At 50.9% G+C, this 138,562-nt stretch overlaps 7 protein-coding genes, 2 long non-coding RNA genes and 1 pseudogene across 106 annotated transcripts in view; 6 read left to right on the top strand and 4 right to left on the bottom strand.

The window, feature by feature from the left end:
- Ptges2 (prostaglandin E synthase 2) overlaps positions 1–4,004 on the bottom strand; it is a 7,242-nt gene extending 3,238 nt beyond the window's left edge. The window contains 2 exon segments of the mRNA NM_001107832.1: positions 1,996–2,193; positions 3,218–4,004. Coding sequence (NP_001101302.1) covers positions 1,996–2,193; positions 3,218–3,493 — 474 coding nt within the window. The 5' untranslated portion in view covers positions 3,494–4,004.
- A 6,460-nt stretch (positions 4,005–10,464) lies between these two features.
- Positions 10,465–13,822, top strand: Lcn2 (lipocalin 2). The gene is made up of 6 exons (NM_130741.2): positions 10,465–10,655; positions 11,175–11,311; positions 12,327–12,406; positions 12,546–12,665; positions 12,862–12,963; positions 13,568–13,822. Exons 1-6 carry the CDS (start codon positions 10,518–10,520, stop codon positions 13,585–13,587), a joined length of 597 nt encoding a protein of 198 aa, NP_570097.2. The 5' UTR covers positions 10,465–10,517; the 3' UTR covers positions 13,588–13,822.
- A 3,367-nt stretch (positions 13,823–17,189) lies between these two features.
- Bbln (bublin coiled coil protein) lies at positions 17,190–19,935 on the top strand. The gene is made up of 2 exons (NM_001399481.1): positions 17,190–17,360; positions 19,494–19,935. Exons 1-2 carry the CDS (start codon positions 17,282–17,284, stop codon positions 19,664–19,666), a joined length of 252 nt encoding a protein of 83 aa, NP_001386410.1. The 5' UTR covers positions 17,190–17,281; the 3' UTR covers positions 19,667–19,935.
- An 818-nt stretch (positions 19,936–20,753) lies between these two features.
- Ciz1 (CDKN1A interacting zinc finger protein 1) lies at positions 20,754–36,205 on the bottom strand. Of its 42 annotated transcripts, none has more exons than XR_015682812.1 (18): positions 35,973–36,205; positions 35,308–35,458; positions 34,997–35,112; positions 33,514–33,585; positions 31,850–32,079; positions 28,549–28,627; positions 28,331–28,433; positions 27,537–27,786; positions 27,236–27,395; positions 26,635–27,014; positions 25,796–26,234; positions 24,318–24,442; positions 23,350–23,437; positions 22,818–22,931; positions 22,519–22,674; positions 21,689–21,758; positions 21,447–21,568; positions 20,754–21,102 (listed from the first exon to the last, which is right to left on the bottom strand). XR_015682812.1 is itself a non-coding variant. In XM_087651350.1 (18 exons), exons 2-18 carry the CDS (start codon positions 35,451–35,453, stop codon positions 20,887–20,889), a joined length of 2,367 nt encoding a protein of 788 aa, XP_087507476.1. In that variant the 5' UTR covers positions 35,454–35,458; positions 35,973–36,205; the 3' UTR covers positions 20,754–20,886.
- Positions 36,206–36,303: 98 nt separating this feature from the next.
- LOC147995421 (uncharacterized) lies at positions 36,304–38,123 on the top strand. Its single transcript, XR_015684248.1, has 2 exons — positions 36,304–36,375; positions 37,009–38,123. It is a non-coding gene; the product is annotated as an uncharacterized LOC147995421 (long non-coding RNA).
- Positions 38,124–46,211: 8,088 nt separating this feature from the next.
- On the top strand, positions 46,212–89,841 carry Dnm1 (dynamin 1). Of its 23 annotated transcripts, none has more exons than XR_015680700.1 (23): positions 46,212–46,493; positions 57,726–57,799; positions 58,072–58,221; positions 58,474–58,677; positions 60,086–60,184; positions 60,289–60,449; positions 61,862–62,004; positions 62,119–62,254; positions 62,382–62,449; positions 65,067–65,205; positions 70,412–70,498; positions 75,012–75,082; positions 75,269–75,320; positions 75,547–75,558; positions 77,648–77,761; positions 81,197–81,306; positions 82,366–82,477; positions 82,859–82,870; positions 83,173–83,343; positions 85,325–85,540; positions 85,913–86,128; positions 87,794–87,830; positions 89,242–89,841. XR_015680700.1 is itself a non-coding variant. In XM_087647230.1 (23 exons), exons 1-22 carry the CDS (start codon positions 46,333–46,335, stop codon positions 87,813–87,815), a joined length of 2,556 nt encoding a protein of 851 aa, XP_087503356.1. In that variant the 5' UTR covers positions 46,212–46,332; the 3' UTR covers positions 87,816–87,830; positions 88,669–89,841.
- A 502-nt stretch (positions 89,842–90,343) lies between these two features.
- On the bottom strand, positions 90,344–110,575 carry Golga2 (golgin A2). 33 transcript variants are annotated; one of them, XM_087654290.1, is made up of 27 exons: positions 110,335–110,499; positions 106,622–106,744; positions 105,551–105,631; positions 101,868–101,963; positions 101,578–101,621; positions 101,415–101,478; positions 101,012–101,068; positions 100,757–100,837; positions 100,002–100,040; positions 99,690–99,752; positions 99,513–99,606; positions 99,314–99,420; positions 96,625–96,683; positions 96,213–96,354; positions 95,605–95,694; positions 95,389–95,496; positions 95,157–95,244; positions 94,484–94,821; positions 94,127–94,240; positions 93,432–93,677; positions 93,277–93,352; positions 92,993–93,111; positions 92,579–92,797; positions 92,393–92,495; positions 92,189–92,295; positions 91,954–92,110; positions 90,344–91,867 (listed from the first exon to the last, which is right to left on the bottom strand). In XM_087654290.1, the coding sequence occupies exons 4-27, from the start codon at positions 101,910–101,912 to the stop codon at positions 91,653–91,655; spliced, it is 2,775 nt and encodes a 924-aa protein (XP_087510416.1). In that variant the 5' UTR covers positions 101,913–101,963; positions 105,551–105,631; positions 106,622–106,744; positions 110,335–110,499; the 3' UTR covers positions 90,344–91,652.
- Positions 110,576–110,790: 215 nt separating this feature from the next.
- On the top strand, positions 110,791–119,762 carry Swi5 (SWI5 homologous recombination repair protein). The gene is given in 5 exon segments (NM_001246661.2): positions 110,791–110,941; positions 111,213–111,261; positions 116,677–116,801; positions 118,024–118,118; positions 119,450–119,762. Coding segments are annotated over 5 exon segments (396 nt in total). The 5' UTR covers positions 110,791–110,879; the 3' UTR covers positions 119,515–119,762.
- Positions 119,763–122,417: 2,655 nt separating this feature from the next.
- Positions 122,418–138,324, bottom strand: LOC134486071 (uncharacterized). Of its 3 annotated transcripts, XR_015684247.1 has the most exons (8): positions 137,938–138,324; positions 134,351–134,630; positions 133,398–133,580; positions 132,664–132,745; positions 131,998–132,123; positions 131,144–131,279; positions 130,933–131,062; positions 122,418–122,917 (listed from the first exon to the last, which is right to left on the bottom strand). It is a non-coding gene; the product is annotated as an uncharacterized LOC134486071 (long non-coding RNA). The 3 variants fall into 3 exon arrangements; XR_015684245.1 differs by lacking the exons at positions 134,351–134,630; positions 137,938–138,324 and having other exon boundaries at positions 133,398–133,721; XR_015684246.1 differs by lacking the exons at positions 122,418–122,917; positions 132,664–132,745 and having other exon boundaries at positions 130,988–131,062.
- On the top strand, positions 128,270–129,232 carry LOC147995420 (large ribosomal subunit protein eL8 pseudogene; annotated as a pseudogene).
- Positions 138,325–138,562: the final 238 nt, after the last annotated feature.

Below are 138,562 nucleotides of genomic sequence, written 5' to 3'. Positions count from 1 at the left end.
AGTAGTAAGTAGACAAAAATGTAGTTAAAAATCTTTTTGTTTGTAGTTAAAAATCTTTTTCTGTACACAGGGTTTTACTGTGTAGTCCAGGCTCGCCTGAACACGCGGAGACTTGCCTGTTTCTGCCTCAAAGAAGCAGGAAGCCATGTACATCATACCTAATGAGGCATTTTTTGCTTTTCAGCTTACACTTTATTTTCTTTGTGAATGACAGAGAGGGTGGTCAGAAGACAGCTCGTATAGTTGGTCTCCTTCTACCAGAGTCCTGGGACTTAAACTCAGGACGTCAGGTTTAGCAGCAAGCGCCTTTACCCAAAGTCATGTCAGCGGCCCTTAATTAAAACTGTAATCTGGGCATAGTGACACATGCTTCTTTTTAAGTTTTTTTTAAAGGTTTATTTATTTATTATATATAAGTACACTGTAGCTGTCTTCAGACACACCAGAAGCGGGCATCAGATCCCATTACAGATGGTTGTGAGCCACCATGTGGTTGCTGGGATTTGAACTCAGGACCTCTGGAAGAGCAGTCAGTGCTCTAAACCACTGAGCTATCTCTCCAGCCTGACTTTTGATACACTTTTGATCCCAGCACTAAGGAGGCAGAGACAGGTGGATCTCTGTGATTTCAAGACTACTCTGATCAACATAGCTGGTTCCAGAACAGCTAGGGCTGTATTATACAGAGAGACCCTGTCTCAAAAAACACATCAAGTTTCAGAACAAGGGGAACACAATGAGCCTCTGTCTCAAAAAATACAAAACAAAAAACCACAACAGGATGGTACATGCCCATAACCCTAGCACACAAGACACAAGGATACTGAGTTCTAGGCCAACACAACAGGCAAGACTCTATACAAAACAAAGCACCAGTCCAGAGAGGTGAAAACCGGCACCCAGGACTAGTGGGCTGCCTAGCCTAAGGTTAATTTGACACGAGCTACAGTGAACTGAAAGGAGGGAGCTTCAGTTAAGAAAATGCCTCCATGGGGCTGGGGATTTAGCTCAGTGGTAGAGCGCTTACCTAGGAAGCGCAAGGCCCTGGGTTCGGTCCCCAGCTCCGAAAAAAAGAACCAAAAAAAAAAAAAAAAAAAAAGAAAATGCCTCCATAAGATCGGGCTGTAGACATTTTCTTAATTAGAGATTGATGGGGAGGGCCCAGCCCATTGTGGGCGAGGCCATCCCTGGGCTGGGGTCCTGGGTTCTATAAGAAGGCAGGCTGAGCAAACCACAGAGAGCAAGCCAGTAAGCAGCACCCCTCCATGGTCTCTGCAGCAGCTCCTACCTCCAGGTTCCTGCCCTGCATAAATTTCTGTCCTCAATGCTTTTGAACTGGAAATATAAGCCAAACAAACCCTTTCCTCTCCAACTTGCTTTTGGTCATGGTGTTTCAACACAGCAATAAAAACTCTAATTAGGGGGTTGGGGATTTAGCTCAGTGGTAGAGCGCAAGGCCCTGGGTTTGGTCCCGAGCTCCGAAAAAAAAGAAACAAAACAAAACAAAACAAAAAAACCTCTAATTAGGACAGCCAGTGAGCGGCCGACCCAGGTCACCCCAACTACAAACACAGTTTGTCCTTCTTCTTCTTTTTTTTTTTTTTTTTCTTTTTTTTCGGAGCTGGGGACCAAACCAAGGGCCTTGCGCTTGCTAGGCAAGTGCTCTACCACTGAGCTAAATCCCCAACCCCACAGTTTGTCCTTCTTAAGTGCATCCCGAGGCTATCCCCAAGACTCAGCTAATAGGGAAGGAAAAGGTCCTAAGTTTATTTTAGGGTGGTTGCTGTGACTGTATCCTGCCATGCTGCCCAGACTAGCATGAAAACTCCAGGGTTTACCAGAACAACCTGGACCTGCACTGCCCACCCCACACTTAAGGACCACAGTGGAGATTCAGGAATCACAAGTTCTGTTAGAGTATAAAGCAGGACCAGATTTAGGAAGACTCCTAGATAGCTGGGGACAGAAAGGAGGCATGAGATCCCCAAGGCTCACCAAGCTGTCTCCTTCCTGGGCCACCAGGATGGGTACCTTCCTGTAGGAGGAGAATTTAATCTCGGTCCTTCTCACGGGATTCACCTCTACCACCTGATAGGGCAGGGAGTGGAAGTCGAGGAAGGCACGGACTTTGCTGCAGAAGGGACATGTCTTGTACTGGTACAGGGTCAGCTGCAGGCGGTTGGACAGGGACAGCTAGGGGAGAGAAAAAATGGGGCTTGTAACACCTGGAGTCCCAGAGCTCTTGCTCCACCCTCTACCCCACAGCAAACCTTTCTTCAGGGAGTCTTCTAAGGTGACCAGGAAAATAGAATGAGGAAAGGTGGAGAGAATAGAGGGTGGGCAAGGGAGTGACAGACAGCCTAGCCTAGCTCCAAGTGCCCAGCAGATATACCACAGGGCCAGGAGGATCAGCCACCACCAGCGTGCGAGAGTGTGTGTGTGTGTGTGTGTGTGAGTGTGTGAGTGTGTGTGTGTGTGTGTGTGTGTGTGTGTGTGTGTGTGGGAGTGTTAGTTCATCTTCTTCCGGTCCCAAAAGGGACACAAGACAGTCCCAGGATGTGTCCTCCAGCTTCAATAGTCCTTAAGGTCTCCTCCACTCCCATCTCCCAACCCCGCCCCTGACTTCTCTGGGTAACCCGCAGGGCCCACCAACTAGCCAGGCAGCATTGGCCACAAGTGAGATCTACCTCAGATCTCCAAACGTGGAGGAGGCTGCCCCTAGTTTCTCGGCAGGGAAGCCTTCAGGTGAGTTTGCTACAGTCGCAGCCCCCTCCCCTCAGTCTTCAAATGGAAATAGGATGGGCAGGGAAGAGAGCAGGGAACCACAGGGACCCCCTCTCCAGTTCCAGTTCCTGAGCATGGGAGGCAGGGTGGAGAGGGGCTTAGACTCTGCAACTCATGAAATGTCTACAGGGCTGCAAAGCCACGGTAGGCTGGAGCACGCCTCCAGTTGAGTCTGAAGTCAGGTTCACTCTTTCCATAAAGATTACTCCCGGTGCCACACACACACACCCCTAAATCACAACAGAGACCGTGGCATACAATATATACAGCTCTAGGTCATGGGCAACAGCACCACCCTCCTCGTACTCCTTGGCCAAGACACTCGCCCAAGGTCACAAGCCCGCGAAAGAGGCCGCTCCTGACCCTGCGGCTTCTCAGGAGTTCAGGGCTAATCCCGGCTCCCCATCAGCAGTCCGATCCAGCTAAGTCTTACCTGCACAGCCGAGCGCTCGGCGTGGAGGTCCTGGGAGCGCAGGTGCCACCGCACAGTGTGGTACAGCCCCAGAGCGCCGCCCAGGGCCAGCGCCGCCACCCCCAGCAACCGCGGGCTCCCCTTGCGGATCGAGGCGCCCCGGTTTCCCGCTGCCGCCCTGGTGAAGCCCGCCCGGCTCTGTGCCGAGAGTTGTGTCCAGGGTCGTGTGAGCAGCCCCTCTGACAGGGCGCACCGGCTAGAGCCAAGCACCCACGCAACGCGCGCTGCCTGGGCCATGTTCGCTTTGCCGGTGCTGCGGGCGGGCGCGCAAAACTAAAATGGCCAAGGTGCTAGGATTCCTTAAAGGGACAGCACTCTGTGTCTGTGTGTTGCCTAGGGTAACGATGACGCCAAGTAGGACTAGAGGCCGTGAAGGGAACGGGAGCGCTTGTCTGCCTGAGAGGCAGAACTACACCCCAGGGGCTTTGGAAGTGGCTTGATGTCGCTGCCTTCTAGGGGTGCAACGGTAACCTGTGACTCGTGGTCGGGCGTTTCCACATCGTGAATCTACGATGTCAGGGAAAACGCCAGTCTTCCGACCCATGCACTACCCAGAAAAAGTCCAACGCTGTCTCCAATAGGCGGCCGCAGCGTCTTAGACGCCTTCTGCCCTCCCGCAATGCTGTACGCTGCTGTTGTGACGCGAACCATAAACTTTTCTCAAACCCAGCGGGGGCCTTGAAAACCACGTGCTTCGGAAATGGTTCAAGCTAAGGGGGCCGGATCGCCAACCCAAAGGCCTCAAAGGCGGGAATGGGAATGAGCGAAGCTACCAGGACACCCCAGGCCTTTGCGAGGCGAGCTCACTGGTCTTTTTTTTTTTTTTTTTTTTTTTTTTTTGGTTCTTTTTTTCGGAGCTGGGGACCGAACCCACGGCCTTGCGCTTCTTAGGCAAGCGCTCTACCACTGAGCTAAATCCCCAACCTCGAGCTCACTGGTCTTTAAACGAGCGCCCGACCTCCACCGCCTAGGCTTCTTCGTGGACAGCCCTGGCATGACCCCGCCCCCAATCGGAAAGAGGGCGGGACTTTAGGGTGGGCGTGGAATCGAGAGGGAGAGAGGTGGGGTTTGTTGGTGAGCCGGTATAGAGATGTGGGAGACTAGCTGTGGAGGTTCTGGGATCCGATCTGGGTACGATCTACAGCCTTCACCTTCTCCTGGGCCTGGCAGCGCCATATCCCACACTATCCAGCCGCAACTGGAACCTGCGCATGCAGCCTAGACGAGGGAAAAAGGCGAGGCGGTCCCAACATGCTTTTCTGTGAAAACCCAGCTGGGAAGAGAATCATGGGCTTAAAAGTCACGGAGGATTCCGGCTCAAACACCGCCTCTAAGTGAGGGAGGCAGGAGTTGTTCCGGAACAGTCCGGCAACTAGCCAGGACGGTGTCCTGGAACAAATGCCTGGAACCTGCACTAGAGAACTGTACCTACCAATCTTGTTCTACTAGTGGGGAAAATGAGACCGTAGAAGCCCCAAACTGACCACAATTTCAGAAAGGTGGCGCTGCAGCCTGGGCTGAGAGGCCCACTGCCTGTTCACTTCTCAGGCAGATCAGATCAGTAACTGATTTTCCAGTCCTCTCCTCACCTACCCTCTCTCTCTGTCCATTGTCTGGTCTCTCCCAGACTTCTGGTCCTAGTGTGCTTCATCCAAGGACTCGGCAACTAAGGACAGCCTCTTCCCTCGTGGCCAGATAAAACCCATCCCCAGTGTGGTTGGGATGTCTGTGATCCTTCAAAATCTATAAACTGGAACTTAAGAGCTGAGTGGTCAGAATAATTGAGTCGTTTAGGGGGTAATTAGATCAGCTTGTAAGAATGGAATTAGCTGGAGAGAAGGCTCAGAGGTTAAGAGCACGGTCTGCTCTTCCAGAGGTCCTGAGTTTAATTCCTAGCAACCAGAGGTTGGCTCATAATTATCTATAATGAGATCTGATTACCTCTTCTGACCTGCAGGCATACATAATAAATACATCATTTAAAAAAAAAAAAGACTGGGATTAGCGCTTTTGCCAAAGGCCCCCCAGGTTACAAACCAGACTGTCTGCCCCTGTCTGTCTTCTGAAATGCCCGCATCCTGGAAGGTGCCAACTGTGAGGAACTGGCCATTGTGTCTCCATTTGTGCACCCTCTAGAGCTGTAAGGACAGTGAGCACCTTGCCCCGCCCCCATCTCTAAAGATAAGGCCTCACTGTAATAGAACTTGCTACAGAGCCCAGGCTGGCCTCCATCTCATGACACTTCTTCCCTCACCCTCCCAAACGCTGGGATCACACATGTGAACCCCTGTGCTTGGGGGCAGACCTGATTATTTATTTTATTTTTGCTTGTGTACAAATGTGTCCATTTGAGGCGGTGCCATGGAGGTGGTTATATATGAGGACTTCAGGATTTGCACACTTGTGGAGGTCAGGGGAGACCTGGGAGTCAGTCCTCACCACCCACCCTGTTTGAGAAGGTCTGCTCTTTGTGTCCCATGGCAGGCTGGCATGCCCAGGAGTTTCTGAGGTTTTTCCTCTTTTCACCTCCCATCTTACCACAGGACACTGGCACCACAGGCACGTGACACCACACCTGGCTTTTCTGTGGTTTCAAGGGATTCGAACCGGGATCCTTATAATCACGAAGCCAGTACTTTACACACTGAGCCTTCTCCTGAGCCCCTGTACACTGGGTTTCTGACTTCCGACTTCTGGGGTTTGGAAGATGTGATTCTAAGCCAACAGATGTGGCAATCTGTTGTAATACGGTCATTTGGGAAACCCTCGGAAACCCTCAGCCTTTCCCAGTTGCAGAAGCCATTGGCAGGAAACATTGTTAGAAAAGTTTGCTCTTGAGAGAAGGCTGAGTGTGGCTAGCACCAGACCTACAGATAGGGGAAGGAGTGGGGAGGAAGTGGACTCAATCTGCGGAACCCAGAAGTGTGGGGGAGGTAGCATGAAACAGGGGGACCCCATGGTGTCTGAAGGGGACCCAGGTTGCTGCCTCTGGCTGACTAAGGCTGAGGGTCTCAGGAGAGGTACTCCCCATCCACAAGACCTGAGGAACTCTGAGTCCAGAATGAAGTCCCCAGTCCAATGCTCTCTGCTCATCACACCCATATAGAAGGTTCCACCCTGAGAGGTGTTCTGAGAGCCATACAGGATGGTCGTTACTCTGGCCTAAGCCCTGTCCCCAGGAACCCACTCTTCACACCTGATATGGTTTCTTGAGAAGGACTCCAAGAAGCACAGCAGCCAGTCCAAGGCTAAGATCTGGGGGGGGGGGGGAGATTATCAACATGGCTCTACCATGTTCCTTAGACGCCTTCCCTGCCCATCCTATCTCTACTGGCTTGGGTCAGCCCTGTGTAAAGACACACTGACCTCATGGAGCCTGCCCCAGCTTCACTGCCTGTTAGATTCATCCATGCCACCTCTCCCAAGTGGCTCAGTCACTGAAACCTCGGGGATGAATGGGGAGGGTAGAATGGGCTCCCAGGGGTCCCCCCCACAGTAGCATGGGTGTCATGGTTCTGGAATTAGAGACATGTTCTCAGACACCTAGTCTTTAACCATTCCAGCAGCCACTCTCCTGCCTCCTGGGCTACACATTTTCCTGATCTGTCCTGGGCTTGCAAGGCACAAGAGAGAAGCAATCTTTTAGGGAAAGTATGTCTGTCCTCTCAGAAAAGCCACCTCTGATGGTGTCCCTCAGAGGCCCAGTCCAGCTAGGGTCAGAGAAGCAAGGAACTGGGAAATGGTGCCAAGGAATGGCTGCCCTAGACGTGCCCCTTCCTTGTGCAACCAGGCAGTCACCCTGCCCAGTTGTACTAAGCAGTCGCCCACTGCCTCCTGGATACTTGGTGCCTGCTGCAGACCTGCCCAGGGCTGTGGCCTCCAGGGCCCTGTGCGTGTGGTCATGTTGGCCCTGTCTCGGGCCTATACCTGCATGCATCCATGCTCTGGAATGAAAGACAGGCACAGGGGGACAGGTCCATAAGGCCTCACCCCTCCCTAGGGATCCATGTGCAGCCGATGGTTGCTGAGGGAGGAGATATATTTATTTCCTGGGCCATGGGGAAAAACATATTTATTTGTTTATTGTTTATTTTTTATTAGCAGAGCTGAGAATGGAGTACAGGGCCCTGGGCACACTAGACACTGCTCTACCACTGAGCTGTACTCCTAAGTCTTCTCCAGGCTCTGTTGCCTCAGGTCTCTACCCAGGCAACCCAGGCCCTGAAAAGCCTGTTTAGTAGTCCTGAATTCCGCAAGCAGACCTGAGGGCCAGGCTGGAGAGTGGAGCTGCATTCGCTCCAGCCCCTCAAGGCCAGGCTCACCAGTTTCTGCAGTGAGTTTCTGGATCAGAATGTCAGACTGGATTCTTGAAATGCAGTAACCTCGGAGCCTCTCATGTGGAATGGACCTAGGTCGGGTTGTGTAGCAGTTAGAGTTCTTGGGCTTTATGACCACAGAAAACTCAAGTGTGACCTAGATGTGTTACTACTAAGTTCAGGGTCAGCACAGATTACACAATGAGACCTGATATCAAAATAAATAATAAATAATAAAAAGAAGTAGCGGGGGCTGGGGATTTAGCTCAGTGGTAGAGCGCTTACCTAGGAAGCGCAAGGCCCTGGGTTCGGTCCCCAGCTCCGAAAAAAAAAGAAAAAAAAAAAAAAAAAGAAGTGGCTGGCTTGGTTGGCGATGTGTGCCAACACTCAGAGGTAGAATCAAGAGAACAAGGGAAGGAAGGAAGAGGGAGGAAGGAAGGGAAGGAGGGAGGAAGGAAGAAGAAGGGAGGGAGGGAAGAAGGAGGTGGGAGGAAGGAAGGAAGGAAAGAAGGAAAGAGACCGACTGGACGAGAGGTGGAGGCAGGGGGATGAGAAGTTCAAAGTCATCTTTGGTGACATAGGGAGTTTGAGGCTACCTGGCCTTTAGGGATTCAGTTTCAGAGAGAGAGGGTTCATGGGAGAGCTGGCAGGATCCTGGGGGAAGAATCAGCAGGCTGAAGGTGGCTGTGTGCCTTGTACCTGGAACAGCCAGGGTCCTGAGCTAGGCCATCTCCCCTCCCACCCTTAATTCTGACCTTTTAGTTTTTCCAGACCCAGCTCTCTGCCCCAGTTCATACTGGCTCGGTTCCACTGGTCACTCTGCCCCCTGGTTTTCAGAGTCTAGAATATCCTGCCTGTCCAGCTCCTCTGAGATTCTGGTCTCTGTTTTTCCTGACTAAAAATTCTTGGGGGCTCTGTCTACACCCAATAATCACCAGAGACTCAAGGGTGCCTTTGATTTATACATGAGTTTGTTTGTTTTAAGTCAAAGGCCTTGAGTGTATCCTTTGGCTTGCTTGCCTCAAACTCCCAATGCAGACCAGGCTCATCTGGCCTTGAAGTCACAGAGATCCTTTGCCTCTGCACAGAGTGTTGGGCTTAAAGGTGGGAGCCACCACATACAGCTTTCAAGGAGACCTTTCAAGCTAACGTGTTTAGTTGGAAGGTTGGTTCTTTGTACTGTTGGAAATAGAATTTGGGGCCTCCCACGTGCTAGACAAACCCTCCACCATGGAGCTCTATTCCTCAGTTCTTGGATACCTTTTAAGGTCACAGAGGGTAGAAGGGGTGGATCCCCTAGGTCTGAGCTACAAGGGGCTGGAAGGGTGGGGAGGTCCCTGGTACCTCAAGAGTGACAGGCTCTGGTGGCCACATTGTCCCCACAGCTTGGCTCAGCTTCACTTCCTGTTCTTTCATCATCCAGGGACCTGAGGGGACAGATTGTAGCGCTGTAGTCTTTCTGACATGGGAGAGGGGGAAGGCTGCATCCTAGGTGTGGGGGGATGTGAGGCTATAACCTACTTATCAGGTTAAAATCCCCCTCTAAGCTTTCCCTCCTGGCTAACCACCCTAGAGCTAAGCAGCAGTGGAAGGGGGAGGTCAGGAGCAGCAAACAGATCAATAAGCCTTTTTAGTCCTGTGCAGGGCCAGAGGACTTCAGTCCAGCCTTAGGTCAGATGTTCAGATGCGGATTCTGAGGAAGCCACCTGGCGGGGAGGGAAGCACAATATAGCATCTGGGATCCATCCATCGCAACCTTTCAATGAATGTTAGCCAGGCCCCAGAGAGGAAAGGGCTTTTTCTTCAGCCCTAGGCTGGAATCAGCTGGGGAGAGAAAGTCCTAAGGCTGGGGCACTAGGTTCTCCTGCTCAAGGCTATGGCCAGAGACAGGGGGATGCCTTTTCTTTTTTCTTTTCTTTTTTTTTTTTTTTTTTTTTGGTTCTTTTTTTCGGAGCTGGGGACCAAACCCAGGGGATGCCTTTTCAAGGGAGGATAACTTAAGGAGAAGGTGGAACCTTGCTTCTGTCCAAAGTAACTGGAGTACACTGGGCAGTATGGACACACACACACACACACACACACACACACACACACACACCCCTACTTTTCCCAAGGGGCTGGTGCTCCCCCTTATCCTACGATGACAACAAGGTTGCAAGTCCTTGCCTTTGAAAGTGGCTGTATTCTAAGGACCGTGTGGCACAGGAGAGGGGTTGTCCCTGAGAGTTCAACTGCTGCCCTGTCTGCTCCTGTAAATGTCAGCATGGTCATGGGAAAGCAAAGGGGCTCAAGGGATTGGGCACCTCCAGGCTAATCTTCTGGCTGCCTCACCCTGTGCCAGGACCAAGTCCAAGCTTGGCAGGCTTGGAACAGGGTGTCCCATTCTTTCCTGTCTAAAACATTCACTCTCCCCCGTCCTCACCTCTCCAGACAAGGAAGCTACACAGGGTCTGGTACAGTGAGACAGTTCTGGTTTTCAGCAGGTGTAGGTGTGGGGCGGGGGAGGGGGGCCTTCACCACACTCGATGTCTTGTTTCTCATTCACTAGGACTCCTAGAGGGTTGTGGGGGCGGGGTGGGGGTGGGAGGAAGACTGTCCAGATCTGAGCTGCTGACCCCACAGGCAGTGCCCTTGTGCCTGCCAGAATCCAGGGCTCTGGGAATGTCCCTTCAGCTCCCCCGTTCCCCCACCCCCCTGCAGCCCTTCCTTTTGCTCAACCTTGCACAGTTCCTGGGGGAGAGAGGGACAGAAATCTTGCCAAGTATTTCAACAGGATGTGCTGGCAATTACCTCATGGCTTCCTGGACTTGGTAAAGGATGGACTACCCCACCCTACAAGGGGGGTTGGCAGCCAGGTAGGCCCATAAAGAGGCCCCCTGAGGAGTCCTCCTCATTCTCTGCTCTTCCTCCTCCGGCACACATCGGACCTAGTAGCTGCTGAAACCATGGGCCTGGGTGTCCTGTGTCTGGCCCTTGTCCTGCTTGGGGTCCTGCAGAGCCAGGCCCAGGACTCAACTCAGAACTTGATCCCTGCCCCACCTCTGATCAGTGTGCCCCTGCAGCCAGGCTTCTGGACCGAACGGGTAGGACTCTGAAGGGCGACTGCAGGAGGGGCCAGGGGAAACAGGGAGCGGATGGGAGGAGAAACCAAAGGTTTGGAGGGCAGCGCTGGGTAGGATGGCTAGGATTCTGGGACACCAGGGTCCGGGCTTCCGCTCACCATCACTCTGTGTCCGAGGGGATGCCACTGCGTCTCGTTCTGCTCAGACAGTCACTCTGACAGGGCCTCACAGGTCTATACCTCCTCTCCCTTAGTCTCCATTGTTCCTGTCAGGTAGGAATCTTTTCAGTCACTCCACACTGAGGAGGAAATGACAGTTCAGCAACCCCTCACCCAAGACCACCCCTTCCTGACAACTCGGGGCTAACTCGGCCTAGGATCCTGTCTAGCCTTGGAAGAGGCTAACACCTGCCAGTATCTCCAGACAGACTGAGCCTGGGGCCCTCCTGCCCTCCAGCTGGGGTGCCTGAAGGTGCCAAGAGGAACAGCAGGAGGATCGGCCTGTGAGGCCACCCCTGGCTCCATCTCTCCTTTCTTGCAGTTCCAGGGCAGGTGGTTCGTTGTCGGCCTGGCAGGCAATGCGGTCCAGAAAGAAAGACAAAGCCGCTTTACCATGTACAGCACCATCTATGAGCTACAGGAAGACAATAGCTACAACGTCACTTCCATCCTCGTCAGGTGAAACCCTGTTACAGCCCAGAACCGGGTCATTTCTTGCACTTTCCTTCTCCCATTCCTGTCTTCTGTCAAAGGGGGGGATGGACACACCATCCACAGAAAACAAGAGGGAGACACTAGGAAGATGGCTCAGTCCACCGAGCGTGTGTCACGTAAGCAGGAGACTCTGAGTTCGACCTCCCTGTGTAAGCATAGAGAAACCGGGTTTGGCATCCTAGCCCTGGGGAGGAGGGGTCAGGAGCCCTAGGACTCGATGGGCAGTTAATCTAACCCAATCATTGAGCTCACCTTGTCTCAAAAACAAGGAAGGGCTGGGGAGATTGCTCAAGTGGTTAAGAGCTACTCATGTCCACCTGAGTTAGGGTTGACAGGCAGTGAGCAGAATAGCCTCTGGGCATCTCGCGCTGTGCCAAGGTGGCTCCGTTAGAGCAAGGGAGAGCAGAAAGATTAGTGAAGAGGAGGGCAGGCAGGGGTGTGGGGGGGGCACGCCTGCCTTCGAGATGATACTGCCTCAGGCAGCTGGGTGGGCTGGATTTGGAGCAGACTATCTGTAGAGCAAAGGGCAGATGAACCCCAAGTTTGAGGAGCTCAGCTATGCGGGGCGGGGGATTGAATGGACAGGACTCGGGGAAACTTCACATTTGGTCAAAGGGTTAAGGGCATAGTGCTTAGCTTGAAGCAGGCTGGCGGCTCAGGATTAGCTGCCAAGAGAGAAGCAGAGAAAAAGAGTAGGATGTCTGGGGCCTGGATTATTGTATATGGGAAGAGAAGCACCAGGAGGATGGTCAGGGGTTGCTGGGAGAAGGGTGTCAGCAGGATCAGGCGGGGCTGACTCAGAGGGGGAAGGCCTAGGTGCATCTAAGATGGGCGGGGCCTCCTGCCAGGGTTGGTGGCTGGCTTTTATGGGTTAGAGGAATAGGGGTGGGCAACATCGGAACACTAGCCCCATCTGCTCAAGTTTAAAGGACATTCCAGCCTATGTCATATCCCTACTCACTCTGGTCAAATCCCACAGGGGCCAGGGCTGTCGCTACTGGATCAGAACATTCGTTCCAAGCTCCAGGCCTGGCCAGTTCACCCTGGGGAATATTCACAGTGAGTCCTGAGTCTGGTGGGGTCCTTGTCCCTCCACCCATATTTTATTATTGGGAAAGTCACTCTGAAAGCTGGGGAGAACTTCTCATCCTCTTAGCTTGGGCAGACAAAACCCATCCTTTGCTCTTCGTGCCTTCAGGCTACCCTCAGATACAGAGCTACGATGTGCAAGTGGCCGACACTGACTACGACCAGTTTGCCATGGTATTTTTCCAGAAGACCTCTGAAAACAAACAGTACTTCAAAGTCACCCTGTACGGTGAGTTCTTGCCTGACCCTTCGGGACTCAACTTCAGGTCATACCCAGGGTTGGGAATCCCAAGTCTCAGTTTCGGCCCCTTCAAGGAGTGGCCTCTCTGCAGACCTCCACAGATAACAAGTCTGAGGGTTCGTTTGTTAGTTCAGTCATACTTATGGAGTGTCCTGCGGCTGCTCTCTGGCAATCTTGGTTGCAGGAAGAACCAAGGGGCTGTCCGATGAACTGAAGGAGCGATTCGTCAGCTTTGCCAAGTCTCTGGGCCTCAAGGATAACAACATCGTTTTCTCTGTTCCCACCGGTAATGGCCAGTTGGGGAGACAGGGAAGGGACACAGGGACTGTCTTGTATTGACCTACCAGGGGAAGGGAAGACTTAATCCCCTGCTCTAACCATTGGGATCCATTTTGAGGTCTGGGAGACTCGGTGACACCTCAGGGTCTATCAAGTCCTCAGGGGTCTCAGCCCTGAGTTTTCCTTCTGGCAACTGACCCAGGATTTGCCCAGATGAAGATCGCATGTTCAAGTCCAAGCTTCCCCTGACTTGCTGCCCCAAGCCATCTACCTCTTCCTATAGCTAAAGGCTATTTCCTTTCCAAACCCTGAACCTTGCTGTCCCGGGCCCCTCTCCATCCCATAACTTGAGGGACATCTTGCTTTCAAGTAGCCTGGGTAGAAGACTCCAGGCTACACAGAGCCACCATCTGAGAGGCTAACCAAGACTCAGAGGGGAAACCTGGTAGAGAGTCTGGTATACTTGCTCTGTATAGCCGCCCCTCCCCCACAGCAGCCCTTCCTGCCTCTCTGTCACACTGTCTGCTGCCCCAATCATGAAAGAAGGTCCAGGCAGCCAGAGATCACCCACATGTTCTCTGCTCTGTTCTGATGAATTTCCTCTTCTACAGACCAATGCATTGACAACTGAACAGACGGTGAGCGTGGCTGACTGGGATGTGCAGTGGCCTGATGGTTCAGGTCCCACCTGTCTGTCTGCCGCTCCATCTTTCCTGTTGCCAGAGAATCACCTGGCTGCCCCACCAGCCATGATTCCACCAAGCATCTGATCCCTCTTATTTGATCAGCTCTCCCCATCCACCTGTGTTAACGCTGCCCCACCAACGGGCTCCCCCTTTCTGCTGAATAAACACATGTCCCCAGTTCTCTGAGTCTGTACTGCTTAACCCCATAACAATCCCCATAACAAAAGGGCATAGGGTGGGCTCACACCAATAGCATTCCAGCTCAGTGGTAGGGCCACAGAGAGAAGGCTCAGGGAAGAGAAGGCCCCAGAACTCCAGCCTGCCATATGCTCTCTCATATGGCCATCAACTTCCCCAAGTCCCTTCCATATAGAACTGACTTGGTGCCTCTAGTCAAGCCCTGAGCTCACCCTCCAGGGCTATACAAGCTTCTCCATGCCCTTGCTTCCAAGGGCTACCTTGCACTTGACCACTTGCCACAGGTCCCAAAGCTGTAGCCCCTCTAGGACTGGGAAGTTGGAAGAACCTGGAGGGGATATAAGGTACAGCCATTCCAACTGGTCTGGATCCGTGGTTGCTGGGAGCCTTCGGCCAGGGCAGGAGGGTGCACAGATGTGGATAGAGGTTAGGCCTGTGTCATACTTGACAAGGCGCCATCCCCCACTGGTGACAGCTGTGGCCCCACCACATTAACCACAGGAAAAGTAACCACAGGAAAACCCTCCCATTTCTATCCCCTACCCCAGTAATTGTCACCAGGACCCCTGGGGTTCCAAAGGAGCCTGACTTTCTCACCTTGCACACAAATGCTGCCCCCTTCACCTTGCCTTGGTGGTGAGCAATCCCATCTTCTGTCCTGCAGAGGGCAGGACAGACCTGAGACCCAGATTGCCAGAATGTTGAAATCTGTGATGGACTTCAAGAAGAGATCGATCGGGTTGACTCAGGCTGAGCTGTCAGTGGGGGTGGAGGCTATGTCTAGGGCCAGGAAGGTCCCGGGCTGAGAGTTAGATCTAAGGCTTAGGTTAAAGGCTAGCCAGGAAAGGAAGCAACACACCACATGCTTCACTCCTGGGCTCCAATCTGAGCAGTCGATTTCTTTCGAGTCAGAGTCCTACTGTGTGTCCCTGACTGGTCTGAAACTCTGAATGTAGAGCAGACTGGCCTCGAACTCATAGAGATTTCCCTGACTCTGTTTCCCAAGTGCTGTGTGCCATAACCCTCAGATTTCTATTTATTTAATTTTATACAGATGTCTTGCCTTCCTTCGTATGTATGCAAACCACATATACGCAGTTCTTATAGAGGCCAGGAAAAGGAGTCAGGTCGCCTGGAGCTGAAGTTACAGATAGTTGTGAGCCACTATATGGGTGCTGGGAATTCAAACCAGATCTTTTTTTTTTATTAATTTATTTATTAAATATAAGTACACTGTCGATGTCTTCAGACACACCAGAAGAGGGCATCCAATTTCATTACAGTTGGTTGTGAGCCACCATGTGGTTGCTGGGATTTGAACTCAGGACCTCTGGAAGTCAGTCAGTGTTCTTTTTTTTTTTTTTTTTTTGGTTCTTTTTTTTCGGAGCTGGGGACCGAACCCAGGGCCTTGCGCTTCCTAGGTAAGCGCTCTACCACTGAGCTAAATCCCCAGCCCCGTCAGTCAGTGTTCTTAACCACTGAGCCACCTGTCCAGCCCTGAACCCAGATCCTTTAGAACAATGCTCTTAACTGCGGAACCAACTCTCCAGCTTTATTTATTTGTTTGTTTGTTTTTCCTGTCTGCATAAAAGTATGTGCACAAATGTTAAGAGTCTGAGAAGAGCAGAGACAATGGGTTTCCCCAGCTATAGGTGGGCGTGAACTGCCCGATGTGGGTGGGGTTTGAATTGGGGTTCAGCAAAAGGGGTGTGTGCTCTTAATGGCTGCGCTATCTCTCTAGCCTCGGTCCAGTTTTTTCACTGGACCAGGGAAGTCAGCTTCCCATAGCCTCTTGCGGCTGTTGAGCTCTTCAAATCAAACTCTGCTGGCACACACGGGGCTTTCTTCCCTCTTGGCTAATGCAGATATGAGCTTCCCAGCCGCATTGTAGCAACACATTGCTACAATTAGCATGCACTCTCTTCTAGCTCCTAAGCCCACCCTTGCATTAATTTCCTGGTGTCCACGGGGTTGTGCTTCCTCTGGGGTTTGAGGAAGAATCCACTTCCCTTCCTCTCCCAGCTTTACTGAAGCCTCTGTGCTGAGAACAGCCTGCACTCTGGAATAGCCACCGTGACATGATGCCACGGGGGGGGGGGGGGGGGGTGTCACCTGGCCATTACAGCTCTAGGAGTCCTGGTAAGTGAGTGTTCCTGAGACACTACCCTGACCCTGAGCTGGATCCCGATTACTCTTCTGGGTCCCATCCACAAGTGGTTCTGGATGTTGACTTTGTGTAGGTCTCTCTCTCTCTCTCTCTTTTTTTTTTTTTTTTTGGTTCTTTTTTTTTTTCGGAGCTGGGGACCGAACCCAAGGCCTTGCGCTTCCTAGGTAAGCGCTCTACCACTGAGCTAAATCCCCAGCCCCCTCTCTCTTTTTTAAAAATATTTATTTATTTATTTATTATGTATAGGTCATACAGCTTTCTGCCTGCATGTACGCCTGCATGCCAGAAGAGAACCAGATCTCATTACAGATGGTTGTGAGCCACAATGGGTTGCTGGGAATTGAACTCAGGGCCTCTGGAAGAGCAGACAGTGCTCTTAACCTCTGAGCCATCTCTCCAGCCCCGTGTAGGTCTCTTTTCCCTTCCCAGTGTGCATGGCATGGGGGAACGTGAATGCTGGAGGTCTTTATCATGAAGTCTTCCGTGATGGACTGCCACAAGCAAGGATACTTAGCACACAGACCTTCCACAGACCCCAGGCGCACCTACAGAGCACACCAAGTCTTTTCTGTACTGGGAACCAGACACACAACCCTTCACGCTCCTTCCCAACCCATGTCATATTTATTGGCGTGAATCAAACAGATTGGCTTTATTTACGTCTACTGTCCTGGTATGGAATCTGATCTCACCCGAAAGTGTAGCCTTTGAGAACCCTAAGAGAAGAGATGAGGCCAAGATTGGCCAAGATAGGACAGGGGTTGTGGGTCATCTCGGCAGCACCAGGGGGAGGTGGGAAGATGGCAGATTCCTGGTGACTGGGGAGGAGAAGTTCTGATTCCGACCATGCAGAGAGAAGGAAGCAGCAGGATGGAGTCTCGTACATATCCCAAGCTCTAGGGGGCTAAGGTCTCTACTGCCTGACCTTCTGTACGTCCTCGGGCTCCGCTGACCGCGGGTCACTGCGGCCTGGAGAGGGGCGGGGCTCAGAAGCCAGAGAAGGAGGAGCCTGAGAGCGGACGGGGCGGAGCCATGTTTGTGGGCGTGATAGAGCGCCGAAGCAGGGAGGGGGCGGAGCTCAAAGGGCGTGGTAGCGCGGAGGCCTAGGGGCTGGGCTTTGGGCGGGGCTCAGGGCGGCCTGAGTGCGCTGCTGCGTTCCACTCTTCCGGCCCGGTGTTCCATCAGCTGCTTGCACCTTCCGCCCAGCGCCGGCTTTCCGCGCGACGATCGCCGAGTTCCATCTTCGCGTGGCCTCTGCGGCGCCCGAGCCCGCAATGTCGGGCCCCAACGGGGACCTAGGCATGCCGGTGGATGCGGGCACGGAAGGCGAGAATGACAGCTTCGGGGAAGCAGGTGACCTGGGAGGAGAGGGGTTGTTGCTAAGGCGACCTTTACTCTGCGGGGAGTACTGGCCTTAAGATCTGGAATCGGGCGGGGACGGGGGGCGTGGGAGGGCCTGAGGAGTTGGGCTCTGGAGTTGTCCCCACAGCCACCTCGGAGGCGATGGCGAGCAATAGCAAACAGATCCCTGAGCGCTGCAGTACTGGAGAACTGTCGCTAACCAACCCTGGTGTCTGAAACTGAGGCAGCTTCAGAGCACCTTGTCAGTTTGGGATTTGCTTCAGCCACTTTCCTCGCTAAGAGGGGGCGGTCATGCATGGCTCTGCAGGTGTTGGCCGGGTGGGCTCCCCACTATGCTGAGTCAGCACCCCAGCCATCCGGCTTTGCTGGTGACCTCCTTACTGAGTACTGTGCTTGGGTGCACAACACTGCCCAAGGACCTCAGGGGACGCATCGGCCCACAGACAGCTTTTGCACGTTTGGGAACCTCAGTTTTCCCATCTGCAATATTGGGCACATTGGTGTCTTCTGTATTGAAGTGTGTCAGAATTTAAGGGAAAATGGGATAGAAATGGTTAGCTTCTAAGATTCCAGAGTACAAGTTCCTTCTGAAAGCCGGTTCTTGTTTGTTTGTTTTGAGTGTTGTCAAGTCTGGTGCCTTACCTAGAGGGCAGGACTTGATTACTGTGCAATAAGGATGGGGTATGCTTTTGTTTTCTTATAAAAACTTTATTAAGCTGTAGGTAACACACTAGATTGTACCATTTAAACTGTACAGTTCTGCAGTTTCATATATTCACAGCATAGTCCTTGTCACAACAGGTTCAGAATATTTTTGTCACCTGGGTTCTGCCCTTAATAGAGGTTGTCGTCCATTTGGAGGCATAGTGGGCACTGTTGGACAATAGTGACTGCTGGCAGCCACAGTGAGCATCATGAGGGGACTAGGTGAGGTGGTGGCATAATTGAATGACATTGGGGTGGGGAAGAGGCTGTCCCAGGACTGGAGCAAGGGCTAGGAAGTACCCAGGACGTAGGTGGAGCCTGCAGACATCACCTCTCCTAGCCCTTCTGCTGGCCTGCCAGGATGGATGGGAACAGCTAGCTACCCATTAAGTGCTTGGTGTGGCCTGACCCCGACTGAGCTCTCAGTGTACTGCAATTGCAGAGTCCCCTACCCCACTCTAATAAGGAGTGCTGGGCTAGAGCAGACCTGGGACTCATGTAAGGGTCTCTGACCCTAGGTCTGAGTTTTGACCCTGTCACCAGATGGAATGAAGATGGACTAGCAGCTTGAGAGGCTCTAGGCTGTGTGAAGGATGCCCTCTGTGGGTCATGGGAACTGTCCCTGAGAGGCAGCACATACACACTCATGCTCCAGTCGCCCTCCCTGGCCTCTTCCTTAAAACCACCAGCTCCTTCCCTTTGTTCCCAAGTTGGCAGCTGGGTGTTTCTGAGTCATGGGCTGGCTCGGAAGTGGGTCCCGCAGTGGGCACGGACCCAGACCTTGGATCCTAAGGAGACACAACATTGCTAAGAGGCAGGTCAAAGAAGCTGTAGAGGACGGAGACAGGAAGACTTCTCAGAGGAGGGAAGACATGGAGGAGGAGGTATTTTGAGTAGGTCCTTGAAGGATTGTTGTGGCTGATGAAGTAGATGGTAGACAGTTAAGCAAAAGCAGGGACTGGAAAGCCAGAGCTTCATTCATTCATGCATTCACTCATTCATTCATTCAGTGCTTATTTGTGTCATCGAGGGCACTGGGGAGATAGAGAACACAAGACCCGTCACCTCCCCTAGAGCTTGATAGTTGAGTGTGAGCAGAGGGTGAGCTCAGACCAGCACACTACAGCAGTCATTTCTGAAGGGTTGCTGTGGAGAGGGGGAGGCTGGAGAACCAGGACAGAGTCTGATGTAGTACCGGACCCAGGGAGCCTCCCCTTGGTGACAGCTAAATTGAAATAAGCGGTGGTCATCCCAGAGGGAATGACAAGGGTGCCACCCAGTGCCTTCTAGGCAGGTCACCGGTCTATTCAAAGGGCCTGAATCGGACAAGGCAGGTGAGAGGAGCAGAAGGCTTTGAGCTGTATCTGTCAGCTCTAAGGAGACACAAGACCTTCTCTCTATCTTTTCCCTTCCTCCCAGAGTATGCTGCCATCAACTCCATGTTGGATCAGATCAACTCTTGTCTGGACCACCTGGAGGAGAAGAACGACCACCTCCATGCCCGCCTCCAGGAGCTGCTGGAGTCCAATCGGCAGACACGCCTGGAATTCCAGCAACAGCTTGGGGAGGCCCCTGGTGATGCCAGCCCCTAGGTGCCGGGAGCCCCCAACCAGGCCCCACCCTTACCTCTCTAGGCCATGTTCTGGCCTGGCTAGATACTACTTGGCTTAGACACCATCTCAGGTACTGGCCTCCAGATCCCCTGGTGGGTCTACCAGCCTGGACCAGTCCCCACTCACTGCCCATCACTCTTCCTGGAGTCAGGTGCAGTCCTACAGTTCACCCACTTGTCTGCCTTCCCAGCTCCTGGTCTCTCTCCCCTCCACCCAGATTGAGTGTCATATTAAAGAGGTCTCCCACACCACTGCCCCCTTCTTCTCTTTGTGCCCGGACAAGGACCCCAGTTGCCACTGGAGGCAGATGAGCAGAGACTGTGATCCATGGACCATATGATGGACCTGAGCCTTTCATTTCTGATCCCCAGGGTGTGGGTGAGGTCAGGGCTTCCTCCCTACCTGGTGTGCTGCCCTCCAGCAGCTGCTTCCGGTTGATGCGGGCATGCTGTATGACTGTGAGATACAGACAGGCCCCCTGGGCATTAGGGCCTTCCACCATGGTAACCACCCCTAGGATGTGAAGGTGAACCTTCCTGGCTGGCACTGACAAAGCCAGGCTGTCTGTCTCCAGTGGAGAGCTAAGGATGGACCCATTCACTGCTGATCTGTCTCTGGGTTTGGAGGGCTTTGCCCTCTTGGTGAACCCAGAGCTGATCCTCAGCGGCAATGACGCCCCTAATACAAATTCCATGCTGGACTCTGGTTTCTATACCGTGCAGCTAAGGTTAGAGGCTGGCTGTTTGCCAGTCTGTGAGTTTTGGCAAGTCACGTGACCCTGCTAAGGCCTCTCTGTTCATCTGTAACCCGGGAGTCGGAGCAAGACTAGTCTTAAGGAGCTAGGGTCACCAGTCTTAAGGATTTTCTCCCAAGCTGCCTTCCCAACTCTGACAGACTAGGAGGGAAACTGAGGCTCGGAGAGGGGACATGCCTGGTAGTCCTATCCCAGAGTCCCTGCATCTCACTCAGGGAGCTGATTTTGGCTTCGCTGGTCCTCCACCACTGTGTCCAGAGAGACTGGGGCCCCTCCCCCACCCACCCTGACACAGTGCTGGTGGGGAGGGACTGCATAGCCAAACTTCTGACTCTTTATTGGATTTTGAGTAAAAACACCAACCATGTGAACATTCCCACACGGATACCTAGAAAGCATCAGCAGATTGGGCCCTAGTTAGGCTGAGTGGCCAGAGCTCCCTCTATCAGGTTTTGAGGCGTGATGAGCGCCGAAGGGGAGGAGGGAGTCCGGGGGATCCAGGCTTCACCTTGCTGGGTATCTTCACAGTGTCCTGGGGGCTGGGCTGGCGGCTGCTACCACTGCTAGAGGTGAACAGTGCAGTCAGGGCGTTGCGGGCGTTGATCGCACACTTGCGGCTCACAGGCCGGGTAGGAGGGCTGGGGTTCTTGGCTTTGTATTTCTGGATACAAAAGTTTTCAAAGTTAGGCCTAGCCTAGTGCACTCCTAGCCATCAGCTGCTTCCCACCTTGGGCCAAAACAGTATGAACAGTATGGATCTGCTGTGTGACCCTGTGTGAAGCTCTCTAGGCTCCAGAGTACCCCCAACACCAGCCTCCAATGCACGCACGCGCACACACACACACACACACACACACACACACACACACACACACCATGAAGAGCCAAGCCCGAGTCCTTCCTTCTGTGGGAGTGTGCTTAGGAACTGGTTTTGACAGCAAACAGCTGGTGGCTTGGATAGAGGTGGTAGCCCTGGGCGGGCAGGGCAGGCAGACGACCACTCACCTGCAGGTTCTCAAAGTGGGCCAGAGACTTGCAGTGAGAGAGCCGCAATTCTGAGTTACTGTCGTAGAACTTGTGACAGATTCGGCAGACATAGCCCATCACTGGTACCAGGAAGTCCACACCTGGGGACAGACAGCAGGGTCTGCATACTAAATCCCTGTCACCAGCTGGGCATCACACCTCTTCTGAGTGCCTGACTGCAGTGCTGTGGCTGAGACTGGCGGCTTAGCCTGGGGTCTTACCATAGGCCGTGTTGGGGCTGTAAGTCTCAGAGTCCTTCCATTGCTCTGAAGATGTTTCTCTTGACTGCAGCTAGAGAGGGAGTAAGAACTCAGATGTGGTGCCTCGGGTCCCACCTGGATACAGGTCAGGGGCCTGCAGCCCACCTGCAGTCTCTAGAGCACAACCATTCCTTCAGCTTGCAGGTGGCTGAGGGTGGCTGCCTAAGCCTTGGCACACGCTGAGCCTGCCTCCCATGTGTCCTTCCGATGTATGCTTGTGGGTTCCCATTTGTTCCTTCCCCCAAGCCAAAATAAACCCTTCTTTTCTTAGGCTGCTTCTTCAATATGTTTGAGTGTGTGGGGGCATGGGTACCTGAGGTGTCCAATTTCCAGAAACGGAAGGTACAGGTAGTTATGAGTAACCTGACATGGGTGTGAGGAGTTGAACCCAGGTGCCCTGGAAGAGTACCATGTGCTTTTCACCACCCAGCCATCTCTCCATCCTTTTTCCCCTCAGATAGGGTCTTGACAGCACATGGTTGGAGCTCTCAGTCCTGCTTCCTGCTGGGCCCTCCATGACCCCACCTCCCGAGGTGCATCTAGGGCTTTGCACATGCATAGGCAGGCACTGGACTATAATTCCCAGCCCTCTGCCCTCCCTCCCCACCCTCAGTCTACCCACATTTCTTTTACTTTGTCCAGAGAGGACGAAACTCTTAGACAAAGCCTCACAGGGCTGTGAACAGTCTGATGTGCATGCCTCGTGAGCCTGGCTCAATGTGTCACGTTAGCGCCTACAAATGCCAGCATGACGTCTGGGCTCCAGGAGCCACCAACAGCCTGCCCCATACCTGCTTGCAGAATTCCTCCTCCGCCTCAATCTCTTCTTCCTCTTCTTCATCATCATCCTCGTCCTCTTCTTGACCACTCTCAAAGCAACCAACGGCGTCCACGGTGATGAAGTGGTCCTCATCTGGGCTGCCTGTCTCTTTTTCAAGTGTCTTCAGCTGCCCGAGGAATGCATGAGGGACTTAGGCCAGCTGTGGGCAGTTAGCATACACCCCTGAGGGTTCTAGCTGCTCCCTCTCCCCCCACCTGCTCTATGATCTTGGGGGAAGGCTTCATGCTGTATTGGGGTAGCTAGGGTTACCTCCTGGGCCTTGTCCTTGTGTCCCTGGGACTTCACATGCTCCACAAACTTTCGAGGGGTCTTGAAATAACGGTTGCATATGGTGCAGAAGGGCCTCAGGGACTGCTTGGCAACCTGGGGAGGGGCAGGTGGGCCATGTGCTGCATTGGAGCACACCCCAGGTACAAGCTGCTCTATCAGTGGCCCAATGAGAGCTCACCTCTTAAACCCACAAGCCCAGGTCGGCTCCGCCCCTTGCATGAGACATGCAAAACCACTTCACCATGTGAGATGGTGGGTGGCAACAGAGACAGAATAGGAGGAGGACCGCCTCCAAAGACACCCCAGGAAGCTAAGGGCTGATCAGCACGGTGAGCAGGTGCCTACACTGAACAGATGGGCACAGGAAAGCCCAAAGAGGAACATGATTAACTTACCAGAAGCCACATGAGTGGAAGTCGCATGGTGACAAAAATAGACCCCACCCCCACTCCCAACCTGGGCTTGGAGGTATCCCACACAGGGACCCGTCTAGCATGAGTGGCTCTTGTACCTTGTGCTCCTGTGTCCTGCGGTGCTGGATCAGGTCTCCCATGTAGTACACCTGGCAGGTGTTGCACCAGCGTTTGGGTGGAGGATCTCTGCCGGCAAGAGCAAGCAGTGCATGATGCTATATCCCCTAGAGCGCTCCAGAAGGGAAGGGTGCTGCACTTCAACTAGGGCATATGAGGGGCCAGGGTCCTAGTCATCAAAAGGACAAAGGACTCCTGACTCTTCTAGAAGTGAGAGCTAATGGACCGGAGCTCCCTGTCAGCCAGGCAAACAAAGAGCAGCCAAGACAGAGTCCCTGTCCTCGTCCTCAGTGGAATTGCCCATCACTGACTCAGACAACCATGCTGCCTGAGAAAGGGTTTCATGTCCTCAGCTGGGTTTACTGTCATTCTGAATAAGTCAACTCACTACAAGATCTCGCTGTGTAAGGAAGTGGCCTTAAACTCTCGTGCCCTCTGTCTCAGCCTCCCAAGTGCCAGGAACATCATGGTGACTCTGCAATTGTGAGACTTCCTGGATCCTCCTGAAAAGCTGGGGGCTCTGGCAACCACCTGAGGCAGCTCCCCAGGGGACAGGGCCCTTATCTTCCAGGGTCCAAGGCTATGCCTCAGCCCTGCAGGCTTGTGATCCCCCACTTGGACCTGGCAGTACCTATAGCTTCTCAGACCAGGTGCTAGTTCCAGATCCCAGGTAGAGCAGATTTCAGACCATCTGGTTAGGGGGTAGCAGGCAGATCAGTGGGGACAGGGCTCTGTATTATAGCTCCCCTCCTTTCCATTGGAATGTCACACTGTTCTTACCTGGAAGGGACCTTAGGAAATTCACTACACCTGTCATCAAGACAGGAGAAACCAATGATCAAGAACGGACTTAATTGTATGCACAGCTGGCTTATCTCCTGGCCAGACCTTGGAGACAGGCTGGTCAGGGCCTAAGCCACAGCATGGGCCTCTGCCAGCCCCTACTTACTCTGTTTCTCTCTCCAGGATGTCCCGAGGCATGGGCAGCAGGGACAACAGGCAGGTCTGGCTCGAGTGATGCATTTCCCCAAGCCGCTGTTGGTGCTGAGCCTCTGACATGTGATCCTGAAACTCCTGTAGCATGAATGTACCACAAGTGGATGTGAGCTGCAGCCCAGGGAAGGGTAGTGCCAACCGTCATGGCCACCCTGTGGCTCTGATCCTCCTGGCTCCCTTTCTCCCCCGTGTTGTATTGCCACAACTGGCATTACTTTACACAGCTCAATGTAGGCCAGGGCGGGGATGGTAAACTGAGGCACAGAGGGGATACATATCCATTTCTGGGAGTGCTCCATTGATAAGAAATGCGACTCCAGTGCTCAGACGAGGACCGCAGTCATAGAGATAACAATGGCCACTGGTAATAATATAAGGGCATTAAAAGAAACCAGGGGTCGGGGCCTGTAGAGATGGCTCAGAGGTTAAGAACACTGGCTGCTCTTCCTGAGGATCTGGGTTCAAGTCTTAGCACCCACACAGTGGCTCATGACTGTGTAACTCCAGTTGCACAGACTCCGATGCCTTCACCTGGCCTCTGTGGGCATCGACCCATGTGGTGCACAGACATATGGGTGAACCAGTCATACACATCAAATGAAAGTAAGTAAGTCGGGGTTGGGGATTTAGCTCAGTGGTAGACGCTTGCCTAGCAAACACAAGGCCCTAGGTTCGGTCCCCAGCTCCGAAAAAAAGAAAAAGAAAAAAAAAAAAAAGAAAGTAAGTAAGTCATTTTTAATTGTTTGTTTCTTTTAATTTAAAGACAGACACTGAATTCTTGCCATATTGCCCAGGTTAATGTGAAACTCGTGTGCTCATGTGATCTTCCTGTTTCGAACCCCCACGAAGCTGGAGCAATTGGTGGTCCCAGCCAAGACTACTACTCATTTATCCATTTATTCTGCCTCTCACAGGCTAAGCAATGGCTCAGCTATATCCCCAGCTTCTTCTTTCTTCCTTTTTCTTTTTGAAATAACTTTATTTTGAGACAGGCTCTCACTAAGTTGACCAGGTTACCCTCCTGCCTCAGCCTCCTGAGTAACTGTTATTACTAGTACTCAGCCTCCAACGTAACTCTATTACTAGTACTCAGCCTCCTAAGTAACTGCTATTATTAGTAAAGCTGCACTTCCTTGGGCTGAGCTGGGCACAGAACTTCAGTGTCAGGTGCCGAGTCCTAAGTCACACTGCGGTGATGAAGCTCTTGGCTGACCTCACTGAACACAAAAGGAAAAGACCTAAGGGTGGAGTTTACTTCTGGAGACCTCCATGGCCAGTCACAGCAGATTTGAACCAGGTTTTCCTAGACCCTAAAACTCTGCTCTACCGGCTGATCAGGAACTATGCCTATGCAGACACTATGGCTGCAGCTACTGTGCAGTGTAGAAAGGGCAAGCCGGACGGCCCAGCCCCCCTCCTCTGCCCCAGTACCTGCTGGCTGCTGCAGCTGGCCTTGCAGATGTAGCAGAAGAACTGGAGGCTTTGCTTGGAGGGTGTGCTGGCAAGGGCAGGGGTGGCAGAGGCGGAGTCCCCAGGGCGAGGTCCAGATGTGAGGGGTGTGGTGTTGAAAGCCCGGCTGTTGCTACTCTGCAGGATGGTGACCTTCAGGGAGCTCCCAGCCCCCCACATCTACAGCAGACGCAGAGACAGAGTTTCTACCCTCTAGGTTAGGTTAGGTTCCGTGACTGCCCAAACCTACACAGAGAATACCACAGCTAGGATTTGAACCTAGATCGAATAGAAATGTCTCACTATGTAGACCAGGCTGGCCTGAGACTTGCAGAGATCAGCCAGCCTCTGCCTCCCTAGGGCTGGATTAAAGATGTATAGCACCGGGGTTGGGGATTTAGCTCAGTGGTAGAGCGCTTGCCTAGGAAGCACAAGGCCCTGGGTTCGGTCCCCAGCTCCGAAAAAAAGAACCAAAAAAAAAAAAAAAAAAAAAAAAGATATATAGCACCACTCCTGACCTAGCTCTGGTTAATTCGAAGTCCAACCCACCTCACCAAACACATGATGGATGGGGAAACAGACCCAAGGAAGGAAAGAGGTTGACTTAAGTTTTGTTATATGGTAGCGTTGGGACCTGAGTCCCACAAGGAGCCTTTTACAAAGGTACTGTTTCCACTAAAATGGCATCACTGCGAGAAGGACTGGTGGGTCTAGTGTGAAGTTGGCCGGACCAGAAAGGACTTTTACCACCAAAAGCACATCAAGATCTTAAGAAAAAAGATACAGGGGTTGGGGATTTAGCTCAGTGGTAGAGCGCTTGCCTAGCAAGCGCAAGGTCCTGGGTTCGGTCCCCAGCTCCGAAAAAAAAGAAAAGAAAAGAAAAGAAAAAAAAAAGAAAAAGAAAAAAGATACGATGACAGAGGAACCACCATGTGGCTCACCCATGCCACCAGGCACAAGGCTGCTGTCCTTCCACACATGGGGAAACACGTGAGGGATCCTTAGAGTAGCCTGGGGCAAGCAGACACCAAGCCGCTGCAGGCTTACTCCCTCCGGTATTCACGCTGGTCTCTACGCACCCCCAGCACTTCTCCTGCTCTCTTTTCACATTCTCCCACATCCAGGCCACCAGCTGACGCCTCTTGGCTCCTGTCTTCACTGCTCTGGGCACTTACTGGTTCTGGCAAGGTCTCCTCTGGGTCTGAAATGACATATACGTTCCTTTCCCAGAGTGTCTACCATTTGGGGTCTGGATAGATCTGAATCCACGAGTTGGCGTCTCTGTCCAGATGAAGTCCAAGATGGGGATGGTCCCAGATCTCCAGGCCCAACCAACCCTCAGTCCCCAGTCAAGACTCTGCCAGATCAGAGAAAGAAGGGCTTGGCAGATCTGGATCAGGTCGGGAGTCCACACTCGCTCACCTCTCCCAACTTCTGCAGCGTTAGATAATAGCTGTGGTTCCGTGGCACAGGCCGGAACTGATGCTTGTTCTGGTGGGGGTGCTGACCCCTGTGGCCAGGTCTGAGGCTGGTCCTGGGTCTTCTCTGATGTCTGCTCCTGTGGCTGTGCTTGGGTGGATACCTGTGGATGTGTCTGTGTCTGTGTCTGGGCCTGCTTGTGCGACTGCGCCTGCCAGAGGGGCTGAGGCTGGGTCTGTGCCTGAGCTTGCTTCGGTGGGTCTGTCTCCCATGGCTGCAACTGCCACTGGGGCTGTGACCGTACCTGTGGCTGTACCTGATTCTGCTGGGGCGCTAAGTGCTCTGGAGAAGTCTGTGTCTGTGCCTGCTTCTGCAGCTTTGACAGAGTCTGGATCTGCAGAACCTGTGGCTGGATTCGCGGCACCACCAGGGCTTCCGGTGGCTCAGGCAGCTGATCTGGGGTCTGTGTCTGCTTTGGTGCTGTCATCTGGGTCTGAGGCTGGACCCTTGCTTGTGGCTGCCCTGTAGGGCCTTTCTCGGTGGACTCCTCTGAGCTAGCAAAGATCCAAAGATAATCAAAAAGCCAGTTGTGGTGGTCTATGCCTTTGATCCTAGTCCTAGGGAGGCAAAGACAGGCGGACCTCTTCTTGAAAGTTTGAGGCCAGCCTGGTCTGTGTAGTGAGTTCCAGGTCAGCCGAGATTGTCTCAAAAACGAAAACAAAACAAGCAAGCATATTCAAGAAGACCAAAGATCTATCTTCCGAGAGGCCTATGATGTAGTTCCTAATCCTAGCCCTACTTACGATGTGGGATGAGGGACGCTCTAAAGCTACCCGGACCTGTTCCACCTAAATAGACGCAGGGGCAGTGACCCTCCACCTCCAAATTGCAACATGATTTTAATTAGCCCTATAAACTAGGCCCCACCTATACTCTGCAAGGACCCCTTCCTCCTGGCTGCCCAGGGTGGCCTCCAGGTGGTTCACCCCCAGGTAGATCTAGGGATGAATGTGACCCTCCCCCAAGTGGATGTCAAGGCCTAATGGTACAGGTGAGCTCCAGGCCTCTGAGCCCCAACACGTGGCCAGCATCACTCACCTCCTCAACCTCTTGGCTGGTGGTTCCAACGCCTCAAAGGGCTCAGGCTCAGGCTCATGCACTTGGGGCTCACTCGCATCTGGGAAGACTAGTGAATCTTGGTCTACAATGGTGGCAGGTGAGGAAACATAGCTCCAGGAGGTGGCCCTGGCTTACTTTCCACCAAGATCATTCCTGCCCGATGTCCCTTGTGAAGGACAGCAGTCCTCATCTCTCACCTTCAGCTGTGTCCATCTGGAGCTCTGTGGCTTCCTCAGACCCCTCTGTGGGGTCTTCCCTGTCGTCCAGAGGCACCGTCTGAGAAGAAGAATCCTGCTTCCTTTTAGAAACCATTTGGGGTGGGGTGGGGGTGTTGTTCAAGACAGGGTTTCTCTGTGTAGCTCTGGCTGTCCTGGAACTCACTCTGTAGACCAGGCTGGCCTTGAACTAACTCAGAGACCTACTTGTCTCTGCCTCTGAGTACTGGGATTAAAGGTACACGCCACCACTGCCCAGCTTCAGAAACCATTTTTTAAACCTCTATCTCACTTGCAAATAAATACTCTCCTACTCAAAACGACTGTCGCCACCCAGCCACAGAGCAAGTTCCCGACTGTGGGGCTGCACAGAGAAGCCTGTCTCGGAAAAACAGAGAGAGGAAAAGAATGGCCATCACCATCTCAAGGGACTAACAGGGCCTGGCCGAAGGCACGAAGCATAGAGGACCTGGAGCCCCTCAAGTGTCGTTATCTGAAGCTATTTGGTCCTGCTGGGGAGACACGGAAAGTCTCTTGGTTCCTAGTCATCCAGACTTCCCACAGTCAGCCAGAGAGAGCCTTTGGCCTGACCCTCCTGGGCCTCCTGGTGGTACGGCGGCTTTCCTTACCGTAAGCCAGGACCTGCCCGCCCCTCCCACTCTCAGGGCCTGAACCGCTGCCTCTCTTTCCCTTCTGAACCCCACCTTCCACCGGTCTCCATGCATCCTCACTGGCCTTTCTCTGGTCACACCCTCAGCCTCTTCCTGTGTCTAGTCTTCAACTAGAGCCTCAAAGCTTCTGGGAGGAAACTCCTTCCCAGGCCAGGTCTAGACCCTTTTAGTAATATTTCGTGGGTTTTGCTGCTGTGTTTGTTGGGAGACAGGGTCTCATTTAATTCATTGCTTTTGGGTTACTGTATTAACATCTCTTACACGTACACACCCAAGACCCACAGAAGGACGGATGCTACATCTTAGCCTTAAAGTGCTCCAGCCACTTCTTGGGCACTATGGGGAGCCCTTGGGTGCCATCTATAGCTTCCCTGTGTACTGCTAAGGCCTGTCGTCCTGGTGGGATACACATCTGTACCCCACATCAGGCCTCCAGGCCCCTCGGACACTACCGAGTTCTTGCCCTGGAAGACACAGGGAGTCGGGGGGCCTGGGTTCTGTGCCTACCTCGACCACTCCAGTCTGTCAGCTGTAGTTTCCCTATATGTAAAACAGGAGCACAGGTAGGCCAAGACCCCAGCAGGCCAGGCCTAATCCTAACCCTAAGGGTAGAGACTGAGCCCTTCTCTGGAGGGAAATGCCTTCCTAAAGATGTAGGAGAAACTGATTAAGTAAAGAACATGGTTCCTGGGCTGGAGAGATGGCTCAGTGGTTAAGAGCACTGACTGCTCTTCCAGAGGTCCTGAGTTCAATTTCCAGCAACCACATAGTGGCTCACAACCATCTGTAATGAGATCTGATGCCCTCTTCTGGTGTGTTTGAAGACAGCTATAGTGTACTTATATATAATAAATAAATAAATCTTTAAAAAAAAAAAAAAAAAAAAAAAAAAAGAACATGGTTCCTGCCCTAGATAAGCTTGGGAGTGGACCCTTATGCAGACATGCAGGGACAGTGTGTGTGTGTGTACATGCTGGGGTTCTTAGATGCAGCTGTAACCTGTAACCCCCCTAGCACTCTGCTTTTCTTCTGTGGATGAGAAGTACACATTTTTTGAAACTTTTAGGCAGTGATACAATGCTTCCTTATTTTCTGCAGAACCCAGAGCCTCAGGGATCCCAAGCCTGTGGATACCACAAGCCATAGCTTTGTGCCTTAAAAGTAACATTCAAAGCTGCCTGTCCCACAGAGTCACCATTAGCCTCAGGTAAACACTTGAAGCACGGAATCTCGATTAAGGCGGGAGATTAAGCAACACAGAAGACAGTGAAGTGTTATTACGATATTAAATCACAGATTAGATTTAGTGGGCTTTTTTTTGTTTTGTTTTCTAAGGACAAAATGGGGCATGATAAAATATATGTGAACTTGAGAGGCTGAGGCAGGAGGATCACTTGAACTGAGAAGTTTGCGACCAGGCTGGGCAACGTAGGAGCATAGAAGGTATTTGAAATTTGGGAGATACGACCTTGTCTCTTAACTAACGAACATTAATCATCAAGCAAAGGAGGGTATCAGAGATCTTATTGATTAATTGATTTATTGGTTGATTGGTATTTTCAAGACACGGTTTCTCCGAGTAGCCCTAATTGTCCACTCCTAGAACTCACTCTGTAGACCAGGCTAGCCTCTAACTCAGAGCTCCGCCTGCCTCTGCTTTCCAAGTGCTGGGATTAAAGGCATGTTTTGGGATGGCTGGCCTAGAACTCACTATGTAACTGAGGAAGACCTTAGATCTCTGAGCCTCCTGAACCATCTCCAGAGTGCTGGGATTCTAAGTGTACTTGATTCTACCTGACAGTAAGATTAACTTCATCCAGGACTGGAGAGATGGCTCAGCTGTTTAAGAGCACTGACAGCTCTTCCAGAGGTCCTGAGTTCAATTCTCAGCAACCACACAGTGGCTCACAGTCATCTTGTAATGGAAACTGATATCCTCTTCTGGTGTGTCCGAAGACAGCTATAGTGTACTCATGTACATAAAATAAATAGATAGCTCTTTAAAAAAAAAGATTTACTTCATTTGTTCTTTTTATTTCTAAAACCTGAAGGTCTTTCCACTCAGCTCAGGATGTTCTAGAATGTGCCGTGGTCTTCTGCCCCTAACCTCTCAAGTTTTGGGATTATGAAGGGTAGTCCTTATACCCTGACCTTTTTACCTTCTTATATGGCTATCCAAAAGTTTAAATCAGATATACGACTTGTTCTAGTTCTACTAGACATTGCTGATGTGAAGAGAGACAGCACTGAGGGCCACTGAGCTGGTTCAGCAGGTGAAGGCATCTGGCGCCAAGTTCTGTCCCTAAGACCCATGTGGTAGGAGGGAGGTGATCTGACTTCCCCGTGCACACGCAAAAACAAAATGATGATAAGAAGGAAAGAAACTTGTTTAAGAGAGGAATAGCACATAGATAATAATAAGGTGGTATTTGGGTAGGGCTGAAGTCACATCAAGGACGAACGACACCTGACAGAAGATGACAGATACTAGACACCTTTGCTTTACAGACACTGAGGCAAAAAAACCAAAGGCCAGGGCGAGCCCAAGCACAGAGAGCTGGGCTGACACTGGGGACCCCTTCACCCACTCCTACTGCAGCTGCTCTACTCACCTTGTGATTGGGGGTGGTGGAAGAGGGGGTTCTGGGCTGCTTCTGGGAGTTCCTCCCTGAGTGGTTATGCTGAGAAGGGTTTATTGGGATCCCAACAGGAGGAGGCCCCAGCAGGGACTGTCGAGTAGCCTGGGGAAAGAACTGCTGCAGATTTGGGGTGACCATCTGGGGTGGTGTAAGGCTAGGAGCTGCTAGGTTTGGGGCTGTCACATTGTAAGCACGGAGGTTGCCTGTGGAGAAGAGATGAGACGAGAAGTCACACCGTGGTTGAATGGCCAAGATCCTATCAGGGGTTCAGTCCCCCAAATACCATGGGGATGTCAGAGATAATTTCTAAGGGGACCCTCTTACCCAGAGGAGCAGAGGGAAGGGAAGCTCAAGGCAAGGCCCACTGTGGGCATGAGTGAGTGAGGAAGGACTTAGGGTAGGTTTTCTGCTCCATCTGGTGTGTGAGCTGCCCTAGCTAGCCCTCAGACATGCTGTAAGGCCCTCAGGTATGTGAGGGACCCAGCACAAGGCCACAGGAGGACCACCAAACTGCTGTCAGTACTTTGTCCCACACTGGCTTTATCAATGAGAGGGAAGGTTCTGGCACCCAACAAGGCACCCTTTCACTGTAGCGGCCCTCTAGTTTGCCAGGTAGCAGGGAGAAGTGGCTATAAAACACGGACACGAAACAGAGAGGTAGCTTGGCCAAGCCCTCTGAGGGACACCTGCTAGCTCTGTCCTTGCCCCATCCTCCACACTCCCAGACATCACCAGGTCCTAGCAACTCTAGCACCCACGTGCCTTCTGGAAAACACGCCATCCCTCCCTAGAACTGCAGCAAACGGGACCTCTTTAAAGCTACATTCTGATCTCATCCCTGTCCAAAGCCTTCTACAGTTCCCCGTTCCTTTTAGGGCAAGGTCTGGCTATAAAACACAGACTACCCACTTCACGTACACAACGATCTAGGGACATGTCACTGGGCCGTCCTCCAACTACCCCGTTTCTGGGCCTTTGAACATGCTACATGCTTCTGTGGAAGCTGTTGTGTTCCACTAATTCCCAGCATCCTTCAGGCCTCCCTTTAAGTTTTTGCTATCTCCCATTTGGGAGGCCTTCCCTGTGTCTGTGTCCCTGGAGACTTCTATCCTAGCACTAGCCATCTTCTTTCCTGCTGTATCTCCTCCGACCCAAGGAAGGCCCAGAGTGTGAGAGTTAGCATTCATGGCCAGATTCAGGAGCGATGCAAGGGAGGGGGGCACAGGCTTAAAGGTATAGCTCAGTTGTGCTGAGCGCTGAATTCAAGTCCAGACTTCCTCTGGCACCTTGAGCAAACCAGTTCTCCCTCCCCTCGTCTGTCAAGTGAGGATTCAAAGTCATGAATCAGTGTATCCGCTAAACAGACACAACGAAGACAAGCATGCAGTCCCAGAGATCCATCCAGCTCCCGTAAGGCGGAAGATGGGAAGCCCTCAAACAGAGACGGACAAAGGACATGGACAAGTCGCAAAGTGACATGCGAATGCTTGGTACGCGTACATTGTGTTTTAGCCGCAACAGAATGTGGAAATGGGAACTAAGACATTCACAACGCAGCGTTAGCCTTTGCAAACCAACTCAGTAAATGATACGGACACACACACTCACAGAGGTATATATAAAAAAGTGTAGAGTACCCAAGGCTGCCGTAGGCATGGTGAGGCTGGCACTGTCATACGTGGCTGGTGGCATTGCAAACTGGTCCAGTCCTTAGGAAAGTAATTTGGCAATACTTAACAAAAGCCATCAAACATCCATCCCCCGACTCAGTCACTCTGTGTTGGGGATCTACTGTGAAAAGAATCTCAGATGTCTCGTTCATCCCAGTGGTGTTTAGGATAGAAAAAGGAGGGGAGGGAAGAGAAATGGAGAATTGAGGTTTCCATCAGGGCACACATCCCTCTAGTGAAAACTTAAAAGCTATCACAAATAACCTGGATTGAACCAGAATACTGCTTGGGTGTGGCAGCTCATGCCTAGAATCCCAGCCCTTGGAGGATGAAGTAGGAAGACTGTTTTGAGTTCAAGACCACCCTGGCTTACACACTAAGTTCCAGGATAACCTGAGCTACAGAGTCTCAAAGCAAGGCCAAACATATCAGCATACACTTTTCCCCAGGACTAGGGAGGTAGATCTCTGTGAGTTCAAGGCCAGCTTGGTCTACATAGTGAGCTTGAAGCCAGCCAGGCCTAGAGAGTGAGACCCTGTCTCAAACAAACAAAAACAAAATAGAAAATAAAATAAAAACAAAATATGGACTCTTTTTTTTTTTTTTTTGGTATAATCATATAATCATACCCAACTTCCTAAGCCTCTTCCTAGGGAAAAAAAAAATTGAAAGAAATACAATGAAAGGGTGGTGACTTTCTCCCGGAAATGAGGGAATCTTTTCCTACCACTTGGGTTTCTTTGTTTTCAATAACTTTATTTTTTAGGATTTATCATAAATTTTAATTCATGTGCTGTACAGGAAGCTGCCCTTGGAGGCCAGGTAAGGGTGACAGATGTCCTGGACCTGGTGTTATAGGCATCATGGGTTGCCCCCTGTGAGTGACAGACCCTAACTCAGGACCTCTGGAAGAGCAGCAAGCTAACCTCTGACCCATCTCTCCAGCCCCCTCGGGATTTTACTGTTGCTGCCTTTGTTCTTCTATTTTAGTACCTTATTTTCACTATGACAAGCATGACTTTTAAAATGGAAAAAACAAAAGGTGGCGTGTATCTGTCCATCTTGTGATGGGATTTTTCTCTCTAGAATTATCTACGCCTCATTTGAAAGTCAGCTCGAAAGGCTGTCCAGACTGTGGTCCTGGTGGGGTTGCCAAGTGATGACTGCCTAACCTGCTTCTACCTGTGCTGTGACTAAGGGCACAGCGTCCCTCTTATGGGCCTCAGATTGCTATCTCTATTTGTAGAGGGGGTTATGGGTATGCCTCCCCCTAGGGCTATCAGTCGAGTCAGGACTGGCCAGCACCATAGCCTGGTGACCCTGTACTTAGCAGAGTAGCTTGTGGACTTCATCTCCTGGGAGCCCTGTTGTCTTCATCTATAAGGACGTGATCAGGGCCACTGTGAGCTTTGGATAGGAAGAGACTGAGGACGACAGGGAGCTGACAAACCTTGCAACTGCTGTAGGAGCAAAGCTCTTTGCAGCATGGAGCCATTGAGCAGGGAGGTCGAGTTGAGGCCCTGGAGATTCAGAAGCTGTTGCGGGGATGACTGCTGGGGGAGGCCCCTGTGTGATGGGAGGAGGGTGTCAGAGGGGTCCAGGGAAGCCATCTACCCGGTGGCAATCCCCTCCAAGGTGGAAACTGATGACATTTAATACTCAAACAAGGATGCCGGATGGGTGATAACTACTGAGAGCCAGGCTCCAAAATGTGGGTCTGAGCGTCAGACCTGACTCCAATCCCGGAAGTGGGAAACTCACCGGCTGACAGGCATGGACAAGGAGGCCTGTGGTGGGGACTGCTGCAGTAGCTGTTGGAGCTGGAGTATCTGCTGTTGCTGCTGCTGGAGCTGCTGTTGCTGGAGCTGCTGCAACTGTTGCTGCTGCTGGAGTTGCTGGTTAAACATGGTGGCTGGAGGAAGTATGGTGGGTAGGGTCAGATCACCACTCTGGGACAATCCGGCTCCTCGCCCCTCCCAAAACACACACCCCAGCATAATGCCTGCTGAGCTTCACCGCTACACAGTCCTGGCCCTACACATGTGTACCGGGGAGGGGGGAACCTTTCAGTTCTTCCGGTCAGCTGCCAGGAACAGGATACACACAAACACACTCTTGCCTTCAGTTCTTTATCTTCCCTCCCATCTCTTCAACTCTGGCGGCCCAACCTTCTAAGCGGAGCACACCTTTCCACCCCCACCTTCTGCCTGTCAGTCACTCTACCCTTCACTTCCTGGTGCCAGCTCCTTCCCGAGCACACCTCCCTTCTTTTTGGAGTCCGCTGTCCTCTCCCTAAATTGTGTCATTTAAGTCCGTGAGCCCCGGACGGGAAAAGCTTCCGTCCACTACAGTACCCTCCCACGTCCCTCCGTTGCCCCTCGTCCCTTCACTCCCTTCCCCCGCAGATATAGCCAACGTGACTTAACTGATCCTGTGGCCTCCCCTGTCCACAAAGCCCGTAACCTCTCTGCAAGTAGCCGCTATCCCAGCGGTCCATCCTCCCCGGGAAGCCCAACCCTCCTCCACAGACGCTTCCGGGGCGGGCACCACGCTGGCTCCCCCTCACCTCCCGGCAATCCACGAAAGCCGAAAACGTGAAAGTCACGAGCGGACTCGTGGGCGGGCTCGCGAGCTCCCGGGCTGCTCGGGACGTGACTGTGGCCCGGACACTCCGAAGGCCCAGTGGCTGGCCACTCCCGCGCAGAGCGCCCTCTAGAGGTCCGGAGGCCTCGGCGCGGACGCCGCGGCTAGGCGAACAAGTCTCGCGCGCGGGTCACGCCGCGGGGACCATGACCGTTCTGCAGTCGCTAGAGCCGCGGCGACTCTCAGGTGCTAGGAGGCGCCGGGCAGCGCAGGCTCCGGTCCCCAGGCCCCAGTATCGGGAAGGGGCGATTCTGAGTTCCCACGGCCGTCTGCTTATCCCGCAGGGACATAGAGGTGGGGCAGAAGGACGGACAGTCAGATTCCAGCTGACTTCCCCGAGGCCACCACTGTCCCCCGATCCCAAGCCTGCGTTGGGCTTTGACCGGAGCAAGCGGACGTGAAGGGAGAACATGCGCCAATGTGTTGTGAATTCAGTTTTTAAAAAGTAGTCTTTGGTTGGGGATTTAGCTCAGTGGTAGAGCGCTTGCCTAGCAAGCACAAGGCCCTGGGTTCGGTCCCCAGCTCCGAAAAAAAAGAAAAAAGAAAAAAAAAGTAGTCTTGTTTTTTACATATTTAAAAAAAGACTTATGTGTATATCATGTACATCCTGGAACTGGAGTTGTGAACATTTGTGAACAGTCTTGGGAGTGCTAGGAATCGAACCCAGCTCCTCGGCTAGACCAAGTGCTCTTAACCACTGAACTATCTGTCTGCCCCACCCCCAATTTTTAAAGATATATTTTTATTTCTTGTGTCACATGTATGAATGTTTTACCTGCATGAATATATGTGTGCTTTGTATGTGTCTAATGCCTGCAGAGATCTCAAGAGTGCATCTGATCCCCTAAGGAAGAAGTTTGCGGATGGTTGGGAACCGCCTTGGAGGTGCTAGGAACTGAACCTGGGATCCTCCGGAAGAGGAAAAAGACGTTCACCACTTAGCAAGCTCTCCAGCCCCTAATTTTCTTTCCCGTTTCGTTATGTTGTGTAGCAAGGGCTACAAAGGGAAACTTACTATAGACCAGACTGGCCTCGAATTCACAGAAATCCGCTGGCCCAAGCCACCACGTCTGGCCCAGTTGCTCTCTTTAATGGCCTTTATCCTGCCCCTAAAATGGTCCTTCCACTGCGTCCCTCAACCCCACTGAGCTGGCAATTCCTTTCACATCGTTCCCTGTCAAGGGTCATCCCCACACTTCGCGCCCAGCGCTGACTGTGAGGACTGACCGCACGGTGGCGCTAGGGATCGCAGTGGACAAATCACTACTGCTGCAATCAGGTGACTGCGCTAACCCGAGGCTCGGGACTCGCCCTGGTGTCAGGGGCTCAGGTGCGGACGGTTCCCCCTGGGACCCACTTCGCAGTTGTTGGCGTTAACAACGCTAAAGCGGCTCAACCTGACCGGAGCACGCTGGGACGGCGCCTGGGGTCTGCGTGTTTAGGAAGCTTGGATGGTGGGGCTTAATCATCCTGGAAGGATAGGATATCTAAGGGAGCTAGTGACAACTGTAAACTCACGGATCGGAAAACTTCCGTGAACCCAGCACAAGGGAGGCAGAAGCAGGAGGATCGCTAGTTCCAGGCTAGCTGGGGCTGCACGGCAAGATCTTGGGGGTGGTGGTGGTGGTGGTGGTGGTGGTGATGATGATGATGATGATGATGATTTAAAGTTTAAAAAAAGCCAAACCAACCGCACTCTGGCTTGGCTGGACATAGTGGCCCCAGTCTATAACTTTTTTTTTCTTTTTTTTCGGAGCTGGGGACCGAACCCAGGGCCTTGCGGAGCTAAATCCCCAACCCCTCCCAGTCTATAACCTTAATGCTTGTGGAACAGAGGCGCTATGATCTCGAATTCAAATCCAAAGTCAGACTGGACTAGTGAGACACTGAGGCAAATAGATAAGTAAATAAACAAGCAAGCAAACAAACAAAAATAGACGTTGCGTCCTGGTGGAAACACGCGCGCAGTTAGTGAAGGTGGAGTGAGGCTCTCCTTAGCCTTCTAGCTTTGCGACCCTGAAGGACTGGAGGAGTCCTCGCCGCCGGTTTCTTGATCTGCAAAACTAGTGTCCCCTGCCGGGTGTGTGTGTGTGTGTGTGAGAGAGAAGATGACATTACATAATGCTTAGCACTGACGCCGGTACACAGCGAGCTTAGCTAGTTGCTAAAGTGAAAACACTAAAAATAATGCTGGTGCGGGCGAAGATGAGAAGCCAGCGGGAGCTGACTGCGCATGCGCATCTTTCAAGGCCCGCAGTGGCCAAGCCCTGCCCTTATCAAGGTTCTAGAACGCCCTTTGCCCTTTGACCTACTAACCCCCTTGCCGGACTGTAGTCCAGGAAATCAGTGAGAAAAGAGAGTTTCAAAACTAGGACATTTGTTCCTGGAAACATCATTTATAATGGCAGCCTGGAACGCAGTCAACTTCGGGGAGAAAAACTAAATAAGCCATGGTGTCTGCCTCTTAAGAACTAGGAAGCGCATAGCCTTGGTGGAGGGCACGGGATAACAGTGTGTAGTGGGCTCAAGAGATTTTTACTTTTTTTTTTTTCTGTCTAATTTGTAACAATTGCTTTGGATGACTTGATCATGAGGAGAGAGACTTTTTATTTCCTTTTTTTTTTTTAATGTGCGTGATCTCAGGTCTTGAAGACAGCTGAGGTTGTGGATAGAAAGGCTCTGGATCGAATGTTTGAAGCTAATTATCTTTGATCAATTTCTTGCCCCCAAAAGATTTTTTTTTTGAAACAAAAGACTCTCTTCATGGACACTGAAAAAAAAAAAAAACCATTGAAATCTCTTTCTTGCCTATTAATTTTTATGTTTACTACTAGTGTGTTTTGTGTGTATTATGGGATATGTGTGCTGTGGTGTGGGTGTAGAGGTCAGAGCTGTGGGGTCTGTTCTCTCCTTCTACCTTTACATGGGTTCTGGGTGTCCAACTCAGGTCATCGGGCTTTGCACAAGTGCTTTTTACTCAGCGAGGCATCTCCCTGCCCTTTTGCCTCTATTACAAAAAAAAGCCTTTGTATCAAAGAAAAGTTTCCTAATACTCAGAGGATCTATGTCAACACCTGCTTTGTTCCAGGGTCCAACCTGCTCCTAGTTATGTCCAGTGTACCCCAAAATCAGAAAGTAAAGAAAACTCACCAGTTCCAGAACCTGTCATTTTTTTCCCCAGATTGAATATAGACTTTTGTTAACTCCCTCCCTGCCTCTAAAATCCAACCAGAAGTTTGACTGAGGTTGCATGAAATGTGTTTTAGTTAGAGGAAAGTTGTCATTTTTACTACTTGTACGTCTCTACACCACGTCCAAGCCCGGAGCCCACAGAGGGTGCTGAATGCCTAGACTGGAGTTATGAAGTTTTGATTATCGAACTTGGCTCCTCTAGCAAAAACGAATGCTGGTAACTACTGAGCTGTCTCTTCAGACTTACCCTGAGCTTTTCAGGTTAATGAGGTCCAGCCAGGCACACAGCCTGTAGTACTAGCACTCGGGAGCCCAAGACTTGCTGTAAATCCAGGGCTAGCTCCATCTGTGTAGAGAGAGGGTTCTAGTCAGACAGGGCATTGCATGATGATGGTGGTAGTAACGGGCAGACGATGTAGCTCAACCGTCAGAGTGCTTGTCCAGCGTGCCCACCACCCTGGGTTTTACCTCAGCACTGAATAAAACCAGGTATTGTGGCTTATGCTTGCAGTCCCAGCACTTGGGAAGTGAAGGCAGAAAGATCGGAAGTGTGAGGTTATCTTCAGTTACGAGAGTTCAAGGCTAACCTGGGCTACAAGAGACCCTGCTCGAAATAACATGGCGATGGTGAGTGTGGCAATAACAATGCCAGTGTCTGCTTACTGAAGCCTCGCATTGTCTTAGTTTTGCAGATCCCCTCCCCCACGCCAGCACCCGTACAGTTTCTGTAGTGGCTTCTGTCACTATTTTCTAAGTGGCTATTGACCAGGGCATCTTCACTTTGTAACCTGCTACCTCCCCAGCACCCATTATTTCTGTCTCCAGTGACGTCCAGTGGCTCCTGCTGAATTGTCCCCATGTCCTTGGGGCTCAGCTCATGACACCTGTCATATGAACGTCAATGAATGGGTGAATGGATGTAGGATTCCAGTACACGAATCCAATTACCTCCCTCTGTCCCCAGCAGAACGTCCTCCAGGCAGCTCTTCCTTACTTGACATCCACATCCATCCTTCTGCAGAGGACAGTCCCAGGCATCTAGCACAGCACACGACACAGACAACAAGGTAGGCCTGCCACCTGCCACCCCAGCTCAGTACTCCCAGGAAACAGCTATGCCTGGTCGGTGGCAGAGCGGTTGTGAGAACCTGTGTTTATCACGTGACCTTCCCAGGGGCTGTCACCCGCCTGTGCTTCTTCCTATAACTAAACACAGTGAGAAAGATGGAGGACAGAGGCGGGAAGAGCCAGGTGAGCACGGCCTTGTGTCCATCTTCCATCTCCACATTCTGGAGCAACATCCTTCTGACCGAAGGCCTTAATCTGGTCATTTCTGCTAGACACAACTGACTTCTGGGTGACAGCCTCCCCCATCCATACCTTGTCATCACATCCAGCCACACCCCCTGCCGCCTTCCTAAGACTCCCTGGTCCCTTTGGAGGGTGGGAGCAGGGTCCTGCTTACAGCTTATGCTAATGCTTGTTTCACTGGTTCTCAACCCAAATTCACCCCCTTGCCTCCGAATTCTGAAACTCAGGGATTTTAATATCCATCCCAGTTGCAGGAGCTGAAGCTCCCAGAGGTGAAGTGGCTTGCTCCAAGTCATCAGGCCAGAAAGAGGTATGTGGAGAACGGACAAAAACACCAGACTGCTGGCTCCATTTCTCACCAGGGCAGAGTCAACAATACCATTAGTCCTCCCCCAGGGAGCATGGGGAGCACCTCCCCATGCAATGCCATCAGTCCTCTCCCAGGTTCATGGGGAGCACCTCCCCGTGGGATAGAATGGGAGAATGCCTTTTTACCCAGCCCCTTACACACCCCTCCCTGGCCCAGCGGCTTCCCCTACAGAGCCTCTGATCTTGGTGCCTGTCTTTTTTTTTTTTTTTTTTTTTGGTTCTTTTTTTCGGAGCTGGGGACCGAACCCAGGGCCTTGCGCTTCCTAGGCGAGGGCTCTACCACTGAGCCAAATCCCCAGCCCCCTTGGTGCCTGTCTTAGTTTGGGTTGCTGTTGCTGTGAAGAGATGCCACGGCCACAACAACTCACAGGTTTACAGATTTAATGCATTACCATCATGGAAGGAAGCAGGGCAGTACACAGGCAGGCGTGGTGCTCGAGAAGGAACCAAGAGCTCTACATTCAGATGGGGATCTGCAGGCAGCAGGAAGAGAAAGACACTGGGCCTGGCTTGAACTTGAAACCCCAAAACCCACCCCCCACCCCCAGTAACACATTTCCTCCAACAAGGCCACACGTCCTGATCCCTGTCAAACAGTACCACTTCCTAATGACCAAACTTCTGAATATAAGAGCCTTCAGGGGCCATTCCTGTTCAGACTACCACAGTGCCCGAGCTCTAGGAGCCCGACCTGCTGGGCGTGTCTGACTCTCCCTGTGAGTCCCTGCTGCCCTAGGATGAACCACATCTTATTCACCTCTTCATGGGCCTACCTGGGTCTTGCATGAGTTCTCACACGTAGACACTGACCCCTGGGCTGGGCTTCTTCTAGGAGCTGTTATCTGAAGACCACTGCTTCAATCTGCTCCCCTGTGTTTCTTTCAGTTTTTCTTTATTTTAGCGTGTGTGTGTGTGCTTGTGTGTATGTGTTTGCATGTGTGTGTCTGTGTGTGTGTGTTGTGTGTGTGTTGTGTGTGTGGGTGTGTGTATGTGAGTGTGTGCGTGTATGGTGTGTGTGTGTGGTGTGTAAGTGTGTGTGTGTCTGCTTATGTGTGTGTGTGTGTCTGCATGTGTGTGTATGTCTGTGTGTGTGGTGTGTGTGTGAGTGTGTGGGTATGTGTGTGTGTGTGCTTGTGTGTGTGCGTGTCTGCATGTGTGTGTATGTCTCTGTGTGTGGTGGTGTGTGTATTGAGTGTGTGTGTTGTGTGTGTGTATGGTGTGTGTGGTGTGTAAGTGTATGTGTGTGTCTGCTTGTGTGTGTATGGTGTGTGTGTGGTGTGTGTGTATGGTGTGTGTGTGGTGTGTGTGTATGGTGTGTGTGTGTGGCGTGTAAGTGTGTGTATGTGTGTGTCTTTGCTTGTGTGTGTGTCTGCTTGTGTGTGTGTGTGTCTGCATGTGTGTGTCTGCATGTGTGTATATGTGTGTGGTCTGTGTGTGTATGTGTGTGTCTTTGCTTGTGTGTGTGTCTGCTTGTGTGTGTGTGTGTCTGCATGTGTGTGTCTGCATGTGTGTATATGTGTGTGGTCTGTGTGTGTGTGTGTGTGTGTGTGTGTGTCCACGAGTTTGTGTTTTGTGTGGAGGTCAGAGGACAACTTGAGGGAATCAGCTTTTCTTTTTTTTTTTTTCTTTTTCTTTTTTTCAGAGCTGGAAACCGAACCCAGGGCCTTGCGTTTGCTAGGCAAGTGCTCTACCACTGAGCTAAATCCCCAACCCCAGCTTTTCTTTTTAACTATGTGGATACCAGGGTTCAAACTGGTAGGCTGGCTTCGTGGTTAGTGCCTTCGTGTGCTGAGCCATGTCCCTGGCCCTCAAGTGGTTGATTTTGTTTGTTTTGTTTTGTTTGCATCTGCTGTGCACACATTGCAAGAGGTTAGTGTATATGGTTTTATGTGCACTCAAAATACATATATTTAGCTAGGAAGATAAAACGCACACACACACACACACACACACACACACACACACACACACACACACACCAAAAATACATAGACTCCCAGTCCAGACGGTGTTGTCAGTCACACCAACCTCCACTGGCAGCTTGACTGTCACTCCTCGGCTTCGTGACCATGGACACATCCCTCAGTAGCGGCTCTGAGCCTCATTCTCCTCGTCTGTCACAGCGAGCTACTAAAAGTTCTGTAATGGAGCCAGTGGACTCACCTGGCACAGCCACTGGCAGGGAGGAATGTCTTAGGGTATGTTCTTATTAATAACTGGCCTCCGTGGTAGCCAAGTGTCTGGAGCTCAGCATAGCACCCTCTTTCAGCCTCTACAAAGCCATGTCGAGAATACGGGGTCACGGGGTATGTCAGGTGGGCTTGTTCATGGATTCACACCTACATGAAATTTCCTTTGCCCACAGTATCACCCTCTTCCACACCCCAACTTCAGTGTGCCCAGCAATATCGTAGAGGACTTGGTCCCCGTCACATTCTAGTTATGGCACACGATGTTCTGGGTGAGGCCTGGAGTTCTGCATCTCCGACCAACTCCCCACCAGGTCCCAGTGGCTCCGGGATCAAGTATTGCAGGGTAGTTAGCACAATCCAACTTTGTACCGATAAAAGGTAGGCCACAGAATAAATTCTCAGCTGTGATGTTGATCTGTAGGTGGAGAGATAGTCCTTAGGCTTTCAAATACTTCTGGAAAGTGGGTTTTTAACAGTAAGTTTTACTATGAGGAAGTCAGCTATCGTGTGTGTGTGTTTTTTGGTTTTTTTTTTTTAAGATTTATTTATTTATTTTATGTACAGCATTCTGCCTGCATAGGTGACTGCAGGCCAGAAGAGGGCACCAGATCTCATTACAGATGGTCGTGAGCCACCATGTGGTTTCTGGGAATTGAACTCATGACCTCTGGAAGAGCAGTCAGTGCTCTTAACCACTGAGCCATCTCTCAAGCCCCAGCTATTGTGTTTAAGGAAAAAATAATAATACTTAATTATGGCAGGAGAGATGTCATGATCAAGAGAGTGGTTTGCCCAGGGTGAAGCTCATCCTTTGTGTGCTGACCCCCATGAGGTTCCCAAATGTGAGGAAACTCAACTGCACAATTTGTGGCAGTGGAAGCCTATATTCACACTTTCCCTTAAAGAAAAGAAAAAAAATAAGAAAAAAAAATAACGACATCCCAATTGCAATGGTCCAGACAGACATCTTCAAATTGAATGCCCAGCCTAAATTGATGGTGCTGGTCATCTTGGCTCACACCCCTGCCCTCTCTGGTCCTCAGGATAATAACAGGTTGGCTAAGAACAGCTGCTCTGAATGAGGGGTCTTAAGGCTGGTGTTTCAGCTGCCTGGACTTCTGATGTGGTTGGTGTGGTCGTTAATGAGGGCACCGGGTTTGGGCTGGGCCCTACACAGACATTCTACCTTGTCATTGTGAATCCTCTACAGATTAGACAGCTAAGAACCAGAAACAACACAGAGGTAAGGTCTAGGTGGTTCTCTCCTAACTGAAAACCCTTTCCACTCGGCTCATGGTCCGCCCACTTCTAGTCTCTGCTCCAGCATTACCATCCTGTATACTTAAGAACACAAGCCGGGGCTGGGGATTTAGCTCAGTGGTAGAGCACTTACCTAGGAAGCGCAAGGCCCTGGGTTCGCTCCCCAGCTCCGAAAAAAAAAGAACCAAAAAAAAAAAAAAAAAGAACACAAGCCCTGGGTTGGGGTTTTAGCTCAGTGGCGCTTGCCTAGGAAGCGCAAGGCCCTGGGTTCGGTCCCCAGCTCCGGAAAAAAAAAAAAAAAAAAAAAAAAAAAAAACACAAGCCCTGCCCCTGCCCTGCTCCCTGCTCATCACCCCGACAGAGTCATAGTCATTGGCTTAGTTGCATATGGCCCCTCCCTTTCCCACTTGTCTTTCTTTTTTTTTTTTCTTTTTTTTCTTTTTTTTTTTTGGTTCTTTTTTTCGGAGCTGGGAACCGAACCCAGGGCCTTGCGCTTCCTAGGTAAGCGCTCTACCACTGAGCTAAATCCCCAGCCCCCCCACTTGTCTTTCAGGTAAGGATTATTGTCGCTGCTTTGTCCCGGGGGCCTAGCAGGTGCCTGCCTGCTCAGGAACCCAATAGTCTTTAATACCTAGGGCACTTCCCTAGTCTCAGAACATAGAAATGACTGGACAGCCCTCCCTTTCTTGGCTTCCTTGCTGGGAGTCCTAACTAGGTCCTTCTTGATGCAAAAGTGGGTAGGGGGCCTGGTTCCCAACGGTCTGTCTCTGTGAGAAGGACAGGCAAGTATGACTGCAGGAGCCCTTGGTTTGAATGGCATTGTTTATCGATTTCTGAATGTGGCTATCATCCTCTTGGAGACCTAGAGTTTAAGACAAAACTTTCACCTCTCCTGGGCAGGATTTCCTAGGTATCAGGGCCTTTGTACTTCTTGTCCACTCCACCAGGGTGGTTTCCCCCTATCCGTGTGGCTGGCCCCTTCTTATCTTTTACATTCCCTTTCAAAGGCCACTTCTTCGGAAAACCTTTGGCTCCTTCCGGCTAATGTGACTTTCCAACCCATGTTGGTTTCCTCCGTTTCTTTTAGTACAAAAGATCTTCTGGGTCCTGTCTATCCCACCACCTGTAAGATCTCTGAGTGCGGAGTCCCTAGCTGTTCTGCATAGCGTTGTGTCTGTAAGCTTCGGAAGGGGCCTAGCTTACCAGGAAGGGTTCCTGGTAATTCGTTGAATTAATGGTTTTTATTTCTTCCTCCTACAACCAGAAGACACTGAGGTCCCAAGATAAGAAGGAATATGCTGCAGATTTTTGATTCGTGTCAGAACCTAGACTAGAAAGCATCCAAGGCTTAAGTGGACTAAGGCTGACTTTGGTCAGCTGACTGCAGCATGGGGGTGCCAGATCTTCCCTCTAAGGCCTCAGTTTCTCCATTTGGAAATAACTGCTGAAATGAAGTAATTATGAATGACCACCATATACTAGCCAATTTCTATAGTTAGCACTCCTAGCCATCACCAAAAAAATTATCTTTGGTGCAGCATCCGTATCCCCAGAAACACAAGTGTCCCCCGAAAGCCGCAGAAGGAGAAAACTACAACACCCATGACGCCCAGCGCTGCGTCTGCGCATAGTGATCAGTCCGCGAAACCCTACTCGCCATCTAGCGGCGGCCTGGAGAAGCGCTCCGCTCGGATCCCCGAGAGGCGGAGGACCCGCGGTGCACGCAGTCGGGATATTCCGCTGCAGCCGCGAAGCCGGGGGCCAAGAGCCGGAGCAGGAGCGGCTGCCGGGATCGCAACCCGCCGGGCCCGCCGCAACCATGGGCAACCGCGGCATGGAAGACCTCATCCCGCTGGTTAACCGGTTACAGGACGCCTTCTCTGCCATCGGCCAGAACGCGGACCTCGACTTGCCGCAGATCGCCGTGGTAGGCGGCCAGAGCGCCGGCAAGAGCTCGGTGCTGGAGAATTTCGTGGGCAGGTAGGAGCGGCGCGGACACCCGCACCCGGGTGCCCCGGGTCCCCGCCCCGGGCTCCGACGGCCTGGGCGCTGGTCTGGAGGACCGAGCGCCCCCGCCCCCCACTTGAGCCCTGGGGTCCGCAGCGCCCCCGCCAGCCCGCAGACATCAGTGGAGTCCCCCGCTCACGCCCCCTCCTTCACCCCATCGTCTGCAGGGCGACCCCTGCAGAGGGCTGTCCTTGATCGCCAATACCCGCACGGAGGGGGCCCGCATTACTCAGGTCCTCGCTGGGAGCCGACAGCACCCGGAGGGCAGTGTCCCCTTCCTGGGCTTCTTGGAACCCGCTCTGCCCCCGTGGGAATTCCTGGTCGTGACAGGGGACAGCCCCCTCCCCCAGTCCCTAGAAAAGGACACAGCCCTATAGGCATCGGGGACCAGGCACAACACCCCCCCCCCGCACACGCACACAGCGCACACACGCACACACACACGCGCACACACGCACACACACACACGCACACACACGCACACACACGCACACACACACACACACACACACACACACCTCTGCGGCTCCCGCCGCCATCCGTGCGCAGCGCGGCGGAGGGGGAGGCGCGGGCTGCGGTGTGAGGAAAGGAAGGGGGTGGGGGGCAGAAGCGGTCTGTGAGCCTCTACGGAGCAGCCTGCCCCTGGCTTCGTCTCCCCCTTGGGAAGGGGCCGCTTGTCAGCGTTCTCCTCCCCTAGCCGGCAGAAGGGTTGTGATGGAGAGAAAAGGCGGCAGAGGGCAGAGATGACTAAGTCCAGGAGGCAGGATGGCAGGGAGGGGGGTAGTGAGCCATTGCAGAACCTAATCCTCCTCTGGCCTCTGATCCCACAAGGCTCTGAGAAGTCCAGGTGGCAGAGTGGAAGGGAGCCTTAGAGACAAAGGGTCTTGGACTTAGGGGCACAGGCAGGGTCGTGACCCCCGCCCCAGCCCCCAGGCTCCCTTGGAGCAAAGGAAGACAGAGGTGGCATTTCTGGTTCTTAGAAAGAGCAGTCGTTTCTATGAGCTCAGGTGCAGGCCTGGAAAGGGGCTGCCGGGCCCAGAGAGGAGTCTGAAGCCTTAACCTTGACCTCTCACCTGCGAGGCATAAACGCTCATCTTTCTACAGAGTCTTGCTTTCTTGCAGTGACCTTCATTGGTTAAGGAGATGTCAGGCATGAGGAGAGGGAAGCAGCGGCCCCTCCTTCCAGAGGGACAAGCATTCTGTGGGGTGACAGCTGGGTCTAAGCCAGGTGTTGCTGGAAAACCTTGGGCAAGTCACTTGCCTTTACCAAACCTCAGTGCAGTATGGACAGATTGGAGGGTTGATGCCACCACCCATCCTGGGAAGCCACTGCAAACCCACCCGGGGTGGGGTTGGGGAAGAGGAGCTGAGTAGAACCATGTAGTCGTGAGATGTAGACATTCCACCGTGGAAATAGCTCTGTCCATCTTGTGAGCAGAGAGGACCAGCTGTCTCTGGGTCATGTGACCCCAGAGCTGCAGACACAGGCAAGAAGATGAGCCCCTTCCCAGGGGTTCAGCAGTCAGGGCTGTTGGGGGTGGAGGAATGTATGGTGCCCTGAAGACAGGGGCGTGGAAGAGTGCCCAGCACTTTACAGTATATAAACCACATCTCCATGTCGAGTTCTCTGAGCATTTGCTGGACTGTTCTAAGCCAGACCGTGTGTTCTAGTCAGGGGGTGCAGACCGGAGCCCCTCCCTGCCTTGTTGTAACCCCTGTGAAGCAGGCACAGTGGTGTCCACCCTATAGATGGGCAACTGACCTTAGATGCTTTTTCTCAAGGTCATATATGCCCGAAGGGGTGATACCTGTCAGACTCCAACTTGATCCTGCATTGGTCATGGGGACAGATTGGAGTGTAGACATCTGGGTTCACATCTGTAGGATGGGGACCCTGGAAACTTACCTGGACCTCCTAAACCAGTACAAAAGCCATTCACTAAACCCATGAATGAGAGTCCTTGAGACACTTTGAGAGTCTATGAGGCTGGGGACCTGTCCATGATGCTCTGGCACAGTGCAGCATCTAGCCCAGACCACAGTAGATAGATAGCCTCGGCTGTTGACCTGCTGCCTGAGAGGCCACAACTTCAGCCAGGAGGACGCGGAAGAGTGTCCAGATGCAGAGGAAGAGGACTGCTCCCAAATCTGAGGGGCAAGTGGGAAGCAGCGTCGATCCTTAAGATCGAGTGAAGAAGCCACAAAATGAACAGCGACATTGAGGCTAGGGGCGGGGTCAGGTCCCAGTCAGCCCTACCTGTGCCCTCACAGATGCCCAGCCTCTCTGCCTAGCTCTGGGTCCCCAGACCCGTGAACATGGTAACGACAGCTCTTTCTCCTGGGGCTTTCAGCGCACCAAACCCCCATGGAGAGGAAGTGGGAAACTCCCTAGAGAAAACAAGCTAATCCAGGGCAGGCAGGCTCCCGGGCATCCAGGAGGACCTGGCGTCAGCTCTGCAATGGAGGTGACCCAGCGGCTGTCCGGGACCTTGCTAGGTCTTGTTTGATTCTGTGCTGTTCATTTCCCTTCCCTTTACAGATGGGGGAAACTGAGGCCAGTTCATTCAGTCATTTAGCAGTGACTTTTGGAGGGTCCGCAGCAGTCACACTGGAGAGTCTTTGGTGAAGCTGTGCATTCCAGAGAGAGAAACTGAGACCCCTGGAAGCTGTGGTCTGTCTCCCCAAAGAGCTGAGCTGCTTTCCACACAGAGGGCTCAGAAGGTCTTAGAGGAAGGTCTCACCCAGGAGAACCAAGCAATACTAAGCCATGGGAGACGCTGGGAGGAAAAAAAAATCCCAGGCCAGGGAACGGCAAGTGCAAAGGGCCTGGGGCAGGAAAGAATCAGTTCGAGACCCAAACAGGCACCACTAGGACTGGTGTTTAGGCAGGAACAATGGGACAGGGCCTGCATCTGTGAGCCCTCAGGCCACGGTGAGGTGATTGGGTTTGTTTTCAAGATCCTTGGTGGCTCTCCAGTGATGGGGTGACTTCAGATGCTTCTGGCAAATGCTAGGCAGGGTTGGGGCAAGAGCCTGGTCTAAGGACACTCCTTCAGGGATGTCAGAGAATGTGAGCTTAGATGTGTCTGGGGCCAGGTCCACTGGCTGATAGACAGGAGAGGGAGTGGGAGGGGCTGAGCAGGAATCAAGGGTGACTTCAGGGTTGGGGTGATCATCGGTGCGATCAGGAGACCCTGGGGGACTGACCTTAGGGTGGGTTGGTGCATAGGTTAAAGGTAGCGTGGATTCAGTCTTGACCATATTGAGCCAAAGATGCCCTAGACAGCTCCTGGTAGTGGTGGGGAGCTGGGGGAGGGAGGGCTATGGGAGATATAAATTTGGAAGCTGTTGGTGTAGACATGGGATTTAGTCCCGTGAGAACGGATGAGATCATACGGCGTAGTGCAGCTGGGGGAGTGTCTGTGGACCCCAAGACTCTCTAGCATTTCCTGAACAGATGCCTGGTGCTCTCAGTGCTATCTCTCTGCTCCACTGCGGGGCCGCCTACATGCCCTCTCTCCCAGCATTCCTCCAGGATAGCAGGGCAGGTAAGCGTTTACCTTTTGCTCTGAGCCAGGGGTAGGAGAGAAATGATGGGAACGAGACAACCACAACAACCCCGTATGTTTTTCTCTATCCCTGGCTATCTACCATTTTCACATCTCTAAAATGGGTACAGTAATGGCATGTCCCCCGTGAGGCTTCGTTGAGGGTTGAGAAAATACAGATGTAGTGAGGATGTGTCTTCTCCATCCAGGAGGGGTGGGGGTGGTAAGAGAGCCCAGTAGCCAGCCAGGGAGAGGTTGATGATTGTTTCCTAGTTCACAGGCTTGGCCTCCAGTGCCCTTCTCTGCATTTGGCCTCACTTTCCTATGGCAAACTGCCCACCCTCCTTGTTAAGTCCATACTCTTTCTGATCACTAGTGAGCCCACTTCCCAGAGTTGGAGACTGAGACTGAAGACCGTGAGGGAATATAACAGACATTGGAGACAAGGGGTCCCTTGCCTGGGATGGACAGAGAGAAGGGACATACCCTGGGCTTGTCCTGAGGAAGTGACGTCAAGGCTGACCTAGATCAGCAATAGGTAGGACAGAGAAGCTGGGGGAGGAAGGATCCATGCAGGTGTGGGGAGAGCCGGTCTGAAGGGGCAGTCACCAACCCCACCCCCATGGTCCCCTCGGAGCGTTTGCTGCCTCTGGCTGTGCCTGGAGTTCTCAGTTGGTGCTGGCCTCAGCCAGAGGACATCTCCTTCTATTCCCACCCGCCATCCTGGTGGCCCAGGATGCTGAGGATGAAAGGTGACCCAGGCAGACGGCATTTGATCCCGGCGCCAGGAGAGTAGAGTTTCCCCGGTGAGGTTGGGGTCAGAGGGTGGGAACCCTGGCTCCTCGGATAGAGAGTCTCCATGTAGGACATCAGTGCAGGAAGCCAGGTGTGGGCACAGCGTTGTCAGGCGTGGGCGGGAACGAGCCAGAGGCCCACGTACCACCTGTCTAAGGATTGCTGTTGTGAAACAGGACGAGGAGATGCTGAAGACAGTACAGTCTGCCCTTGGCAAACCCACCTCGAGTGGGGACAGATGGCCCTGCTGTCAGGCTGCCCTGTCCCCTCTCATCCCATCTTGCACCACAAAGCCCTCCCGTGGTCACAGGTATACACCCTAACTGTCATATCATCTATGGCTCTAGAAAGGACCTCTCTCTTGGCAGTCCTTAAAATGGGGGCCATTGTCCCCTGGACCCTGGAGACTTTTATCCACAGGCATATGACACTCAAGATTGGGGCATGGGGGGAGACCCCTGTTTCCCATGCCTAAGGACAGCACTGATTGTTGTCTTTGCAGACTCCATTACCAGTGGTAGGGAATGTCAACCATCATTTCAGGCTTCCAGAATAGCTCAGAGAAGGTAGTGGTCCAGCCTGCAGTCACACAGCAATTGAATCAAAGACAGGAGAACCACCAGGTCCCCAGACCTTCCCACGCGACAGTTCACACTCCACACCTGCCCATTTGTACAGCCGCAGCTCCGTCCTCCCTCTGGGTGTCTCTGTGACTCTTGTTCCTTCCGAGATACGAGTCTGAGGACCAAGCAAGCTTAGGAGAAGCGCTCTCTGGAGGCTTGGAATTTCTACAGGCAACAAGAAAATGGCCTATTAGTCCACAGTGCTTACGGCAGACTCCTAAGAGGTGGATGCCCAGTGCCCTGGACAGAGGCCTCAGGACTAAACTCCTCAGCCAACAAAGAAGCCACCACAGAAGCCACCTCTGACTCCTGATCTGGTCCTGCCTACCAGCAGGGAACTCTATAGCCCTCTCCTCCTTCTATCCTCCTCTATCTTAAACCTTCCCAGGGCTCTGTCCCCTCAGAACTGAGTCCCAGATGTCCAGTTGAGCCCTGCTGGCCTGATCACCTTCATCTAGCACACGCTGGCCGCCGGCTATCTGGCAGCTAGTGGGGGAAATGGGTTGGGGTCTCTCTGACCCAGTTTGTCTGCTCTACTCATGTTTTCCCTACTGGCTCCAACATCCAAGTCTCATCTGCCAGCCCCTTCTCTGGATACCCTCCCTCATGCCCTGTCTCCTTGTCCTGGCCCTGTTCCATGTGCAGTATAAGGCTTTGTTTCCCCTTAAAGCATAGAAGGAAGGAGGCTGGGGGCACCTAGAGATTGCCTTGGATTAGCACCTCTCTATGCTCCTCACCTGGGCTCTGTGCTCTGCTCTTAGAAGGGCAAGCAGGCTATAACCAGATCTCAGTAGACGAATGCGTCCTCACCTGCCTGAGACCCCAACACTCGGGCAGTGTATGAGCCGGACCAATGCTGGCTTTTGAGCGCCCCCAGTGGGCAGTCTGGGTTAGGTCTTCCACAGCCCAGCTCTTAGGGCATCATCTCAAGAGCCCTAGAATAGAGCTGCTGTGCTGAGTCCCATTTCACTGATGGGCAAACTGAGGCTCTGAGCAGGAACACACTCCTGGGAGTGAAACTGGAGATTTCTCCTCAAGCTGCCATGACAGGAAAATACTAATCCGGAGGCATCTGTACCAGGTGTCTTGGGGATCTGATTAGTATTGGGGAGCTGATGGCTTATAGAGGCTAGCTGAGGGTCATGTGACTTCTGCCCTCTGAATTTCAACTTTCCTTTTCCCTGGGAGATGTGGAAACTGATCACACTGACCTTAGCCATCCATAGTAACAGTCAGTCCAGATAATAGATTTCTGTCTGTCTGTCTGTCTGTCTGTCTGTCTGTCTGTCTGTCTGTCTTTATTTCTTTGGTGGGGGATGGGGTGAGATAGAGTTTCTCTGTGTGGCCCTGGCTGTCCAGGACTCACTCTGTAGACCAAGCTGACCTTGAACTCACAGAGATCCACCTGCCTTTGCCTCCAGAGTGCTGGGATCAAAGGCTTGTACCACCATACCCGGTCAAGATGATAGTCTATCGCTGTGATCTATGTATCCTAAGATCCACCCTTTCAAGTGCCCAATTCAATGGCTTTTGGTGCCTTTACAGAGTTCTGCAACCATCATCAAAAACTAATCTTAGACATTTCCATCACCCCAAAAAGAAATTTCAGAATGCTGCAGATGTTAGGGCGCCAGCAGAGCCTGGCCAGCAGTCAGCAACCACTAGCCCTAGTGATTTGGACGATGGCTGGCTCGGGGCTGGGACAAACAGTTGGGGTGTACTCTTGAAAAAAATATTTTTTTTTTGAGACAGAAATTCTCTATGTATCCCTCGCTGTCCTGGAACTCAGTTGGTAGCCCAGGCTGGCCTTCAATACCCAGTGATCCACCTACCTCTGCCTGGGGGAGTAAAGGTGTGTGTCACCACTACCGGGCTAAAAAAAAATCTTAATTTTTTAATTAGATGGAAAAAAGAAAACTATTTCCATTTTGAGAGAGGGAGGGAGGGAGCATGCATGGAAAGACAAAGGGACAGGGGAACTAGGAAGGCTGAGCACTGCTTTCAGGGGTTCCTCCCATCACCAACTTGCACCGTGGCCCTGTACAACAATTTTCTTCTTGTGACTCAGTGTCCCCTGCCGTCCAGTGAGCTGCAAGTGGGCACTGGGAGAAGTCTTCACCCAACCTCAGTACGCTCAGCAGGGTGTCCGAGTGCCCACCTCCTGCCCGCCTCATGCCCGCTGGGCGCTGGCATAAGGAGGCAGGCCCCACCCAGTCTCTGCATTAGCATATGAAGGGAGGCCAAGGCTAGACTGCCTGAAAGGTCAAACTTCAGGTTGACATTCACAAGCGGCAGCTCGAGGGATGCCCCGGGCCTCCTGGGTCTCCTGGGACCCAGGGAACAGAGAAGGACTTGTTGCCTGAGGCAGCCTCGCCTTCTCTGTGTTTCTTGGCTGACAAAATCTCCTTCCATCACTCCAGATCACTGCTTCGGAGGCCACCTCCGTAGTTGACTGGTCCTGCCTGCCAGGAGCTCCGTTTGTCCTTGAAATCCCTCTTGCCAGGTTGGAAACCCACCTTCTACCTCTGTCCCTGACTGGTGGTCCATGAGTTATAACAGCTGTGGCTTGTCCAGCCCTCGACCCCAACAAGCCCCAGAGCCACCCATTGCAATGGTGTGGAAACAGGCACAAAGAGGGAGCCCCAAAGGGGGAGCACCAACAGTGCCGGACCTGTCTGCTGCTGGAGCCCAAGAGACAGAAGACAGGAGAATGGCCCCCTGTCCAAACAGACAAAGTTATTTCTTGTCATCATTTGCTCCCAGGCAGGGTCAGGAAATCAGGACACTCTGGCCCCCAAGCCTCGGGTGCAGGAGTAGGAATGGGGGAATCGCTTTGGCACATGGCCGCGGCTCCTTGCCTCTGTGGGTAGGGGATGACAGTGCTGATTTCGTGAGGAAGTAGGTGGTGCTGGAGGTCCTGAGAGGAGTTTGTTTGGTCCCTTCTGTGCCTCAGGTTTGAAGGTGTCTCTGCAGATGGCAAAGCAAGGCCTTCGTGTGAAACAGCCATCTGCTCAGAATGAGTGGGAGGGCTGGCAGGCCACCAGCTGCCCTCCCATGCTGGGCTCAGCACTGGCCCGTGGTGATAACAAGCCTGCACGCTCTCCCTAGACACCCGCTCTGCCGTCCCCGAGGCCTAAACAGGAGGTGTGATGGTGGTCTGACCGGAGGTCAAGTCAAGGATGCTGGCCCTTCACAGAGAGCCACAGTGTCTGGGTATCAGGAAAGCTACAAAGCAATTCCTTCTAGTGTCTTTGGAGGACCTACTATGTGTCAGGTTGTCTGCTCTTGGGGGGCTACTGGTCCTGTCTGGTCCTGTGAGGCTTCCTGGGTCTTGTTCAGTTACCCTCCATTGCTGTGTGTCTTTATCCATCCTTGCCCTCTCTGGGCTTCAAGACAATGATGGTGGAGTAGGGTGCCCTCTATTCTGCTGTTTTCCTTGCTTTCATCTTGCCTTTCACGGTGCCTGAGTCAGCATTCAGAGGTTTCTGTGGAGTTTGAGATTTCTTGCTGAAGTTTGGGGGTCCTCCTAGAGGAAGCTGAAAATGAGGGGCCATTCTGGGTAGCCCCTATGGTCTTCATGTCCTGGGCATGGGCTAAGTCTTGCTGCGGAGAGGCCCCATAAGTCCTTTAACAACCATGTGTGATGTTCTGCCATAGCTGAGTGCACATCCAGAATGTAGGAATGAGCACCGGGCAAGGGAAGGGCGGAGGTGGGACTTGAACCCACAGCCTATACATGGCACTGCCTCTTAACCTCTAAGGCAAGCAGGCTGTGGCAAAGGAAAGCATGACAGTCAGTCATACAGGATCTTGTTGATTCCTGAGGCCAGTCCTTGGAGACTTGAATCTCCACAATGAGGAACCAGCGCTTGTAACAAGCGGTCTCGTGGATTCTGACTCAAGCTGAGTGGCCCTCTCTTAGACAGCCTGGGCTCCTGACATCACCCTGGGCCTCTAAGAGCTTGGTCTTTCTTGGCTTGTGCTGCTTATGGGTTCCAGCTCTGAGGTGGCAGTGACTTGGGCCAGACCCCAAGCAGCCGTCAACCACCTCAGGCAGGGAATGGGACCTCAGAGGCTCTTCAGAGCCCTCCCCTTCAGGCACACAGGGCTAGGTGGGCATATCTGCTCCTAGGGAGGCCTCTCAAGGAGTAACTTCAGGGAAGATCCAAATCTCTGTATGGGGAGGGCTCTCTATGGGAGCCCCATCCTTCCCAGCCCCTCCTGCAGTTTCCACAGCAACCACTGTTGCCATGGCTCTCCCTGGCAAGCTGCTGGTGAGGAAGAGGGTGGACCCGAGGCCCATACACCCACCAGAGCCACTGAGAAAACAAATGTGCTACCTCCACAATCCTGGAGACACCTCCCCCAGACAGAAGGGTGACCCTCCCCCAAGGAGTCACTGAAGAAAGGCTGGCGATGAGGCAGGAAGTCCCCTAGGCTGGGACTCCCTCCCTCCTGGCTTGCCTGTCCCACCACAGGCTACGCTGTTTACTTTCTGCCTCCACCGCACTGTGAGCGCCTTGGGTGGGGAGCTGGTGACTCATCTCTCATCCTCATGGCCCAGCACAGGGCCTGGCACAGATCAGAGTCAATTCAATTATATAAAAAGCTAAATCTGGCTCCTTGGATGAAGGGGGGTGGCACAGTAGGACGGAGGACATTTCTAGCCTCTGGGGTCCAATAGACTTTTGGGTTTGAATGCCAGACCCAGGGGGCTGGAGTATACAGTTTAAGGGCAGAGTACTTGACTAACGTGTAGGAGGGTCTGGGTTTGAAGTCCAGCGCAGAAAAACACACGAGACAACAAAAATCCAAGCTAGTAAGACGAAGCTCACAGCTCATAGCTCTGCTGTGTTACCTTGAGTGAGTCGCTTCCCCTCTCTGAACCTCAGTCGCTTCATCTATAAAGTGAGAATCTCTGTGAGAGTCTCCTTTGATGACTTGGGGATTCCCTTAGGATGCATTGGATCCCTCATGGATACCGAGCCCTGGGCTGGCACAGTATCCAGTAGTAGGCGGGAAGCACCGGCCCTGTCCTCTTGCACAATATTAGTATCTCAAGAAGGAAATGCATTTGCTTGGTACCTAGAAAGGATTAATGCATGCCAAGTTTCCCTCGCCTTACCCAAGCCGGTAGCCCACGGAACCCCAGAAGTCTCTGCTTTTCTAGAGGTGGCACAGGAGAGGACTCCCAGAGGGGGCCTTGAACCTGAGGCCCCCTGGGCTTGTCTGTTCTCTTTGGAACCTTTGCCCCCGAGACTTGGGTGTGGGAAGTGTTGTGAGCCTCCATTGGCTCTGGGCTGACTCTGGGTATCTGATGCCCTCAGAGTCTCCCTGGGTCCCTTCCAGGGGGTGACTGGCTGGATCAGTGTGGTCTCTCAGGCTCTGGTCTGCTTCCCCATCCCGTGACTGCTGATTCTGCCAGCATGATTCCTGGAGAGGCCTCTACCCTCCCTCCAGCCCGTGGAAGTCATGGGTGGGGGAATTGAGAATAGCTGACAGAGACTCATCCAAAAGTTGACATCAGCAGGAGCAAATGTTGGGTCTGGACTGTCTGTCCGGTCTCAGGGAAGTCCTAGGGAGGGGGCTGCGTCCCCTGGGGCCTGGAGGTCAGGAGCTCTTACAGAGCTTAGCCCAGGCTCTCCTCTGCTATGTCGTGCTATCAGAAGATCCCTGAGGCTTGTTCTCTATCCATAAAGTGGAGACAGTAACTTCGTCCTCCTCCCAGGGCTACTTTCTGGAGCCCATGAGCTACTGCCCACAAAGCAGCTGGCATGCAGTTGGTATCAAAGAAGGCTGAGTTCTGTTCATTGCCTCCTCCGGGCTGCGTCTGCCTCGTCTTCACTTCTAGCCAGATGGGGGCCTGGGGAAGAGGAACAGGGAGGAGGGCAATTCTGCTATGTTTTTGCTGGGACCTAACTGGCCATCAGTTACTTGGGCTATCCTGTGCTACAGTCTCCCAGAGGCTGGGATGGGGGCAGGGACTTTCTCTTGACTCAGAACTAACATGGTATATATTTGAGGGACATCTGGGGAGTTGCCTGTCCAGCCTCTTGGCAACCTGATGTGGTTACTCAGGGGAGCCCCTCCCCTTAGTGACTTAATGTTCTCGGTAAGATGCTGTGAGACCTGGTCTTTGAGGGGACTTTGTGTCTCCTAGTAGCAAGACAGGTACTCCCTGGGAGGGAAGGCAGCTGCCCCCAGATCCTGACCCTCTTCTGACCCCCAACTCATTGCAGGGACTTCTTGCCCCGAGGATCCGGCATCGTCACCCGGCGTCCCCTGGTCCTGCAGCTGGTTAATTCTACCACAGGTTCGTGCCCTTCAGCAGCAGCCGGGCATGGTCCCTCCCCAAGGTGAAGTCCAGCCTAGCTACTGAAGTTGTTTTCTGAGTGACTTTAGGCAAGGTCATCCTCCCCTTCTTGGGCCGTGATCCCAATCTAGACAGTGGGCATACAACTGTAAAATGGAGATAAGGCTTGCTGTGTTCGGAGGTAAAGGGTGGATTACGGGGGAAGGATGCCTCTCATGTGGGCTTCCCAGGTCTAATGCCTCCTTCCCTTCCCCTGCCGGCTTCTGGAGCAGAATATGCCGAGTTCCTGCACTGCAAGGGGAAGAAATTCACCGACTTCGAGGAGGTGCGCCTGGAGATCGAGGCTGAGACCGACCGAGTCACTGGCACCAACAAGGGCATTTCGCCTGTGCCCATCAACCTGCGGGTCTACTCACCCCATGGTGAGGAGACCTGGCCCCGCCTCCTCCTTCCGGCTTCTTTATCTAGCCTCGCCTCCTGGACCAGTTTTCTGGCCCCACACAGTTCATATACTTGCTGAGCATTGTGGTCCTCTATGTCTACTTACCCCACGCCCCCCCTGTCTAAACCCTCCCACTTCTGGCCGCACTCACCAATAGATGCTCTTTAAGCTGGACGGTGCTCACCTAACCACGCCCACAATGTGAACCCGCCCTCTTTGCCTCTCTGTCTAGTGCTCAACCTGACTCTAGTGGACCTGCCAGGAATGACCAAGGTCCCAGTTGGGGACCAACCTCCTGACATCGAGTTCCAGATCCGGGACATGCTTATGCAGTTTGTCACTAAGGAGAACTGCCTTATCCTGGCTGTGTCCCCTGCCAACTCGGACCTGGCCAACTCTGATGCCCTCAAGATCGCCAAGGAGGTGGACCCCCAGGGTAGGTCCTTGACAGGCAGCTGATGCACAAGGCGTGGCAGGGGGTCTAGTTTTAGTTTAAGGTATCACTAGAGAGTCTAAATAGTGGTGGGATTGGAGTTAATCTTTAGACTCATTTCAGTTGGGTATAGGGAACCCTCATCTTAACATAGAAAGTCCAGAATTGAGGCCAGCACTAGCTATACGGTAAGTCTGAGGACCGCCTGGGTTACATGAGATCCCATCTCTATAAGCTAAAAAGGGGGTACCTTCAAGGTGACTCTGTGGGAAAGGTCTTTGTTGCCGATGATGACCTGAGTCTGATCCGTGGAATCCATGTGGATGAAGGGGAGATCTGACCTCTGCAAGTTGTCCTCTGACCCATGGGACATGGCTGCACTCATACATAAATAAGTAAATAAATAAATGTGATACTTAAAAGACCCACCCCAAAGAAGCATTTTATCTGGGTTGGAGACATGGCTTAGTGCTGGGGTTCTTACCTGGCATGGTATAGTTAAAATATCATTTTGGCTAGGTGGTGATGGCACACACCTTTAATCACAGCACTTGGTAAGATAGGGCACTCACATACATAAAATAAATAAATTAAATAAAAATCACAGCACTTGGGAGACAGAGGTGGGCAGCTCTATAAGTTCAAAGCCAGCCTGGTCTACAGAGCGCGTTTCAGGGCAGCCAGGGCTACACAGAGAAACCTGTCTCAAAAAACATAATTATAATAATAATAATAATAATAATAATAATAATAATAATAATAATAATAATAGGAACCGGTGTAGTAGTGCACAGTCAGGACCCTATCTCTCAGGAGGTGGAGGCACAAAGGTCATGAGTTCAAGGCCAGGCCAGGCTACCTACTTCAAATTAAAAAAAATTTTTTTAAAGTATTTTCTTTTTTTTTTTTTTTTTTTTCCTTTTTCTTTTTTTTGGAGCTGGGGACCGAACCCAGGGCCTTGCGCTTGCTAGGCAAGCGCGCTACCACTGAGCTAAATCCCCAACCCCTTAAAGTATTTTCTTAGCACGGATATTTTGCTGGCATGATGTTTGTGCACAGAGGCCAGAAGATGGCACTGGATCCCCTGAAACTGTTACAGACAGCTGTGAGCTGCCATGAGGGTGCTGGAAACTGAACTGGGGTCCTCTGGAAGAGCAGCCAGTGCTCTTAACCGCTGAGCCGTCTCTCCAGCCCCTGTGTGTATCGGGTTTGAAGTCAGCTTGAGCTTCCTAGCCAGGTCCTCTCTGAAAGAAACGGTAACAACAACAACAACCACAACCACATTGTCTGCTTCGGATCACTGAAGAGGGGCAGCTGTGTGGAGAGGGAGTGGACAGGGGATGAGGGGGGCAGCGTGGAAGGTTTGAGATACATGAAGACCAGAGCCGCTGTGACAATCCTCACTTCGCAGGTCAGCGCACCATTGGGGTCATCACCAAGTTGGACCTGATGGACGAGGGCACAGATGCTCGGGATGTGCTGGAGAACAAGCTGCTCCCATTGCGCAGAGGTAGGCAAAGGGCAGGCTTTCCCCACACCTCCCTTCCTGAGGGGCCGGCTGACCCTTGACCTTGACCCTTGACCTTGACCCTTGACCTTGACCGTACCGCATAGGCTACATTGGCGTGGTGAACCGGAGCCAGAAGGACATAGATGGCAAGAAGGATATCACAGCCGCCTTGGCTGCCGAGCGCAAATTCTTCCTCTCCCACCCATCCTACCGCCACTTGGCTGACCGCATGGGCACACCCTACCTGCAGAAGGTCCTCAACCAGGTAGGGGGGCAGGCCAGGCCCGGGCCTGGGAAAACAAGAGTAACTTCAGATGCATCTTTTTCTGTTTGTGTTTTGGTTTTGTGAAGTTTTATTTTATTTTATACGTATGGCTGCTTTGTTTGCGTCCACTGCCCGAGAATGTCAGAAGACAGTGTTAGCTCCCCCTGGGACTGGAGTTACAGATGGTTTTCAGCTGTCGTGAGGGTGCTGGGAATCAAACCTGGATGCTCTTAACTGCAGAGCTCTCCAGCCCCGTTATCTCAGTTCATCTTAAGGACGACCAAGATAGATTAGCACCCAGTACAGAACCACCTAGATCCAGGGAAGGAAAGCCACTTGCCCCAGTTCCACGGGGAGGTAGTGACAGGGTTTGGCTGACCTTTCCTGTCTGGGATGTGGAGGGGAGCCTCAGGACTCGCAGCATGTATAGAAGACCAGGATTTTGTGTGGATGGCGGCACTGACTAGAGATTGCTGGAATATTCAGCTGGACATCCTGGTCCTTTTGTCAGGATCCAGAGAGGCTGATCCAGGAACCGCAAACATTCAAGAGGCTTCCCTGGGATGTTCTCCCTTTTGGAGTGTGTGTAGGGGGCAGTCAAGACTACCATAGACCTGGGTTCCATTCTCTGCCCCATTCTCACCCTTTGCAACACTACTTTCTGAAAAAGAGGACAGTAGTGACCAGACCCTGCCCCTTAGTGTCCCCACGATGGCTCATGCAGATAGGGTATAGACAAACCTAGCAGACTTGAACACATGAACTTGAGACTTACCTTTAGATAATTGGAGCCCGGAGGAGTGCAAGGTGGGGTGTCCTTCAGCCTTCCATGCCTAAGTACATTTGTGTTCTGGTACCCAAAACATTCAATCACTCAATGCTAGGTAGCTTTAAGTATCGACGCAGATTCCTGGCTTCTGTCAGAAACCGAGCTATGGCATATTGATTCTGATAGCTCATCTCTGGGAGCACCTGCAGAGCTCCTGGCCTGCCTGCTGTCGCAGGGGTTCTCAATCTGTGGGTCACAACCCCTTTGGGGGCTGAATGACCCTTTCACAGGGGTTGCACATGAGACATCCTGCGTATCATGCATTTACATTGCTGTATCACATGTTTACATTGCTGTTCACGACGGAAGCAAAATCACAATTGTGAGGTAGCAACAGAAATGATCTTATGGTTGGGGGAGGGGGGGTCACCACAGTAGGAGGAATTAATTGTATTCAAGAGTCGTAGCACCAGGAAGGTCGAGAACCACTGCTGGACAGCTGCTGGCCCAGTCCTCCTCAGCTCCGCGCCTCACCGCATCCACACAGCCTCCCGGCACCCCTCCTTCCCCATCCATGCCTAGGCCTGTGGACATTTAAGCTTGTGACCTTGGTTTTAACCTTTCCTTTCCTCACCACACCCAGCAACTGACCAACCACATCCGGGACACGCTGCCGGGACTTCGGAACAAACTGCAGAGCCAGCTGCTGTCCATTGAGAAGGAGGTGGACGAGTACAAGAACTTCCGACCGGATGACCCAGCGCGCAAGACCAAGGCCCTGCTGCAGTAAGGCTCCTGGCCCCAGTCCCCGGGGCTGAACTACTCCAGCCCCCCCTCCCCCACTCCAGGGCCCAGGGCTCCCTCCTCTGCATCTTCAGGCCACGCCCTTCTCCCACACAGGATGGTCCAGCAGTTTGCAGTGGACTTCGAGAAGCGCATTGAGGGTTCTGGAGACCAGATCGACACTTATGAACTGTCAGGTGGAGCCCGCATTAACCGGATCTTCCACGAACGCTTCCCTTTTGAGCTGGTTAAGGTAGGTCCCTGCAGTCCCAGGCAGGAGAGTAGGCCCTGTCTCTCTCTAGAAGCAGGGCTCTAGGAGTAGTAGTGTCTCTCCTAGTAGCAGGGCTGACACTGACCAGCCTTCTGTCTGTTCACCGCAGATGGAGTTTGATGAGAAGGAACTGCGAAGGGAGATCAGCTACGCTATCAAGAACATTCATGGCATCAGGCATGTACTGGGACCAGGGTGGGGCCGGCACCCTGCTAGGCAAGGGGCACGGGGCCTGAAGGAGCCTCCGGCAGTAAAGACCTGAGTCCTGGTTTTCAAACCCCTTAACCCCACTTTCTGGCTCCTAGGTCAGCAGGCTGCAGCTAAGGGAGGTGGCTGGGAGGCTTGGGCTCTCAGTAGAGTGCAATCCACTGGTCACCTTGGCTGTCCTTGGGAGAGTGGCCTGGAGGCACAGGGTACAGGTGTCCAAGGAAGCACTCTACAGGGATGGGTGCAACTCTCCCCAGGGTGCAACAACTCTGTCCAGTGCCACCCAGGACACTGAGCAAAGGGTAGGATTACATAGCACCCAGATATCATTCTACATCACTTTATGAAGGGAGTTTTCAATTTGTTAGACTCTCCCAGGACCCCCCCCCCCCCATTTTACCCACTCTCCTCCTAAGCCACCCGTTGGTGCATAAAGGAGGCTGGGGGATACCGACTGCTCTTTGGACACCCACCCCCCTCCCTCAGGGACCCAGACTCTCACCTGACACCCCTGTGAACCAGGCAGGAGAGCCCCGTGCTCCTCCTTAGGTTCTGTGCTATGTCTTGGCATGAAATTTACAATGCGATAACTACGTTGGCCTAGTTGGAAGACCTCCCCTCCTACTCTTAAAAAGAAGAAAAGCTCAGTTCTCAGAATGGCTCTTAAGGAGGCCTCGGTTTGGTTTTCCAAAGAGTCTGAGGCTATAGAACCTTTCACAGCAACTCTTAAGAGGAAGCAAAAGGTACACGGGAGAGACTCAGAGTTGTCTAGCCCAAGGATCACTGATGGAAAACCTCTCAGTAGAACTTCCCAACCCACTGACAAGTTGGGGTCACTGAGGCTCAGAAAGGGTAGTGGGAGGACTCTTCCCCCCAGGCACAGGGGCTGGAGAGGGACCCTGGCCTGGCACTCCTGACAAGTGCCAGCCAGTGACACTGTGCCCTTCTCCTGCTCCGGGCGTTCAGAACGGGGCTGTTTACCCCAGACATGGCCTTTGAAACCATTGTGAAAAAGCAGGTGAAGAAGATTCGAGAGCCGTGTCTCAAGTGTGTGGACATGGTTATCTCGGAGCTAATCAGCACCGTTAGACAGTGCACCAAGAAGGTAACAGGCAGCCCCCCTAAGCCCCCCATCCCTTCCTGCACTGCTCAGCCAGACCCCACATACCCCACCATCTCCTCAGTAGCATGCACAGGCCTCAGCGGGGTGGGGAAGGACAGGGGAGCCCTCTGAGGGGGCCTCACCCACACCTTGATCCCCAGGTCTGGGGAATCAAAGAATTGGACACTAAGAGATCTCCCCTGACTCAGAAAGAATGGGTTTAAGGGAAACCTGGGCCCCTGCTTTCCACAGATGTGGGGTTGATTACCTTCCAAGGCTCTCGAAGGGTCTTGAGGAAGCCTCAGCCTGAGGACATGGGAGGGGACAGGATCTTCTGGGGTACTGTGCTGGACCCTGAGCAGCCAGAGGAACGCAGAGGGCCCAGGACTGGGGTCCCATGCCTCCCTGTTGTCCTTCATCCGTTCCACCCCTCTTTGGGGACTGTCATTCAGGTCTCTCCATCACTCCCACATTCAGCTGTCCAGGGACAGAGCTGTCTCCTGCCAGGCAGCCAGCCTCACAGAACTGCCCAGGAAGGCAGGGCTTGCTCATTTCTCACAGCAGGGAAACTGAGGCTCGGGCTGTATCCACTAAGAAGTGGCAGAGCTGTTGCTGGAAGCTGGGGCTATGGACTCTGAAGTCCAGTGCTCATTGGTTCCTCCCAGGACGCACTCCCTCCCCACTGCTGCCTCGGCCCCTCTCAATCACCGCTCCCCTCTCTGTCTCCTCACCTCTTCTCTCACTTTCTGTCTTTTGGAGCTGAGTTCCCACAGGCCAGTTAGGAGGAGAGGCAAGGGATGCCCCTTGAGGAGGAAGAGAGGAGCAGGGCAGGCAAGGAGGTCAGAGCAGAGGTTGGGAGGGCCAGCTACTGCATGAAGCTCCAGGAGGCTTCGTAGTCCGTGAGAACTACGGACTGCAGGAGGGCAGTGCACAGCCTAGGCAGCTGAGCACCCTAGCAGAGGTAGCCGATGGGGCTGGGCTTTTGAGTCTGGAGGAAGCAATTCAGGGACACTCAAAAGCCTAGACTTGCACAGGATGTGCGGCCAGGGCCTGGTCTGGGTCAGGTCCTTAGGAGGACCCAAAGGCACTGGAACAGAGCACGGAAAAAGAGCTTGGTGTTGTTGAAGAGGGTTCTAGGGGGCATCCCTGGGGCAGAGGATCTGAACCAGAAAGGGCTCTCTCAGAACAGGGGTTTGGTCCCTTATACCTTCGGCCATAACCCCAGAGCCCTGGGGGAGGGGGTGCCTGGCAGCACCTAGCAGGTGCAACCCTGGGAGAGGTGGGGGGCTGGGTCCCACGCTCACCGTGTCTTCTGTTTCTCTCTCTTTCTCTCTCTCTGTTGGTGTCTCTCTCTTCCCCCCATGCCTGGCCATCCTCACCCACCCTTGAGCCCGGCCGCTTGGCTTTCACTCCCATCCTCATCCCCTCTGCCCACCCGGCTGCTCCCTTCCCTGCCCGCCTCCTCCCCCTCCTCCTCGGGTGCAGGACAGGCCTCTTCACTCCTGACCTCGCTTTTGAAGCCACAGTGAAAAAGCAGGTGCAGAAGCTCAAAGAGCCCAGTATCAAGTGTGTGGACATGGTAGTCAGTGAGCTCACGTCCACCATCAGAAAGTGTAGTGAAAAGGTATGGCGGCAGCCTGGGAGGGGCTGGGCCCGTAACCTCAATGGTTACGGCTTCCCATGGGCAGAACCATCTGCCTAGCCAATGTGATGGCCTCTTGGCTCCCCCATTGGAACCCAGGCAGTCCCTGGCCTGAGATTTCCCGCTGTCTTATAACCCTGGGGCAGCTTTCACTCAGGATCCTGCCAGAGCGCTCTACCCCACCCCACGGTTCTCCTTTCCCATCGATAAGGATGACTGGACAGTGGCAACCGCGGGATGACGGGATGGCGGCTGTTACCGAGCAGCTACTGTGTGTGTCAGTGGGCCAAGTGCCAGCCCTTACTATGGGACTGAATTATCTCAATAGCGGGTAGCATCATTGTCCTTGTGACTAGGCAGATCTCAGGAAAAGCCGAGTGGGACCCAGATAGAAGAGGGTCCGGGGTCAGAACCTTTGGGACAGGAAAGCTAATCCCAGGACCTCAAAACCAGTTTCCCCTAAAGCGTGTTGGATTGCTCAGTGGCAGTACTCTGTACGGGTCAGGCACGGGCAGCCTCTTGGGGGTTGTCTGTGACCTTTTCCACATCTTTTCCCTTATCCGCCCACTTGTGGCCATTTTGAGGATTTTTAGCCCAGCTGTCCGAAAAAGGGGACCCCCCTTGGCAGTGAGAACTTTGCCAGGATCTCATAGTGTCCCTGAATCTGAAAATGTCCGTTGAGCTGAAGTATATGTGTGGGGAACACATCCGCCTTAACTTCAAGGTTCTAGTGAGCATCACCCAGTGGCTCGTGGCCCTACTCTGGGGAGTCCCTGTGTCTTGGTGCAGAGGCTGGTCCACGGGCCCTGTCTGTCCGGCTCAGTCCATAACAGAAACAGTTCCAGGTCTATGTAAGGGCACTGAGCATGCTCCAATGCTTGTATTTCATTTTCGTTCTCTTCTTTCCTCTCCTCCCCTCTGTCCTTCCCTCCCCCTCACTTCTACCCTCTCCCCTCGCACTTCCCTTCCCCTCTCCCTCCCCCTTCTTTTTCCCATTTTTTTTGTTTGTTTTTGAGACATAGCCTCACTCTCTTTTGCCCAGGCTAGCCTAGAATCTACTATGTAGCCCAGGCTGACCTGACTCCCTGGCAGTCCTTCTGTCTCCTGAGCGGTAGCAGTAAAGACATGAGCTACTACACTCGCATTGAAAACTTCCATTATTTCTGGGCTGGCCTGATGGTTCAATGAGTAAAGCCATCACCGTGCATGTGTGCCTCCATATAAAACACACACACACACACACACACACACACACACACACACACACACACACACACACTAATAAAATAACTTATTTCAAACTTCCCTATTGCTACAACATAATGGGCTTGTGTATCCTAACCACGAGGTCACTGATCCTTACCTTGGTTTTCTGGCACACATTCTCAGTGGACTCATTACCGAGCCTCTATAAACATTTTCTTTTTCTGAGATGGGGTTTCTCTGTGTAGCCCTGGCTGTCCTGGAACTCACTCTGTAAACCAGGCTGACCTCGAACTCAGAGGTTCATGCCTGCTTCTGACTCTCTGAGATTAAAGGCATGTGCCACCACCTCCTGGCCCTATATAATAATTTTTAATGCTGACACCAGAGGCCATTAAATGGATTTGCCCATCTTCCCATTGTTGAACATTTAATTTTTAAAAACATCATAAAGAAGCAAGAGTTGGGGAGATGGCCCAGTTGGTAACGTGCTTGCCACACAAGCAGGGTCCTGAGCTCAGGTTCCCAGTGCACACATGGAATGCCAGTTGCAGCAAGACGTGTGGTCCCAGGGCTGGCAAGGCAGACTGGCAGAGCCCTGAGCCTGCTGCCCCACCCCCAGCCTACCCAAATCTTGGTTCCAGGGTTAGCTATTCCATCTCAGATATAGGGTGGAGAAGGAACATTGACTTCCGGCCTCCATGTGAATATACACACAAGCATGCAGGTGCACACGCAGAGACAAATCCCCTGGTAATGAGTTTCTCGGCCTGTGATGATACATTATGCATCTTTCTTCGTGGATGGTTTCCTTAGATTGCTAGAAGACTGATTGCTAGAAACCAACGCTCCAAAGCTGCAGAATGCTTTGCTGAGCTGCATTCCTCAGGAAAGCAGTCACTGTGAATGCTAAAACTCTGAAAGCTCTCCGTGCCCATCAAGAGGCAATTGGTAGGAAAAGTTATTATGCAGCTGCAGCGGAATACTGGGACTACTTAGAGGGCAGTGGAGTGTGGCTGTCCACTCCTGCAATCCCAGTACTGTGGAGTGAAGACAGGAGGGTCGTGGGTTCAAGGTCACCCTATGATACATAGTAAGAGGCCAGCCTGGGCTACTTGAGATCCTGTCTCAAAAGAGGCAAGACAGGCCTGTGTGCTTCTGTCCACATGTCCCTCTCGGATTTAAAGGGAGATATACGCTGTATGATGGGAAATATGTTGCAGAAAAGAATGCTTGTAGCACCTGGGGGAGGAAATTAATAAATATGGAATCCTAAAATCCGGAGTCCTGTTTACCCAAGGCTAACCACTGATTTGAAGGAGAGAAAGGAACAGGGCTGTTCCTGTTTTACACTGAAGTCTTCTGTGGTTAGTAAGGTGGTTCCTGTGAGCATAGGTCTTAAGAGCGAGCCATCTTTTGGGCCATATGATTTAACTTGAACAGATATGTGTCTTTATAAGCAAAATCCACTCATGTTTTTTTGTTTGTTTGTTTGCTTTTTAATACCCATGTCAGGAGGTGGGGGTTACTACCAGCTCTGCTGGGAGTAGCTGATCCCCCCACCTTCTGGACACAGCTGAGACTGTGTTGCTAGGCATAGGATAAGAAGGGAAGCTCCCGGGAAGGAGTGCTCTGAGAGGCCATCTAGTAGTTCTGGCTGTGAACTCAGAACCCACAGCTGCTTCAGGAGCTTCCATTCCTGACCTCCAAACCAGTGGGCTCCAGGCTGCCTACTCCTCTCAGCCAAGGATGGGGAGAGAGAGAGAGAGAGAGAGAGAGAGAGAGAGAGAGAGAGAGAGAGAGAGAGAGAGAGAGAGAGAGAGAGATTCCATTTTAAAAACTGGTTAAAAGGGCTGGAGGCAGGAGCTCCAAGGAGGCAGCCAGAATGGGAAAAGACTCTGGAAGGAGCACAATTTCCTGAGGGGGTTGAGGCGGCCCTGTCCATATGGGACATGTGGAAAACTTGAGAAGTGTAGATTCAGGCGCAGAGCAGGGAGCTGGCTGTACAGCAAATCGCTCCCTCCTTCCCAGCTCCACCCCTACCCCTGCCCTGGGCGGGAACCTTGGACCACCTCAAAGGCCTGGTAACTGTGACTCAGCCCCAACTTTCTGTCCAGGCTCAGAGGCTTCATACAATTAAAAAAAATTAAAAAAATATATAAAAAAGCCACACAGGGCCACAGACCCCACCAGCCAGCGTTTTTCTGAACCCCAGGGCTCAGGCTAGTTCTCTCAGGCTACGACTACACTGGACTGCCTCAGCTGCAGCCATGACACAGCCACAGGAAGGTTGGATGTAGGCTTCTCTCTCTCTCTCTTTTTTTTTTCTTCTTTTTTCTTTTTTTCGGAGCTGGGGACCGAACCCAGGGCCTTGCGCTTGCTAGGCAAGCGCTCTACCACTGAGCTAAACCCCAACCCCTGGATGTAGGCTTCTCTTAAGTCGCCCTTCCTTGGGCGGCATCCTGAGCTCCACTCTCTTCTCTGTCCTCCTCCCGACCCCTTGTTTTTTTTTGGTTTTTTTTTTTTTTTTGGTTCTTTTTTTCGGAGCTGGGGACCGAACCCAGGGCCTTGCGCTTCCTAGGCAAGCGCTCTACCACTGAGCTAAATCCCCAGCCCCAACAGCCGACCCCTTCTTGACCCTTCTACTGCCCTTAGAATCAGGCATGGAGTCCCCTGAGAGTCTTGACCCAGGATGGGAAGAAAAGCAGGACCAGGAGCCTGTCTTAGCTGGAGGTTAACGACCCCGGGGAAGGGTAGTCCTGGTGGGCGGGCTCCACCTTCAAAAGTGCACTGAGGAACCCCATCTAACAGCTGGTTCCAAGTCAGGAGATCGAGGGACCTCTGCCTGTTCACCAAGCAAGGAGGGCGTGGGCATTCATCTTCCATCCATCTCCTCATCCCTCCGACATGCTCTCTTTGAGCACTGCTGGTGCCCAGTCCTGCCACAGCCCTCAGGGGACAATTACTACCCAGCCAGAGGAGAGAGGCTGAGGTGGCACAGGGAGGCCCCAGACCCAGCTCTCAGTTCTGAAGGTGGAAAGGCTTTCTAGAAGAGCTGGCATGTAAGAGGGGCTACAGCAGAATGGGTGAGCCGAGAGCAGAGACCCTAGGAATTCAAAGTCATCCTTGGCCACGCAGAGAGTACAGTGGGAATTACTAAGTCTGCTAAGGTTCAGACCTGGGCAGACGTGGCTGGAGATGATGGTGGCAGACAGGCGTACCAAGGGGGACAGGATGGGGTGGGTTATACCCAGTGGGCCCAGGGCCCGGCCAGGCCCCCGCAGGGTACTGCTCATGCTGCTGACACCCCATCTCTGCATGTCCCGGTGTCCTTGCATGCCTGTGTCCTGTAGCTTCTGCATGTTCTCTGGTGTGTCAGCTCTTATTCCCTGTAACTCCTTCTTCCTCTGCTCTGGCAAGGATCATTGCCTGTCCCCAGCCTGACTCAGGAGGTCAACTGGCACCATGGGCCCTCCCCTTCTCCAGTTCCTCCCAGATAGGTCTCTGGAGGCTGTTCTCTGCTAATTTCTCACCTGGCTGTCATTCAGAGCCTTTAGGAAGGCAAGAGGTAACCCAAAGGGTCAGTGAATGCCTTAGGAGCTAAGGATGCCTCAAAGGCCTCCTTCCGCCAGGTTGGTCTTCAAGACGGCCATGTCAAGATGGCGGCTCCCGCAGCCTGGCTCTTTCTGTAGTTCTCCCCATGGAGACTGCCTCTTGCCCACTGAAATTGCCCAGGTGGGATGGTTCTGGAACCGGGAAGACCCTTGAATTGCCCTTTAGAATGCACGCTTTGGTGGACGGAGTGGCCATGGTTTGGTGCCATCAGCTTCCTGGGGCCCTAGAGCTCTCTTCTTGGCCTGGTTGGTGTTCCCCATGCATATCTCCCACCCCACGCTCCTGGGTCCCTGTACTCAGGTGGGGTTTTGGTGCCTAATGCCCCAGGCCCTGTGTGTACGTGGCTCTCTCCTCTCCTGCCCCTCTCTAGCTCCAGCAATACCCCCGTCTCCGGGAGGAAATGGAACGGATTGTGACCACCCACATCCGAGAACGTGAGGGCCGCACCAAGGAGCAGGTGAGCACACAGTCCATCTCCGTCTCTTTTCTTCTTTTCAAGATCACTCTCTGATCCTCTCTGCTTTCTAATGGGGTGATAGAGTTAATGTGAAGTGGATCGTTGTGACCATTTTGAAGGGCACAGTACAGCAATACTGAGTGTGCGAGACACCATGGTGCCATCACCAACCGGCTGCAGAAGGCTTTGTGTCTTGCAATGTTGACTTTGTGCTTGCCCTAAACACTCCCCTTGCAGCCCCTGGACAGCCCCCTTTCTCTCGAATTTATCTAGGTTCCTGTGGTAAGTGAAATCATATAGTATTTCAAGCCTTTGGTATCTCTGGCTCATTTCATAGTGCCTTTACGGTTTATCCAAAATATTGCAGCAACTAATCTGTCGACTATATACTGTGTTTTTGTTTATGTATTGCAGTCTTTCCCACCTTCAGTTTTTCCGTGCATGCATGTTTTGCCTGTGCGCATGTCCGTGTATCATTTTTGTGCCTGGTGCCCAAGAGGCCAGAAAATGATCCCTGGGCCTGGAGTTCCAGGTGGCTGTGAGCCTCCACACGGGTGCCGGGAATTGACCAGGGTCTTCTGGAAGAGCAGCCAGTGCTCTTAATCGCTGAGCCATCTCCCTCCAGCCCCTCTCTGCCATCCTTTGGGTGTCGTATATAAACCTGCTAATAAATATGGCTGGCCAAACACTTCCTCAGGTCCCTGCTTGCAATTCTTTGAGGTCTACACTTGGAAGTGGAATTGGTGGGTCACATGGTGATGCCATGTTTTTACTAGTTGTCCTGGGAACTGTCCCCGGCCGACCCCCTTTGTTTAATTATTTGAGAAATCACCATACCGATTTCACCATTTACATTCCCTCACGGTCTTCTCTTTTCTCCTTCTGTTTCTTGTTCCTTTGGCTCCTCCTTCCCTCCTTCCCTCCCTCCCTTCCTCCCTTCCCAACTGCCCTCTGCGCCCTAACTGAAATCTCACTATGTAGCCTAAGCTGCCCACAAACCATGATCCTCCTGCCTCATCCTCCAGCATGCTCCGCATGCACCCCTACACCCAGATTCGAGATCCTTCCTTTTTCTTAGCCTGTCTGGCATCCTTGGCTTCCTGGCAGTCTGTCCAGTCATCCCCCTGAGGCCTTTCTCTGTTTGTTTGCTATGTCTCTGGCTGGCTTACGCCTTCACAGCCGCTCCTCCCTTTGCATTTCTGTTTCTGAAATATTCACTCATTCACAAATTTAGATACCAGATGTTGTCTTTGGGACTGGGAGAGCAGAGATATTTGGGCCCATTTTAGACCTCCTGAGGCTCAGAACAGGGTCTCACACTATGTAGCCTGGAACTCTGTAAACCAGGATGGCCTCAAGCTCATAGAGCTCTGCCCGCTTCTGCCTCCGGAGTCTGAGATTAAAGGCGTGGGCCACTTGCCTCCTCTTTGATTGTCTGTCACCTCCTGCTCCAACCCTGTCTTCATGTGTCCCTTCTCCACAATGTTGTGTCCCTGGTCACTGGAGTTCTTCTCGTTCATGTTCTTAGGTCCTTATTATGCCAAATGCCTTTATGAACAACTGTGCTCCTGAATTCCTGGGAGGTGGCCTAAGAGAATGAAAGGCTTGAGGCTAGCCCGGGCAACATACAGAGACCCTGTTTCCAAACAAACAAACAACCCCAAAAAACAACAACAAAATTAAACAACAACAAAAAGAAAAGAAACCAGGCAGGGCTCAGCGAATAAGCCATTTGCTATGCAAGTGTGAGGACTTTAGTTTGAATCCTTAGAACCCAGGGGAAAACAGGCGTGGCCATACATACCTGTGATCCCAGCACTCCTGTAGCAAGCGACAGAAGAAAGCCAGGCGTGATGGTGCATACCTTTAACTTGGGAGATAGGGGCAGGAGGGTGTCTCTGAATTTGAGTGGTCTACATAGTGAGTCCCAGGACAGCCGGGACTACAAAGAGGCACCCTGTCTTGACAACTTTCCTGAGAGGCGGGGGCCCAGGAAGCCAAAGGTCCAACTTGCTTGCTTTTTGCAATGGTAAACAGCGAGAGCCCTTTCTCAAACAAGGCAGAAGGCTAGCAAGGACAGTCAGGGTTATTATTTTCTGACCTCCATATGCACACGTGGTGTGCACACTGCTCTCACCCACAGCTGCCCACAAATCACCTGAGCGAGTGGCTCCTCAGCGTCCCACCTCCCTCAGCCCTCCATTCCTGTCTCCCTCCAGCCCTCCCCTGTTTTTAAGTTGCAGCCGTGCATGCGTGTGAGGACTTACATAGCCCAGGCCGCTTTGAATTCACTATGCAGCAGAGGATAAACTTGAAGTCCTGCTTCTCCTGATCCTCCCCTCTGAACGCTCAGATTACAGGAATGAACCACCATGCCTGGTTTATGTGCTGTTGGAGATTGAAGCCAGCGCTTCCTGCATGCTGGTCACTCTGTCACCTGAGCCACACCCCCAGCTCCAGCTCTCCCCCTAGGAACCATGTTCTCATGGTGCGTTGCATCGTGCCTCGCTCTCCACAACACTCACTATTTAACTTCTGTTGGACGCCTCAGACATGTTGAACGAGTGACTCACTTCAGCGTAATTTGTAGTCCCCAATCCTTGGGGGCCAGAAATGTTTCCTTAGCAGAATGTCAGCCTCAGGAAGGACAGGCCCCAGCTCACAGGAAGGGGAGAAGAGGACTTGGGGGTGGACCCAGCAGTCACTTTCATCAAGGCTCAAGGCTGGACATGACGGCCCTTGGCTGGAATCCTAGCTCTCTGGAGATGGAAAAGACCAGGCTTTCGGAGCCATCCTCAGCTACGTAAGAGTTTGAAGCCGGGGTTGGGGATTTAGCTCAGCGGTAGAGCGCTTGCCTAGCGAGCGCAAGGCCCTGGGTTCGGTCCCCAGCTCTGAAAAAAAAGAAAAAAGAAAAAAAAAAAAAAGAAGAGTTTGAAGCCAGACTTGGGCTATGTAAGGCCTGTCTCATAAACCAACCAAACCAAACCCAACCAAACCCAACCAAACCAAAACAAACAAAACAAAATACAAGTATCTTCACACTTCAGAATTTGTAGTGTGTGTGTGTGTGTGTGTGTGTGTGTGTGTGTGTGTGTGTGTGTGTGTGTGTGTTTTTCCCCTACCACAGCCTAGAATTTTCCTATGCTTTTGAACATCTATGGAGTCTTTCATTTTCAGGTCACCTCATCTATTTCACTTTCTAACGGCCATTGCCTTGTTCCACATTTCTTCCATTACAAAGCATGTTGACATAAGCCGGTTGTCCCTGGTACCCAGAAGACTGAGGTCGGAGGAGCGCTTACACCCCAGAGTTCAAGACTAGTCTGGGCAGTGAACATAAACATCTTATCTTGGGGGGTGGGGGGAAACAAGCAAACAAAAGGGAAAACTTTACAGTCCTTGGACACTCTGTCTCCCAGATCTTTGATTATTTGATGAGCTTATCTGAGATATACTTCTAAAAAGGTTAATTTTAATGTTTAATTACCAAATTGTCTTCCATGGTAACACTAATTAGTCTTGGTAGCCCCTCGCTCACTTATGTAGGTGACTGTACAAAAGTAAGAGTTACACCGCTGGGCTGGGGAGATGGATGGCCCAGAGGTTAAGAGCACCGGCTGCTCTTAGAGAAGGCCAGGGTTCCGTTCCCAGCACCCACGTGGCAGCTCACAGACACCTGTAGCTCCAGTTTTAGGTGATCTGACACTCTCTTCTGGCCTCTGTGGGCACCGTATGTGTGTGGTGCTCATATGCACAACATAAATAGGAATCCATCAATCTTTGAGAAAGTTAAAAAAAAAAAAAAGCGCTACAGTTCCACCTTCCCATGCACACTCTATCCTAACGTTTACCAATACTCACTGTCTGTTTGGGCTAAGAAAGATCTTACTCGATGGACTGAGATGGTGCATGCCCACCTTTAATCCCAGTACTCAAGAGGCAGACGCAGGAAGATCTCTGAGTTTGAGGCCAGCCTGGTCTACAAGGGGAGTTCCAAGACAGCCAGGGCTATGCAGAGAAACTCTATCTCTAGAGAACAAAAAAGAATGTTACTCCACTGACTAAGAGCTCTTTATGAACAAGGGTGGACACGTTTTGCATATTTTAAAATTTATTGTTAGCATGTATTAATTACTTACAGTAATCATTTCAGCTTTTGCGTACTCTTATTAGCTGTTTGCATGTCTTCTATGAAATACCCATTTATGCTTGTTGACTACTTTGACCTATGTTTCCTTTTGTCTTTCAGTTATTGACTGTAGGGACTCTTTATTTATTATGGACCCTAACCTTCTGAATGCACTAAAAGTATCTCTCTCCTAGCTCGGCATCATTCTTTTTTTTTTTTTTTTTTTTTTTGGTTCTTTTTTTCGGAGCTGGGGATCGAACCCAGGGCCTTGCGCTTCCTAGGGAAGCGCTCTACCACTGAGCTAAATCCCCAACCCCGCTCGGCATCATTCTTAACCTCTGTGTCATCTTTTCTATTTGCTCATCAACCCGTGGACCCTGGAAGGTCATGCTTCTCATCGACATTGAGTTGGCTTACATGAATACCAACCATGAAGACTTCATAGGCTTTGCCAAGTGAGTGCTCCCAGGAGTGACCCTTTGTGTGCGTGAGCGCACATATGCGTGTATATGTGCACATGTGTGTCGGTCCATTCCAGTTCTGCCAGCTTAACCCTCTAAGTCCCGTGCCCTGTGAGCAGTGAGCACTGGAGCCGAGCCTCTTGAGAGAAGTTTTGAGACTCCTCCCCTCTCTCCCATTAGTGCTCAGCAGAGAAGCAACCAGATGAACAAGAAGAAGACTTCAGGGAACCAGGTGAGTGGGCCCCAGTGCCCCAGCCCGAGGGATGGAGGATGCCGGATGGACTTGGAGCTCTGAGAACCCCTCTCCCAACGGGAAGGGTCCTACAAGGCCAGAGAACCTGTCCTCTGCCAGTCACAAGCTTCCCACTCTGCCTCAGTAATCCTCTTTCCTCTCTCCCCGATGCTTCTCCTGGTTGCTATGGTTACTTCTCCTGGTTGCTATGGTTACCTCTTTGCAGGATGAGATTCTGGTGAGTACCAGGCCTGGGTGGGGCGGTTCTTGGCTTGTGCAGTTTCGGGGAGGTGGTGTCTCGCTGGTGATGGGGATCTGCTCGGGGCAGAGGGTACCCTTTGTCTGAGCACCTTGCACGTATATACCAGCACATGAATTCCACACCTGCTCACAGGACAGAGGAAGGCCCCGCCATGCTCACAGTCCCATAACCCATGTATAAGTGTGCACCAGCCAAGCACCTGCTGCAGGCAGAGCTACACCACATGGGGATGGATGGGCCCAGGGCTCAGTTGCTGCTCTTTAAACGTCTGTTGGAGGAATGTTTGGTGACTGTTTGGAGTGGATATGAGACAGGCATGTTCTTAAGAAGCAGGCAGTGACCTCCAATGGAGAGTTAAGACATGATGAACAGTCAGGAGCCTGGCCCCTCCTCTCCAAGCTCCCGGCTCCATACTTCAAATGGCCGTGGAAGCAGCACTTACTAACAGCCCTGGCTCAATCCAGTCATACACACGAGACCCGGAGTCCTCACTATTTTCCAGTAGTTTCCAGAGGATGTGACTGGTTTAATATCTGTTTCCCATCCAGCCTTAGGCTTGGTTATTTCCCATCCCAGCTTCTCGGTCCCAGCACACAGTAGGTTCTCAGAGAAGGAGGACCAAAGGGAATTGTATCTCAGGAAGCTTCAGAGCCTGCCCTGCCCCTGCCCCTGCCCCTTGAAGACCCCGTACCTACAGATAGGGCCCCAGTAGGACCTCTGAGAGTTCCGGGTAGGATGAGAGTCTCCAGTTCAGGTACTCTGACGGGGAGCTAGGTGAGCAGGTGAGAGCACAGGGTTGGGAGTGGCTAAGAGGAGGAAAAAGCTGTAAGTCAGCTGGGAAGCAGACTGTGCCAGTCAGATCCTGGGACAGCAATGGACTGAGGTCCAAAGGCAGGCACTGAGGACATCCCACCAGTGGGGTGGGAGAGGGTTGGCAGGGTGTCTGGTTCTGGGTGCCCTGTTAATTTGTTAATTGACCAAAGTAGTGGCGATCTCCCTCTGTTTGGGTGCTGCTAGATTGTGTGATTTGAATTCCCAGTGAGGTTCTCAGAAGCCTGAGGGAGTCAGGAAAGGCTAGAAGTGAGTTGTGCACCCAGGCCTCCAGAGAAGCATCCAGTAAGGTCAGGACCAGGGAGGGAGCAGGACAAGATGAAGTCCCTCTTCAGTCAGAATCACAGGGGCAGGCCGGGGGGTTTCGCACAATGACCAAGGTCTGTGGGGATGTTTTGGGACAGACCTCTGGAAATGAACTCGTGCTTGTTATTCTGGACTTTCGGCGGGAAGTTCAGACCTGGAGAATGGGTGGCTTGGTTTCTCCCTTCTGCCCCAAAGGCTTTTAGAACTGTAACAGCTCACTGTCCATTTATTCATGTCACCACAAACATTCCTCCATCACTTACTGACTGACCAGCACTCCACAAAGTGATGCCGGGCACAGGGAGACGCATGCATTAGCAGGAAAGGCTGTCAAAGTGGCTAATATCGTTCTTTCTGGAGAGGGAGGGAGTGAGTATTAAAATTGCAGTCTCGGTTACAGAGGCAAACATAAAAGACTAATCAGAGATCATTACCGTGCTTCTGATGGGCACGGAGGATAGGGAGGGCCGCTCGCCCTGTAAATCTGGACAGATACCAGGGGGAGAGTAGATATGTGCCAGGTGAAAAGGGAAGAGGAGCAGCCTCAAGTACAAGCTCCTGAGGTTAGACGTGTGTCAGAGGACACCCTCAAGTGATACTTGGAGTTGCTCTATCTAAACGTCTGCCAAACTCTGCTTGCACACTCTTAGCGACGGGGAGCTCACCCTCCGTTAAGTGGCCAATCCTTGGTTCACACATCTCTCTGGCAGTTAGAAGGCTCTCTATCTTGAGCTGACCTTCGCTTTCCTGTCTTCTACTCTCTTCACTTGTGGTTCAAATCAGGGCAGGCCTGGCCCCCACCCTCTCTGACCAGTCAGGCCTCAGAGAACTTGGAGAAGGGGCTTTTCAAGGCCTCCTTATTCATCCTTTCCTCCATGAGGAAGCCTGGCCCATGCCCACCGACCTCCTCCTCCTCCTCCCGCTCCAGGTCATTCGAAAGGGGTGGCTGACCATCAACAACATCGGCATCATGAAGGGAGGCTCCAAGGAGTACTGGTTTGTGTTGACTGCTGAGAATCTGTCCTGGTACAAGGACGATGAGGTGAGTCAAGGACTACTGACTGTCAAGGGTCACACGGCCTAGGCCACACCCCAGGGGTCTGAAAAGACTTGCACGAGGGCACAGAGGAGGGTGTACAATCAGGGAGGTACCCTCTTATCCGGGCTGGAAGGAGAAGATGGCTGGCCGGGAAGCGCCCTGGAGTGGGTAGGCAGGGGTGCTGGGTGCCGCTCACTCCCTGACCCAGCAGCCCAGTGGCCTTCCTGTTTTCTCACTCCGAGGCGTGCCTCCTCCTCTGTGGCCCCTACAGGACCATGACACACACATGTCCAGCTGCCAGACACTCAGTTAACCCCTGCACCCCAATACCCTCAGCCCCTGCCAACCAAGGCAAGCCGTTCAGGGCACTTCCAGGCTGAGGGACCGGTAGTGATGACGGCCTACAAAGCCGGCCCCCGGAATAGCCCCCTGCCTCTTAGGGCACCTAGAGGCCCCCACCAGTCTCTTCCAGTCACTGGTCTCCTTTAAGAAAGAGTCTGTTTGGCTTTCACATCTGGATTCCAGAGGTGACCAGCAAGAATGATGTGGGGGGGGGGACGGACAGGGGGTGTTGTGGTAATGAACTCCAGCTGGCCAAGGAGTGGGGGGAAGGGAGCCTCTTCCTCCTGAGGGGACTACCATAAGACAGGGTGCTCTCAAGGCTGGGTGCAGTAGCATTATAGAGTAGGGGGGCTGTGATTTGGACCATCATGTCCCCTCCACGATCACTGTCTCCTTCAAGTCTGCCTTGGGAAGGGGCTCCACCTCCCCACCTTGGGCGGGGTCCACTGTCGTCACTGGGGGGGGGCGCCAAGACATCTGGACCTCATTACCCCAACCCTGGCCTCTCCTCAAGCTCAGGGGCCCCTGGAAGGGCTGGAGTGTGAGGTGGTATGGGACTGGGGGTGGCTTCCTATACCGTGTCATCCTGGCAGTCCCCCTACACAGCCCCCATGGCTCTTGTGTTTCCATATATACAGAGTTGGGGGGATCGTGGCCTCATATCTGAAAGGGGTGCATATATATATATATGTATATATATATTTGGGTGAATCTTTTTTTTTTTAAGTTTTGTGTTTAGTTGTATGTGAAAACTAGCTGCATATTGGATGTAGAGAGGTGGGGCCTCTGTGTGTGTCTCTGTGTGTCTGTGGCTTATGGATGTTGTGTGCGTGTGTGTGTGCGCGCGTGTGTTGTGTGTTATGTGTTGTGTGTGTTATGTGTGTGTGTTGGGGTGTAAACACCCAGGTGTGAATTTATGAGCTTGAATGTGACTTGACTGTACTGTGTGCCAGTGTAGGGTGGGGGTGGGCCGGACGACCGAGAATGTGAAGGAGGGGTACGAGAGAGAGAGAGAGAGAGAGAGAGAGAGAGAGAGAGAGAGAGAGATGTGAGGGTGGGGGAAGGGAGCATCCCATTGTGAGGTTGTATGTCTGAGTGTGAATGCATGCCCTTGAGTGTGGATTTGTGTTTGTGTGTGCGTGCCTGGGCATGGATGTGCGCCTTAAAGCTGGGGTGCACAGACGTATACCTCTGAGCTCAGCCAGTGTGAGCACTGGAGTGCATTGTCGGGATGGGGGTTCAGTTTTTCACTAGGATACCTGGAGTTTGGGCTTGGGCAGGGCTCTGGTCCCCTCAGCCCAGCCATTTGCTCTCCAGTCTTTGGGTTAAGGAAACCTCTTGACAGACAGGCAGTTACCCACATCACCAACCCCGACGACCTCCCCCACCCCACCCTCTTCCCCGTCGACCCCCGTGTCCTCCCCCATCACCACAACCTCCTGTATGTCCCGCAGCACGATGGCAGCCCCAAAGTTCTGCACCTCCTCCCAGTCCACCCTGTGCCCCCAGCTCCCTGCCCCAGGTCCAGGCTCTGGTTCTAGAAGACAGCAGGGTTGGTGCGGCTCTCCGGCGACGGCGCCGAGGGTCTAACCCAGCCCAGCCTAACCAATGTGCAGACTACTGTACAATTTGGGAGTCCTGAACAGGTAGTCTAAACACTGGGTAGACGGGGAGGTATCCTCTGGTCCATCCAGGCAGCAGCGTCTGTCCGTCCGATGGGAGCTTTGGTCCCATCCCTTGGAGATACGGTGCACCCAGCCCCAGCTCCCGTGTCCCCCGGCCCCAGCCAGCCAGCCGTGGTCCCTCTCCGCTCTCGACTCCCCTTCTGCCTCCTTTGACGTGGCAGGGGTGAGCGGGAGCTGGGCTGGGAAGGAGGGGCCTGGGGAGGGGGCCGGCAGGAAGGGAGGGCTGGGGGAGGAGGCCACTCCTACATAGTGTCCAACCCTGAGCACAAGGCGGCTGTGGCGGGCCTCCCTAGATGGGTTCCAGATGTTCCCTGGCCGTGTGTGCAACTTCCTCTTCTCCTCCCCCAGCCGCCCTCTGGGGCTCCCGGCCACCCGCCTGGCATAAAGAGGGCTTTATGTGGCTGCGCAGGCCAAGCGGGTGTTGGGGGCAGACGGGTGGAGATGACGCCAGGGTGGGAAAGCAAGGTTTTCCTAAACCCAACCCCCACCTGAGATTCAAGGCAAGGCTTGTGGAATCCCACACCGACCATTCCATCCTGTATAGGTCCTACAGTTTTGGGTGGAACCAGTATGATACAGGCAGCAGAAACTTTTCCTTCCTGATGGCCATCTGTGGTGTCCCCTCCCAGGTTCCCTGGGACACAGAGGCTACAGACAGATGTATCTGTCTACAGATTTATACAACTTCATCCACAAAACAACACCGGCATGTCAAGCTCGCTGCACAAACCATCGACGAGCATATGGCCCCAAAGTCCAGTCACAATTGCCACCCACATCCACAGTGACAAGCACGCTCTCATTACCATACAGTCCTGTGCATACATGCACCTATGTCCTATAAACCAAAGAACACACAATAGTGAGACTTGCTTGGCCTTGCAATTCTTGGCCACACAACCACACACGTGTTTACACACATACAATTTCCAGGCTTGTGCTGTGTGTCTGATTGGTAACACATGGGTGGCTGGAAGGGGGAGACAGGGAGTGGGCTGAGCCAGCCCTTTGAAGCCTCCAAGGCTGGTGTACCCCCCAGCCCCCATCTCTGTAGTCAGGAAATGAAGTCAGAGGCAGCCAGGCTGGAAGCAAGAGAGCCTCGTGTGAGCCATCCCTGCCTGAGGCCCAGCCTGGCTTGTCTCCAGGAATTGCTGAAGGTGGGATGAGGGAGACCCCATTGGCACCACTGACTTTGCCAGTCTCTTATAATGTGGCATGGGGTCTAGAGGCTGGTGATATCCAGATGGGGCCAGAGCTCCAGGGCCAGGGTTTACTATATAGCACCACACGTGCGGCGGGAAGGGATACAGCCCAGGACTACTTTGGGTGCTCATCAACATGGATCACTCTGAGGGACAGAGGCTTGGCAGTGCCAGTCTGACCCTTGCTACCACCCTTCTCTTCTCAACAGGAGAAAGAGAAGAAGTACATGCTGTCTGTGGATAATCTGAAGCTGCGTGATGTGGAGAAGGGCTTCATGTCAAGCAAGCATATTTTTGCCCTCTTCAACACTGAGCAGAGGTGCCTACCTGCCCCTGGCCGAGCGGCTGAGACCCTAGACCCTGAAAGGCCCAAACCATTGCCTGCTGTGTAGAAAATGGGTATACAAATCCAGGGATCTGTCATCAACAGCTATAAAGTTTCTCCTGAGTGCTAGAGCCATGTCTAAGCATCCTCCTTCCCTCCTCCCCTCCCATCTCTCCTCTCTTCCCTCCTCCCCTCCCTCCCTTCCCTTCTTCCCTCCTGCCTTTCCTCCCTTCTCTCCCTCCTTCCCTCCCTCCCCTCCCTCCCCTCCCTCCTCTCCTCCCTACTTCCATCCCTCCTCCCATCCCTCCTCCTTTCTCACAGCCACTTTCCTAGTATCTGCCTCGCACAGAATACTCTCTCTGCCAGGTGCTAGAAACAAAAAGCAGAAAGACTGCCTCTTTCTGGGGGGACTAGAGCTCACTTCCCTGATTCAGGCTGGCTCTTTTTTCCCCCTTCTGTTTTTCTTTCCTTCTTTTCCAAAACATAGTTTCTCTGTGTAGCCCTGGCTGTCCTAGAAGTCACTCAGGACCAGGCTGGCCTTGAACTTGCAGAGATCCACCTGCCTCTGCCTTCCAAGTGCTGGGTTTCAAGGCATGTGCCACCACTGCCCAAGTCCAGACTGGCTCCTATGTGTGTGGGCTCTTCCGTACTCAGAGATAAGAATCGCAAACAGCTACCATCTGCTGAAAGGTCTGAAACCCATGCCAGGGCTACCTTCCTTCTTTCCTTTTCAGGCAGGGTCTCATTTATGGAGTCCAGTCTGACCTCAAACTCAAGCATCTCCTGAAGCCTCGGCCCTCTCAAGTACAGGGATTAGTGTGTGCCATGCCTGGCTTCTGTCCTGTTGTTTTACACCCTGAGCTCCTTGTTTCCCTGAAGCATCCCAGTAGCCACAACAGACAGGAATCATTACCAACCTACCTCCCGAATGAGGGCACTGAGGCTTGAGTGATGGATACTAGGCATGAGGACCCTAACGCTCACACACGTCCTTATTCCCTCAGTGGGGTGGGGCTTTCCCTCATCTCTCCTCCCACCTACCCAATCCCGCAGGAATGTCTACAAGGATTACCGGCAGCTGGAACTGGCCTGTGAGACACAGGAGGAGGTGGACAGTTGGAAGGCTTCCTTTCTGAGGGCTGGCGTGTACCCTGAGCGTGTTGGGGTGAGTGGCGAGGTGGAGTGAGGGGGAGAGGCCAGCTGCTTGTCCCTGGGGTTCCTCAGAGAGGATCTGAATCCAACTCACAAAGAGCCATCATTCCTTGCTACCTAGATGAGTTTGGAACAAAGCCCTCTGGTTTCCCACTCTCCCCTCTGCCAGAGGACGTCTCCTGTACTTTCATACACTGGTGGCTTCAGTGTCACTTCTCACATCTCCCCTGCCGCTGTGGCAGTGCGTACACATACCAGGGTTAGAGTGCACTGTGCTAAGCTCACACAATCTCTCCCTTTCCCTCTCTATGTCTACTTCGAATGTGCCCCTTGGTGGCGGTGGTGACCATGGCCATGCTGATGTGGCTTCTATGGCTCTGACATGGACCTTCAGGACAAGGAGAAAGTAAGTATACAAGCTCCGCTAGACTGGCACCCGCTCTGGCCAAGTGAGGGAGCAATGTTCGTTTCCAATGTATGGATTGAGAAATGGAGACAAATTCTAGCCACCAGGGTTAGAGTTGAGTCAGGGCTGCATGTGGGGAGGCAGGATCCTTCGAAGCACAGAGGTGGTGAGCCTGGAGCCCCAAGACGCCCTCAGCACCTCAGTGTGGCTGGCACCCTTGCAAGGTCTGAGGTCTCAGTGATCCATGGACTCTGGTTGCACAAACAACCCTCCCACACCGATGCCTGTGTTCCCAATGGCAGGCCAGTGAGACTGAGGAGAACGGCTCTGACAGCTTCATGCACTCCATGGACCCTCAGCTGGAGCGCCAGGTGGAGACCATCCGGAACCTGGTAGACTCGTACATGGCCATTGTCAACAAGACTGTACGGGATCTCATGCCCAAGACCATCATGCACCTCATGATCAACAATGTATGTATATAGCTGTGGGGTGTGCAGCGTGCTGCGTAAGACCAAGCAGCCAGCCAGTGTGTTTCTTTTTATTACATTATTTATGTTATGTGCAGGGCAGGGGAACACATGCCTTTATGTTGGTTGTGGGTTGGTCCTGGACAACTGGAGCGAGTTTCTTTTCTCCTTTTACCGTGTAGGTCTTAAGGATTGCACTCAGGTCTTTAGGCTTGTCGGCAAGCACTTTTACCCACAGAATCATCCCATAGTCCCCAAACCCTTAACTTTTTATTTTTTTCCAAGACAGGTACTTACTACATAGCTCTAGCTAGCCTTGAACTCACAGAGATCCACCTCCCCAATGCTGGGATTAAAGGTGTGCACTACTATGCCTGGTTCCAAAACCCTTAATTTTGATAGTATTTATTTCAAGCCCCGAGATATCCAAAATATTGTTCTGAGAGAGAGAGTCTTGCTGTGGAGTCCAGGCTGGCCTCAAACTTGTGGCTGATCTCTCCCTGGCTTTATCTCCTCAGTGCTGAGATGGCAGGTACGACCTATTTACTACACCGGGTCCCAATCTAGAAAATATTAATTAGGGTTGGGGATTTAGCTCAGTGGTAGAGCGCTTGCCTAGCAAGCTCAAGGCCCTGGGTTTGGTCCCCAGCTCCAAAAAAAAAGAAAAAAGAAAAAAAAAAGAAAATATTAATTAACAGGATATTTTCCCATTAAGTTTTGCAAACCCACTTCAGATGTTACATAGCCAGTGGAAATACTTCAACTTAATTTGAATTTCAGGAAACTTACGGTTGAAAAATAAGACACCTAGGCTGACCCAAACATGCATGTTCTTCAGGAGGGGTTAGGAATCATAGCTTTTTGAGACTCTCAGATGCTGCTTTGAAACACACCTCACAGGGCCACCACAGCCTGGGGCTGTGTAGAAGCAGGCCTCAGGAAAGCAGAACTGGAATGCTGTTGGCTTTCCCACAGATTGCCTCTGTGATTCTGAGCGTATGTAATCTCTGAGTCTGTTTCCCAATGTGTAAAGTATGACCGGCGAAATAGAGCTGACGTCAGAATGCTTATGAAGTGTGGCGCAACACTGAGTGTGGAACGTGGCACATGCTCAGTAGGTTTTGGAAAAGGAGTCAGTGAGATTGGAGTAAGCTGCAAAAATGCCAGCTGCTCTCAAGATTGTCTCAGACTGGATGGCATAAGAATGTCTGGGGAGGGGCTGGGGATTTAGCTCAGTGGTAGAGCGCTTACCTAGGAAGCACAAAGCCCTGGGTTCGGTCCCCAGCTCCGAAAAAAAGAACCAAAAAAAAAAAAAAAAAAGAAAAGAAAAGAAAAGAAAAGAAAAAAAAAAGAATGTCTGGGGATTGGGCTGGAGAGATGGCTCAGTAGTTAAGAGCACCGACTGCTCTTCCAAAGGTCCTGAGTTCAAATCCCAGCAACCACATGGTGGCTCACAACCATCTGTAATGAGATCTGATGCCCTCTTCTGGTGTGTCTGAAGATAACTACAATGTATATAATAAATAAATAAACCTTCAAAAAATTAAAAAAAAATGTCTGGGGATTTGAAATAGGCATTAAACTTCCACTACACACACGGACACATTTCCCTCAATTAAAAAGACACATAGTTAGATATTTGTTATTTTCTTCCTTAAGGACCTAGGGCACTTTAAAGTATCTTCTTCCTTATTTTGGTCTGAAGAAAGGCTCATAAACTTAGTAGGCAGTTGTCCTAGTGACATGGTTGGTTCTGAATCTCCTCCCGGATCCGACACCTAGGGCAGGTGGCTTCGCTATCCTGTATTCTCGTGTGAGAAAAGGGCATTAAGATGTGGTTTCAAGAGTTTAGGCACCAAGCAGTAGTAGGCATCTGAAATATCAAACCCCAGCTTCCGGTTCTGCACCCAGACCCAGTAGGTCTGGCCAGAGACAAGGTGGCGCGGTCATCAGGTTCTAGCCTTCCTTCCCTCTCTGTGCACAGACCAAGGAGTTTATCTTCTCTGAGCTGCTGGCCAACCTGTACTCTTGCGGGGACCAGAACACGCTGATGGAAGAATCGGCCGAACAGGCTCAGCGGCGCGACGAGATGCTGCGTATGTACCACGCACTGAAGGAGGCGCTCAGCATTATCGGCGACATCAACACGACCACCGTCAGCACGCCCATGCCCCCGCCCGTGGACGACTCCTGGCTGCAGGTGCAGAGCGTACCGGCCGGACGCAGGTACCAGGGCCGGCCCCCACGGCCCCAAAGCCCCCCAGCCCGGGGCCCGCGGGAGGAGGGCCGGGACCGGGCAGTGGCGCGCCCGGGTCTCGGGGGCTCCCACCTGGAGCGAGGGGAGGAGCTTAGAAGAGGGCGGGGCTTGTCGCGGGGCGGGGCTTGCCGTGAGCGCTGGCTGCAAGGTGGGTGGCGCCGCTGGGGACCGGGCTTAGGCTCCCACGCTGTCTAAGGTCGCTATGGGCGGGGCTTGCTGCATGGGCGGGGACAGCCTGGGCTGAGGGCGGGGTCTCTGCTGTGGGCGGAGCCACTCACCTCTGCTCCGCGCTTCTTCCGCTCTTGTCGCCCGTAGGTCGCCCACGTCCAGCCCCACGCCGCAGCGCCGAGCCCCCGCCGTGCCCCCAGCCCGGCCCGGGTCGCGGGGCCCTGCTCCTGGGCCTCCGCCTGCTGGATCCGCCCTGGGGGGGGCTCCCCCCGTGCCCTCCAGGCCGGGGGCTTCCCCTGACCCCTTTGGCCCCCCTCCCCAGGTGCCCTCGCGCCCCAACCGCGCCCCGCCTGGGGTCCCCAGGTGAGTAGGGGCTTAAAGCGACGGGAAAGGCTGCCAGGCGGGTGTGACCTGGAGGGAGGTGGAGTTGGATTCTAGATCCTCGGCCTAGCAGCAGAAACGACCCTCTCCATCTTAGGCGTTGGGGTCACATTGCAAGGCCAAGGGACCTGCGGCCACGGGCAGGAGGTCCTGCGCCGCAGGGGGCGCTGAGTCCCGGTGGCGGTCGTTTCTGGGAGGGGGCTCTGGGGCTCAAACCATTTGCCCCCTTCTTTTCAGTACTTGCATGGCGCTTCCCTTTTTTTCATTTTCTCTCCATGCCTCCCACACTTCGCTTTTCTTAAACCCTTGCCTCCCATCCTCCTCCATTCCACCCTTCACTCACCTGGCCCAGCTCCTGGTGAGCCTACCTCAGGTCTAGGTCTCTGACCCCAGATCCTCTCTTTGAATCGTGTGGATTTCTTCATTTACATCCAGAGCTACTTCGATGCCCCACTTCCCAGCCCTGACTCTTTTGAGCTGTCCCAGAGTGCCGTTCCACCTCTGGCCCACAGTATCAGGCCAGGCTGTGATTGTGTGACCAGCAAGGTGTGATGATGTGTATGTGGGCGTGCACACGGGTGTGAATGTGAGAGTGTGGCACCCAGGCATGGACATGCATAGAAAGCAGCTGGGGAAGGGCTCTGGGAATGGTGGACAGTCTGGTGGTCTGAAACCAGATGGTGGGTGTTGGGTAAGGACTGGGATCAAAGGCTACCCTGCTGCCAGAGAGCTCCAAGAACAAGGAATATACTTCATCCCTTGCCTTTGTCTTCTTATCCACGACTGGCTTTCCAGGAAGCTCACTCTAATAACCAAGTCTGCCCTGTTTCTACGGACTGCGGCTGGTCTCTAAGAAAACACATGCTCAGACAGACCAACAGCTTCTATTTGGGAATCTAGATGGCTGAAGGACAGAGCTAGAGGAATAGCCCCCATACACCAAATGAAGCTGGGTCTACTCTGTGGGGCTCTGATGTCTGGAACAGTAAAGATGGGCAGCATGTCATGGGACTGGAGTCCAGACATGCTGGTTCACTTCCCTTAGACAAGTCATTTTCCCTCCCAGGGCTTTAGTTTCCTTCTCCTAAATAAGTGTACCCTGACATTTCCCCAGGAGAGTGTCAGATTGACAGGGACAGTGGGCTGCTTTATTAACAGTAAATAGCAGGGTGGGGTAGGTTGGACATTTGGAGAGGTTCAATGATGTAGGGAACCAAGGGAGCTTCTTGGGCAGAAACATGACAGCTGGATCCTAGAGTGCAAGCTCTGCCCTTTACAGAGCCCTATGGTAACCCTGTCAGCACACCAGGCCTGAGTGTGCAGGGAGCTGGTGCAAAGACCTTCTGTGTGCAGGCGAGCTTCTGTGTTGTGACAGCTCACGCGTGTGCTTCTGTGTGCTGAGTGGCTGCATGTCCCAGATCCGTGCTGCACGACGTATTGGCCGGCAATGGTGCTGGGCACTGGGAGGTGGGAGGGGAGATGTATGCGTGTTTGTGGGCATGTGTGTTAGCGTGTGCATGCAGGGCCTTCAGGCCTCACAGCATGTGTGTGCACGCCCAGGGGTGTGCGTGTGTGTGTCCCCTAACCCCCAGCCTGGCCCACCTGTGTGTTTGTGAACTGCCCTGTTGATTCCGTGCTGTCTTTCAGAATCACTATCAGTGACCCCTGAGGAGTGTCAGCTACGGTAGGTTATGCTCTCAGCCTGCTGCATGAACAGTGTGTCTGCCCCCTCCTCCTCGCTGCACCAGCTCCATGCTGAGGACACCTGGGACCTCTGAGCCAGGCCCCTCCTTCTCCTGCAGCTCTAGACTCCCACTTCCTGTCCTCTTCCAGCTGGTTCTCTCACTTCCTTCCCAGTGAGCCGCGGGACTCAGCGCCACTACTCAAGGGCTTCTTGCTTAAACTGAGGGCCCTTGGTACAGGTACCATGCCCAAGATATGGTACTGATATGGGTGCTCTCTGGAGCTGTCTAAGACACCAGACCACTGTTGACAGTGTAGGACTAAGAACTGGGAGAGGGTGTCTTTGGCTGGCCTCGAAGGGGCCAGAAGCTTTAGGAGCTCATCTTCAAACCTACCTTAACTCTGCTGCCCAGATAGAGCTTTCTACTTCCAACCTAGGAGCATGGGCAACTAAATCCACCACAGGGCAAGCATGATAATCCCGTTGGCGGAGCCAGGGCTCTGATTGATGACTTTAGATCACTTAAGAGCCTTTGCCGTTCTGCCAGCCCGATAGTTCACAGCAAGGTGAGGACAGGTAGCCCCTTTTCCACTCATCCTTGGCATAGAACACCTGTAATTATCAGCCACCTCCTCAGCCCCAGACATAGAGCCAGCCATCAGCTCCCACATTTAACCTATTTTCAGAGTGACCTGTACCTTTTAGCCGGTGGCACTGCGGTGTCTATTGACTGGGCGAGTCAACTTGAATGCTGCCTGGTTGGCCAGAGATCTCTCAGTTACCCTGTCCCAACTCTTCCCCAGCCATTGACGTTCACCCTTCTGCTTTTCCCCAGCAGGAAGGGCCCAGCCTCACCTACGAGACCTGCAGCCCCCCGACCATCGGAGGCTCCCCTCTTAGACTTATAAGTCTGTGGCTACAGGCATCGGCTGCCTGCCTCCTAGCCTCCCCAGGGTCCCCTCAGAGGACTCCTGGGCTTTCTGACCACCTGAGGGGCCTCCAGCGCTCCCTCCAGCCATCCCCTTTAGCTTCGATCTCCTGGTTCAAACACTACTGGCCTCATGGCTGTTACATGGGACTCCCTGAGGCTTGGGGTGGCCCTGAGCCAGTGAGATGGGAAACAGAGTGAGCAGAAAAGAGGGAGGCCCTGTGGTGCATTGCCTGGGTGGTGTGTGAGAGGCCGTGTGTGTGGCAAGAGAGGGCCACCCAGCCTCTCCCCAGACTACCCTCTAGTTACCGCCCAGCACCTCCCATCTTCCATTCATCAACTGCCCGTCTCTTCCGGGAACCTTGCCCACATCCACACCTGCCTCATCCCCTCTGCCTCTGCTGAAGGTGGCTGCTCTTGCCTTACCAGCTCTCCTTCCTTTTCTCTCTTCGGTTCTCTCTTGGCTTTCTCTCCAACTGCCAGCCGATCGGGTCAGGCAAGTCCGTCCCGTCCTGAGAGCCCCAGGCCCCCCTTCGACCTCTAACCAGATCCCTCCTACTCCTCGGAGACCTCCCTTATCAAGCCTGCCTGGACAGCTGTTCTGTGACTTGACAGTGGCTCCCCCGACCCCAAAGCGTCCTATTCATCATCTGTGACTTAGTCTGTTGTAGTGGTGAGCTGATACATCCAAATGTGATGTTGGTGAAAACTTGTGCCCCTCTGTGGTATTGCTCCTGCGACATTCTATAAATATCTATAAATATACCTATATATACATATATATACATATATATGGCTGACACAGCCTCGCCTGTAGTGTCAGAATCAACCACCATGCTGTCCTTGTGGAGTCCTGTGGTCCAACTACAAGGGAACGCTGTCATCCTGACATCCCCCCTCCAATGTGCCACCTCCAGTGAGCCTCCCTGTCCTTTGGCCTGTGGACAGCCATCCCCTTGGCCATCCCCACCCTGCACAAGGGGATGCTGCACCAGCAGCTGTGCGGTTCTCTGATGGCCACCAGTCTTGCTGTCTCTTGGCTGAGAATAAAACCCATTTCTGGACAATGGGGAACTGCGTGTACCTCTGCTGGTTTGTATTCTCTGGGGCCGAGGAGAGGGGAGGTATAAATTGGGTACCGAATGAAGGATGAGGAAAGGCCCTTGCTAGGGTGCTGCAAGGTGGTTCTCTTCCTGTGAATCCTGCTTCCACCACTAGGGGGCAGTATCACGAGCACATGCTGTGAGCAGCTTAAAGAACAGGCCCCACATATGGACCAGCTAGGGGAGAAGGGATTGGAATGTGAAAGGCCTGGCCTGGAAGTCAGCACCCGAAGGACCCTGAGTTCCACTATGTAAGTCAGGCTTGATTCTGTCACTCAGTAAGGAAGCCCTGTAGTCCCCTGGGATCCCTAGGCTGCCATAAGCACTGCACAGGTGATGGTGTCAGTCTGTCCTGCAGGCACTTCAGACCTTGGGCTCCACACAGGCCAGAAGCCTGCTCTCTCCAGGCAGGACACAGTCCCTGATTGGTGCCAGCCTGAGGCCAACCCCAGAACCAATAACAAGCACCCTGGGCCCAGCAGTATGGCTAAATCCATTTATTTCCCAAGTAAAAAGCAAAATAAAGAGGAGCTGCATTGCAGGTGCCACAACCACGTCTCCGCCTCCTGTCCTGACCTAACACTACCAATAAATAAGTTTCCCAGCCCAAATGATTATTAGAAGCTCTGTCCCACTTGCCAGCTCCAACCTCCACTATGATACAGGGGTGTCCCTACCCCGGAATATACAAAATAGTACACAGGTACAATATGTACACCGGGGGAGGGGAAGCCCACCCCGCCCCAGCAGCCTCTGTCCTGCTTGGCATAGTTACCCCAATTGTCATAAGGCCTGAGAGAATGGTACCCACTTTCCCTGTCACAAAGTGCCTCACAGAGATGGAAGCCCTCCTAAGTGGGATGCCTTCCTGAGGCAGTGAGCCCAACTGCCCGGGGACCCATGAAACGCTGCCAGCCCCACTGCCCTAAAGTGCCTCTAAGAAGATGGGATTTGGTCTGGGGACGTGCTGTGCCCTGGGTTCCACCCCGAGCATCACCACACAAAGGGAAAGGGCGGGTAGTGCTGGGGATAAGTCACTTGGTAGAGTGCCTGCTTAGCACTGCCAACCTCCAGGCACAGCGGTAAGGCAGGGGATCAGCTCAATCTGTAGTGAGTTCAGGGTTAGCCCGGGCTATGTAAGACACTATATGAAGACAATGAATATAAAATGGGGTTGGGGAGGGAAAGGAGGGTGGAAACGACTGAGATGGTGAAAAATCCTGAGCCCTGCTGAATGCTAGGCCGATCCACCAGCCCATGCTGCTCCTGGTCATGAGAAGGCTGCCAGACTGTTCTGCCCCAGTGGCCTGCCCGAGCAAGGACTGAGGCCCTCCTTGGTGAGAAAGTCCCCAGGCCACCCAGCACAGTCTGCTCAATCACTGAGTCTCTGGTGCTCTTTCCCTACCAGGAGTTTACAAGGTAAAACTGCCCTGGCTAAAAGGCAGACCTGTACCAGTTTGTATCTCCCATTAATATAGGAGTCCGATCTTTTGGTTTTTCAGACAGGGTCTCATGTAGCCCAGTGTGGCCTCAAACTCACTAGGTAGATGAGGATGGCCCATTCTCCCACCTCCACTTCCCAAGCACTCAAATTACAGGTATCAGCCTTTTCAGGGGCGCTGGGGACCCAGGGCTATGTGCATGGCAGGCAAGCACTCTACCAACTGAGCTACTTCCCCAGCCCCTGGAGGGCGGGGTCTGACCTTATTATTAAGGATAGGGTGGCTGGGGAAGGGGGTGGGGTGGGCAGAACTTCTGGCTGCCCTTGGTGAGGCTTTGGCCGAAAGTCTCTTATATAACCATGATTTTCACCTCGTCGTTCTCATCCGCACGGTAGAAAAAGGGGATGCAAGGGTTGCTACCCAGGCCTGGGCGCTCCTGGGGGTTCTGGATCTCACGCAGCAGCTGCATGATCTGTTGTGCAGTGGGGTTCTCCTGGGGAGCGGGTACCCCTGCCTCTCCTTGTGCAGGCTCTGTATCGTCAGCCAGGCTCACCTCCCTGAGGTCTTTAGAGAAAGGGGAGGAAATCATGGCTCTGCACGTCATGGGAACCCTCCGCTTTCTGCCTGCCCAAGACAGCAGCTCTACTCACCACCTTGCTGGTCAGCAGCGCCAAATTCCTGGGAGCCTGTGGGCACTGGGGCAGGCACATCAGCAGGGTTCTGAGACACGGCCAGGAACTTGCCCTGCCATTCATTGCGCTCGTTCACAAGCCTCAACACCAGCTCCTGAAGCTCTAGCAGTTTTACCTGGAGAAAAAGGAGCTCGACTTGAACCTCCCAGCCCAGACTTGCCAGGGCCTGGACAAGAAGAAGCCTGAAGCTTACCTTCATCTCCTCCTTGTCCTGAGCCAGCCGGCTGATATACTCTTCCTTCTCCAAATGCCGAGCCTTCAGCACTGCCCTCTGGTTTTGGTAGAGGGCAATGTACTCTCCTGTGGGGACGGCAGGCAGGTGGGCAAGGCTCAGACACTATGGCTCCCCATCTGCCCCATGCATAGCCCCACTGCCTTCGGCTGGGCCTTGCCTCACCAATAGTGTCTGTCTCCCCAGAAAGCTGGATACAGCAATGTTCAAGCTCCTCCACCCGCTCCTTGAGCTCCACTTTCTCCTGCATGACCTCCAGGAAGCGGCTCTGGAGCCAAGACAGAGAGAGGGCTCAGGGACTCAGGAGCCCCGGCTGGTCCCCTCCCTCCCAGCCCCAACAGACAAACTCACCTGCAGCTTCTCCATGGCTACATGTAGGGCCTGGTTGCTCTCCTCAGATACAGAGTCACCCATATCCCTGGGGACCACTGCCTCCTTTTCAAGCTTGCTTTGGACTGGGGCTGCCAAGTGAGCCAAGCTCCGGCAACGTGCCTTCTGCTCTCTCAGCTGCACTCGGAGTCGGGCCTGCTCTTCCTCAGCTCTGGCTATCGCTGCATTGCAGAAGGCCACCTGCACACAGAGGGAGGTGTGCCTCTCAGGGAAACATTCAGGGCAAAGTGGGCAGGGAGAGAGGGAGCACCAGTTCCCAGATGGGAGACTAACCACTGGCTCCCAAGCACAAAGTGGTAATCAAAAGAAATCAGAGGGCAGGAAACCAAGGACCACAGAGGTAGAAAAGAGAAGGGCAAGCAGAGCCCAGCTCACCATAGCCTCTCTACTGACAAGGTCTTCTGGGATGGTCAGACTGGGCTGAGGAACCTCCTCGTCTTGCTCCTCCTGGTCCATATCTCCTGGGGGCAGACAGTTGCTGTAGGCTGTCTCCTCTAATAATCCCAGCAGGTAGACAGAGTGGGCTGGGGGAGGAGAGCTCAGAGCCCCACCCCTGCATCCCCACTCTCTACCCTAGGACCAGCCAGTGACTAGAAAATGCCCAATCAAAGCTGCTCCAAATACATCAACTCTAGTCCTCTCCTCCTGGGTGGTCTTACCTTCCCCAGGGAGGACCAAGAGGCTCAGCTGGGCTTGGAGCTGTTGGTTCTCCTGGCTGCTAGCTTTTAGGCGCTCCTAAGGGGCCAGGAGAGAATGAGAAGGGACAGAGGTGGCCAGATCCTCCCCCTGGGCCCAGTCTTAACAGCTGCCTCACCTGTGCCTCCTGCAGCTCCTGGCGGGCCATCTCGGCTGCCATCTTGCCCTGAACTTCCTCATGCTGCAACTGGTCCATGAGCTGTGTCTGCAGCAGAAGCTGCTTGTGCAGTGCCTCCTTCTCAGAGGTCAGCTGCTCATAGGCTGTCAAGTGCTGTTGGTAGGCGGCAGCGTACTGCTGCAGGTGGGACAGGCACTGGTCTCGCTGCTCCTGCAGACCCTGTGCTTCTTGGCTCTTCAGCTCCACCTGCAGGAAGGCTAGGGCTGAGGGCAGGCAGTGCTGGCTGCCACGGCCTGAGCGCCTGCCTTTGTACCCAGCCTCACATAGTCACCTTTCTCACTCCTTTAGGCCCCAAGAGTGGAAAAGCAGATGGAACTAACCCATTCTGTTCTGCACAAACCTACTAGTACCCGTTATTTTATGTACATTTTCTCATTAAACCTTTAACACCTCTATGAGAAAACTCATCTTTTAACTTCAGTGACTAGGTTTGGAGATGGGAAGCACTTGAACACATGGGTGTGAATCCAGCCTGAACCCAGAGCCCTGCATAAAAGGACAACGACTATAAAAGGGCAGCTCCTGGATAGAGAGCAGTCCAGGGATACCTGTTCCAGGCTGTGGCTAATCTGTGATGGGCCTTGCACCCACCCTCCCCAGGTCTGGTGGCCAACACCACATGTAGTAGGCCTTACCGTCTCCTTCAGCTCTCCCAGCCTCTCCTGAAGCTCTCCCAGCTTCCTGGCCAGCTCTTTCTTGACATGCTGCTCTGATTGTAACGCACTGGTAATCTCCATGTTCTCATTTGTCTGGACAGAAAGCAACAGTCAGTAGGACCTAATGTGGCTGGAGTCCCCAGAATTGCATGTGTACTCCCTCTCAGAGTAGGGAAGGCTGCTGGATCATTCCCACACACCCTAGGGCTCGGGATTGTGGGGTGCCTTCACCACTACCACCTAACGTGAGGCGGACAGCACCCCATCCTCTGCCGGTGCTGACCAAAAGGGGTGAGTGTGTTCCCTGTAAGCAAGGAGGGCCTGCAGGCTCCGCACCAGCCTGACGAAGCCGTTCTGCAGCTCAGCCAGCTGCTCCTTGAGCTCGCGATTCTGTGACAGCGCTCTGCTGATGGTGGTGCGGTCACTCTGCATGCTCTCCAGGATCTGCTTGCGCTCCTCTGCCTGCTCGCTCCAGTGCTGGGCCTCGCGCTCCAGCTCCAGCAGCCGTCCCTCCTGCTCCCGGTTCAGGTGGCTCAGGCTCTCATTGTCCTGCACCTGGGCCCGCAGCTGACCCGTCAGACCCTCCAGTTCCTTCTGCAGCTGCTCAACCTCTCCCTGCAGCCGCTCTTCGGCCTCTGAAGGCCCAGTTGGAGGCTCTGGAGGTGGTGGCTCCTCTGAGAAAGGAAGCAGGCACTGTGAGTCAGGCTCCCTGCCCTAAGCCTTGGCTTCTTTTCTGTCAGGGTCTCAGATGAGGCAAGTGTTTCAAGCCACTCTAGCACAGATCTGGGATGCTCAGTCACCTGCTGAGGTGTAGTAGTAGGCATGCCACCCTGTTTTGCACAGAAAGGCACATGCTCAGAGAGATGACAAGGCTTGTCACCTCGTCCTGGCAGAGACCCTTTGCCCCCATTACAATGCCCTTACACCCACCTGCCCCCCTGGGCAATGGAAGCCACCTTCATGGCCCCTCGACCCACTCCTGCTCTCAGGTCACCCTTGCCCTACTCACCCATCTGACTCCTGAGTTCAGCCAAGCTGGCCTCCAGCTCTTGTACCTGACTTTCTCTCTGCTCCTTCTCTTCCTTCAGTGCGTGCACCTGCCCAAGGCACAGGGTGGGGGTGCTGGAGATCCCAGGCCCACCCATCCCCAGTCCCACCTCTGCAAAACTGAAGCCCCTAAGCCCTCAGCTCCACGACACTGATGCCCAGGAAGAGCGAAGACTCCAGAGGCCAGGCCTCACCTGCTCTGCCATCTGCTGTACCCTCTGCTGCCACATGGCACTCTCTCCTTTCAGGTTCTCTGCATACTGGTCTCTCTCCACCTGGAGCTGTTTCAGTGACTCCATCAGCTGCATCAGTCAATATACGAGTTATGAAGGGCTGTCACAGGTCCTCACCAAGGGCCATTGCGGGGGGAGGGGGGATCATGCCCTTCCCCTCCCCCCACAGATCCTCACCTGGCCAACATGGCTCTCCAGCTGAGCCCGCTCCTCCATGGCCTGTTGCAACTGCTCATTACTGCCAGAAGCCTCAGATTGGCTAGAGAACTGCATGAGGGAAAGGAGGGCTTAGGTCTGGGAGCCTATGCTGTTCTGCTGCAGTGCTCCCCACAAGAGTGTGAGCTAGGATGACAACCCAGGGTCATTGCCATAGGAGAAAGTGTCAGGAAAAGCTAAGCAGACTCCTGTTGGGCCATTTAAATGAAACAGAACGCTGGCATTTCAGCAGGCCTAGTGGCTCATGCCTACAACCTCCCACTTGGAAGGCTACGGTAGGAGGATTACCATGAGTTCAAGGCTTACCTGGTAAGTTACAGGTCACCCTGGGCTACTGATAAGACTGTCTCAACAATAATATAAATAAATAAAGTAAGGATCCAACAGCCACATCACCCTCACTAAGACTCTGATTCACAGGTGTGGCGGGGGCTCCACTGAGCAATTAGTAAACAGCATCAGCACAGGACAGGAGGAGGTTCCAAACTGTCCATACTTGGCCGCAGGTCACCCCCAAGGAGCCACAGACTTTGTGCCTGGGCCTTAGGGGTGAGGGCTGCACCTCTCACCTGTTGCAGCAGCAGCTCTGACATCTCTAACTTCTTCTGCAGCTCCTCTGCCCCCAACTGTGCAGCTGCTTTCTCTGCCACCAGGACTCGAAGTTTCTCTTCCAGTTCTGAGTTCTGCTGCCTCAGGTCCTCATTACTTTTGCTGGGGCCAGTGGCAAGGTGGAAAGGAAGGAATCAAGAACAGAAAGGAGCCCATTTCAGAGTGATGTGTGAGTCCTGCCACAGCACCACAGGACAGAGCACTGAGTCACAAGCGACAGGCCTCAGAGACTGAGTTACCTGGGACCACACCATGAGTCAGGAGCATGGCTGGGACCAGAGCTCAGCTCTACACAAACCCAAGCCTGTCTGGGCTGAGTCTCCACTCTCCACACTGAGGCTGCAGAGAGCCCAGCCGCCTTCCCATTCTTACCCATTCTTGTACAGCTCCAGCTTGAGGGCGTCTCGCTCTTTGGTTAGGTCCTTGTTGTACTGCAGACAGAGAAAGCAGAGTTTGGACATGAAAGGCTGAAGCAGCCGCTGGCACAACACCAACGGCCTGGTGATATTCTCCAGTGACAATTCCTCTTCCTAATCACACTTGGCATTTTCCCAAGGCATTTCTACATTTCTGTCTCCTTTGTGATTCTGTCCGTTTGTTTTGTTTTTAAGATGGGGTGACACTATGTTATCTAAGATGGCTTCAAACTCCTGGGCTGAGAGGGCTCAGCCTCTCCAGTAGCTGGGACCAGAGGTCACAGTCTTCAGGGTTGCTTTGTTCTACTTATTTATACGGAGTGGTGTTCTGTCTACATATGTCTGTGCTCCACAAGCGTGAGTTACAGACAGTTGTGAAGCACCACGTGGCTACTGGGAATCGAACACTCTTCTGATGGAGAGCCAGTGCTCTTGCTCACCCTGCCATCTCTCTAGCTCTGCTTTTGTTTTTAATTAATCATATATTATTTTTGCAAGGCTGGGATCAAACTCAAGCCCGTGTATAGGTCAGGCAATTGCTCTATGACTGACCAACAACACACTAGCTCTCTTTTAAAGCTCTCCTTTTTCTCTCTTCCTAAATACAGTCTGAGGGATCCAGGTAAGCCTAGAATTTACAAGCTGGCCTTGAACCCTCCTGTCTCAGTCTCCCCAGTGCTGAGATTACAGACACGTGTCGCCTTGCCCAGTGACGCATGGTTTTATGAAACACAGTCTCATGAAGATGAAACTGGCCTTTAACCCCACCTCTTCCTGCTTCTTTCTTCCAAGTGACAGGTATGTGCCACTCCATCTGCCTCACTCCTGTTGTTGCTGTTACTATTACAACTACCACTTATACTACTACTTTTTTTTTTTTACTTTTTGAGACAGGGTCTCTCTATATACAGCAGGCTGTTTAATTTGCAGAGATTCGCTGCCTCTGCCTCCAGAGTGCTGATATCAAAGGTGTGGGCCACCACCACCTCACTAGTACTGCCTTTCCTTTGTTTTGTTTTTTTTTTTTTAAGATTTATTTGTTTTTATTTATATGAGTACACTGTCACTCTCTTCAGACACACCAGAAGAGGGCATCGGATCCCATTACAGATGGTTGTGAGCCACCATGTGGTTGCTGGGAATTGAACTCAGGACCTCTGGAAGAGCAGTCAGTGCTTTTAACCGCTGAGCCATCTCTCCAGCCCTGCTTTGCTTTTTAATAAGAACTCATGAGCAGGATGGTGGCAGAGACCTTAGTCCCAGTGCTTCGGTGGCAGAGGCAGGTAGATAGATCCCTATGAGTTCAAGAACAGGCAGGTCTACAGAGTTAGTTCAGGACAGTCAAAGCTCACAGAGAAACCCTGTCTCAAACAAACAAACAAACAAACAAACAAACAAAAAACAAAAACAAAAACAAGACAAAACCAACAATACAGGCAGTGTTTGGTGCACACCTTAACCCCAGCCTTTGGAAGGCAAAGGTCAGTGGATCTCTACGGGTTCCAAGCTATCCATGGCTACGCAGAAACCCTGTCATAATAACAACAAACAGAAAACACACACATACACACAAACCTCAGTAAAGGGGCAGATGGTTATTCTTCTGAGAGAGCCCAGCACTGATATCCTAGGTCAGTCCCAGGGGAGCCAAGTGCCTTCTGCCCTCTGCAGGCATCAGGCATGTGTTTGGTGCATATACATAAAGGCAACACACACACACACACACACACACACACACACACACACACACACACACACCCGCCTGCCCGCCCGCCCACATGCGCGCGCGCGCATGCGCGCGCGAGTAAATAAACCTTCAAGTTATAAAAACTCCATAGGGATGAGTCAGGCAGAGATAAAGTCTGTGATCTTAGCATCTGGATGGTGAGGTAGAAGGATTATGAATTTTTTTAATAAAATGACAGTGGGCTAACACTGGGCCGGGAACTCTCGGACACGGCTGTTGTTAAATTGTTCACCGAGCCCTTCACCAGGCACCACTGCTAATAATCCCCTACCCCGTCTTCACACGCATCTAGACAGCTGCCATCACCTGCACTGGGCAGAAACAGTACACAAGGGCCCAGTGCTGGCCTGAAACTACTTAGGCAGACAGAGCTGAGACTTGAACATTCTGGGGTGTCTAAATCTCCAGGCCCTTTCCCCTGGGGCTGCACAGAGGAAGAGGCTCCTTCTCCTACTTAACTTCTATCTGAATCCTGCTCTCCTCTGAACAGATGGTCCATTTACAGTCACCCTTTCCCAACCCTGAGTTTATCAATTCTCTCCCACATGGCTTACATACACTGCACACACACATTCTCCTCCTTCTACAAATGGTACATGTTAAGATCTGTACTTTCACAGACAAGCGCCCATCCCATCTCTTAGCACTTGGTCAAGGCCACACACAACCAGCAGGGTCACACGGGCACCTGCCTCTAGGTGTGGCATTCAGTGCTTGCTTGTCCAGTCCCCAGTTACCTAGCAGAGGGGTCATCCATCAGGTTGTGTCTACAAACCACTTAACAAAAGCAGCAAGAAAAGGTGTGGTGCATGCGGAATTGTCGGCAGCAAGACACGGGACCATGCAGAAAAGTCCTTTAAGCTCTCTGTCCATCTAGCAGAGAAGTGGCCCGTCTTACCCTGTCTGCCTGTTTCTGCTGCGTCGACACAGTAGACAACGTCCGCTCCAGCTCTCCCACACGCTGTCGGGAGGACTGTAGACGGCTGGCAAGATCCTCCGACTCTCCTGGAACAAGAGAGGTCTAGATGCAGCCCCAGGGACCCTCCCTCTGGCCTGCTACGGCATCAGGACAAGGCTCAAGGGTGCCCAGGTCCTACCTGCTTTCTGCCTAGCTGCTTGCTGAGTGTGGGCCAGAGCTGTCTGTAATTCTGCCTTCTCAGACACCAGGATGCCTATGGTCTGAATGTGAACCTTTGGAGAAAAGGCCACAAGTGCTGAGAGTCAGGAGAAACGCGCTCTCCAGAGGGCTCGGGGACACTGCCCAGACCTCTCACCTGCAGTTGTTCCCTGAGGGCACCCTGCTCCTTTGCCAGCTTCTGCTGATAATCCTTCTTCTCCTGCAGGCACAAGGAAGTGCACCTCTTAGTGGGGAGGCAGCAGTGGCCCAAGGGACGAGCCCCCCAGAAAGACAAAGACACCAGTGGCCCAGGACAGGCCCACCATGAGGCCAGGTTATCAAGGATCCCATGGGGAACACCCTGTGAGGTGTGTCTTCTCCTGGATAGAAGTAAACCTGCAACTCGGAGGCCTCCCCCACCCTCATCAGCCATGAAAGGAGAAACAGAGAAACAGAGAAATCACATTACTTTTTCCAGTTGATCCAGAGTGTCTTGGTTCTGTTGCTTCTGTGGGAAGAGTCAAAGGAAACTGACTAAGACTGGCCCCTTTAACGACACCCCAGACCAAGCAGGAAGATGGATTTGAAGAAGGTACTCAGACCCACACAGGTACATGAACTGACTCTCCTCAAGCTCCCAGGGTATTCTGGCTGCCTCTCCCTCACAACTATGTAACTGGGTTCACATTAAAGGACAGTAACTCTAGAGACAGGTTTGAGGAAGATGACTTGGCGGAGTGTGTCGAATTAAAACTGAGCGTGTCTTGTGGGTACAGCCAAGAGCGGAATGGGAGAGCACTTGTTTCTGATGATTCAGTGACCTCTTAAGAGTGGACAGACCTCTCTGACACCCTCCAATTCTGCCTCAACAAGAAACTCAAATGCAGGGAGTGGTGTGGCCAAAATCAAAGAGCAAATTAGGAGCTAAGCCAACAGGACCAGGGCTCCCGACAACCAACTGGGTTTGTGTTCTCTTCTGCTGGAGGCACCAAGCTCAGGACTGGGAGGGCGCAGACTCAGGAGGGAGTCTGGAGTGCAGAGAGGAGAGCAACAGGAACCATGCTGCATGCTCTATGCTCTGGCTGCCTCCAGCTAAGACGGAAGCCCCTAGGTTTTCCATTCCCCCTTGGTCCCAGGGGCCCCCTAGTCCCTTTCTTCAGAGCCCAAAGGGGAAACTGGAGCCCAGGACTGGCAGCAAGAATCAGGGACCCCGCTGACTCTTACCAATTCCTCTATCGTGCTACTGAGTTGTTTGTTTGTTACATAGCTGGAGTCCAGGGCTACTGCTAGCTCTTGGTACCGGCTCTGAGGCGCATGCAGAGAGGAGGAGTTGAGGAAGGATGGGGGAAAGGGAGAAAGAGCATCATTAGGGGTGGGGGTGGTGGGCTGTCTCAGCTGGCAGCGGGCACCCAGGTCCCTGTAGGAGGAGATAGGTGGTTGGCGTAAAGGGTTGCTCGGCCATGATTCAAGGCCACTTACCTCCAGTTCCTTCATGTTGGAAGACGTGAGGCCCTCCCCGTTGATGTAGGATGTAGACTAGGAGAGACAATACCTCTCATGGAGATGCTCTGTGACCCTCACTGTCTAATCCCTGCAGCCTCCTATTCCCCCTCAACTAGCAGAGTCTGCTTTCCTGTTCACTCACACCCTCTTGTGCCACTCCTCATGGCCCCTAAACCCCCATGGCTCAACCCCGCTGCTCAACAGCTGTCACCTCGAACTTTCCACACCAGGATAAACAGGATAAAATCACATTGCCCATCGAGGTCCAAATCCAGGTCTTCTCCAAGCATGACAAGAGCCGCTCGGGAATCCCTGCCTCGTTTTCTACTGTGCCTTCCTTTCCTCTCTACCTTCTCTCTGGACCCCAGTCCTGTGGTACCTCAGACACAAGGCCATTGAGCTGTTGAGAAAGTTGTCGCAGACTCTCAGTCGATGAGAAAGTCCTAAGGGAGGAGACATAAGATCAGGGGTGCAGGTAGTTTGATGGAAACAGGGCTCATGGGCAGAGGCCTGCCCTGACTCCCTCAGTAGGGAACACTTACTTGGTCTCCTCCATGAGGTTAGAGCAATTGCCAGCATCGTGGCTCTGTGTGGGTAGAAAGAAACAAGGTAACATTATTCAGCTTCTGCTTACTGTCACACAGGGACACCATGAGCCAAATTCATCTCAACACCCATCTTCCCAAGCCTTCCCCAGCTTGGCCTCCCCATGCCAGGCTCCCGGAGCAGCACCTGGACCAAGCTATCTGAAGAGAGAAAGAGTTCAAAGAACTTTGGGAGTCCTTCAGGAAGCAGACAGGAGAGTGTCAGGCAAAGTGAAGAAAAGACAAACCTGAATGAGATCAGCATCGGGGGAAGGGACGACACCAAGAAACATAGTGGCAGCAGCAGTACTTGGTGGTGCAGGAGCAGTGTGGTCTGTGGGCACCTGTCATAGAACAGAGCAGGATGGTTAGAAGACCATGCAGGAGAGAAGGGCCTCAATGCCACGGACACGAGGTGATGGGGCAAGCAGGGTAGCACAGCGGCAGGCACAGGACAGTTGCACATGCTGGGAGCTACTGGGGTACAGACAAGACATGCCCAGGTCTCAGGCTACTTAGTAGCATTCTGAAGGGCCAGAGCTCAAAGCAGGGGCTGCAGGGGCTCCTTCCTGAATACACAAGGACCTAGTTCCCTATGGAGCTCTGACCTGTGGCAGCCACAGCAGGTAGACAAAGTGCCAAGTGCAGGAGGCAGAGAGCTAACGGCCCCTGACTATAGGTCTTGCTCCTGGGATGGACTCATCATCAGGGTCAACATAACCATTCTCCCTCTCCTCTTGCTTTCCTGCCTTCCCTCCTCCCAGACCCATGCACTGGCTGTGTTTGTCGATTCAGAAACAACTGAGTAAAGTAGAGAACAATGGCTGCCCTTTGGCTTGAAGTATCTAGAAGATCATGTAAGCTTCCTAGGAAAAGCAGCCAGGGACCAATCCTAGGATTTCCTATATGGCAGCTTGTAGAAGTCTCCCCACTTCCCTGGCAGGAACTATCTGCTTGACCAGCTGTACCCAGCTCCTCCTCAGGCTCAGGCCTCACTTGTTTGTTTTATTTTCTGAGACAGGGGCTCACTATGTAGCCCTTGCTGTCCTGGAACTCACCCTGTAGACCAGGAAGGCCTTGCACTCACAGAGCTGTGCCTGCCTTTGCCTCCCAGGTGCTAGATTAAAGGTGTGCGCACACCCCTAGGCCTGGTAGTTCAGGCCTCACTCTTAGACTATGTCTCTGGCTTAGAGGTCTTCTCAGGTCCAACAATCCAAATAGGCAAAGGATGGGAAGACAAAAGGAGAGGGACAAAAATTCCAGGCCTATCCAGCAAGGCTGCTCTGGGAGGAAGTGGCCATTCCTTTCTCCAAAGAAATGGCTGCTTGCTTTCTGAAGCCTTCAGTCTCAGCCTCTGGAGATGCTAACCAAATTTCCTCCTTTGAGTAAGTGAGAAAGGACGTCTGAGAACTCAAGTGTGAACTTCATTCTCTTCAGGTTTACTGTGACTAACGTCCCTGTAACACATGTGACTGTCAGTTCTGAATCACACTTAGGTGTTGCCTTGACAATGTCTACAGTTGAGTCTAACAGGTAAGACCAGGGACTCAGTGGCAGCTGGCCACACCTGAGATAGTCTGGAGGTGTGACATTCCCAGCAACAGACCCTTCTAGGCTTTGGGTCCCTTGTAGCATCTTAGTAACACACATCTCTAAGCCTGGCAACATTCACAGAGGCACAAAATAGATAAAAATATTTGTCTGAGTACCTTTTGGTTTTTGTCTTAGGTTTTGAAACAGGGTCTCTCTGAAGTTCATGCTTGCCTCAAACTTGCTATAGAGCCCAGGCTGACCTCAAACTAGAGACCTCCTTTCTGCCTCTGCCTCCCAAAAGCAGGGATTATAAAGATGGGACACCACGCACTGTTGGGAGACTTTCAATTGCTTTGTGAGGAACCATGTAACTCCCCAATTTTAAGTCTTAGAGCTAAGCATGGAGTGCTTACAAAGTTTTCACTCTCCTCAAAATACCCCATCCCATCAGAAACTATTTTTATTTTTCCATAACTTCCTGTTTTATTTCTACTCAGAAGATGCCAATTTCCTTTATCCCTGGAGTAGAAAGTCAGTTATGGTTCAAGAAAGTTTTCATAAACACATGAAAAGTCTTCACTTCCTAAACAGAGGGGCTAGGTGCTCTGGTCAGTATTTCCCAAAGGGGAAACTGAAGCCCCAGCTCTGTGTGACTGACTCCTTAGCACAACAAATGCCAACTCTGTGCCCCCAACTCCCACACGCACAATGTGCCACGTCTGAGCTGAGCACGGAGGCACAGCACCTGAGCCGACCACACCTGGCAGGATCAGCTCTGTTGGCTGAAAACAGCCCAATGCCAGCCTGCGAGTCCTCACCCCGCCCATCCTCAGCCCCACAGGATGTGGCCTTGGCTCAGGCCACCCCTTCAGTTGGACAGAAGCCTGCTCCTTTTGTTTGGTGGATGTCCCCTAACATGTTAACTGAAGAACTAGGTTATATCCAGGAAGCCAGCTCTAAGCCCTGTGAACACAGGTCCTGTCACACGTGGATGCTGAGTCTCTGAAAAGTGCCCTTCCGCCTGTCAGCTCTCTGCTCCTCAGCTCTCCGTGTGTATGATCATGACCCATCTTTCATTGTCAAAGTAGCTGCAAACGCCCCTTCTCCAGCCTTGAGTCCACTGGGAACCAACTTTCCTGTGGCTACATTAGACATCCTGGAGGCCGCGTAACTCTTGTCCTGTGCATTTAGTCTGGTATTGGTATTGGTTCCGGACGGGCTCTCACTGTGTAGGATGGGCTTCCCATCCTCGTCTCAGTGTCCGCAGTGCTGGGCTCATAGGCACGTTCTACTGCACCTGGACTGCGCATCTACTTCTGCCACTGTTTAGGAAGTGCCCTTCCTATCAGGAACCCACTGAGTTTTCAGAGAGACTGAGAACAGCTTCTCCTGGTCACTCACTTATTTGTCAGTTAACTTTACACTTTCACAGTTTCTTTTCATTTTGCTTTTCTTTCTTTCTTTTTTTTTTTTTTAATTCTTTTTTTCCGGAGCTGGGGACCGAACCCAGGGCCTTGCGCTTCCTAGGCAAGAGCTCTACCACTGAGCTAAATCCCCAACCCCTCATTTTGCTTTTCAAGACAGGGTTTCTCTGTGTAGCCCTGGACATCCTAGAACTCACTTTGTAGACCAGACATGGCCACGCCCTCCTAGACTCAGAGATCTGCCTGCCTCTATGCCTTCAGAGTATTGGGGAATACAGACATGTGCCACCACTGCCTGTTGAGGGTTTCTTTTTTTTTTTTTTCTTTTCTTTTTTCGGAGCTGGGGACGGAACCCAGGGCCTTGCGCTTGCTAAATCCCCAACCCCTGTTGAGGGTTTCTTAAAAAAGTCTTAATCGGGGCTGGGGATTTAGCTCAGTGGTAGAGCGCTTACCTAGGAAGCGCAAGGCCCTGGGTTTGGTCCCCAGCTCCGAAAAAAAAAAAAAAAGTCTTAATCCCAGAAACTATACTATAAATTTACTTTCTCATAACCTCATGTTCCTGTTTCAAATCAAAATGAGTTCATAAAAAAGAAGCACAAACTTCAATGGTCTAGCTTTTTAGAGACGGATGCCCAGAGGGCAAGATCTGAAGGTATGTTTGTGTCCCATCTGTCCCAGTCTGACAGTGCCCTGCCAGGCATTCATAAACTCTAGTCTCACTCATCTGAACCAAAAGCTGTTTCCCCAATTAGCTTTAACTTTCAAGGTGGGTCTCATATTCTCTAAATGAGAAATGATAAAGGGAAAGGAAAAAACCCAATCAAGCGAGCAGTTGAAAAAGCAGACATAGGGGCTGATGGTTAACTGAGGCAACACACAGTAAGCCAGTGGCAGAGGGTCCCCCACAGCAGGGAGGCCTCTGTGGCATGCATGGCTGGAAGAGCAAGCCAGAGGGAGTCTCGGCACTGCCTCACCTTCCTCTTGTCTAATGGGGGGAGCGAGACCCCATTGGAACGGTTAAGGTCGGACACCAACACCTTCAGAATGTCCTGAATCTACAGCAGGCGAGAAGGGAAAAGGGGAGGGGGGTAAGATGGGATGCAGGTGGGAAGAAAAGAGATGAGAAAGAGAGGGGAGGGAGGGACAGGGAAGCAAGTCAGGGCAAGAAGAGAAACAGTCAGGGAGATGGAATACTCAGGAGCACAGATCAGCACCCAGGCCTGTGCCAACCTTCCAAGCAGCCAGCTGCTGCCTTGTCAGAGGCAGCCCTCAGAGTGAGCAAGAGTCCCCAGGGGATGCAGTGACTACACCTGATCAAGGCAGCGACTCAACATACACCAGACCTGTTCCACAGACCCAGGATTGCATGGAGCAATCTGCAAAGGCCCCAGTCCCATGTCCACCTTAAAACCAGACTCCCAAATAAGACTTCACTTGTACACTATAAGGTACAGCTAAAGAGAATCTGTAAGACAATAAGCCAATACACCATCATCCTGTCAGATGAAGGAACTGAGTGTGTGTGGAGACTTTCCTGAGGCAACCCAGCAAGCTCATGACAACGATGGACTGAACACACAGATCTCTTCCTAATGGCTCTTTTCAGAAGCCTGAGAACAATGATGTTCCCTCTGGTTTCTACCCCAAACCAAGAAACCCAAGCAGTACCTATTGTTGGCTCACTGTTAACTCCACAGCAGACCCTCCACTAGGGGAGTTAACCCGAAAACAATCACAATAAACTTACACATTAAAACATTGTTGCTATTGTACAGATATGTAAAAAGACGTCTGAAGACTTTAAACCACTTGCCCTAAGACTTATTGTACAATGGAGAGACAGAATCCACACTCAGATTTTATTTTTCTGTGCTGAGATAAAATCCAGGGTCCCTTGCAAGGCAAGCGAGCCCTAGTCCATCACCACTGAACTAGGCTCCAGCCCTCAAACCAGAAATTTTAGCAGCACCTGACATTACCTGAACCACAGCCTTCTCCCTTCTCCCCCCACCCCATTCCTCAGGAATCTGCTGGCCAAGACTCACATTCTCTGCTGACTGACAATCACTGGCAGAGGTTCTCTCTGGACTATGGCCATTTTTAATCTTTTTCTTCTTCTTTGCTCCTGCAGGGACACCCGGGCTGTTCTTCTGCTGATACTCTCTCAGCTGTGGAAAAGAGAACAGAAAGAAATCAAAGCCGTTTGCCCCACACTCACAGCCTCTACTCCAGCTCTCCAGTTTAGTGAGTTTTTGGCTTGGTGTTTTGTATGCAGAGTCTCAAGTAGCCCCGGCTGGGTGCTAACACATTCTGTGAATGAGGATGACTTTGAACATCTGATCTTGCTGTCTGAACCTCTAAAAGCACCAGGATTTCAAGTGTATGCCACCATACCTGGTTTATACAGTCCTGGAGACCAGGCCTAGGGCCCTGTGCAAGTTAGGCAAGTATTCTACACAGTGTAACAGTTTATGCCTGGTTCCTTCCGATGCTATTTTTATAAAAGACTTTTTTTTTAATGTACACTGGTGTTTTGCCTGCATGTATGTCTGTGTGAGGGTGTTAGTTAGATCTTGGGAGTTACAGGCAGTTGTGATCTGCCATGTAGGTGCTGGGAATTGTACCCGGGTCCTCTGGAAGAACACTCAGTGCTCTTACTTGATGAGCCATCTCTCCAGTCCCTTATAAAAATACTCTTACATACGTAAGTCTCATGTCATGGAATGGTACCAAGATTCTACAAGCTATTGTAATGACCTCTTAATGGCAGAGGCAATGGCATTAATTGGGTTGGGAATGTAGCTCAGTGGAATCCTTGCCTAGCATTCAAGAGGCCCTAAGTTCCATCCAGCAACATATACCCATGCCCATACACACATACACACAGAGGCAAACACAGAATCCAAACCCAGTCTTCTGATAACCTGCTCTGGGGTTTACAGCTCCCAAGGGTAGAGCTCAGAGAGTAAACACTGAGTAGGCAGGAACTAGCTGGGTGTACAGTCACTTATCTATAATCCCAACTTCTGGGAGAGGCAAGAGGCATGAGAGGGAAGCCAGCCTGGGCTCCACAGCAGCCAGGGCTCCACAGTGATCCCCAGAGACAACAAGCAAATGCATGAACCAGTAGACAATAACTATAACCTGGTTCTTTTTTTTTTTTTCCTTTTTTTTTCGGAGCTGGGGACCGAACCCAGGGCCTTGCGCTTGCTAGGCAAGCGCTCTACCACTGAGCTAAATCCCCAACCCTTATAACCTGGTTCTTAAATCCCACTCCTCTTTTCAGAACATTTTCTCTTGCTGGCATGGTGGCACACACCTTTAGTCTCAGTCCTCAAAGCAGAGGCAGGTGGACCTCTGTGATAAGATAAGGATAGCCCAGTCTACACAGCAAGTTCCAGGTTAACCCAGGATAAAGGAAGACCCTGTCTTTATTCTTACTTACTTTTGAGTATGTTTTATGTGCACAAGAGTTTGCCCATATTCACTTATGTGCACTTCATGTATACCTGGTGCACAGAGAGGTCAGAAGAGGATGTCAGAACCCTTGGAACTGGAATCACATAAGATTGTAAACTATCATGTGGGTGCTGAAAATAATACTCAAATACCCTGTCTTTAAAACATATACGTGTGTGTGTGTGTGTGTGTGTGTGTGTGTGTGTGTGTGCACATGGATGTTCGTATACTAGGAGACAGGGTGCATGGGTATGTTATGGTGTACACAAGAATGTCAGAGGACACATGTATGTGTATATGCTGTGAGAGAGAGTACATAGGCATGTCATGGTACATACAACAATGTCAGAGGACAGCCTCAGTGTTGCTTCCTCTTTCCCACTCTCAGAGAACTCTCTCGTTAGCACACACACCAGGCAAGATGGCCTCTCAGTTTCTATAATTCTGTCTTCACCATATAGTTAGCTAGAGAACATCTGAGCTTACAGATTCATGCTGCCATGTCTGGTTTTATATGGAATCTAGAAATTCAGGTCCTCCTGCTTGTGTTGAACTTCTTTACCCAATGAGCCATCTCCCTGTCAAAAGCCAAAGTACTGTCAATAAAACCTCATGTTAATGGTTTTTGTTGTTTTGTTGTTGCTGTTGTTGTTGTTGTTGCTGTTGTTGTTGTTGTGCTGGGGATTGAACCTGGAGTTTTATGTATGAGAGGCCAGAATTCTACTACTAAGCCATATATACACAGCTTCCCTTCAAAACAAAACGAAACAAAACAGGATTGCTGGGCATAGTGGCCTATACCTTTTACCCAGTACTAGGCAGGCAGAGGCAGGCAGATCTGAGTTCAGGGCCAGCCAGGAATACATAGACCTTGTCTCAAAAACAAACACAAAATTAAGTTTAATTTTAAAAAGACTGTATGTGTATGAGGGTAGTTGTTTGTTTTGCCTACATATATGGCTGTACATCATGTACATATGCAGTAACCTAATTGGCCAGAAGAGGGCATAATATGCAACCTCTAGAACTGGAGTTAGAGACAGTTGTTAGCAATACTAGGTGAAGGGAGCTATGCCCAGGTCCTCTGCAAGAGCAACAAGTGCTTTTACCTGCTGAACCTTCTCTCCAGACCCAGTATTAAATATTACATACACCAAGCTGGTATCAAATTCCACATATAGTAAAAAATAACCTTGAAGTCCTGATCCTTCTGCCTCTACTTCCAGAGTCAGGGAAATATAGGCATGTATTGCTCTGCCCAGTTAATGCCATGCCAGGATCCAAGCCAGAGCCTCATACATGGTAGGCAAGCACTCTTGCCAACTGAGCTGAGTCCTGATAAACACCTAACAACTTAGTGCACTCCTAACCCCACTGGGGCCGTTTTATCAACACATATTAAAGACACACAGCAGTACTTCCTAAACGTGCTTCCTAAAGTTTACTTCCTAAACTTTACAATGTGACAGAAGGGCAGAAGCCACGAAGGCAAAGCTTTAGTGAACATGGGACCAGAAAGGGCCTAAGCGTCATCTCAGAGAGAAGTCTTTACAAATCTAAGAAAATGCCATGCCCAACCTTTACAGTTTTTTCTCTCAGAAGAAACATGGGAAAGTGATGCTTCCCATGAGATGCCTCACACGCATCCTGTGGCTCTCATCAGTTTTGAAATGACAATTTGGCTGAATTTCAAGCTGTTAAGTTCAGTTCCCCAAGAAACTGATCAACACTATACATGCATTTTGCTCCAGAGAGATTACAGTCTCTCTAGAGAGCAGAAAACTGAAAAATAACCTAAATGCAAACCAAACCCATTCTTCCATGTCAGCAAGGAACACTGAACTGTGTTGTGTGCTCACATTAATGCTAAGTTAAGGGACTGTGGGTACCTAAAGCGCCTCCGCACTAGATTCCAAACTCGGGCTCCCTTCCAGGTGGAACTAAGTTCTCCACCAGAGAAACAGGAAAGGGGGCATCAACATCAGGTGAGCAGGTGGGGCAATCCAAATCCGACTCGGAGTAGTAATGACAGTTTCGGGGGGGGGGGACTGTGACGTAACTACATTCCACTCCATACTACCAACGCCCGAGTCGCCTACAGGGCCAGGACCCAGGTCCTTGGAGGCAGGTGCCCAGAGAGGTCTGGACTGGAGCGTCCCGAGTCAAGGGCTGAGACCCTGTGTCACTGACCAAAGTCACCTAGGGGCGACTGAGAGGGCGGGGGCTGGGTTGCTGAGGGGGCGGGGCTGGCTGAGAAGACTTCGCTGGGGGGAACCCAGGGAGCTGAAGGGTTCTCTACCTGTGTGTCTCGGGAAAGGCTCGGACTCTATTCATAGTCCTGCTGTTGGAGGAGCTCGGGTGGGGTCAAGGGGCCGCGACCCGGAGCGCTTTACCTTTTTCTTGGCCGCAGCCAATTTGCTCTGCCTGGTTTCTTCCGACATCCCGGGGCGGGGAGGGGGGAAGCGGGGGGGCCACATCACCACGATCCCGGCAGCCACCGCGAAACTGCTTCCGGCAGCTACGACTCCTCAACAAGAGCCAGAGAAGGCGGGTGCAGAGCTTCACTAGGACGCTCGGAAACCCGGCGTGACCTACCTTCTCCAAGCCCATTGGTTGATGAGAATGATGACTGACAGGGAGGCGTGGTCACGCTGTCGCGAGGCGGGAGCGACGGGTGGAGTTAACGACGAAAGCTGCGCGCGCAGCCATGACCCCTCACAGCCACCTATCGGAGGGAGGGGCGGGACAGCTTTAGCTTGGTGCGTGCGCAGCCGGACGTGAGGCAGTTGGTGGTCTCCATCGTCGATTTCTGGTTACCTGAAAAGCAGCCGTTTAACCCCAATCCTGGACCCTTCAGAGTTTAAGCCCACCCCGCTCCGGGTGCCCCGGACCTTAGGGTTCAGGAGGTGGGTGACGAGCGCGCCGCGCTTCATTTCACAGCCCTTTCCCTACTCTTCACTCCTTCCCCCAGACTCCTCACCAGGCCTCTCCATAACCAGTTCTCCACACATTCTCCTCCCTACCTTGCGCACCCTGACCTCAAAGCCCCATCCCCCATCCCGATATCTCGGGTAATGCCCCGGAGTCTGGGTCCGGGCCCAACCCTTTCCCGCTGCGGCTCCCGCACCCCTTTGGTAACCCCATTCTCATCAGCCCTTTCCTCGGGTTCCTCCCCAGGGGTGAGTCAGAATTCAGCCGAATTTACCATGGGGGCTACCGATCGCCGGTGAGTATATCAGCCCCACCCCCTCCCTCTGCATCCCCACCCATCGCCTCCCTCTTCCTGAGCCTTCCGCTGCCAAGCCTACTTTCCTAATTCCACTCCTTTTCCTCTCTCAGATGTGAGGTCCTACCCTCCCATTCCTAGCTGCCCGATGCCTACGCTTCTCCGACCGCTCCTGCCCGCAGTTTTGTCCCCTGACCCAGCCTGCCACCAGACCTGCATGGCTTCTCAGTAAAGGGATATGCCTTTAGGCTGTCCACTCCCTAAGCTACTCTTTTTTGGGGGGGGGCACCCCCAAAACTCAGTTCATTTCTCATCCCTCAAAGATGGATTTTTAAAGTACTCTTTTTGATGAAATCATGATTCACTCCTTTTTAGTAATTCCTTTTGTTCTTTATAACCCTATCCCCTTTGAGACAGTTGTTAAAACCAAAGATGGGAGGAGAAAGACCACCAACCCAAATCTTCATTGAATCTTTAATTGAAGTCAATTAGAGCAAACAATTGATTAAAGCAAGCTATTTTATTCGTGTACATAGCCCCTAGGGTAGGACTTGTGAGATCAGCCTCAGATGTGAGGAAAACAAGGCTTTTAGAAAAAAAGCTCAGGGGTAGGGGGTATCCAAATGGGGATTTGGTGGGGCTACAGGGGCAGAACTGTAAGCATACAGGTTAGTCCAAACGAACTCCTCAAAGAGGTGGTTGTAAGTTGGGCAGAATAAGGTAGTCCTAACAGCAGGTAGTCAGTGGATCAGAGGTGGTCCTTTTGGAACAAATGTAGGGTTGGAAGATGGTTATAAACAACTTTCTGGAACAAAGACTTGATTGCCATTCCTGGAGCAGGCAGTGCAGAACCATTTGTAGTTAAGGTTACAGGTGGGCATAGCCCAATCCTTGAGAACCAGAGGTTTAACCAGAAACAGGATTGAGTCTAGACTGTATTTACTAAAATGGCCTTGAACCCCCAGATGGAGACGTGCTGCTCCCATATTCAGTCTGTATTCAAGGATGCCCTTGTAGTCTCATTATGTAGCCCACACTAGTTGAATACTCTTCATCTTCCTACCTTAGCAACTCAAATGCTAGAGAGCAGGATAAATTATGGAGACTTAAAGAGAGAGAAAAAAAAAAAAAAAAAGCACAGTGAGCAAGTTAGTAGTGGTGCAAAGTTTTTAATCCCAGCACACAGGGGGCAGAGGCAGGGGGAATCTCTTCCTGCCTGGTGTACAAAGAACAGAAACCCTGTCTTGAAAAAAACAAAACAAAGATAGCACCTTGATTTTAGAATCAGGCATCCCAGCACAATATTTGCTGTGGATGTTACCAACATAAAAACAGTATTCTTTTTTAAATTACTATTACTTTGTTTTCTTTTTTTTTTTTTTTTTGGAGCTGGGGACCAAACCCAGGGCCTTGCGCTTGCTAGGCAAGCGCTCTACCACTGAGCTAAATCCCCAACCCCTACTTTGTTTTATTGAGTCAAGACTATCCTTGAATTCAGTTGTGCTTGCCTTAGCTTCCCAGTATTGAGATCAAAGGTCTTGGCTTTTTTTTTTTTTTATAATTTAAAATTACATTTTAAAATGTACTTGTTTGTGGGCACTGGAAAGTCACAGAGTACATATGGAGGTCAAAGAACAGCTTTCAAGAGAGGTTCTTCTACAGTATGAGTCTAGGAATTGAACTCAGGCCATTAAACTTGGCACCAGCCAAATTGTTTTTTGTCTCCAATAATTTAAAAGAAATTTTAAATATTGGGGGAAATATTTTTGAATAGGAATTGTTAAGGTAGTCATAAGCCAGACTTAAGGCCAGACCGGGGATCGAGCCTCACTCTCACCCAGGAGTTTTCTAGGAATCTCGTAAGGCATTAATTGTTTACAGTAAGAATAGAACCTGATTTTCTGCGTCCTTGAGACTGAGGATTCTAATTATTTGTTGTAGACCTGTCAGGCAGGTAATCAGGAACTTTGTAATTACTTTAAAGTTGCTTGGCAAACCTTTGACTTCAGAAGTCTATATGTGACTGCAGTTTAGACATGAGTCCTGGTCAGGAGTGGTGTCACTTGCTTTTAATACCTGGGGCTCTTGGGAGGCTGAGGCAGGAGCAGGTGAATTTCAGTAAGTTTGAAACTAACCCGGTCTATGTAGTGAGTTCCAAAGATAGCCAGGGCTACATAGTAAGTGCCTCCCTAAAAAAATCTGAAAAAATACAAATTCAAGTCTCCTTTGGAAGCTCGCTCACTCACTCAAATGTGTCTCAGTTGTCTTTATTTTCTTTTTTTTTTTTTTTCTTTTTGGTTCTTTTTTTCGGAGCTGGGGACTGAACCCAGGGCCTTGCGCTTCCTAGGCAAGCGCTGTACCACTGAGCTAAATCCCCAACCCCTCAGTTGCCTTTTCTTAAAACTCCTTAAATCTAGTAAGAATGCACTTTAATGAACCCCACGTTTTCCTCATCTGGGTTCTGAAATCCCCCCCTCAGCCCCAAGCTAAGGTTTTGAGATTTCCTGAGTAGCAGGTCCCATGCTTATTGCTGCTGGCCGGGGCTAACACCCACTCACCCTTTGAAGCTTAGCTTTGTCAAGAAGCTTTACCCTCTACTTCTGGCTCTAGTAATTCTAGACACTTCCTTAACACATTGTTCAAAGTTTTCTTTTAGACTTATAATTAGTTGTTGGGTGTTTCATTTATGACTATTGTTTACTGTGCCCAACTACTGTCAGAGGCCCTGTGGTGTCAGCAGTGGGCAAACACATTCTGTCTCCTTGGAATTTACCAAGATAACAGTGGTATGAACATAAAAATGAACTGAACAAGTCAGGTTGACAAGAAGTGAGGCAAAACACTGGAATAGATTGGAAAGAGAGCTCTGTGGGGAAAGTGCTTGCCATGAACAGACCCACACACATTCACTGGAATCTGTGTAAAAACTGGATGCAGAAACACAAACGTGTAATCCTAGCATTAAGGCAGAGACAGCATCCCCCAGGTCCTGCTGGCCAGCAGCCTAGCGAAGTCGATGAGCTCTGAGTTCAGAGAGGGGGTGGACAGTGAGTGGAGGAGACACTGGCCGTAGTTAAGAGTATGATCTTGTAGAGAACCTGAGCTCAGTTTCCAGCACCCGTACCAGCTGGCTCGAAACCTCCCAAGAATTCCAGCTTCGGGGGGGTTATAATGCTTTTGACCTCCACAGGCATCTGCACTCAGGTGCACATACCCCCTACAAACACATAATTAAAAATACTTAATAATACAAAAGGTTTTAACTTAGGTTCATAAGTGGTTTTGCTTATGGGGGGAGACTACTCTTGTGCACATATGTGTACCATTTGCATGCCGGGTGCCTAGAGATCAAAAGGTCTAACCACCTGGCACTGGAGTTACAAGTGGTTTGTGAACCCCTCATGGCACGTGCGGCAGAGGGGTGGGGGGTTCCCTTATTTCTGCTAGTCATGGTGACATGTCCTTTAATCCTAGCACTCTGCAGGTAGAGATATATATGTCTTTGGGTTAGAGGCCACCCTGGTCTGTACAGTGAGTTACAGGCCAACCAGAGCTGCCACATAGTGAGACCTCCCCCACCAACCTTTTGGGTATCCCTCTCTCCTTTTTTTTATTTTTGGGGGACAGGAGGTACAATGGCAGTGCTTCTCAACCAGTGACTCATGACCCCTTTGTGGGTAGGACACCCTATCAGGTAGTTATGATTCATAACTAACAATTACAGTTACGAAATTTCAATGAGTTTTATGGTTGGGGTCAACACAATGTGAGGTATTTAATTAAAGGGTTGCAGCATTAGGAAGGTTGAGAAGCACTGCATTGTGGTCTGAGTGCGGAAGTCAGGATGACTTGAAGGAGTTGTTTCTTCCACCATGTGGGCTCTAGGGAAACTCAGCTCTGTTAGGTTTGCCTGTAGATACCTTTACCTGCTAAGCCCTTTCCCTATCCCTTCATACCTGCCCTCTGCCCTTGCAAACTCCCCTGCCAAAGAAAAAGAGAAATATCCTTGTGGAAGCTGTGGTGTGTCACAGTGTGTCCCACAGTATACCCTTTTCGTGCTCATTTCCTTGCTTGCAAATGTTCATTACAATGAGTCATTGGTCTGGTTCAAGGCCTCTGGCTTCCACTACACTATCAATACTGGATCCTCACTGGGACTCCGGTTGGAAATACTGTGTCATGGAGATCCTACGACTTTAGATCTGCAGGACTAGCCCTTCATGTGCTTCAGCAGTTCACTGTTAGGGTAGATATTGAATAGACCACCTTAAAGCCCTGGATCTGGACCTTGTTATCAGAGCAGGTCAGTCTGCCAGCTTTCCCACACCCTCACCACCAGGGGGGAGCTCTCCAGCACTGTCCAGCCAGCTAACCCAGTGTTGCAGTAGGTGAGGGGCAGGACTGGCTCACCCATGCCCATGCCTGCAAGGCCAGCTCGATTGTGCTGTCCAAGTCCTGCTTTTCTTTTGTGCCTTTGAAGGACAGGACCAGCTCTTAGACTGGAACAATTTTGAGGAGCCGGTTCTCTACCAGGGTTCTGAGGATCAAACTTAAGGTTGTCAGGATTACAAGGCAAGTGATCTAACCAGCTGAGCGCCTTGCAGCCCTGCCCTTCTCTTTGGTTCTCTATGGCTTATGTGTCTTCTGAATACAGGGGCCCAGCTGGATGTCTTCTCCTAGGGCTCCTGCCAGTGCTGGCAGATAGTGCTCACTCATAATTAAGTAACTGATGACAAGCCAGAGGCCTAAGAACAGGAACCACAGTTTCCTGTGTGTTTTCTTCCTGAGGAAAAGCTGAACTCTGGCTGCCAGCCTTTACACCAGTGCTTCTCAACCTCCCAGTGCTGTGACCTTTAATACAGCTCTTCAGATTGTGCTGACCCCAACCATAATTGTCTCGATGCTACTTCAGAACTGTGATTTTGCTGCTGGTCTGTGACCCCTGTGGGGATCGGGATCCACAGCTTGAGAGCTACTCTCTACAGGCTCAGTGGCAAAAGGGCAAAGATGGTTTGCCTTAGGGGGTCTGGTGAGATTCTAAATTCAGTGACTTGCAGACTTGGAGTCGAACTACAGGCCAAGCTGCTTAGGATCGGGTTTAATTGGGAAGAGAAATCCAAGTAACTGCCATGGTGGATCTGCCGTCTCGCTCTAGCCTCCAAGATGGCTGATCTTCAGCCATACGTTTCATGTAGAGAGAGGCCAGCGTTAGGCATGCTCTCCTGGGAAAGATAGTCCTCAGACATTGACCCGTCACTTCTGGTGACATTGCCACTACCCCAGCCATCTTAGGGCCACACCTGACTCCAAGGAGAGTTGAGAAATAAATGGTGTTCAGAGGGCAGGGCCTTATTACCAAGCTGAGACAGGGATGGCTGCTGAGAGAGATTCATAGCTCTGATCTGTAATGTTCAGCAACGACCATTCCCCATGATTGATGAGGGTGAGGAAGTCACCGAGGAGACCTTGAATTCTGACATTCAGAAACTGAAGGAGAAGCAGGACATGCTGGACAAGGAGATCTCCCAGTTAATAGCCGAGTAAGTATTTTGTTTTCCTGAGATTCTCCTGGACCCCAGGCTGACCTTCAAACTTGCTATATAGCTGATGATACTGAGCTGTTCCTCCTAGTGAGTGGTTACGGGCATGGGCAGCCACTCTAGTTTCTGTGCAAGTCTGCCTGCCTGCCTGCCTGCCTGCCTGCCTGTCTGTCTGTCTATCTATCTCTATCTATCTATCTATCTATCTATCTATCTATCTATCTATCTATTATATACAAATACAATGTAGCTGTCTTCAGACACCAGAAGAGGGCATTGAATCCCATTACAGATGGCTGTGAGCCACCATGTGGTTGCTGGGATTTGAACTCAGGACCTCTAGAAGAGTCAGTGCTCTTAACCACTGAGCCATCTCTCCAGCCCAAAAGTATGGTGCTCTACTGATTGAGCTATCCAGGCTCGTGCTGAGTAAGTCTTATTGCCACCCTAGTGCGGTTGAGATAACTTTGAGGTAATTGTGGAATCCTTGCCTCATGCATAAAGCCCTGGGTTCCATCCCATTGCAAGAAAACCAAAGGGCAATGGAACTCTAGCAGAGTGCTTACCTGTTGTTCATAAGGCCTTGGGTGTGATCCCAAGTCACATACAAGCACTCTCAACTTTTGTTACTTGTGCCTAGTAACAAAAAACTCACTATACTAGATTGCCATAGGAAAGATTCTAAGTTGTACTGAGTATCTTTGCAACCATTCTAGAAGTCAGGTTGGGACAAATCTAGAAGCAGGGTCTGTGGGAAGCTGTGCAAAGTTAAAGCAATGTCCATTCAGAATTCCAGGCACTGCTCACCACCATGGGTCCTTTCAACATGGAGTTTCAGCACCTAGGAGAACCTAGCTTCGTTCACCACAATTCCTGAGCTCCCTTTATACTCCTTACACTAACCTCAGCAGAGGCTGAGTTGTACTGAAATATATATTTCACATAACAGAATCTGCCTGGTGACTTAATATAGTAACCATAAATCCCTCCTTTAAGGGGACAAGTTTACTAGGAATGAGGGAATAGGCAGATACACTTCCCATTATAAATGTCAGGAAAGCAGGTTCCATTCTGTGATCCCTGTCCTCAAATGCTAGCACCTAGTAGGACTATAGTGAATATTTGTTAAATTGATAATGAATAGATGTCTCAGCACCTGCCACCTGATCGGGGGACCTTACCAGCTGACCTGATCATATTCATTCTTCATTGTCCTTCCCAGGGGCTACCGTGTAATTGAGCTGGAGCAGCACATCTCCCTCCTCCATGAGTACAATGACATCAAGGATGTGTCGCAGATGCTGCTGGGCAAACTGGGTAGGTCTCGAATCGGAAGGGATCGCCTCTTCCCTACCTCCCTTCCTCCCTCGGAGTGTTGGATTTTACTCTTTGTCCCCCTAACTTGCCAACTGTCCCACTCCTGTCAGCTACCCCAGCCCCTCTTCTCACCAGCCTCTGCTCCCCTGAGTGACCAGCAAAGCAGGCATGTAGCTCTTGCTTTACTTAGTTCCCAGGATCTTAAGCACAGATCCCACTTGGGAGGAATTTTGAACAGGACTTACCCACCTGCCTGGCTGCAGGAATGGTCCCTGTTCTCCCATGGCATGCAGAGACATTGAGGAACCATGGCTACCTCTAATGACTGACTTGCTTAAGGGGCAGCAAGGGACCATAGCAGCTCCTTATAATATGCAGTGGGATTTAGTTCCTCCTCTAGCGAAATCCAGAGTCTTGAACCGAGGCAGATGCCTGTGTGTTTGACCAGAACAGCTTGTCAGGGAAATCAGGCAGTTTTGGGTATGATGTGTAGAAGCTGTATGTAAGCTCCACAGCGCTTTCTACTGGCTCAGTGGCAAACCCTGGTGTTCTGCAGCCAGGAGAATGTGTAGAGCTGCCCTGTTGACCAGCTCTGAATTTTAACACTTGTTACAGAGATCCCATAGCCCAGAGGAACCCAGGTTCACAGCAGAGGGGGAGTCACGTCATTGGGAATGGGTCCCAGAGAAGGGAGCAGAAACTAGGAGGGAAGTGCGAGTGGCTAAAAGGAAGGATCAAAGCCAAAAAAGGTTGTGGCCAGGTGGTGTGGTGGATTGAGGCAGGAGGATCATAAGTTCAAGACCAGCCTGTGTTCTTTAGTGAGCCCCAGTCACAGCAGCTCTGGGTCACCTGACCTGGAGCATGTGTCCTATCAGTTTCCCGACTTTTCAGTGGATGCTTACTGGGCATCTACTCCACCAGATACTCGAGGTGCTGGAATGGGGTGAAACATGTAGGTTGGGTTTTAGTGTTGATAGGACAGACCATCTGTGTCTACTATCAGATGAACAGAAATGCTAGTGTGTTAAGTTCTGTGAAGGAAACAGCAGAGGTGGGAATACTGAAGTCTGAAGATGGTGGCAGGAGAGAAGATAGATATGTCTTAGGTAGAGCAGCATGAGGAGCAGGGTCACACAGAGGCCATGCTGAAATGCTTGGTTGGTATGGTTAGCCAGGCCAAGCCCACAGAAACAAGGCTTGACTGGAGAAGCAGAGAGATTGTAAGTGGTAAGGTGTGAATCTGGGCCCTGTCGGCGGTCAGGACAGTGCCTTAGTTTGGACTTTGTTTAATAGTCTCCTCTGGATAGTAATCCATCGTTCCTTTCTTTCAGCTGTGACTCGAGGTGTTACCACCAAGGAGTTATATCCGGATTTTGATCTAAACCCAAATGACTGAGCAGCTTCTCGGAGATCTTCATCTGCAGTCCACAGGGACAGGAGGATGAAGGCATAGAGGCAGAGAGCCCAGACAGTATGTTCATATGATTTCCAGATTTAAAAAATGCTAAAAGCCCTCCAGAGTTTGGAGTGGGTCCTAGAGAAGAGGGGTCTTGGGAGGGGTGGGTATTGTCAGTGCTAGGATTTCTAAACATTTTGTGAGTGGATGTGTGGTTGTCCCTTTTGTTAATAAATCTATGAGCAATCTGGATGGCTCTGATCCTTGTCTCTACTAACCTGCCTGTCGTGCCTGCCTATGGTCACCTCAACCTACACCTGCTGGCTCACACAGCTGTTAGTCATGAGAACTCTTTAAGATTTATTTATGTATGTGAGGATGCTGTAGCTATCTATCTTTAGACACACTAGAAGAGGGCATCAGATCCCATTACAGATGGTTGTGAGCCACTGTGGCTGCTGGGAATTGAACTCAGGACCTCTGGAAGAGCAGTCAGGGCTTTTAACCACTGAGTCATCTCTCCAGCCCCCCATGAGAATTCTTATTGCTGTCCCATTGAACCTAAGAAAGGCAGGTAACTTGCCCAGGGTCATAGCAAGTGTGGCAGGGATTTGAACCTAAGATGTTGCTTTGCAGTGCTACCTTTCTGAGTTGAGAAGGAACAGGTCAAAGTTGGGAGTGAGGAATGACAGCATTATTAATTTACAAATTTGACCATGGTGATTATGAGTGAAATTCATGAGGCTGGAGACATGGCTCATGGTGAACTTGCTGTATTTGATTCGCAGAACCCATTTAAAGGTAGAGAGTCTACTTTGTAAAGTCTCGATTCTTTTTTTTTTTTTTTTTTTTTTTTTTTTTTTTTTTTTTTTTTGTTCTTTTTTTTTCGGAGCTGGGGACCGAACCCAGGGCCTTGCGCTTCCTAGGTAAGCGCTCTACCACTGAGCTAAATCCCCAGCCCCTTTTTTTTTTCTTTTAAGATTTGTTTTATGTAAGTACATATGTTTAAACACACCAGAAGAGGCCATCGGATCCCCATTACAGATGGTTGTGAGCCACCATGTGGTTGCTGGGATTGAACTCAGGGCCCATGGAAGAGCAGCCAGTGCTCTTCTCTCCAGCCCTCAATAATACTGTTTTTTTGGGACAGGGTTTCTCTATGTAGGCCTGGCTGTCCTGGAACTTGCTCTTTAGATCAAGTTGACCTTAAATGCCTCTGCCTCCTGAGTGCTGGTATTAAAAGGAGTACACCACCACCTAGCTCATGTCCATTCTAAAGAGGAAAGAAATTAATAGTTTGTTCAGCTTTCTCAAAAGAATCTCTGCTTTGCAAGTTGATGTTCAGAATCCTGTCCTGGTCTGTGACTGGCAGGTGAGGGTTAAGTCTGCTGTCCTTTGCTCATTGCTCACAGATCCCAGACAGCTCACCTGTTAAGAGCGCTGACTTTTCCAGAATACCTCTGTTCAGTTCCTAGCAACAACATAGTAGCTTCTGTTGGGGCCTGGGGTAAGCCTTGCACTGACCACCCTGACACCATTCTTAAATATCTAGTGAAAGTTTATTCAACGCTTTCAGACTGAGCTATCAGGGCCACAGGAAGGAAAACCTAATTGTGACACCTGTCTGGCCTCAGGGCAGACTTTTTATATAAAAAACCAGGTTGATTGGTCTTCAGTGTGGTATAGAAAAGGTGGTAGGTGGTGTTAGCCAAAAATGTTAGCATAGAAGTAGCACTGTTCCCCCAGGGCCATACTTTCTTGAGGAACAGCAAGCTTAATGCTCGATGATTTTGCAGCTAAAGAGTCTTCTTTTCTTTCCAAAACTGAGGTGGCTGTATGTAATTTAGCAAGGTCTTTCTCCACCTATTCACTCAACAGCCTGAAATTCTGTCCCCCTTACTAGATATGTTTTGAGGAACCACCGGGCAGGTGTGGGTACCCCACCCCAGGACCTGGGAAGTTGCAATACTTAACTCTTGCTACAGAACTGGGTTTTGGGATTTGTGCCAGAGGTCCCATTGGGCATAGGACCTCAGGTTTCGCTGGATTGTAAAAGACATGCCAGGGTCTGGACCTGTCATATAATAAGCTCTGAACCCCAGGTATGTCCAACCTCCTAATCAGCATAGGGATGGAAGGATCCCAAGATTTGAGAGTTATAACCAACGGATTACAAGTCTTAAGAATCATACATTCTGGGGCTGGAGAGATGGCGCAGTGGTTAAGAGCACAGACTGCGGGGTTGGGGATTTGGCTCAGTGGTAGAGCACTTGCTAAGGCCCTGGGTTCGGTCCCCAGCTCCAAAAAAAAAAAGAGCACAGACTGCTCTTCCAGAGGTCTTGAGTTCAAATCCCAGCAATCACATGGTGGCTCACAACCATCTGTAATAAGATCTGATGCCCTCTTCTGCTGTGTCTAAAGACAGCTACGGTGTACTTACATATAATAAATCTTTTTTTAAAAAACTTACATTCTGAATTACAAGTAAGCCTTATATAAGGATCACGGTCTACTTTTCATCCTGGGGCCCAGGTCTCACATCCCCAACGATGGCAATTGTGATCAGCAGGAGATGGAGTACACACGGACCTGGTTTCTGCTGGACATGCATGAGTCAGGGGATGGGATGGGAGGTTCCGGAGGGGAAACAGAGAAAAGGGATAACATTTGAAATGTAAATAAAGAAAATACAAAGTTTGATCTTATCCTGAAAGCAGCTCTCCTGCTACGCCATCAATGCTACACCTAGTACCCTTCTGTCCAGGCATGTCACCCAGCCATGAAAGCAGAAGGTACTGGATGACGTATTGGAGGATCTCAAGACTTTGTTACCTACATCTAACCGTAAGTCACAAAGGCCTGTGACAAATTTTGGAGGCTGAGAATAATCACCATGATATAAATCAGTTATAACTCTGCCTGTTTTAGTATCAGATAACCTACATGGCCAAGTCTTTGGCTTATAGTTATTAGGTCTCCCCAGTCCTAGAGTTGAGCAAGGGATTTTTGTAAAAATAAAACAGAAGACAACAGTTAATCTGTAACGAGTCTGATCGTCAGAGGATCCTCTGGTGTTGCTGTGCTGTCCTTGGTCTGGATGTTGACATTTTCTCACAGGTCCTGTGGATGAGACTGGATAGCCCATCTCTGGGCTGGGTCCTGATATTTCTGAGGAGCAGACTTCTGATAAGAATGACAGCTCCAAGTGTAGATCTCATCAACATTGACAGCTGTGGGGGTTGTTCAGATCACAGTGTAGGGTCCCTTCCATTGAGGAGCAAGGAATCCTTTACAGTCTCTTAGCCAGGATTACGTCTTCAGGTTGGAACTGACGAGGGGTGGTTGGTGAGCCTTAGTTAATGTAGGTGCTGAACATAGGCACATAGGCCAGCCTCTGGAGTGCCTGGATTGACAAAGGATATTGTGATTAGAAACCTCAGCTGACAGCTGACGTGGAGAAGGGTAGGAGGGCATCTCCCAAACATTATCACAAAAGGAGTTATTCCATCTATATAAGGAGTGTTCCAGACCTGTGCCCAGAGCTGACCCTGGGACACAGCTCTCTGTACCCATATCCTGCTGGTAGAAAACCTGTCTCCAGGAGTGCTGACTCACAGGCTTACTAGAGGGTCAAGCCATTGTCAGAGACAGCAAGACCAGCTAACACCAGAGATAAACAGATGGTGAGAGGCAAGGGCAAGAACATAAACAACAGAAACCAAGGCCATTTGACATCATCAGAACCCAGTTCCCCCACCACAGCAAGTCCTGGATACCCCAACAAAATGGAAAAGCAAGATTTTGATTTAAAATCGCAATTCATGATGATGTTAGCAGACTTTAAGAAGGACATAAATAACTCCCTTAAAGAAATACAGGACAGGGGTTGGGGATTTAGCTCAGTGGTAGAGCGCTTGCCTAGCAAGCGCAAGGCCCTGGGTTCGGTCCCCAGCTCCGAAAAAAAGAAAAAAGAAAAAAAAAAAAATACAGGACAGCATAGGTAAACAGGTAGAAGCCTTAAAGAAGAAACACAAAAATCCCTTAAAGAATTACAGGAAAACACAACCAAATGGGTGAAGGAATTAAACAAAACCATCCAGGACCTAAAAATGGAAACAGAAACAGTAAAGAAATTACAAAAGGAGACAACCCTGGAGATAGAAAACCTAGGAAAGAGATTAGGAGTCATAGACACAAGTATTACCACAGAATATAAGAGAAGAGAGAATCTCAGCGGCAGAAGATACCATAGAAAATATTGACACAACAGTCAAAGAAAATGTAAAACGCAAAAAGCTCCTAACCCAAAACATCCAGAAAACCCAGGACACAATGAGAAGATCAAACATAAGGATAATGGCTGTAGAAGAGAGCGAAGATTCAACTTAAAGGGCCAGTAAATATCTTTAGCAAAATTATAGAAAACTTCCCTAACCTAAAGAAAGAGATGCCCATAAACATAAGCCTAAAGAACTCCAAATAGATTGAACCGGAAAAGAAATTCCTCCCATCACATAATAAAACAACAAATGCACAAAACAAAGAATGTTAAAAGCAGTAAGGGAAAAAGGTCAAGTAACATATAAAGGCAGACCTAACAGAATTACACCAGACTTCTCACCAGAGACTAAGAAAGCTAGAAGATCCTAGGCAGATGTCATACAGACCATAAGAGAACACAAATGCCAGCCCAGGCTACTATATCCAGCAATACTCTCAATTACCATAGATGGAGAAACCAAGATATTCCATGACAAAACCAAATTTACACAGTATCTTTCCACAAATCTAGCCCTACAAAGGATAATAGATGGAAAACTCCAACACAAGGAGGGAAACTACATCCTAGAAAAAGCAAGAAAGTAATCTCCTTGCAACGAAGCCAAAAGAAGAGAGCCACACAAACATAATTCCACCTCTAACAACAAAAATAACAGGAAACAACAATCGCTATTCCTTAATATCTCTTATCATCAATGGACTCAATTCCCCAATAAAAGGACATAGGCTCGAGACCCCCTTGTGAACAACAATGCCAAGCAACCAGAGCTTCCAGGGACTAAGCCACTACCTAAAGACTATACATGGACTGACCCTGGACTCTGACCTCATAGGTAGCAATGAATATCCTAGTAAGATCACCAGTGGAAGGGGAAGCCCTTGGTCCTGCTAAGACTGAACCCCCAGTGAACGTGATTGTTGGGGGGAGGGCGGCAATGGGGGGAGGATGGGGAGGGGAACACCCATAAAGAAGGGGAGGGGGATGGATTAGGGGGATGTTTGCCCGGAAACCGGGAAAGGGAATAACACTCGAAATGTAAATAAGAAATACTCAAGTTAATAAAAAAAAAAAAAAAAAAAAAAAAAAGAAATAGGCTAACAGACTGGATACATAAACAGGACCCAACACTTTGCTGCATATAGGAAACACACCTCGGTGACAAAGACAGACACTACCTCATTCCAAGCAAATATTCCCAAGAAACAAGCTGGAGTAGCCATTCTAATATCAAATAAAATCAACTTTCAACCAAAAGTTATCAAAAAAGTTAAGGAAGGGCATATAGATCAAAGGAAAAATCCACCAAGATGAACTCTCAATCCTGAATATCTATGCTCCAAATGCAAGGGCACCTACCTTCATAAAAGAAACCTTACTAAAGCTCAAAGCACACATTGCACCTCACACAATAACAGTGGAAGACTTCAACACTCTGCTCTCATCAATGGATACAAATGGAAACAAAGACACAGAGAAACTAACAAGTTATGAATCAAATAGATTTAACAGATATCTAAAGAACATTTCATCCTAAAACAAAAGAATATACCTTCTCAGCACTTCGTGGAACTTTCTCCAAACTTGATCTTATTGGTCACAAAATAGGCCTCAACAGATACAAGAAGATTGAAATAATCCCATGCATCCTATCAGATCACCACGACTAAGGCTGGTCCTCAATAATAACAAAAACGACATGTGGAAGCTGAACAACACTTTACTCAATTATAACTCGGTCAAGGAAGAAATAAATCAAAGATTTCTCAGAATTTAACGAAAATGAAGGCACAACATAACCCAAACTTATGGGACACAATGAAAGCAGTGCTAAAAGGAAAACTCATAGCTCTTGAGTGCCTCCAAAAAGAAACTGGAGAGCATACACTAGCAGCTTGACAGCACACCTAAAAGCTCTAGAACAAAAAGAAGCAAATACACCCAAGAGGAGTACAAGGCAGGAAATAATCAAACCCAGGGCTGAACTTAACCAAGTAGAAACAAAACTATACAAAGAATCAACAAAATCAGGAGCTGATTCTTTGAGAAAATCAACAAGATAGATAAACCCTTAGCTAGACTAACCAGAGGGCACAGAGTATCCAAATTAACAAAATCAGAAATGAAAAGGGAGACATAACAGAAACCAAGGAAATTAAAAAAAAAAATCATCAGATCCTACTATAAAAGCCTATACTCAACAAAAGTGGAAAATCTGGATGAAATGGACAAATTTCTAGACAGACACCAAGTACCAAAGTTAAATCAGGATTGGATAAACCATCTAAACAATCCCATAACTCTTAAATAAATAGAAGCAATCAGTAAAAGTCTCAGGACCAAAAAAGGCCCAGGACCAGATGCGTTTAGTGCACAATTCTATCAAACCTTCATAAAAGACCCAATACCAATACTGTCCAAAATATTCCACAAAATAGAAACAGAAGGAGCACTACCCAATTCCTTTTACAAAGCCACAATTACACTTATACCCAAACTGCACAAAGACCCAACAAAGAGAACATCAGATCAATTTCCCTTATGAATATTAATGTAAAAATAAAATTCTTGAAAACCGAATCCAAGAACACATCAAAACTATCATCCATCATGATCAAGTAGGCTTCATCCCAGGGATGCAGGGATGGTTCAATATACGGAAATCCATCAACATAATCCACTATATAAACCAACTGAAAGAAAAAAAAAACACATGATCATCTCATTAGATGCTGAGAAAGCATTTGACAAAATTCAGCACCCCTTCATGTTAAAAGTCTTGGAAAGGGGGCTGGGGATTTAGCTCAGTGGTAGAGCGCTTACCTAGGAAGCACAAGGCCCTGGGTTCGGTCCCCAGCTCCGAAAAAAAGAACCAAAAAAAAAAAAAAAAAAAAAAAGTCTTGGAAAGATCAGGAATTCAAGGCCCATAACTAAACATAGTAAAAGCAATATACAGCAAATCAGTAGCCAACACATCAAACTAAATGGAGAGAAACTTGAAGCAATCCCACTAAAATCAGGGACTAGACAAGGCTGCCTACTTTTCTCCCTACCTATTCAATATAGTACTCAAAGTCCTAACCAGAGCAATCAGACAACAAAAGGAGGTCTAAGGGATACAAATTGGAAAGGAAGAAGTCAAATATCACTATTTGCAGATGATATGATAGTATACTTAAGTGACCCCAAAAGCTTCACCAGAGAACTTCTAAGCCTGATAAACAACTTCAGCAAAGTGGCTGGGTATAAAATTAACTCAGACCAATCAGTAGCCTTAGTCTACTCAAAAGATAAACAGGATGAGATAGAAATTAGAGAAATGACACCCTTCACAATAGTCACAAATAATATAAAATACCTTGGTGTGACTCTAACCAAGCAAGTGAAAGATCTGTATGACAAGAATGTCAAGTCTCTGAAGAAAAACATTGAAGATCTCAGAAGATGGAATCACCCATGCTCATGGATTGGCAGGATTTATATTGTAAAATTGGCCATCTTGCCAAAAGCAATCTGCAGGTTCAATGCAACCTCCATCAAAATTCCAACTAAATTCATCATAGAGTTAGAAAGAGCAATTTGCAAATTCATTTGGAATAACAAAAAACCCAGGATAGCAAAATATCCTCAATAATAAAAGAAATTTTGAGTGAATCACCATCCCTAACCTCAAACAATATTACAGAGCAATAGTGATAAAAACTGTATGGTATTGGTACAGAGATAGGCAGATAGATCAATAGAATAGAGTTGAAGACCCAGAAACAAAGCCACACCCCTATGATCACTTGATCTTTGACAAAGGAGCTAAAACCATCCAGTAGGAAAAAAACAGCATTTTCAACAAATGGCACTGGTTCAACTTGAGGTCAGCATGTAGAAGAATGCAAATCAATCCATTCTTTTTTTTTTTTTTTTTTTGGTTCTTTTTTTCGGAGCTGGGGACCGAACCCAGGGCCTTGCGCTTCCTAGGCAAGCGCTCTACCACTGAGCTAAATCCCCAACCCCATTCTTATTGCCCTGTATAAAACTCAAGTCCAAGTGGAACAAGGACCTCCACATAAAACCAGATACACTCAAACTATTAGAAGAAAAAGTGGGGAAGAGCCTGGAACACATGGGCACTGGGTAAAATTTCCTAGAACACCAATGACTCATGCTCTAAGATCAAGAATCAACAAATGAAACTTCAAAAAATTGAAAGCCTCTGTAAGGCAAAGGACACTGTCATTAGGACAAAACGGCAACCAACAAATTGGGAAAAGATCTTTAACAATTGTACATCTGATAGAGGACTACTATTCAATATATATGAAGAACTCAAGAAGTTAGACTCCAGAGAATCAAATAACCCTATTTAAAAATGTGGTACAGAACTAAACAAAGAATTATCAACTGATAAATATCAATGGCACCTAAAGAAATGTTCAACATTCTTAGTCATCAGGGAAATGCAAATCAAAACAACCCTGAGACTCTACCTCACACCAGTCAGAATGGCTAAGATAAAAAACTCAGGTGATGCTCTCTCCTCCAGCCAAGCAAGATGGCCAAAGGAAAGAAGGCCAAGGGGAAAAAGGTGGCCATGGCCCCCACCATGGTCAAGAAACAGGAGGCCAAAAAGGTGGTCAATCCTTTGTTTGAGGAAAGGCCTAAGAACTTTGGCATTGGGCAGGACATCCAGCCCAAAAGAGATCTCACACGCTTTGTCAAATGGCCCCACTATATCAGGCTACAGCGGCAAAGAGCCATCCTCTATAAGCAGCTCAAAGTACCTCCTGCCATCAACCAGTTCACCCAGGCCCTGAACAGGCAAACAGTGACTCAGCTGCTTAAGCTTGCCCACAAGTACAGGCCAGAGACAAAGCAGGAGAAGAAGCAAAGGCTGCTGGCCCGTGCTGAGAAGAAAGCTGCTGGCAAAGGGGACATCCCAACTAAGAGACCACCTGTCCTCCGAGCAGGGGTCAATACAGTCACCACCTTGGTGGAGAACAAGAAGGCTCAGCTGGTGGTGATTTCCCATGATGTAGACCCCATTGAGCTGGTGGTTTTTCCTGCCTGCCCTTTGTTGAAAGATGGGGGTGCCCTACTGCATCATCAAGGGAAAGGCCAGGCTGGGGCGCCTGGTCCACAGGAAGACATGCACCACTGTTGCCTTCACACAGGTTAACTCAGAAGACAAGGGTGCTCTGGCTAAGCTGGTGGAAGCTATCAGAACCAATTATAATGACAGATACGACGAGATCCGCCGCCACTGGGAAGGCAACGTCCTGGGTCCTAAGTCTGTGGCTCGCATTGCCAAGCTGGAAAAGGCAAAGGCTAAAGAACTTGCCACTAAACTGGGTTAAATGTACACTTAAGTTTTCTGTACACAAATATAATTACAAAAATAAAAAAAAAAACTCAGGTGACAACAGGTGCTAGCGAGGACGGGGAGAAAGCAGAACACTCCTCCATTGTTGGTGGGATTGCAAGCTGGTACAACCACTCTGGAAATCAGTCTGGGGGTTCCTCAGAAAATTGGACATAGTACTATCTGAGGACCCAGCTATACCATTCCTGGGCATATACCCTAAAGATGCTCCAACATGCTTCACTATGTTCATAGCAGTCCTATTTATAATACCCTGAAGCTGTCCCTCAACAGAGGAATGGATACAGAAAATGTGGTACATTTACACAATGGAGTACTACTCAGCTATTAAAAACAATGGCCATGAAATTCATAGGCAAATGGATGGAACTGGAAAATATCATCCTGAGTGAGGTAACCCAATCACAAAAAACAAAACAAAACAAAACAAAACCACACATGGTGGGCTGGAGAGATGGCTCAGAGGTTAAGAGCACCGACTGCTCTTCCAGAGGTCCTGAGTTCAAGTCCCAGCAACCACATGGTGGCTCACAACCATCTGTAATGGGATCTGATGCCCTCTTCTGGTGTATCTGAACACAGCTACAGTGTACTTGTATATGATAAATAAATAAATCTTAAAAAAAAACAAAAAAAACAAAAAAACCCACACATGGTATGCACTCACTGATAAGTAGATACTAGCCCAAAAGCTTGAATTACCCAAGATACAATCCACAGATCACATGAAGCTCAAGAAGGACAACCAGTGTGTGGTCGCAGGATGTGTGGACGCATCAGTCCTTCTTAGAAGGGGGAACAGAGGGGTTGGGGATTTAGCTCAGTGGTAGAGCGCTTGCCTAGGAAGCGCAAGGCCCTGGGTTCGGTCCCCAGCTCCGAAAAAAAGAACCAAAAAAAAAAAAAAAAAAGAAGAAGGGGGAACAGAAATATTCATAGGAGGAAATATGGAGAAAACGTTTGGAGCAGAGACTGAAGGAAAGGCCATTCAGAGACTGCCCCACCTGGGGATCCAGTCCACATACATACAGCCACCAAACCCAGACACTATTGCTGATGCCAAGAAGTGCATGCCAACAGGAGCCTGATATAGCTGTCTCCTAAGAGACTTTGCCAGAGCATCACAAATACAGAGGCGAATGCTGGCAGCCAACCATTGAACTGAAAATGGGGTCCCCATTGGAGGAGTTAGAGGAAGGATTGAAGGAGCTGAAGGGATTTGCAACACCATAGGAAGAACAACAATACCAACCAATCAGAGATCCCAGGGATTAAACCACCACCCAAAGAGTACACATAAACAGACCCATGGCTCCAGCTACATATGTAGCAGAGGACAACATTGTTGGGCACTAATGGGAGGAGAAGCCCTTGGTCCTGCCAAGGCTGGACCACCCAGTGTAAGGGAATGCCAGGGCAAGGAGGTGGGAAGCAGTGGGTGGATGGGTGGGGGAACACCCTCATAGAAGAAGGGGGTGGAGAGATGGGATAGGGGTTGTATGGATGGGAAACTTGGAAAGGGGATACCATTTGAAATATAAATAAATGAATATCCAATTAAAAAGCAAAGAAGTGTCCCTAACCCTAAGGAGAGCGAAGGGAAGGAGAGTCACCCAGGCATCACCAGTTTCTAGGGTTAATTTAGTTAAGGTCCCTTTGAGAGTCCTATTCATTCTCTCTACATGGCCCGAACTCTGGGCGGGGGGTGTATTATGCACAATGAAGCTTCCAATATACCCCAAAGTTTTTGCTAAAACATTTGACTCACCTGAGAGATGAAGACTGGTCCATTGTCAAATCCCAAGGCCATAGGAGTTCTAAACCAAGGTATTATTTCCTCAATGAGTTTCTTATAGTTTGAGGACTTTACTTCTTGGTTGAGAATGTCTCAGTCCATCCTAAGAAGGTATATATAAACTTTTTATAGATATAAAATATAAATATAAAAGATATTTGTAATCAAATTTTCCTGGTTTTACCTCAGAGAAGTTTGTTTCCCAGAAGACTCCTGGTGAGGTTCCTCTTTCTCTTTTAGCATACATTGTTTTGTAGCTGGGCTTGTCATTTGATAAGGATGACATCTAGTAGCAACATGCTCCACTTCCTTGGTTGGCCCTTGAATAAAAAACTTTGTAGATATTAATTCTTTCATCTTATTCATTCCCAGATGAGTGATGGCATGGAGATCCTAGATCAAAGTTCTGACCAAATTTTTGGTAGAATCTTTCTTTCATCAGTTGTATGTCCCCATCTGTCCTTTATGAGGTATTACTTAGGTGCTATTAGGCCTGGTTGTCTTCTGTGAAATAAACTGAATATTCAAGCAGGACCAGGTCTGAAAGGGTCATTAACTTTTGTCCACAAATAAATGGAAGGGCTTTGTCACATCAGGCAGCGCCAGGGCAGGAACTGAACAGTGCTGACTTCAAGTCCCAAACTACTTCCTTCTGCTGTCTATATGAAAGGCTCTTCATGCCCCCTGGTGGCCTCACAAAGGGGTTTAACTATTTCAGCAAAACCTGGTATCCTGAGCCTGCAAAAAAACAGTTGACCCCAAGAATTTCCATACTTGGTGTCTGGTCTTAGACATCGGGATGCTTGAGATGGTTTCTTTACAGGGTGAAAAGACTTCTTTACTCCCCTTGGGCTGGAAACCCAAATAGGTCACTTCAGATCCACAAATCTGAACCTTCTTAGCTGAGATCCTATATCTCAGTTTCTGCAGTGGTTCTAGAGGAAACCTGGTTGCTTCTATACAAGAGTCAACATCAATGGCATTCATTAGCAAATCATCCATATACTGAAGCAAAGAAGCATGTCTGCCTGTACTCACATTGGTCCTGATGAGTCATCAAAATCGTAGGTGAGTTTTGAATCCTTGTTGGTAATCTGGTCCAGGTCAGCTGTCCCTGAATCCATTTTCTGGATCTTGCCACTCAAAGTGGCTGTCTGTTCTTATCTAGAGGAATGTTGAAGCAAGACTGTATACATTTGTCTGTCTGGTGGTAGGGAGCTCAAAAGCATATACAGGTTCTAGAACGGTTGGGTGAATATCGTCCACTCTTCTGTTTACCTCCCTTAAATCTTGCACCAGTTTGCAATCTTTTTTTAATATTAATTTATTTTGTATATGAATACACTATTGCTGTCCTCAGACATACCAGAAGAGGGCATCAGATCTCGTTACATATGTTTGTGAGCCACCATGGTTGCTGGGATCTGAACTCAAGACCTTTTAACCACTGAGTCATCTCTCCAGCCCCAGTCTGTAATCTTGTCCTCCAGGCTTTCTAACTAGCAGCTGAAGTGTGTTCTAGGGAGAACGGCAGGGAATCAAGCGCCTATAGTGCAGAGACAATAGATCTGGGGCTGATACCCTGAAGGGTCCTAGGTGACAAGGGGTACTGCTTCACTCTGACGGAGCTAGCAGAAGCCTTCAAACCAACCACAACAGGAGGGAAATGAAAGGCCAAACCTGAGGGTTATTCTCAGCCCATACCTGTGGTATCAGGTTTATGAGTTGTTTGAGGAAGGGCAATGAGGGATTCGTTCCTTAATCCTCTAGTCTTAGTATTCATTTTCTAGTGAAAGGACACAGACAAAGGTTGAATCTCCTGGACAGAGACACAGCCCTCTGGGGAGAAATAAATGTGAGATTCCATTTTTGTTAGGCAGTCCCTCCCCAATAAGGGATAAGAACATTCAGAAACCACTAAGAAAGAATGAGTAACAGTCTTTTTACCCAAATCCACACACTGTTTGGTAGTTCATGAGTAAGGTTTAGCCTCTGTCACCCTGTACTGGGGTGTCTGGTTTATCATGGGTTGAAGGGGCTGTTGGAGAACTGAGTGACATGCCCCAGTGTCAACAACAAAGTTTACTGGATGTCTGCCCACTGTTAAGGTTATCTCAGGCTCAGGAGGGAACTTGGAGCCCTGATGATAGCCTCAGTCTGTTTCTTCTCTGTTTCTGAGGTCACTCATTCTTCCCATGACCCATTTCCTCACCATAGGCACACTGGTTTTTTGGAAGCCTTGGACGGAGTTGAGACTCATCAAATCATTTGATCTTGTCTTTATTATTCAGAGGTTTCCGCAGACCTGCACCCCTTATATAACCTCTGAGTTGCAATAAGAGTGTTTGCCAGTTTCTTAGATTTTTTTTTATCTCCTTCACTTTCCCTATTATTAAAAGTCTTTTGAGCAATCTCCATGCATTCAGACAGATTCTTACCTTTGAAGCCTTCAATTTTCTGAATCTTCTTCTGGATATCAGAGGCTGATTGACCCATGGAAGCCTCAATGACAGCTGGCTCTGGTGTCTTGGTGTCGATCATAGAATAGTTGTAGTAGGCATCCAGTAGCCTCTCCAAGAAGGCAGCAGATTCCATAGGACACTGTGTACTACCTGGCCACCCTAGACAAGTTCAAGGAGCCTTGAGACCCCCCCCCCAATCCCATGAGAATCTGTGTGTGTGTGTGTGTGTGTGTGTGTGTGTGTGTGTGTATACACTGTCGCTGTCTTCAGACACAGCAGAAGAAGGCATCCAATCCCATTACAGATAGTTGTGAGCCACCATGTGGTTGCTGGGAATTGAACTCAGGACCTCCTGCCAAATGTGGTCTTGTTCCTCTGCGGTGAAGCATGTCTGGGTGCCATCTCAGGGGGGCTGGTGGCTATGAAAGATAGTCTCCAAGAGGGATATCAGAGCTTGATATTTGTCATGGGTTCTTAGCTTTCCTGTTGTAAATATCACTAGCAGAGAAAGACTGATAGACCAGAAAAGGCATTTCCCCCTCCTGAAGAGGGAGCTGGGGGATGGGGAGCAATGGCACTTAAAAGAAAAGCCTGGGGGGGGGGGTTGGGGATTTAGCTCAGTGGTAGAGCGCTTGCCTAGGAAGTGCAAGGCCCTGGGGGGGGGCGGGGAAGCCTCTGTTGAGGAACCACAATAGAGACCAGATGGAGTATGGGATGGACTCGTTAGAGCAGATGAGATGGTTAGAAAGGACAAGGGTACAGGCAGCAGCCTCTGCCCCGGCTGCTGCAGCTCACCCTGACATGCAGTAGGGAGGTGGCACATCAGCCTCCTCAGGCTGAGAAAGAACGGGAAGCAGGCTGCGAGCAGAAGGCTTAGGTAAGACGGTGAGAGTGCTCCAGAAAACAGCAGTTTCCTCTGCTGTACTTACAGGAGGTGGAGGTCCTAAACCTTTCAACCAGCAAGGAGGGTCAGCTCACATGTACCACCAAGCCATGATGTAGGGAATCTGATTGGAGTGACCTGTGCCACGAAGGATGACAGCCTGGATGGGAAGATCAGAGACTTCAAAGAGCCCCTCAGGGGGCCACCCCATGCTGAAGAACAGCCATTGGAGCTCACACAGGGCTCAAAGCTGGCTGCTCTCTGGAAATCCTGAAAATGGTGTAAATTCTCCTCAAGGGGAATACTAGGAGTGGCTCAGGACTGCCCTGGGAGAGAAATGGTATAAATCACAGTTATATTAAGAATAACAGCACAACCAGACAAACAAATACAAGACATCTATATTGACAGGACCAGTTTTCAAAGACAGACGGTGCTGTGTGGTGGGACTCTGGTACCCTGACCACATCTGAAAGGGTGAATCATAACTTACCCCTTCCACACAGGGGGCCCCCAGGCATCTCTGAGTCCCTGGACCCAAAGAGAATAACTGTGCCCAGCATCTCTTAGGAGCCTTCCAGATGTCTAAAACTAGAAAACCAAAAAACAGATCTGTGCACTTCAGGGGACTTACCTCCTCACAGAGAGAGGGAGTCAGCCCGCACTTCTAGAAGTCAACTACATCTGAGAGGCAGTCTCGAGGGTCAGGGCAAGAGATGGCTTTCCGGGCAAGGCACCAAATGTTTTATCCTGGGATAGGCTGTGTACTGACCACTCAGATACCAGTCTTGAATATGTGATGAACGTTTGTTGACCTCTTTCAGACTGATCTATCATGGCCACAAGGAGGAAAACCTAACTGTGGCACCTGTCTGTCCTCAGGGCAGACGTTTTATATGAAAACCTAGGTTCGAAGGTTCAAAGGCAAGCAGTGAAGAGGTGCATCATTTTTGGCTAACTAGACAAAGTGTTATCAGCTAATCTTCAGGCTGACTGGTCCTCGTCTTAGGAGGAGAGGAGTGGTGGTCCTGTGGTGAGCAAGGGAGTCTCAGAACATTGAGATAATAGGGTAACATTCTTCAGTGTCAGAATAATAATTATGAACTTAACATGGAGTTTGAATACAAAAGGGCTGCAGTTTTGTTAAAAGGAGCAGGCCTCAATAGCTAACCACTTCCAGTTCCAGGGGACCCAGTATCCTCTTCTGGCCTCTCTAGAGCAGCTAGGCCAGTACTCTGCATTCCCCATGATACAAAATGGGACTTGTACTTCAGACATGCTACAAGTTCAGACTCCTCCAGCTGCCTGTCCCTGATGGATGCTGCTTCTGAGCCTGGGGGTAGTGTCAGAGCCCAGGGACAGCTTTACCTGCAGAGAAGAGAGCGTAGTCTCTGAAACCCAGCCTCAACTACACACCTGTTGTTGTTGTTGGCTGCTTTTGTTTTTTGAGACAGGGTTTCTCTATGTAGCCTTGACTATCCTGGAACTCCTATAGACCAGGCTGGCCTCGAACTCACAGAGATCCATCTGTCTATGCCTCCTAAGTGCCAGGACTAGAAGTGTGCAACATCCTCACCTGACTTAACTGCACACCTTTAACCCCAGCACTCGGAAGCAGAGGCAAGCAGCTAGATCCCAGGGTTACATAGTAAAACCTTGAAGGTTGAAGTGAGAGGGAGAATCCTAGGCTTTGGTCACTTAGAAGCTGTGTGACCCTGAGCAACTGGCTTGACCTCTACAATGCAAACAGTATCTTCACGGGATGATGACTGCCTGTCTGAGCAGAGCCCACTTACCTCCAGAGCTGAACATGCTGTAAAGGCATGTTATAGAGCCCTCCGTTCATGCCTGAGTCTCAGTTAGGGAAACAGTTGTGGAAGGATTACTCCAAGTGCCAAGCCAGTCTGGGCTTCCTAGGCTACAGCTTAAGACCCTGTCACAAAGGGGCTGGAGAGATGGCTCAGTGGTTAAGAGCACTGACTGCTCTTCCAGAGGTCCTGAGTTCAAATCCCAGCAACCACATGGTGGCTCACAACCATCTGTCATGGGATCTGATGCCCTCTTCTGGTGTGTCTGAGGACCGCTACAGTGTACTTATATATAAAAACTAAATAAATAAATCTTAAAAAACAAAGCAAAGCAAAGCAAAACAAAACAAAACCCTGTCGCAAAGACTAACATTTGTTGCAGGGACAGGAGAGCTCACTCAGCTCTTCAGAAAACCCCGGTGGTGCATACCCTTGATCTCAGCATTAGCGGGACAGAGGCAGCCAGGTCTACAGAGTGAGTTCCAGGACAGTCAGGGCTACACAGAAACCCTGTCTTAAATTAGTTCTCAGCACAGCTGTGCAGCAGCTCCCGTACCAGCACACTCTCCTGACTTCTCCAGGCACCCCTGCCCCACACAGACCTACACACATACAAATAAATAAAATCTTTTTTAAATTTAAGGGGCTTGGGGATTTAGCTTAGTGGTAGAGCACTTGCCTAGCAAGTACAAGGCCCTGGGTTCGGTCCTCAGCTCCAGGGGGAAAAAAAGACAAATTTAAATTATGTGTATGTTGTGTGTCTGTGTATGTGAGTGCACGAGGGCTCAGGATTTCCTTGAAGCTGGACGTAGGGCAGCTCTGGTGACTGAGGTAGGCACTGGGAAATGATCTCCAGCCCTAAGACCTCTCTCCAGCATCAAGTCTATTTTTAATGTCTGTTGCTGGGCATGGCGGTGACATGATTTTATACCAGCACTTGAAAGGCAGGGGGAGGCAGGTTTCTGGGAATTCAAGGCCAGCTTGATCCTCATAATGAATTCTGTCGGGCTATAGAGTTTTATATAGTGAACCCCTTTGTCTTAAGTCACTATTCTACTGCTGTGAAAAGACTCTTACAAGAGAGAACATTTCATTGTGAGCTTGCATACAGTATTAGAGGCTTAGTTCATTATGACGTGGGCTGGGGATTGGGGCAGGATCTGCATGATGCTGGAAACCTCAAAACCTACCCCCAGTTACACACCTCCTCCAGGAGGCACGCCTCCTCCTTCTAATAATCCCAAAAGACAATTCCACTCTGGTGACTAAATATTCAAATACATGAATCTATGCGGGCCATTCTTATTCAAACCACCACATTCTGCCTTAAAAAAAAAAGTCAATGGGATGAAAGAAAAGTTGGCTTCCTGTTTAAGATCCCAGCACCCTTTAAAATAAACCCATTGTCCCACTCGGACCTGTAACATCAGCTCTAGAAGTGGGTGGAGACAGGGGAATGGGTGGGGCTTGCTTCTCAGTTCAGCTGAGAAAACTCGAACCCCAGATTCATACTGAGAAAGAGACCCTGCCTCACAGGAATAGGCAGTGAGAGGCCCCCGGAAAGCGCCTCTGTACACAGTCACTCACTCACTCACAGCTGCTCATGCCTTCTAGAACAGCACGGAGAGGCACAGGCAGGCGGGGAGCTCTAAGGTCCAGGCCTGTCAGAGCTACGTAGACTAAGTCTCAGACCCCTCATCATCCCAACCCTGGTGAGTGCGTCTGAAAGTTCTTCTGGGGAAATATAGACAGCAGAATCACCACCAGGAAGAGAAAGGTGGACAAACTAACAAGGATACAACTTGGAACAGCAGACCTCACTTACCATAGTCTTCAGTCACGTGGACAAACTGAGTGTGGTCCCGGATGAAGGTGAGCACATAGTGTTTGACAGGGACAAGCAGTTCTTACCCAGAAAGCCTCACTACTGAAGGGTGCTTGGAGGAGCTGGTGGGCAGCCACTGAGTTCGTGACCCAGCACCCAGCACCCAAACCTCTTCCCCCAAGACGCACGCTGTGCTCTGGCCCTATTCCTGACATCAAACACGACACCAGTCTACCTTTCCAGATTCACCATGAAGATCCCCAAGTCACTTATTCCAGGCAGCAGCCTAAGCGCATCCTAAGGAGCTTTGCATTAGCATCAATCACCCAAGAAGGGCGCTGGGAAGGAAAATGGCTCCAGGTCCTGTTCAGTATGAAACCTGCCCCCACGTGCTGGCGGGCACCAGCCTCTTGGGGCAGCGCCTGTTCAGAGCTGGGCAGCACATGGACAGGGGCGGAGAAGGAGGTGAAGGGTGATAATCACATTTCCAAATTAGTTACAAGCCAAAGGTTTCGTCAGATGAGAGCAAGAGCTGACCACTGCAATAACCCGCCATTTGCGGGACTCTGCTCAACCGGATCGGTGCACCTCACCTGCAGCATCTTATGGGCCCTGACAATGGAGT

Source organism: Rattus norvegicus, chromosome 3 (genome assembly GCF_021556685.1).
Source record: "Rattus norvegicus strain SHRSP/BbbUtx chromosome 3, alternate assembly SHRSP_T2T, whole genome shotgun sequence".
NCBI classification, from domain to species: Eukaryota; Metazoa; Chordata; class Mammalia; order Rodentia; family Muridae; genus Rattus; species Rattus norvegicus.
This window is presented reverse-complemented; position numbering and strand designations above follow the sequence as displayed.

Excerpts from the sequence above, each read along its gene's own strand:
- Lcn2 (NM_130741.2), top strand. The coding sequence starts at position 10,518 with ATGGGCCTGGGTGTCCTGTGTCTGGCCCTTGTCCTGCTTGGGGTCCTG. Across the intron at positions 10,656-11,174 it reads CAGGCTTCTGGACCGAACGG|TTCCAGGGCAGGTGGTTCGT; the intron begins GTAGGACTCTGA and ends CCTTTCTTGCAG. Across the intron at positions 11,312-12,326 it reads GTCACTTCCATCCTCGTCAG|GGGCCAGGGCTGTCGCTACT; the intron begins GTGAAACCCTGT and ends CAAATCCCACAG.
- Bbln (NM_001399481.1), top strand. The coding sequence starts at position 17,282 with ATGTCGGGCCCCAACGGGGACCTAGGCATGCCGGTGGATGCGGGCACG. Across the intron at positions 17,361-19,493 it reads TGACAGCTTCGGGGAAGCAG|AGTATGCTGCCATCAACTCC; the intron begins GTGACCTGGGAG and ends CCTTCCTCCCAG.
- Ciz1 (XM_087651339.1), bottom strand. The coding sequence starts at position 35,453 with ATGTTTAACCAGCAACTCCAGCAGCAGCAACAGTTGCAGCAGCTCCAG. Across the intron at positions 32,080-33,513 it reads CATGCCTACGGCAGCCTTGG|GCAACCTCCGTGCTTACAAT; the intron begins GTACTCTACACT and ends TCTTCTCCACAG. Across the intron at positions 21,759-22,518 it reads AGGAGGAATTCTGCAAGCAG|CTGCAGTCAAGAGAAACATC; the intron begins GTATGGGGCAGG and ends CTCCCTCTCTAG.
- Dnm1 (XM_087647157.1), top strand. The coding sequence starts at position 46,333 with ATGGGCAACCGCGGCATGGAAGACCTCATCCCGCTGGTTAACCGGTTA. Across the intron at positions 70,499-75,011 it reads AGGGCCGCACCAAGGAGCAG|GTCATGCTTCTCATCGACAT; the intron begins GTGAGCACACAG and ends GGACCCTGGAAG. Across the intron at positions 81,307-82,365 it reads CTCTTCAACACTGAGCAGAG|GAATGTCTACAAGGATTACC; the intron begins GTGCCTACCTGC and ends CCAATCCCGCAG.
- Golga2 (XM_087654272.1), bottom strand. The coding sequence starts at position 110,476 with ATGTCGGAAGAAACCAGGCAGAGCAAATTGGCTGCGGCCAAGAAAAAG. Across the intron at positions 101,069-101,414 it reads TCAATGGCCTTGTGTCTGAG|TCTACATCCTACATCAACGG; the intron begins GTACCACAGGAC and ends TGTCTCTCCTAG. Across the intron at positions 92,496-92,578 it reads TAGCCATGGAGAAGCTGCAG|AGCCGCTTCCTGGAGGTCAT; the intron begins GTGAGTTTGTCT and ends TCTTGGCTCCAG.